This window comes from Elephas maximus, chromosome 6 (genome assembly GCF_024166365.1).
Source record: "Elephas maximus indicus isolate mEleMax1 chromosome 6, mEleMax1 primary haplotype, whole genome shotgun sequence".
In the NCBI taxonomy this organism is placed as follows: domain Eukaryota; kingdom Metazoa; phylum Chordata; class Mammalia; order Proboscidea; family Elephantidae; genus Elephas; species Elephas maximus.
The window spans coordinates 139068618-139212796 of NC_064824.1; positions in this window are offsets into that span (position 1 = coordinate 139068618).

The following is a 144179-nucleotide window of genomic DNA, read 5'->3' on the forward strand; positions in this document are numbered from 1 at the left end:
GTTGCTGGCCCTCGTAAGAGCAGATGAAAGGCTCAGGCCCGTGGTCTTTCTTTCCTTTCACCCGCTGTATGTTTTAACCAGGCCAAGGGCTGGAGTTGAAGTGCAGGGTATGGCAGGACAAACCAGCTTGCTCTTGCTGCCACAAATAGAAGGAAGCGTGTGACTTTTTTAAGTTGACTTTACCTTTTAGAGTAGTTTTAGGTTTACAGAAAAATTGTGCAGAAAGTACAGCGTTCCCTCACCCCCCCGTCCTCCTCCCACACACAATTTTTCCTGTTATTAACATGTGCATTCGTGTGCTACGTGGTTACAATTGATTACCAAATACGGATACGTTAGTATTAACTAGGGTCCATAGTTCACAAGGTCACTGGGTGGCACAAATGGCTTGTGCTCTTCTACTAACCTGAAGGTTGGTGGTTGGAACCCACCCCCTGGTGCCATAGAAGAGAAGCCCTGGTGATCTGCTTTGGTTGACATTACAGCCAAGAAAGCCCTATGGAGCAGTTCTACTCTGTAACGCATGGGGTCGCCATGAGTCAGAATCGACTCGACAGCAACTAACTACAACGACACGGGTTTTCACAAGTGCATAATGTCATTACACTATCATATAGGATAGTGTCATTGCCCTGAAAGTGCCCTGCGCTCCACTCAGTCATCCCTCCCCACCCACCCCCCCGCAACCAGTGACCTGTTTACTGTTTCTATAGGGCTTTTTGTTTGTTTGTTTTCGTCTTTTCCAGAATGTCATATAGTTGGAATCATACAGTATGCAGCTTCTTCAGACTGACCTTTTTCACTCAGAGGCACGCGTTTACGGTTCCTTCATGCCTTTTTGTGGCTTGCCAGCTCACGTCGTTCTGTCGCTCCATTGCATGGATGGGCCACTGTTTGTCCTCACCTGTTGAAAGGCTCCTGGTTGGAAGCCTGTGATGGGCAGACCACGTGAAGATGTCCACATCAGCGCGGGAGGCTGCGGCACCCCCACGTGGAACATCCCAGTGCTGAGGCCACGTGTGTCTCAGGTGCAACTAGAGCCCATGGCCTGGCATTGACGTGGCAATAGGCTCTGGGAAGGTAAATCCTCGCGGGGGACCAAACTCGCTCTGGAGCTGGTGTTTACTCTCGGGAGGTCAGTAGATATTATGCAACATTTGCAGCTGGAGGAAAGAGATGCCAAGACCCAGGGCAAGCAGGGGAGTTATATCTGCCTGTATCCGTCGTGGCGTGGAACAAGGCATGCATACCTCTGCAGAGCGTACGGACAGTATAAAGTAAGCCAAACCTGTCAGCTATTGGCACGCTCAGAGCAAGACGGTGCAAAGTTCTGTAAAAATCAAACCGAGCAGACAGGTCAGGCCAATCTTATTTCACGCTTCCCAGAGCAACCCCAAGATGTCGGCTACGATACCATCCTCTCAGCTCTCCGGCTAGCCTGTCACTTTACCCACGATTGCAAACAGCTGGAAATGCTTCGCCTTATCTTTATTGGAACATAGGATCTGAAATTATCCATAAACTAGTTCATTATTCAAATGCAAGATATTTTGACTTAACAAAGGGCGACAGAATTCAGAGTTATGTGCAGCCACCAGGTATGAGAGAAACAGATGTCACAAGCCCAATGTTTTGAGAGAAGGAAACCCCGCCACAATTATGAAAATGCAATATTAGTATTGTCTAGGGCTTCCAGATTTAAAAGGAGAGTCTGGAAAGTGAAAAGTAGCAATCTGCTTCTCCAGCTTAGCGCAGGTCCCAGGACAGGTTCTGCACAGGGCAGTAGCTCAGGAAACCTCGAGATGAAGGAATAGAGTGGACACAAGAAGAATGAGTGTTGGATTCCACGAGGCTGCCTTTCAGTACACCTCCAAGTATGGGCTGCAAGTCTTTATGACCGCGGGAGGCACAAGTGGTTTGCACCCAACTCTGAGCCGAAGAAGCCCTGGTGGTGCGGTGGTTAGAGCTCAGCTACTAACCAAAAGGTCGAAGTTCGAATCCACCAGCCACTCCTTGGAAACCCTATGGGGCAGTTCTACTCTGCCCTATAGGATTCCTATGAGTCAGAATCGCATCGATGGCAAGGGATTTGGTTTTGGTTTTCTAACCAAAAGGTTGGGTTCCAACCAACCCAGTGGCACTGCAGAAGAAAGGCCTGGCAATCTGCTTGCATGAAGATTACAGCCAAGAATACCCTGTGGAGCAGTTTTGCTTTATAACACACAAGGCTGCCCTGAGTTGGAATTTATTCAACAGCAGGAGGTTTAGTTCTGAACGATCTGACACTGCTTTTTAGCAAATGCCTTCCAGTCACGAGGAAGGTGAGTACCCTGTCCTTACTGTTGATAGCTTTTCACAACAGTAGGGAATCCATTCTGAGATCCGTTTTTGCTGGGAAGGATGCCTGAATGTTCTTACTGCTAGGTGCTGTCATAGTGACCCTGTAGGACAGAGTAGAACTGCCCCTTAGGCTTCCTTGGCTGTAAATCTTTATGGGAGCAGATTGCCAGGTCTTTTCTTCCATGGAGCACCTGAATGAGTTCAAACCACCAATCTTTCAGTTAACAGCCGAGCACTTAAACTTTGTGCCACGAGGGCTCCTTACTTCAGTATTCACTGGATAAAAGGGTAAGTCTCAGTGTTTGGCAGACATCTTCCAAAACCTAAGCGCTCAATTTTAGATAACTTCATTTTTTTTTTTTTTTTTCATTTGTGGGCTAAGTTGTCCGGTTCCTGGGGATACATCCCACCAGTAACATGCCCTGGTAGAACCCGAGAGGCTCAGGTGTCAGTGTCAGTCACTGGGTTTCCTCCGTGGAAGACTGAAGAGATCCTTGAGCAAGAACGGGGGCCACGGGGTGCAGTCTGCCTGCTGTAGGTCACTGTTCCCCCCACTGCCGGCCCTGGACCTACAGCAGCAGTGTTTCTGGGGAGCTTGCTAGAAATGCAGATTCTCAGGCTGCATCCAGGCCCTCCTGAGTCACAGCCTCTCCGTGAGGAAAGCCAGCCTTCCCAGGTAGTCATTAATGGGGAAGGGAGCAGCTTGTGCTCACTGGTTTGCCTCTTTGATGCTGTTTTAGTTTTCAGAGCCTGCGTTCCATCTCAGCTGCAGGAGTTAGGCAGCAATAAGAAAGGTTGTGATCAGAAGCCTTTCCTGTCAGCGTCCCTTGAGCTCTGCTGAGCATCACCAAGGTCGGATGAGGCCTGAGGTGTCCACCCTGTGTCAGTGCAAACAGCCACAACCAAATCCGTTGCCCTTGAGTTGATTTCAACTCATAGTGACCCTGTAGGACAGAGTAGAGCTGCCCCAGGGTGTTTCCAATGAGTAGCTGGTGGATTCAAACTGCTGGCCCTTTGGCAGCCGATCTGTTAACCACTGCACCACCAGAGCTCCTCAGAGAGGTAAAACCAAAACCTCAAATCCATTGCCTTTGAGTAAATTCCGACTCATAGCAACCCTATAGGCAGAGAATGCTCCTTAGAAACAAGGATGGCGAGACTACGTCTCACATAATTTGGACATGTTATCAGGAGGGATCAGTGCCTGGAGAAGGACATCATGCTTGGTAAAATAGAGGGTCAGAGAAAAAGAGGAAGACCCTCAATGAGATGTATTGACAGTGGCTTCAACAAGGGCCTTAAGCATAACAGCAATGGTGAGGATGGTGAGGGCCTGGGCAGTGTTGTGTTCTGTTGTACACAGTGTTGCTATGAGTCAGACCTGACTTAACGGCACCTAACAACGACAACAACAGGCAGAGTAGAACTGCTTCAGAGGGTTTCCAAGGAGCAGCTGGTGGGTTTGAACTGCAGACCTAGGGTAGGGTGAGATCAACAAGTCACTTCCAGAAAGCCCCAAGCCCCAAGCCCCATCTGTGATAAATGAACCTGCAGTTTTAGGGACACAAGGACACTACTCCTTGAGCTGGGAGGTGAGAGGCTCAGAGGCAGGAGGGTTTATGGCTTCATTCTCCTTGTGGTTCTGAAGCTGGCCTGTCAGCATTGTGGGCCGCTCCTGAAGGCCCTGGACTAAAGACGGTTTCCTGAGCTGGTTCAGCCGGGCTCTGTCCACACGCCCTGGCTGGGTGTACTTCGGGGTTGCAGCTATGGGACGGGGTGTGCTCGTTCCACCCACCACATCTCATCCTCTGAACGAGCTCAGAGAAGGGCTGTGACAGCTTCTCCTTGCGCCAGTTCGTCCTGGCAGGGAGGGATTAAGGCTGAGGCTGTGTCTGACCCTCAGGGGTCAGCTTTCCAGGCTGGGATCCAGCGGGTACACCCAGCCCCATGATCCGGTCCTGGAACACCAAACAGGCTCCTTCTCAGGGCCCTAAGAGAAACTGTCGAATGCTTCTCTCCTCGCTTCTGGTGACTTCCGGCGAGCCTTAGCGTCCCTTTGCTAGTAGGCAGACCCTCCCGTGGTGTCTTTCCCGTTCCATCTCTGTCCTCTTTTTATAAGACGTCAGCTATATAGGATTAGGACCCACCCTACTCCACTACGACGCTGTCAGCTGATAACATCAGTAAAGAAAAACCCTATTTCCCCAAACAGGGTTACATTCACAGGGACAGTGGTTAAGACTTCAGCACACCTTTTTAGGGGACACAATTTAATTCACAACATAGTCAACTTCCAGCATTCCACTGCCCCTTCTGGCTGAGCAGGCTGACCTCGGCTCCAAAATCAGACCAAGGGAGCATCTCGGAGGACGGAAGTCACCGGGTTGCCCAAGACTTCTTCCTGATGCCCCAGTTCCCGAGCAACCAAGCACCTTTCCGGCATCCCAGCCCAGCAGCTTTGACTGCACCACCGCCCCCTGCCGGCTGGTGGTTCCCTGCAGCTGCCACGTGCTGTAGCTGCTGCCCACCCGCCTGGGTATTCCCTCCACCCTTCACGGGTGGGAATCTGGGAGCCAGGGCTTGTGGGGCTGCTGGTTAATGGGAGGTGTCCACCACAGCCTCACGTCACCCCACGTGCCCTGCCTTATCTCTACCCCATGCACTCCATTTCACAAAGATGGCAGCTCTAGTGCTTCCTCCAATATGCTCCCTCTAAAAGGAGCCCTGGGAGACCCTGGTGGCACAATGGTTAAGCACTTGGCTAACTGAAAGATCAGCAGTTCAAGCCCACCAGTCGCTGCAGAAGAAAATGTGGCAGTATGCTCCCATGAAGATGACAGCCTTGGAAACCCTTTGGGGCAGTTCTACTCTGTCCTGTAGGGTTGCTAGGACTCGGAATTGACTGGACGGCAGTGCGTTTTAAAAATGTCACCTCTTTAGAAAACAGTGTGTTCTAGAAATCTGCTTGCTGTTTTCAGTGTGAAGGAAGCACACACCCTGGGGTTTAACCTCAGAATAACAGGATTATTTATTTCCTCAGCACTGAGCCATTTCTCACATTAAAACAAACACGATTTAATAGCACAAAATGAGCACACATTTTTATAAAAGTAGAATTGAGACAATTTCAGGGTCTCGCAGGCTGACTCCTGCCATTTCCCCAATTCTGGGATCACATTCACTTTCCCGCAGCTAGGGGGGACTTGGAAACCCTGGGGACCTAATGGTAAAGAGCTACGGCTGCTAACCAAAAGGTCAGCAGTTCAAATCCACCAGGCGCTCCTTGGAAACCCCTATGTGGCAGTTCTACTCTGTCCTATAGGGTCGCTGTGAATCGGAATCAACTCGATGGCAATGGGTACAGTAGGGGTGACTTTGGTGAAAAATGTCTAAAAGGTGCAAACCTACAGAGACTGAAAATATGTATATATATAGGGTCGCTATGAGTCGGAATTGACTCGACGGCACTGGGTTTAGTTTGGTATTTTATATACACACACACTCACACATATACAAGAGCCTTCCCCCATCCCTGAAGATGACAAACCCAAACCAGCCAACATTTGTTAAACTGACCATTACTGAGGCTCCTGGCCCTCTCTTTCCCTTGTCTTTCTCTCTCCACCCCCCTCTCTCCAAGGCTCCTCATTTTTGCCCAGGTTCCCTGGGAATGACTGATGGATGAATCTCCACAGGAAACTCTGGTGGCACAGTGGTTAAGAGCTATGGCTGCTAACCAAAAGGTCGGCAGTTCAAATCCACCAGGCTCTCCTTGGAAACCCTATGAGGTAGTACTACTCTGTCCTATAGGGTCGCTATGAGTCAGAATTGACGCAAGGGCAACAGGTGAGTCTCCGCAGCCTTGACTCTCCTGGGCTGAAACCAAGGCCTGATGCCGGCTTGAAGGGATCGGACTGGAGGCTGCTTGGTGTATCTGAAGATTTTCTCTTCGGGAAGACAAACTCACTCAACAGCGGGAGAAACAAACCGGCGCCTGCTGACGGACGTCCATCTTTCCATGGTTTGTTCAGGTCAGCTGGGGTGGGGAGCGCCATCCCTAAACAGGACAGGTCAGTGGCTGAGGAAAACGTATCTGCGAACGTGAGATTGTCAGCTTCCAACTCATGATGACCTCATATACAACAGAAGGAGACTTTGTCTGGTCCTTTGTCACCCTCACGATCATCAGCATGTTGGACCCCACTGTTGCAACTACTGTGCCAGTCCATCTCACCTAGGGTCTCTGTCGCCCTCACTGGCCCTCTACTGCACATGATATCCTCCACTAGTGACTGGATGACATGTCCCAAGAGAGCAAGTCAGACGATATTCTGTTGTGATTCATAGGGTTTTCAGTTGGCTGGTTTTTGAAAGTAGATCTCCAGGCCTTTCTTCCTTGTCTGTCTTAGTCTGGAAGCTCCACTATGCACCAGAGGTGGCCCTGTTGGTATTTGAAAGACCAGTGGTACAGCTTTCAGCATCACACAAGCCACCAGAGTAGGACAAACTGACAGACAGGTTGTGGTGAGTGTGGGCAGCTCAGAATTTTCTGGGCTATTTCCCAGTCTCCTTCTCGTCCCGCCCCAGGCACCCCCTGCTCCATTTAACTCTGGAGGCATTGGCACAGTGCTCACTGTCTGGCAGCCCCTTGGAGTCATTGAAGAGCCAGCTTTGTGTCACTCCTGGTCGCCTCACCTCCCTAAGTTAAACTCTCTCTGTAACCAGCTGGAGAGCACCAAACCTGTGGTTCTCGAGCTGGAGCACTTTGGTTTGTACCTGGGACTCACTAGAATACAGATTCCTAGACCCCACGCCCAGCCAGGGTGTCTGACATTGCAGGTCTGGGGAGGAACCTGGGAATGTGCATTTCAAACAGGCAACTCTTAGCTGTTGCTGCTTGCTGGAGACCACCCCTGGGAACCACTGCTCAGACCCTTCTCCAAGTGTTGTCCATGGCCTGTGTCATCAGCATCCCGAGAGCTTGCTAGAAAGTCCCAATCTTTTTTATTTTTTTCTCTGCTTCAAATTTTTTTTTTATTTACTTTAGATGAAGGTTTACAGAACAAACTAGTATCTCATCAAACAGTACACACATTGTTCTATGACATTGGTTAACAACCCCAAGACACGTCAACACTCTCCATTCTCAACACTGGGTTCCCTATTACCAGCTTTCCTGTCCCCTCCTGCCTTCCAGTCCCTGCCCCAGGGCTGGTGGGCCCCATTAGTCTTGTTTTGTTCCATGGGTCTGTCCAATCATCTTTAGCCAAAGGGTGAAGCTCAGGAGTGACTTCATTACTGAGTTGAAAGGGTGTCCAGGGGCCATAACCTCAGGGTTTCTCCAGTCTCTGTCAGGCCAGCAAGTCTGGAATTTTGTTCTACATTTTTCTCCAGCTCTGTTCGGGGCCCTCTGTTGTGATCTGTGTCAGAGCGGTCAGTGGTGGTATCTATCCAGGCACCATCTAGTGGTACTGGACTCAGCCTGGTGGAGGCCATGGTACATGTGGTCATTAGTCCTTTGAAAGTCCCAATCGTGAACCCCAGCCAAGACCCACTGCAGCAGAATCTGCATTTTAACAAGCACCCAGGTGGTAGGGTGCACAGCAAAGTCTGTGAAGCTCTGTTCTAAGCTGCACTCCTGAGAACAAGGACTTCCTTCACGTTTCTGTACATTCCCAGCCCCGGCACAGGAACGGGCGGGGTGGTGAGGGCTGAGGCTCAGGGGAGGCAGGATCAGACAGCAACCCTGACCGGGACACGTATACAGGTGGTCCCTGACTTACGACGTATTCCACTTACAGCGTCTGCTTGTTTTGTTTTGTTCTGTACATCTTACTGTTAGTAATACGTACTACATACAATGCTGCAGTACATAATTTGCTAATGTTATTGTTCTCAGATGTTCACGGCAGATGTTCAAAGATCGGATTGATAAAGATACTACTAATAAAAGGCAGTAATAATGAAAACTAAAAACAAAAACAAAAAAAGGAGAGAAATTCAACTTACATCAGAACCCATTTACGAGGGAGTCTTCGGGACAGAACCCCGTGGTAACTAGGGGACTACCTGTGCCTCTTGTTATTGTGTGTCACTGAGTCAATTCCGACTCATAGCGACCCCATCTGACAGAGTAGAGCTGCCCCATAGGGTTTCCTAGGCTGAAATCTTTCCAGGAGCAGGTTGCCAGGTCTTTCTTCTGTGGAGCCCTGTGTGAGTTTGAACCACTGATCTTGCAGTCAGCAGCTGAGCGCTTAACCATTGTGCCACTGTCATATACACCTGCAGTGGTGCGTATCAGAATTTCTGGGGCTCACTCAGAGGAAAATCAATCAGTGTCTCCGATTACCTGCTGGTTCTGGAATCTCAAGGAAGTATAACATCATTTTTGTGCCCAGGCAACAGAAGTACAATTCGAACCTGGGTGAGAAAAAGCAGAGTTTTCACAGGTGTGTTTCACGTTTGCACGTGTTTTGCAAGCTCGGTTTCTAGAAAGGATTTCCAGCTCACGGAGGTGTAGCTCTGTACCTAAAGGAGTGAGCTGCAGCTCTCAGCGGCCTGCGCTCAGACTTGGAGCTCAGTGATCAGTTAACATCTCCATTATCTCATTACTTTGTTGTTTCCTTTAAAGAAAAAAAAAAGTTTTAAGCCTGGAAGCTTTTCCTCTGCCAAGCACCAGGGACTGATAATCGTGTGCATGAAAGCGTGGAGGTGTGTTTGGTGGTCTCCAAGGCCATCTCCATGGCCCTCCTGATGACTCAGCAAAGGCAGCTTGCTCTCTGAGTGCAAGGGGCTGCTGCTACTGCCAAGGGAGCAGGGACAGGGCAAGTGGATAACAAGTGAGACAGACCGGCACATCTGGCAGACGAGGCCCGGAATTGGGTGATGATGAATGTTTTCTTTTGGACAGATGTAACAAAATCCTCCCCAGTGGAAGATTCCATGAGGGCTGAGCCCCCTCTAAGCTGTGTCTCCCATCAGTCACCCTGCTGCTGTGGACTTTCATGCCCTCAAGTAAAAGTGGAGGAGGTCCCCTTGATATAAAAGCTGGACAGCTAAGGTTTGCCCAGGAAATAGCCTGTAAAATAAACACATGGGGCATGCCATTTAAGAGAGCCCCGTTATTACGTGTTAGGTTATTGAGAGAGCCCTGGGGGACTGCAGAGCCAGGGCAGGGAGGTGGCTCCAGGGCAAATTCCGTCCCCTGCGAAGAGTGTCCCCTTCCGTTGGGATTCTGTTCTCACACGAAGCGCATAAATCCTGCAAATGGAATTTCAACTCAGGCTCATATTTCAGCTGACCCCTTCCCTCTCCAATATCCCCTCAAAGTGTTTTTTCCTGAAGCCTAAGTCTGTAGGGCAGAATGCTGGCGGGGAGGAATTACCAGCTAGGAAGGAATTTTTGTTTTCAGACACAGAGGCCTTTGATTGAGCTCTGGCTTCAAATTCGCTTCTCGCTTCTTGCCAGCCCACAGCCCAGGAGGAGTGCCTGCTGAGGCTGACAAAACCCAGGCCTGCGGTGGAACCTCTGCCTCCTGCCCTTTCCTTCTGGAATGGGGCCTCCCATGGTCTCAGGCTGCAGGTTTTCAGGGTCAGCTGTGTTGCTGGAGACTGCAGGGGGAGACTTGGAGAAAATGGATGTGTTCGCCTGCCCTGCCTCTGGCTTCTACCTTGTCTTTCCTTTTTTTTATTTTTTAAATTTGTTTGTTTTTGTGAAAGGATACACAGCCAAAGTTACACCGTTTCAACAATTTCTACATGTGCAAATCAGTGACATTGATCACATCCAAGCTGTGCCACGGTTACGGCTATCCTCCACCAAATTATTCCATCACCATTAACATAAACCCACTGCCCCCTAAGCTTCCTATCTCACTAAGCTTACACCTGAAATATGATCAATTGGCAAATGTTGTGTTATATATGTTTTTACCAAAAAGAAAGAAAGAAAGAAAAAGCAGCTTCTGAGGCTGTTTATGTACAACCAAACACCTCCTGGGATTTGTTTTCTTGGTTTGGAGGTTTAGGGTCATGGTTTCAAGGAACACCTCAATCAGTTGGCCTAATATTGCTTCTCAGTACTTCTGTTGTACTTCCAAGTTCGTTGTATAGTGCCTGGGGTTTTAAAAGTTAGCAACTGACCGTCAATTGGTCTTTATTCTCCTGGAATGAGAGAGAGAGGAAAAAAAACCCAAACCCATTGCCATCGAGTTGATTCCAACTCGTTGTGACCCAACAGAGGAAAAGGAGGAGGAAATGCAATGTGTGGCTAATTGCCTCAATGATCAACTGCCTCCTGTGCCATGAGACTGGAAGAACTGGGTGGTGCCCAACCACCATTACTGAACATTTTGGTTAAAGATTCTATAGAAGAATATTGATCAAAAGGGGGGAATTGCAGAACAGAAATTTAAACTCTCATAGAATCCAGAATTTTTATAGCCATTGAGGCTGGATGAACTCCTGAAACTATTGCTCTCAGATAGTCTTTAAACTTGAAACCTTAAACCAATATTCTCACCTCGTTTTTCTCATCAGTCAAAGCTCAGCTCCAAGCAGGGCACAGAGCAAGGCTGCTGGGCTGCGCTGTTGCTGCTTCTGTAACCTTATCCTTTTGTCTCCCAAAGGAGGAGACACTTGCCAAAAGCCAAGGGGGTGCTCTCTCCTGAACCCATTTAGTTACCTAGCACTACCATAACAAAAAATCACAAAGTGAGTGGTTTTTAAAAATGGAAATTTATTCTCTCACAGATCTACAGGCTAGAAGTTCAAATATCTTGGCCATGTTGATTTCTTCTGTGAGCCTCTCTCCTCACTGCTGGTGTCTGCTGGCAATCCTTAGAATTCTTTGGGGTCCCTTGGCATCTGTCTTCCCCCTGTGTGTGCCCCTATGTTTAGCCTACTCTTTTTACAACTCAGAAGAGATTAGGGTTAGGAACCACCCTACTCTGGTATGATCTCAGTAATATAACAAAATAAAACCCCTGTTTCCAAATGTGGTCATATTTACCATTTTGCTGTCACGTCGACTCTGACTCATGGAGACCTCACGTGTCCCAGAGCAGACCTGTGACCTCACGTGTCCTAGAGCAGACCTGTGACCTCACGTGTCCCAGAGCAGACCTGTGACCTCACGTGTCCCAGAGCAGACCTGTGCTTCCCTGAGTGATTTTTTGGAAGCTGATCACGAGGAATTTCTTCGGAGGTGCTTCAGGGTGGACTCAAACCTCCAACCTTTCAGTTAACAGCCGAGTGCTTTGACTGCATCTCCCAGGGACATTTACAAGTACAGGGGTTAGAGTTTCAACACATGCATTTGGAGAACACGACTGAATACATAACAACACACATCTTTTCTCAACATTTTCCTCCGAACTGACCCCTCTCCTCACCACCTTTTCAAGCCACTCAGCCAGTGGCTTTGGAGGGTAGAAAGGGTGTCACCGCAGCACAAAGAACTCTTGGGGCAGAATCTCTGAGTGTTAGGGTGCTGGATCTATGGAGACAGAAGCACTTTTTTGGGACTGTCCCCCCAGCCCTCTCCTGTTTGGCTTCTCTGGCAGCCTCTACCAAAGCTCAGAGCTTTTCTGCTAGGTTCAGTGGTCCAAGAAAGCAACTGCCTTTGCCCTGGGACCCAGCTGCACCCCTGGTAGGACTGTACATCCATATTAGTCCTGGCTGTACCAGCAGTCTCCTGCCCTGCCCACAGAATTCCCCAGCCAGCCTCTCCCTTCTCCTGACCTCGGTCAGCTCCTTGGAGCCACATCTGCTCGCAGTGTTTTTCTACCGTCTGCTTTGCATAGCTCCACCCAGTGTAAATCATCTGTTTCTTGGGCTCTTTGAATCCAGAAAGCCTCTGAAATCCCCAAGGCCTTTCACAACCATAGGTTCTTAGTCACTAACCTTCACAGGCCATGAATTTCTCATTTCTCTTCTTTGAAAAGACAGTCCACGTTAACATCTGGCTTAGCCTTTGCACAACTCAGGGTTATCCCTTTACCATCTCTACCTCTCGTCCCACACTCCGAGGAGGTTGTTTCCAAACCCATAGGTAGTTACAGGTGTGGCTCTGTGAGCCCACCTTGCTGTGTCTGCCCAACGTTATTTTGATAGAACTATTCTTTTTTATTTGGATGGTGGGCTGGAAAATCTCAAAGTTGAGAAGTTGTGGCTTTTTCCAAAATCAGAAAACAAGTTAAGGGTGGTAACAGGAAAATAACCCTTTTTCTTTTAAACTTGCTTTGTGGTGACCTCAATTTAGTGTTGTCGTGTGTGTGTGCACGCACATGTTTTAACCTGTGTGTTGCCTTCTCATTTTAGCCAGATGGGACCATGCCTTGGGATCAGCCTGGAAGGTATAGCAGACTCTGTTGTCTGGCAGTTCCAACACCCATCCCCAACTTACTTCTGTGTTGCCCAACTCCAAGTGGAGACTGAAAGAACTAAATGCTGACCTTCCCAGTCTCCTTTGCAACGAGTAGTGACCACGTGATAAAGTTCTGGATGATGAGACTATATAAGCCAGTATAGGCTAAGCTGTGCTGTGGTAACAAGTTAACCCTGAACTATTAGTAGCTTAGCACAACCAAGGTTTACTTCTCACTCAGACTGTATGCCCAGAGTAGGTCTGTTGAGGTCTCAGCTCCACACAGTCACTCAAGGACCCAGGCTGATGGAGGCATTCCCATTTTGTAGCTGCACCTTCTGGAACACTGCGTTCCTGTATTGTTACAAAGAAGGAAGAGAAAAATGCAAAGTACTCGGCTGTAAACTGTCACATGTCACTTTTGCTAATGGCCTGTTGGATGCAACTTGTTGCATAGTCTCAACCTAATGTTGAGGAAGGCTAAGAAACATACAAAATTGGTTGCACAGTGTCTTGGGCAAGCACTAATGGCCACAGAGATGTAAGTAGAAGAATGCTGGGGTGTGAGGGGTTCCTTCTGGAAAGCTTTTGCTCTTCTGACGAGAAGGGCAAACATTGCTGGTGTATTTGCCTTCCCTTTCTGTCACCCGCCTTTCTGCCTGGTGCATGGACTTGATGGCTGGTGCTGGGGCAGCCATCTTGCTTCCACAATACAAGAAGCCGGCCTGCTGAGGGCTGTGGGGTGAAAGACCAAAAGAGCTCTTGACGTTGTGGGTGAGCTCTGACTTGTTGACTCCAGGCATCTCATTATGTGAGGGACAAAAGCCCTGTTGGCTTCAGCCACTGTTAGTCATATAGTCTATTACTTGCAGATAAAAGCATTCCTAATCAATACAGAAGGCTTTGAAGAGAAGGTAGGATTTTAAAAACTCTTTTTACCAAAAATTATATAAAGGGGAGGGCAGGAAGAGGGAAGAAGGGAATGTAATAGTTTCTGGGTGTCTTATAAGAACACAAACTTATTCTTTCACAGTTTTGGAGGTTGTGTCTGATATTGGGGTGTTGGCCGTGTTGATTCCTTCTGAGGGCTCTGAGGGAGAATCTGTTCCAAGCCCATCTCCTTGTTTCTGGTGGCTCCAGGCGTTCCTTGGCTGGAACGTGGCACTCTTCTCTCTGTGTCTCTTGTCGTCTTTTATAAGGATAACACTCATACATAAAATGAGGATTAAGGCCCACCCTACTATATTAAGATCTCATGCTAACTTAGCTGAGAACAGCATCAAAGACCCTATTTCCAAGCAAGGTCTTGTTCACAGGTGCAGTGGTTAGGGCTTCAACATACCTTTTGGGAGATGCAGTTCATCCACAAAAGTGGGTAAAAGGAAGACAGAATGAGAGAACAACATGGTAGAGTGACCACAGTACCTCCGAGATAAAGCCCATGTAGAACTGAATTGATTCCTGCTTGAATTCCTGACCTGCCAGGACTGGTCCTGGTTAAGGCCCCATTCTGTAAGGGAAGTTGGTCCCTCAGTACTCTGCATGACTATCAAATTGCTGGTTGCAAGTTCCTAAACCCTCATTTCAGGAAAAAAACCACACCAGTCTACTCAACAATAAGCATATGTCGTCTGTGGCTGCAGGCCCTTAGGATGGAGATAATATTGACTTGACCTTTCAACCCCAACCAATGAGATCCTCCAGCGAAGGGTCATTCCCAGGGGCTTCTACTCCAAGACTTTGCTTCCACGGAATCCGCTGGGTTGAAGGAGTGCCCTGCTGTCTCAGCACACCTTCTCTCCCTCTCACAGTCGGGTGTAGCCAGCTGCAAATGAGTTTCAGCCCTTTGCTGTCTAGCTACCTCGTCTCACTCCCCAGGACACCACGAGGGTAGGTGGAGGTAGTTCCTGCCGGATGTTTAGGAGCCACGAAGGGACCACATCCCAGGTTTTCGGGTATCTTAAAATGAAATTGTCTTATCATCTAGTGCTGCTACAACAGAAATACCACAAGTGGATGGCTTTTACAACGAGAATTTTTTTCCTCACAGTATAGAAGGCTAGAAGTCCAAATTCAGAGCACCAGCTCAAGTGGAAGGCTTTCTCTTTCTGTCGGCTCTGGGGGAAGGTCCTTGTCTTCTCAGCTGCTGCTTCCTGGTTCCTTGCAGATCTCCGTGTGTCTTGCATCTGTCTTATCCCATCTCTTTCTCTGCTCCCTTTTTTCTTTTTTTAGTGTTTCTTTTTATATCTCAAAAGAGATTGACTCAAGACACACCCTGTATTAACCCTGCTTCATTAACATAACAAGGACAACCTACTCCCAAATGGGATTATAACCACAGGCACAGAGGTTAGCATTTACAACACTTGTTTTGGGGGGACATATTTCAATCCATAACAGAAATGTTGGACCTTCCTTTGCCTACAAGCCCTCCAGCTAATTCCCAAACTCCTGCCCCCAGTGTGTGCCCTGAACAGCTGACCTTGCCCTCCTTTTCCACTCCTCTCTCCCTCCCTCCACATTCTAGGCCCTGAAATCCCTACTTACCAAGAATGCAGTTAGTACTGGCTGTCTTTTGTTTCTTTGTCTTCTGCTAATCCATAGCCCCAAACAAAGATAGCCTAAGGGGAATTCTGCTCTCAGTAGCATGCATTCTTCTTTTTTTTTTTTTCATATTTACACATATATCCATTTGCTTACAGATACCCTGACATATAAATAAACTCATCGCTATCAAGTCAATTCTGACTCATAGCCACCCTACTGAATGGAGTAGAACTGCCCCATAGGGTTTCCAAGGAGCAGCTGATGGATTTGAACTTCCAGCCTCTTGGTTAACAGCCAAGCTTTTGACCCTGTGCCACCAAGGCTCCTGACATAGATGTAGGAATTTTCAGATGAACAATAATCCTTTTTGGCAATACTATGTATCAATTCTCTTCTCCTTTTGCCCTCCTGCCCCTGCTTTTTTTTTTTTTTTTTAGATAATTTATTTTTGTTGTTGAAAATACACGCAGCAGAACATACACTAATTCAACAATTTCTACATGTACAACCTGGTGACATTGATGACATACTTTGAGTTGTTCCAACCATTCTCACCCTCCTTTGCTGAGTTGTTCCTCCCCCTTAACGTAAACTCGCTGCCCCCTACGTTTCCTACCTAATCTTTCAAGTTGCTGTTGTTAATTTGGTTCCACACAGATGAATCTTAAAAAAGCACTATGTTCTAGGCAATTGTTCTTTACTAATTGAGCTGAACTATTTCTTGCTTTTAAGAAGACTTCAGGGGATATTTTTGGTTTAAGGTTTAAAGAGCATTTCAGGGCAATAGTTTTAGGGGTTCATCCAGCCTTGATGGCTCCAGAAAGTCTGGATTCCATGAGAATTTGAAATTCTGCTCTGCATTTTTCCCCTTTTGATCAGGAGTCTTCTACAGAATCTTTGACCCTGCTTCGTTTTCCGATCACTCTCTCTTACTTGTGTTGCTCCGTGTTTCTCAATCCCCATTAATACCTCATCATGGATGAGAATTCTCAACCTTTCTGCCCACATCTGCTTGGAGATCAGACTCCCAGAACGAGGCTCCCTGAGTCTCTATAGGCCCGCCACCTGCAGTCCTCAGCTGCCCAGCCAGAGGCCGGTCCTTCTCCTCCTGCCCTGTCCCCCCAGGTGCTTCCTGCTGCCTGTTGCCTACAAAGGGCTCAGGTGGTGCTAAGAGACACCCCTCTCCCAGCCTGAGGCTGCCTAAGACCCTCCCCACTCCTCACGCTCCCCTGACCCTCTGCCATCACCCTTGTGACCTGTCACCTCTCCCTGAGCAACCTGGAGCTGCTATTTCAGCATTTCGGGGTCATTTTATAAAGCTAGGTTATACACCTCTCCACAGCAGTCTCTGAATGGTGCAGATGGTCAACCCGCTCAGATGCTAACTGAAAGGTTGGAGGTTCAAGTCCACCAGAGGTGCCTCCAAGGGAAGGTCTGGCGATCTCCTTCCGAAAAGTCAGCTGTTGAAAACCCTACAGACCCAGTTCTACTCTGACACACATGCGGCAGCCGTGAGCTGGAGTCGGCCAGATGACGAGCCAGCTTGGTCCGTGAGCTGGAGTCGGCCAGATGACGAGCCAGCTTGGTCCGTGAGCTGGAGTCGGCCAGATGACGAGCCAGCTTGGTCCGTGAGCTGGAGTCGGCCAGATGACGAGCCAGCTTGGTCCGTGAGCTGGAGTCGGCCAGATGACGAGCCAGCTTGGTCCGTGAGCTGGAGTCGGCCAGATGACGAGCCAGCTTGGTCCGTGAGCTGGAGTCGGCCAGATGACGAGCCAGCTTGGTCCGTGAGCTGGAGTCGGCCAGATGAGGAGCCAGCTTAGTCCAGCAGAAACGTCAGGAGGTGTGTTTGGAAAGAGGGCTGGGCTGGAAAGGAAGAAATCTGGGCTCCAGACCTGGCTGTGTGGCTTTTTTTCCTGGGGATGCCGTAACAAAGTACCACAAACTGGTGGCTCACAATTTATTGTTCCCACTTCTAGAGACTAAACCCACTGCCGACGAGTCTATTCTGGCTCACAGCGACCCTATAGGATAGAGTAGAGCTGTTCCACAGAGTTTCCAAGGAGCGTCTGGTGGATTCGAACTGCTGACCTTTTGGTTAGCAGCTGTGGCACTTAACCACGAGGCCATCAGCGTGTTGATTCCTTCCGAGGACTCTGAGAGAGAGTCTGTCCCATGCCTCTCTCCCAGCTCCTGGGGATGACCGGCGATTCATCTGCATGTGGCCGTCTTTCCCTGTGTCCCTCTGTGGCTCCTCTTGTCTTGTACAAGGACTCCACTCCGATGGCATCAGGGTTCTCGTTACTCTAGTATGACGTCACGTTAGCTTAAGCGATAACATCTTCAAAGACCCTAGTTCCAAACAAGTCGCCTCCACAGGTGCGGGGGTTAGGACTTCAACGTACCTTCCCGGGGACACGGTTCAGCCCGTAACACTCCGCTGTCCCCAGCTCTCGGGCTCTGGGCTACCCATTTCATCACTCTGAGCCTCTGTTTCCTCATTTGACCCATGTCGTTGTTGTTAGGGGCTGTGGAGTTGATTCTGCCTCATAGCCACCGTGTAAGACAGAGCAAAGCTGCCCCACAGGGTTTCCTAGGCTGTAATCTTTATGGGCCGAATGAGTCAAAACTGACTTGACAGCAGTGGCTTTAGTTTTTTAGTTTAATTTTTATGGGAGCAGATCACCAGGTCTTTTCTCCCGTGGAGCAGCTGGTAGGTTCAAATCTCTGGCCTTTCTTTTGGTCGGCACCCGAGCACTTAAACGCTGTACTACCAGGGCTCCTTCATCTGACTAATAAAGGTTTGAAAGAGCTGGATTGTTCCTAAATTATCCTCCCCCCTTAGAAGGCATTTCTCAGCAAGGTGCTCCTGGTAGGAGCCTAGGACCTGGCGTGGCTTTTCCAGGACCTCTGGAATCCTTCTGAGATGTGATAAGGCTCTGTGCCCTCTCCTTCGGCTCTGGAGACCCGACCACATGGATGACCCCGGTTTATTCCCGGCAAGATAAAACATCCCTGCATCTGTTGTTTTACTGCAGCCCAGTACCTCTGCAGTGAACACGCAGTTTATTCTTTAATTCTTTACTCTTGAATCACAGTCAAGGGTTCCAAAAGGGATCAAACAGAAAGGTCTTCTGGGGCCGCTGTTCAGCACAAACACCCCGTGAGTCTCTGGGCGTGTCTGTTGTCAGTTCTTGGGCAAACATCATGGACACTCCCTGCAGTGCTGTCCTTCCCGAATATCGCTGGGAGGGTGTTTACGACCTACGGGAAGGGAGTTGCCAGGACGCTCGCCTCCCATGCCTTCTGTCTGTACAAGTTTTAATTGGGCACCCAAGGCATAGAAATGGTTTTTATCTAGGCAATGAAAGAATCTCTAAAGGGTTAACCCCCCACTCCCTGGGGAGCCAAATGGACGAGATTGTAGGGGGAGAACTTTCGGGAATGCAAGTCTGTATCCTCGATCCTGGGGACAATGAAAACAAATTTAGGGTGATTGCTGCGTGTGGAAGAAAGCTGGAGAAGTTCCTCTTTCAGGAGACAGTCATGCAGCCTGCTTTGAGGACCCACTGGCTACTTCCTTTCTATCGAGCTGGTGGTTCAAATGATCCCAGAGATTCGGTTGAGAGAAAATAGCCCTAGTGGTGCAGTGGTCATGAGCTCCGGCTGCTAACCGGAAGGTCGGTAGTTCAAATCTACCAGCCGCTCCTTGGAAACCCTATGGGGCAGTTCTACTGTGTCCTATAAGGTCACTATGAGTCGGGATCGACTCAACAACGTCAGGTTTGGTTTGGGTTTTTGCTACCAGTACCAGCAGCCCTGGTGGCGCAGTGGTTAAAGGGTGTGGCTGCTAACTGAAGGGCCGATGGTAGGAACCCCCAGCCGCTCTGCGGGAGGAAGGTGTGGCAGCCTGCTTCGGTAAAGACTGCAGCCTTGGAAACCCTGTGGGGCAGCTCTGGGTTCTATACCAGTACCAGTTGCCATCGAGCCAATTCTGATTCCAGGTGTCAGAGTAGAACCGTGCTTCAGGGGGTTCCCTTGGCAGTGACCTTTCGGAAGTACATCCCCAAGCCTTTCTTCTGAGGTGCTTCTGGGTGGATTTGAACGTCCAACCTTGTGTTAGCTGCCTAGTACATAAACCATTTGCACCACCCAGGGACTCCTTTAGACATCTACAAAAAATAAAAATAAACCCAATGCCATCAAGTCAATTCCGACTCACAGCGAACTTATACGACAGAGCAGAACTGCCCCACAGGGTTTCCAAAGAGCAGCTGGTGGATTCAAACTGCTGATCTTTTGGTTAGCAGCTGAGCTCTTAACCACTGCACTGCCAGGGCTTCTAGGTCCCTGTAAGTGAGAGATTCTATGTGGAAGTAAGGAGCCCTGGTGGCCCAGTGGTTAAGCACTGGGCTGCTAACCAATAGGTCAGCAGTTCAAACCCACTTGTGGCTCCTCAAGAGAAAAGATCTGGCAATCTGTTCCAGTAAAGATTACAGCCTAGGAAACCCTCTGGGTCAGTTCTACTCTGTTACATGGGGTTGCCGTGAGTTGGAATCGGCTCCGCGGAGCACAATAACAACATGTGTAAGTAGTTAGCACAGCACTTAGCATGCAGTGGGAATCCTATCAACAAATATTAATTCTTCCTCACACATAAAAAAAAACTATTAAATGAAGCAATGGGATGGGCAGTGTGACCTGGACAGAGAGGGAAGTGAAAAGGTGGCAGGGTAGACAGACCTGTTTCCAAAAACGATGATGGCACTCTCTGCCCTTGTTACTAACGCCCATCTGTGTCACTACCCTGTAAGCCCCTTGGGACTTGGGCTGAGCCCAACACCTCTGTGTGTTTGCTTTAGCTTCTATCTTAAAACCTGAAACAAGGAGCTCTGTGAACATTCTGGATGGGGACCTGCAAATGCTGAGAATGGCCCATTCTGCCGCCACCCAATTACCGTCTATCGAGCACCGCGCCCCACAACCCAACCCTCTGCTACATGCAGGGTGTAATGTGATCTGGAGAGACGCTGCGGTTGTCTTTGTGAACTTTCCAGTGCCATGCGGGAAACTGACGCTTAAAAAATTAATCCACAATCATTTAACTTAATGTTCTCATAGTTATGAAAGCAGAGGGTGTGGTGAGGGTGTGGGTCCAGTCTTTGGGCTCAGAGGGGGTTCTTCTGAAGAAGTCATGTTTAGGTTAGGCTGAAGCCTGATGAATGACAAATTGGTACCAGTCACTTCAGTTCCCCTGCGAGATGTTTGGTGCCAAGTGTCATTTTGTTTGATAAGAAAGTACGTAAGGGCTGCTGAAGGCAGCCAGAGCCAAGGCAGCCCCTGGGGAGGGTGGGGGAGACAAAAACTGGGTGCTGGCAGTCAGTCTGGCTGCGTGGGCAGAAGGCAAGGGAGAGCAGAGGGTAGAGGCGGCCAGCCCAGGGTGTGGGGACACGGGCGGGGCCTTGGACCTGGACCACCTCAACGGGAATGGAAAAGCTGAGGAAAGGACCCTTCTTTGGAGAAGACGTACAGATCTTTCTGCATCTGTCCATGCTTCCTCCTCTGGGGACCCTCAGAAGGTAAAATGAAGATGGATGTAATCACTTAGCCATCCTAGCTTCTTATCGGGAAGCCTTCATGCCCCCCCGTGCGTGCCCCATCAACAGCTCTGACCCCACCACCCCCCACCCTCTGGTTGTTTACCTGAGTTCATCCCTGTCACAACAAGAGACCCTTAGTGGAAAAAAGATGCTTGAATCTCTGCTCTACAATCCTGCAGACTGAGTGCTTTAAAAACGGTGGCCAACAGCAGTAACGATGGCAGGTGGCATTCAGCAAAAGTTCATTGAACGGGACCATGCATGACCAAACGGAACCAACTTGGCAGTAATTTCGGTGTTGTTGTTAGGTGCTGTTGAGCGGGTTCCAACTCACAGGGACCCTACGTCCAACAGAAGGAAACACTGCCCAGTCCCGCACCCTCCTCACAATTGCTGTTGTGCTGGAGCCTATTTTTGCAGCCACTGTGTCAATCCATCTCCTTGAGGATCTTCCTGTTTTTTGCTGACTCTTGACGTCACCGCTTTACCAAGCATGATGTCCTTCTCCAGGGTAACATGTCCAAACCTGCCCACCATGGGCTACCCTCCTGGTACTTCAATACGGGTGGCATAGCTTCCTGTATTGCAGGAATGCACAAACCCCCACAGTATGACAAACCGACAGACGCGGGGAAAATTTGATTAAACGTTAAACACATGTGGAGGCAATCCATTCCATTTGTCTCTCAGAAGAGAGTCCTGTCTGTCAGTCACCAATGCCCACTGAGGACACGATGCTATAAATAATAGGAGCTATGCTTTATTGAGCCAAGTCCTGGATTCAACACTGGTGAGAGTGCTGTAGACCGTCGTGGTGGGTGTGGGAAGAGGCAGTGGCAGAAAGGAGGTACTAAGTAGATGAACACCCAGCTCCTTGCTTGGAGGTCTCACGCAACCAGGGAAGGGGACAGCATCGCTTTGGGTCCTGGCCACTCCTCTGGGTCTAGAGAAGGGCAATCGCCCTCTCTATGCACCAGATTTCTCATCTTCAGAACTGAGGCTGTAGCATTCAGAGAGCTGCGGTGAATCCCGATGAGGCGAAAAGTGACTGTGCGTCTCAGCACAGTAAGATGCAATGCCTTCCTAGTTAGAGATATAGTGGAGCCCCAGAGTGAAAACTGAACAGCCCCGTAGACTATGCAGACTGATATGGTTGGGGGGAGGGTGAATTATCCACTGGGTTTCTCCAAAAAGGTGCGTTTTGAGCACAGTTTAGAAAAATAAAATGTATGAATTTGCAGCGAAGAGAGGGAATCCTTTCGGTCAAGGCAAGGAGGTCTGGTCTTTGATCCACTGAGTATGCCCTTCTGTACGTTAGCCCACTTCATCAGCTCTACAGGTCAACAACTTAGTGTCCTGATCGAAACAGAACAGATGAGGAAACTCCACCCCAGAAGCCCCATTCATGACCTTTCCCAGGAGGTCTGCCTTCCATCCCTCCCAGGATAACTACTACCCTAACTCCTAATAATATTGAATAATCTTTCAAGCTTTTTTGTTTTGTTTTAATTTATGTAGCTGTAATGAGACAATATGTACTTTGGGGGGATGAGTTTCCCTTGTTCAACAATATGTTTGCAAGTGCATCCATATTGTTGTATATGCTGGTCTCTTGTTCCATTTCATTGCTGTATATAGTATTTCATGGTGTTACTATAAAACCAAAAACCAAACCCATTGCCATCAAGTCGATTCTGACTCATAGTGACCCTGTAGGACAGAGTAGAACTGCCCCATAGGGTTTCCAAGGAGAAGCTGGTGGATTTGAACTGCCAACCTTTTGATTAACAGCCAAACTCTTAACCACTGCACCACCAGGTCTCCATGGTGTTACTGTAGCACCTTTTGTATGTCTATTCTACTGTTAATGGGCATTTGCCTAGTTTCCAGTTTGGGATTATTACAAATAGTGCTTCCATGAGCATTTGAATACATGTCCTTGGTAAGCATATCTGTGCGTTAGTGTTGGATGTTCTACTCAGGGGCAGGATTGCTGGGCCATGAGGTATGTGTGTTTTTAGTAGATACCGTCAGTTTTCCAATGTGGTTGTAGAGTTTATACTTCCATTAATAATGTATGGCATTTCTTGTAGTTCCAAATCCTTTCCAACTTACTAACCAGCTGTATGTCCTTAGCCAAGGAGGATATTTATATTCAACAACTCAGTGCCTCAGAGTTGTTAACTATAAATAGCATCAATAGTCTCTACTCTGCTACTTTAGGGGACATGCGTAGGTATTAAATGACATCAGGCATGTGGAAATTCCCTCTGAATCACAGAGTTCCATTCAAATATTAGAAGTTATTCCTTTGCACAACCCCTTCACAGGGTTGCTGTTAGGAACAGACCACCAGCTCCCCTTCTGCAGAAGATCCAGGATGGAGATGCTAAGGATTGCTGAATCCACGAAGCAGACTCTTGGGAAAATAGCCCACCAATTGCTAGTTTCTAAATAAGGCATGGTTTAACTAAGATATAACCTGGAAGCCATTCTGGACTCGCTTTTTTCATACCCCTCCCCTATCAATCAAGTCTTTTTACTTTTTAAGCTGATAGGAAAAAAAAATCTTCCTTACAATGTCTTTTTCTACAAAGGGACTCTTTCTTCTCCAATATCATCTATTACTTGAGATGGTAGAAAGAGAGTTAAACCATGGTCTGACATGGAATCTTGATCATATAAATTGGGTTTGAATCTTGTTCTCTTGCTTTGTGACCTTGGATATCTCTGAAATGTGATTATCTCAACTGTAAAATAGGGATAATAGTCCTGCCAATTAAGATATTAAAAGAATACAAGCAGTCCCCGGGTTACGAACGAGATCCGTTCCTAAGTCTGTCTTTAAGTAGAGCTTGTAGGTAAGTTGGAACAGGTATATATGGTTCTTATTTAATGTCAGTTAGTCAAATGTTCTCTTAGTATGTACTATATATATTTACCTTTCTATGCATATAAAACACTTAACACTTCCAAACTGCTCAAATGTTTTCATGAGCATCACAACATAGTGAGTGATTGTTATTATGAGCCATAGTATGTAACACGAATTTTTAATATAATAGGCTTTATGACAGTCTGTTCTTAAGCACCACTTTTCCATAAGCTGGACATTGATAACCCAGGGACTGCCTGTAACTGTGTGCTGGGGCACTTAACTGAGCACGTAATCACCACCATCATCACCGCCGTTACAGTCATCGGCACCACCGTCGTCATCATCGTTATCATCTTGTGGTTATCAGGTCCCTGTATTGCTTCTTTCCAATTGTGTGACATGGTTTCCTCATCTAGATAAGAGGAGTAATAATGATCTCTTCCTAGGCCTTTGGGAGAATGGGATAAGTTTGTGAAATAGTTTTATCAACTCTGGTGCCATCTACAAAGATTGGGGTCACTATGATTCTGATGCCCCCCCCATAAGTCCCGGACTCTGTAGCACTGAAAACACATGTTACAAAGGCAGAGAAATCTTTTTGTGACAGTGGTTTGAATAGAGAAGTGTGATTATAGCGTGTCTCCAGAGCCCTGGTGGCATAGTGGTTAAGAGCTCAGCTGCTAACCAAAAGGTTGGCAGTTCAAATCCACCAGCTGCTCCTTGGAAACCCTATGGGACAGTTCTACTGTGTCCTATAGGGTTGCTACGAGTCAGAATCCTTTCGAGGCAATGGGTTTGGGTTTCATTTGGTTTTCCAGTGTTTATCACTCCCTCAATGCCCAGAACAATTCTCCAAGGTGGAATTTATTAACCTCATTTTGCAAATGAGGAAGAGAAAGCTCAAAGAGATCAAGGAATACACCCCAGATCTCGTAACTAGTCAAACACAGTGTCAATTCAGGAATCCTGGTCTGTCCTGCTCTTGGCCCCATTCCTTCCCCAGCACCACGCTCCACTTTTGGCAAAGGAAGTGCTCAGAATCTCTAAATTCAGTCCTTTTGCACAGTTTGAAAGCCTGTGCACATGGGAAAGCCTGTGGAGAGAATTCTGCAGTATATCCCTGTGTGTGTTTTCCCTGCATCTTCCCCTCCACCTGGTGCAGAGATGTAAGTCAATCTTTTAGCCCCTAAGCTAAATTCCCAGGGTGCTCTTAAGATACAGAAATTCCAGCAGTAAATAGCAAAACTGTTAGACCAGATTAAACTTGCCAAAGTGATTTGAGCAGAGTTGAGAAAAATGGACCCCCTTGAAATGATACAGTATCAGCCAAGAGTAACATAACCCTGGAAGCCAACCTTTCAGTTTACTACTCAACAAGCTGAACACGTGGTAAGGGAGGAGCCTTGACCACAGTCTAGCGTTCACAGAGGGTGCGGAAAATGCGGACTGTACTTAATTTACTTTTCATTCTCTCTCCCCCAACTTTTCTAATTTTCCAATGAAATGATCATTTGGGGGATTCCGTGATTTCGAAATCTGAAATCTTCAGAGTCTGTCTAGAAGGTGGTTAATGATCCGATGGCATACGAACTAAAGATGGTGATCAGAGAAGGGACAAGGACCACCATGGAACTGTGACAAATGAGGGGTTATACAGGCGCGCACGGAGGGCGCGTGCCAGGGGGGCGTATCCAGGCTTGGCGAGGCAATTCCATCTCTACTTTCACTCCATTTTTCTTATAACAGCTTAAAAATGGAAAACGAATGCTGGGGGGAGTTTTACTTTTCTGGGGAATCGATACGGTTTAAACAGAATAAAAAATCTCAACCTGTGTTTACACCCGTCACTGCTTTTGTTGAGACCTGAGCAGCGGAGGGTTACACGTCTCACCCCACCTCTCGCTGGCCTCTGGTTTCCGTAGGGAAAGGCAGACAAGTCTAAGGAAACACTACACACCCTTTTCTACTTCTGCTCATATTTATCCTCGGTTGTGAAGAAGCCTGTGTATTAAGGTGGCATTCTTGTAAGAATGTCACGTTAGCTGAGGAGGTAAAACAACAACTATAATCCTATAACCAGGTGGGTGACTTCATTATAAAAATATTCAGACCCCTGGGGGAACACCCAGGCGGGGGAGCAAGCCTGTTTGTTTCTCTTTTCAGCCTGTATTTTGTATTGTTGCTCACATTGTGTTATAGAAGCACTTGGGGCACTGAACACCCATTTAGCTCTCCTTCCCGCAGTCCTCAGCCAGAGGCCCCGCCACCCAGAAGCTCGTCCAGCCCCTGTGGGCGCCAGCCTTCCACGCGGCTGTGGCTCGCTCTGCTCCAGAGCTCTGGGTCTGGCTTTTTTTCTGCCTTTCTCTCTCTCTATCGATTTTCTATCTCTATTAGTTTCTCTCCCCTAAAAAAAAAAAAAGGGCTCAAAATTCCTTTTCATTTGTTCTTGTGAAAAAGCGCTTTTTAAAATCTGAAATTTTGTCATTTTATAATGCACTCAGGCCTGTGCCCTATATACTTAAGATCATATTTTTGCAGTAATTGCAAGAGGTAGGATTTATCTGAAGAAAACTGGTATCTCCTAGCGGGTGGTTCCCAGCTGCCTGGAGCCGATTCTGACCCATGGTGACCCTGCGTGTGTCGGAGGGGAACTGCACTCCGCAGGGGTTTCAAAGGGCGGGATTTTTTAAACGTAGATTGTCAGGCCTTTCTTCGTAGGCACCTCTGTGTAGACTCGAACCTCCAACCTTTTGGTTAGCAGCTGAGAGCATTACATGTTTGTACCACCCAGAGACCTGGAAAGGTGGTTACATTCCCTTAATGTTTGCCTTTATAGCAGTAGTTTAACACTTGCATTGCACCTCTATTCTGCTTTTCTTTTATTAAAAAAAAAACGTTCAGGAACTTTCCCCCCATTTGTTCAATCATTTGAAAACATCTATTCCGGGGTAGCTTTTTTCAAAGTCTGTGAATATCGGGGTGGGGAGGAATGGACACACTTAAAAAAAAAAAAAAAACCCTGTTGCTGTCCGGCCTAGTCCGACTCATAGTAACCCTGTAGGACAGAGTAGAACAGCCCCGTAGGGCTTCCGAGGAGCGACTGGTGGATTTGAACTGCTGACCTTCTGGTTAGCAACTAGTTCCTCACCACTATGCCACCAGGGCTCCATGGACACACTAGTGTTTCTGAACATGTTCATTTAGTGACACCTTTAGTATGTCTGCAGACGCTCTGAGCATGCTATAAGCATGGCCTGATATAGAGGGCTCTGCTTGGCAGAGGCAGGAACCTGGGCGGCACGGATGGGTTGGACTCCTGCTCTTACTCCTTGTATTTATCCTTGGTTTTGAAGAAGCGCATGCACCAAGGTGACATCCTAATAAGCACAGGATTATAGCCAGATGGGTGATTTAATTACAAAAATATTCAGTTACCTGGGGCAGCAAGCACTCAGATGACAGCAATTTCCCTTAACCCACCCCTGCCCCTGGGTCCAGGAAGTGCTCGCCTCCCCTAATGCCCAGTTCAGTGGCTCCTCTTCTTTAAGGATCCCGGGAGGGTGGAGCGGGGGTGAGGCAGCCCCTGGAGCTTGGACCCCCTCTGCCATCAGCTCACTGTGGCCCACTGCGGGGCCTTGAGACTCCTTCAGCTCCCTGGGCTATGGGCTCTTCATCAGGAGCCGCGTGATCTCTTGCTGACCTCACGTTCTGTGACACTGGGTACTTGCTGGGTGCTAAAGGCACTGAAGGAAGCCCTGGTGGCCCAGTGGTTAAGTGCTTGGCTGCTAACCTAAAGGTCAGCAGTTCAAACCCACCAGCCACTCCTCGGGAGGAAGACATGGCAGTCTGCTTCCATAAAGATTACAGCCTTGGAAACTCTATGGAGCAGGTCCACTCTGTCCTACAGGGTCTCTGTGAATTGAAATCAACTCCATGGCAATGGCTTTGGTTTTTTTTTTTTAAGGCACTGATTGCAATACAATAAGTACAGGAGAGGCCAACCCTTTTCCAAAGAGGTGCTTAACTCTCCACGTCAGGGAGCTGTGAAGGTATTTCATTCCTAAAACTCTCTGGTCCGTTTTGGGAATGTATCCTGCCACTTCCGTTTAAGTGCATCTTGAAGACTTGAACCAGTGGGTTATCCAGCCTTCACGAGTAGAACATGCACGATTTTTCCCTAAATTCTGGACATGAGAGGGTTTGGAGGCCAGCTGACAGCTAACTCTCTTAGACCCAGAGGCCATTTAGATGATGCCCACCAGCTGCCGTTGAGTAGACCCCGCCTCATGGTGCCCAGTGTGAGTCCTAGCAGAGCTGTACTCCATGAGGATTCAATGGCTGATTTCTTTGGAAGGAGATTACCAGGCCTTTCTTTCCAGCCACCTCTGGGTGGACTCCAACCTCCAATCTTTCTGTTGGCCACCAAAGGCTTAACTGTCCACAACACCCAGGATAGATCAGCCTCCTAATTCAAAGAAAACTGACCCCAATGCAATCGGCTAATGTTTGCAAGTACAAGTAGTCCGGACTACCGTCGTAAGTCGATTCTGACATAAGTTGAATACCTCTTTTTTTTTGTTTTGTTTTCATTATTATTGCCTTTTATTATCAGTATCTTTATAAATCCTATCTTTGAACATTGGAGAATGAACACCTGAGAATGGTAACATCAGCAAATTACACACTGCAGCATTGTATGCAGTACATATTACGAACGATAGGCCCCCAAAAAAGAGATGGTCGTAAGTGTGGTTCGTCATAACTTGAATACATCTTGAGTCCAGGACTACCTGTACTCAAGTTAGAGGTGAACCCGGTGAGAGTGCCAGGCTTTTTGGTGTCAGGATTTAAAACCTGTGCTGTGATTCTTGCTCACAGAGTGACATTTGTCAGGGGGTGCTAATGATCACTTGTTGTTGTTGTTAGGTGCCGGCTGATCATTTCCGACTCATAGCGACCCCATGTACCACAGAACATAACACTGCCCAGTCCTGCACCATCCTCATAATCATTGTTACGCTTGAGCCCACTGTTGCAGCCACTGTGTCAATCCATCTCATTGAGGGTCTTCCTCTTTTTTGTTGACCCTCTACTTTACCAAGCATTTTGTCCTTTTCCAGGGACTAGTCCCTCCTGATAACATTTCCAAAGTATGTGAGAGGTAGTCTCACTATCCTCACTTCTAAGGAGCATTCTAGTTGTACTCCTTCCAAGACAGATCTGTTCGTTCTTTTGGCAGTCCGTAGTTTTTTAGTACGTTCAGAATTCTTCACCAACACCATGATTCGAAGGCAATTCTCCTTTGATCTTCCTTATTCATTGTCCAGTTTTCACACGGATATAAGGTAGTTGAAAATACCATAGCTTAGTCTTCAAGGTGACATCTTTGCTCTTCAACACTTTAAAGAGGTCTTTTGCAGCAGATTTGCCCAATGCAATGCGTCTTTTGATTTCTCGACTGCTGCTTCCATGGCTGTTGATTGAGGATCCAAGTAAAATGAAATCCTTGACAACTTCAATCTTTTCTCCATTTATCCTGATGTTGCTCATTGGTCCAGTCGTGAGGATTTTTGTTTTCTTTATGTTGAGATGCAATCCATACTGAAGGCTGTGGTCTTTGATCTTCATTAGTAAGTGCTTCAAGTCCTCTTCACTTTCAGCAAGCAAGGTGGAGCGAATTATTTTCACCCAAGGTCCCCAAGATCAGATTTAATATTTACATTTGGAGAAAAGTAGGGGTTGGACCTGACCAAAGAGAAGCTTAGCTAGTGCTGTTGGTATTTTGTTAAAGACTGTCCCTAAACTCCCTTAGAAGATGTTGACCTTTCTATTTTAATGGGACAATGTCACGCTGCCCAGCGTTGCAGGAGAGCCCTGGCATGATGACTCCAACGATTAGTATTCAGAGATTTAAGCTTGAGTTCACTTTTCCTCAGCTCACTTTGTGTTTCTATTGATCTTTCTTTCTTTTTTTAAAATTTTGGAGGAGAGACGCCCTGTCCTGAGTTGTACTTTGGGGCAGAAGCAAGTTTCCATGACCAACACCCTCTGCAGCTGCACTCCTTTGGAGCAGGGACAGGAGCATCTTTGCTGACCGCTCTGTACCATAGAGACGTGGCCTCCCCATCCCGTCCAGGCTGAGTCTGCTGGTCATTGTCAGAACAAAAATATGCGGAACACGTGGCAAGGTCCCCGTGTGACCCTGCCAGGGTGCCAGAGGCAGGGTGCTCCCTCACCCCAGCCGTAGCCCTCACCTGCAGACAAGCGGTGACAAGCAGTGAAGGGGAAGCAGACAGCATGGCCCCCAGTTGGAGCCCTGAAATGCATCGGCAGCCCCAGTGTTGATTCAAGAACTTGATGGAGACTATTTGACGCAGTTGCTGGAAATCGAAGAGGGTGGGAGGATGATAAGTGAGGCATTTGCTTAATTCGAAGCACATTTGTGAGAGGTTAGGCCTGGCAGGGAAATGACAAAGGCAGTTAGAGTTTTAACACTAAGCCTCGCTCTCCCGAGAGAGCTCATCCAGATCCTGACGGATTTAAGAGGCTGGGTTTTCTATTCCACACTGAGCCTGGGTGTCTGAGTGGGGGTGAGCCAAGTGTTAGTTACTTCACTGTTTTCAAAAAATGAGTTTGTTTTTTGTTTTTTCCCAAAGTGACCCCACCTCTGAAACCCATGGCAAGAATGAGGTGATGTTTAGCACGTGCCCGGATTCCCTCCGTCCAGGAACACGGGTGTAACGTGCTGTAGGATCAGCCTGCCTCAGTGGACCCGTGGTCTAGTAAGATGGCTGCTGTCAGAATTGCTGAGACTGCATCACTGGGGCAGCTGAAGGGACTGGGAAAGACTGGACTGAGAAAAGCTGAATGTATTCGTTTCCTAGGGCTGCCTAACAAAATAGTACCAACTAACTAGTTAGTTGCCATCAGGTCAACTCCAACCCCTGGCAACCCCATGTGTGCCAGAGCAGAACTGTGCTCCAGAGAGTTTTCAATGGCTGCCATCGAAAGTAGATTGCCTGGCTTTTCTTCCGAGGTACCTCTAGGTGGACTCGTACCTCCAACCTTGCAGTTAGCAGCTGAGTGTGTTAACCATTAGCCATTGGCACTCCCAAATTACATGGCTTAAAACAACAGAAATGTATTATCCCACAGTTCTGGAGACTAGAAGTCTGAAATCAAGGTGTTGGCAGGGCCACGCTCTCTCTGAAGGTTCTAAGGGAGGATCCTTCCTTGCCTCTTCCAGCTTTTGGTGGTCTCAGAGATTCCTTGGCTTGTGGCCACAGCACTCCAGTCCATGTCTCTGTCTTCACCTGGCGGCCTTCCCTCTGCATGTCTGTGTCTCTTCCATTTTACAAGGAGACCAGTCAGATGGGATCAGGACCCATCCGACTCCAGTGTGACCTCATGTCAACTAGTTACAGCTGCCAAGACACTGGTTCCAAGGAAGGTCACATTCACAGGTAGCAGGTGTTAGGCCTTGAACAGGGCTTTTTGAGAGACACCAATCAACCCATATTGGTGAATTTTTAATAATTGACTTAATAACCACCTTCATCTCTTTGAAAAAGGAACTATATGAATTGTTTGTAATTCCAGAGGGCAGACCCAGGAGCCTGTGGGAGAGCAGGTTCAGATTAATGGAAGAACTTTCCAACAACTGTTCAGATAGGAAATGGCAGGTGTTAGTCAACCCCAGCCCTGAAAGTGGTTGAGAGAGAGACTGGAGGCCTAAACCTTGGTGATATTGAGGAGGAGTCCTACAATTTAGGGTAGGTGGGACTAAATTAACATCTCCTTGTGACCCAGAAGTCTTTGATTCTGGACTATTGCATGGTGCTCCCCAGAAAATGTTTATTGCTCAAAAGCTTGGGGAACAATTGTTTTCGTAGCCTCTACTACTCATTTGTCAAGTTCACTTGTGAATCAGGTTCCATTTGACAAAACAAACAGATTTGGACGCTCTTTGCTGGCCTGAGAACTTCACATTTGCTCAGTGAATCATTGTAACCCAAGCACATGAACAGCATTCCTGTTCCTGGCGCCAAGAAGCACAATCAACCAAGAGGCAGCGTTTCTTAAGTAAAAGTGGTGTTTCCAGTTGGCAAAACATAGATTATCTTTGCTATTAGAGAAATTGATTTCTTAAGACATTGTGATTAATTATGTCTGTAAACGAGAGAATCTATCAAAGGCAAAATGTTTTTCCCTTCAGAAAACACTTACGAATGTCTATAATGTCATTGACTAAATATTACATTCTATTCACAGGCACCTTGCCTCCAAAGATATATGTGGGCTTGCTTTCCACTTTTTCTTCCCCAGGCTTTTGGGAGATTGATGACCTACACCAAATCCAGGGGAGTCCTTTGAGCCATTGTGCTGGTTCATGAGCATCAAAATGTAAGTTCTACCCTATTCTGCTCTAAGGAGAGGAGAGTCTTATGGGGAAAAACAATGAAACAATGAAAGATGATTGCATTTACAGTGTGAAAGGGAACTTGTCTTACAATAAGCTTGTTGGAGAATCCTGTTGGTTTTACCTTCCAAATAGATCCAGAATCCTACCCTCTTTGAACCACATCTACTGCTAACCCTGGCCCAAACAGGGCTGCTGCATTATACTACTCCAATATTTGTGCAATGGCACCCCCTACAGTTGTGAAGTACACAGCCCATGAACCTGTACGGGACAGTCCTGTGATCCTTCAACATTTTTCACCTGGATTAATGTAGGTGCCTCCTTACTTGTCTCCCTGTGTCTATCTTGCCCCCTCTCTGTTCTAATCCAGCAGGCAGCGTGTTCAACCCACTTTAAGGTCCAAGTCAGAGGGTGAGACTCGTTGCTCCACACTCTCCAACGACTTCTCATCTCAACCAGAGTAAAACCCAGCACCTCATGACCCAGCTCCCCCTACCTCTATGACCCACATTCTACCACCTCCTCTGACTTGGCCCAACCCAGCTGCACAGGCTTCCTCCCTACTTCTAGAACATTCTAGGCCAGTGCAGCTTGGGACATTGCTGTTGCTAGTCCTCTCTCAGGAGTTCTTTCCCCATGAGCATCTTCATGGGCTGCTCCCTCACTGCCTACTGTGATAGCTTTACAGATGAGACTCAGCATAAAGCTGATTCCCAGAAGGTGGAGACCATTCACATCACTGCTTGCCACTTTTCCATCAGCTCTGACACCAGGTGCCCATGTGGCACTTTGTCTCTCTGATCCTAGCTACCCAGAGCTAGGGCAGACCTTACAAGTTAAGAGGACCTCATCCTTGGGCTTGTTTCTTCACTGACATGACTCAAAGAACTCACCAAACCCAAAAAACCAAACCCACTGCCGTCGAGCCAAATCCAACTCATAGCGACCCTATAGGACAGAGTAGAACTGCCCCATAGAGTTTCCAAGGAGTGCCTGGTGGATTTGAACTGCCGACTTCTTGGTTAGCAGCTGTAGCACTTAACCACTACGCCACAAGGGTTTCCCAAAGAACTCACAGAAGGTACTATATTTACTAGTAGTTCCCCCTTATCTGCGGTCTCAGTTACCCGCGGCCAAATGTAGCACACCGTTCTGAGAAGCGTGGTGAAATCTCACCATCTCGCTCCACCCTACCTGGGACATGAATCATCCCTTTGTCCAATGTATCCATGCTGTGAAGGCTACCCACCTGTTAGTCACTTAGTGGTCTTCTCAGTTATCAGATCGACAGTCACAGTATCACACCACTGCTTGTGCTCACCCAACTTTTACTTAATTATGACCCCAAAGCACAAGTGTAGTGATGCTGGCAGTTCAGATGTGCCAAAGAGAAGCTGTAAAGTGCTTCCTTTAAGTGAAAAGGTGAACGTTCCTGATGTAATAAGGGAAGAAAAAAAAATATGCTGACGTTGCTAAGGGTGGTTAAGAGTTACAGCTGCTAACCAAAAAGTTGGCAGTTTGAATCCATCAGGTGCTCCTCGGAAACTCTATGGAGCAGTTCTGCTCTGTCCTATAGGGTTGCTATGAGTCGGAATAGACTCAACGGCAATGGGTTTTTTTTTTTTTTTTTATGGTAAGACCGAATCTTACAGTGTATTGTTATAAAGTTGTTAATCTTACTGTGCCAATTTATAAATTAAACTTTATCAGAGGTATTATGTATAGGGAAAAAAACACACTATATATAGGGTTCAGTACTATCTGTGGTTTCAGGTAGCCATGGGGGTCTTAGAACGTATTCCCCGCAGATAAGGAGGGACTACTGTACTACCAATTTTATTATAGTAAAAGAATATAAATCAGGATTGTCATAAGGAAGAGATGCACAGGTGAAGTCTGGGAAGGCTCCCAAGGTGGAGCTGCTATGTCAGACAGGGGACATCACCCTCGCTTCACTAATCAGGAAGCTCTCTGAGCCTCAGTGTTCCAGGCTTGTACCTGCTGGTCCTGCATGATAGGCTAAATCGTTATCTCCTGAGCCCAGTTGTTATCAGCCTTCCAGGTGAGTCTTTTCTGGCTTGGCCAGCCCCTACTTGCCAGCACAAATGCTTAGGTGTGACCTGGAAGTCCCAGACCAAGGTACCCCAATTAGTCCAAGGGTTATTTCCCTGCAGCCAAGGGCAGAGACCACCTTACAACTAGGTCCTTTACCTCACTCCTCCTTTAAGTCTTCACCAGGTCTTCCAACTGGTTTGCTATGGTTTTAACCCCCGTTGAGAATCGCATTTCTAACAAGTACCCAGGTGATGCTAATGCTGCCGGTTAGGGACCAATTCTGAGAACCACTAATAGGAGCACTGGGTCTCAAAATTTATTATACATTAAGAATCATCTGGGGGTCTTGTTAAACTGTAGATTCTGATTCAGTATATCTGGGGTGGAACTGAAAATTCTCAGTAGGGGTTCGAACTGAACAAACTGATTCAAAGTCCTGGTCTTCAGAGAACCTTTAACCCAACCACACTTGTTAAATATTCAGCTGCCCCCTCACATTCCTTGTCCCTCTCCCCTGTTTTATTTTTTCCGTAACGTGCTACTACCTACTGTCTGTATGATTTACCTGTTTGTCTTGTTTTTGTCCGTCTCCCTCACAAGGAAGTAACATTTCTGATGGCAAAGTCATTGTCTGTTGTGCCCACTACTGTCTCCAATGCCTAGTCTGGTGTCTGGCACTCCATAAGCATTTTTTAAATGAATGAATGGGTGGATAAACGGATAGATGCATGCATGGATCCCTTCGTCAAACGTAGAAAGTGCAGTTTGCTGCATAAGAAACTCCTAGACAGCAGTGAGTTCATGGTATTGGTGGTGGAATGATTTAGAAAAGGGTAGCGAGAATGCTTGCGCAACTTGACCGTAGTCGGTGTCACTGAATTGTACATGCAGGAATCGCTGAGATGGTGTATGTTTCGTTATATATATATTTTACCATTATCAAATTAAAAAAAAAAATTAACAATCTCCTAGACTCACAATACTGGGATCCAGCAGTGGCAATTCTAATTCGGTGGGTTTGGAACAGGGCCTAGGAGTTTTATTCAGTAAAGCCCTCAGGGTTTATTATGTACTGTGAAGCTTAAGTTCAGGGAATGACAGACAGGCCTGCAAAGGGCTTCCTGTTGGCCTGGCAGCCAGGCAGAATGATACATGATGTGCAGACAAAACACTCAGGGGAACCTTCCCTGGGAAGAGCGGGGTTTGAGAAGAGGTGACGGTGGCCTTCCCTCATCTTGAAGAACGCGCTGTCTGTCATGTGTTCTCCCTCAAGCTCTCTCAAACAATGGCCCGGATTCGGCCTGGGAAAGACATCAGAAGAGCTTGCACTGTGGCCTCCTTCTTCCTTGTCAGCAGAGGCCCCCTTGCTCTCCTGGCTGGGAAAGTGATGGGAATTTGGAGCAGCCCTGATTCTTCCGAGCACGCCCAATGGGCCATGACCTGTTACAGCAATCAGAGCTCACGTTCATCCAGCACCTTCCTGCCCTCAACTTGCAGCTCTGCATTGCCTCTCCAGGAGTCGCACCATCTGCTCTCCGGGCTTTTACAGTCGAGCTGGAAGGCGCTTCTGTGCCTCACGGTGTTTACTTGTCAGATGGCCCTGCTCGTTGCAGCTCCATATAGAGTCTGTGTACACAATGTCCATCCATCTTTCATCGCCGGGGAGTGAGCGCTCAGCAAACTTCTGCAGGCGGAGAGGGAGGGAGGCCAGGAGGGAGGGAAGGGGACTGTGACCAGATACCACAGTGGTGTAGCAGAAAAATGGCACAGGCTCCATTTTAACAAAGAAATAAGAACATTCAGTAGCCCAGGACAAGAAGATGGTGAAGGTGCGGCCCTGTCAATGCTGTTGGAAGCTGCCAGTGTCACCTGGTCACCCTCCTGTCCTGGGCAGGCCCACAGCTTCTTGCTGCAGGTTTCTGTGACTCTCTTTTGAGGGCTTTCTCTGGCTGCAGAGCCAGGCTGAACAATGTGGGGAGTTAACACCAGAGAGCCCTCAACCAACAGTGGAAGGGAGTGGTGGGTGGGACAAGGCGGAAGCCTCCCAGAGGTCCTGGCAGGAATGAGCCCGAATGCCCAGTGACCTGCTCACTGAGGCACTCCCTATTGGTTTCCTGCCTTTCCCACTCCTTTGCCATTGTTTTCTAGGAAGACAAAAAAAACCCATTCCTGTTTATGTTGATTCTGACTCACAGCAGCTCTGTAGGGCAGAGTAGAACTGCCCCATAGGGTTTCCAAGGATGTAACCTTCATGGGAGCAGGCTGCCACATGTTTCTGCCACGTGTTTCTGAGCAGCTGGTGAGTTCTAACTGCTGACCTTGTGGTTAGCAGCAGAGTGCTGAACCACTGAGCCACCAGGGCTCCTCCATACAGCTAGAAAACCCCTACTTTCCAACGATCTGACTTGAATGGGGATGGCCCCGTTTTTAGGGCATGATCTGGAGGGAGACATGAATTTGCATTTGTTTTTATATGGTTGGAGAGTTTGTCTTTTTAATGGAAGAGTTTAAACTTTTATTTTGCTCTCTTAACTGATTTGCTTGGTCTTCACTCTGTCTTTAGTTTATGGTTTCTATTTATTATGTTTCCCTCACATGTCCAATGTATTTTCTTTCTGACCTTTGGTCATATTGCCTAAGCAAGGCTTGCTCTCTTTTCGTCAGTGATCTGTGTATTTTCTGTTTATTCCACTAAGTTTGTCTGCAGGTATATCCTCAGTGGCCCTCAGCTACTAACAGTTTGAATCCACCCACGGGCACCTCAGACGAAAGGCCTGGTGATCTGCTTCTAAAAAATAGCCAACAAAAGCCCTGTGGATCACAACAGAACGTCATCCAACTTGGTTGCTTTGGACACACCATCAGGAGGAATCAGTTGCTTCAGGTGTTTGGTGAAGTAGAGGGCCAGGGAGGGTGAGGGAGACCCTCAGTGAGATGAGGGGGAGCAATAGCCAGCACACTGGACTCAAATATGTTGGTGATCATGAAGCTGGCAGGGGACTGGGCAACGTTTCCTTCTGTTGTACACGGGGTTGCCATGAACCAGAGTCGACCCAACAGCAGCTGTCTACCTATTTACCTATCTGTGTAATGTCGCCATCAGCGTTTGGGTAAATTGCATCTCCTTGCTTCCTGTGTGGGATGAAAAGTTAACGTTTTTTTTTTTTTTCTTTTTCCCTACCTCTCCCCTAAGATTTTGTTGAAGTCTTTGGGAATTTTGAATGCAGATTACTATCATTAAATTATCTTTACGTAACAGAATGTTTCTTTTTAGTCTATATATATTTTTTACTTTCGCATTAAATTTTACAATCTTGTTTTGATGCTTACTTGCTCATCAGCTGTACAATGCATGTTTTTATCTATACTACGTCTTCCCTGTAACTGCTTTCTTTATTTTGATCATTGCTCAGTTGTCAGGTCTTCGCTGGAGGTGTTTGCTAGGGGACGTCAGGGCCCTTCCCGGTCTGAGAATGCCAGGATGTGGCCACAGCCAGTGGGCCACGCTTGGCAATACGGAATGCTGTTACTGCCGTTAGGTGAGTGCAGTTATTTCGATTCATGGTGACCCCATGTGTGCAGAGTAGAACTGTGCTTCATAGGGTTTTCTTTTAAAAATATATTTTATTGTGTTTTAGGTGAAAGTTTACACAACAAATTAGATTCCCATTCAACGATTCATACACAAACAATCCCTGCCATGTGTCTGCACTCTCCCCACTTCCACCCCACCCTGCCCCGTTTCCATCCTTCCAGTTTCCCTGCCCGTCCTTGCCTCCTCATCTTTGCTTTTGGGTCACTGTTGACCTTTTATCTCATCTAGTTGATTGTTTAAAGGAGCACGTTTCTCATGGGTGTTATTGTTTATTTTATAGGCCAATCTGTTATTTGGCTGAAAGGCGACTTCTGGAAGTGGCTATAGTTCCAAGTTAAAAGGTACCTCACAGCGATAGTCTCGGGGGTTCTTCTGGTCTCTAACAGTCCAGCAAGTCTGATCTTTTTTATGAATTTGAGTTTTGTTCTACATTTTTCTCTCATTCTAACTGGGACCTTCTATTGTGTCCCTGATTAGAATGGTCAGTGGTGGTAGCTGGGCACCATCTAGTTCTTCTGGTATCTGGCTAGAAGAGGCTGCGATCTGCATGGGCCATAAGTCCTATGGACTAATTTTTTCCTCGAGTCTTTGGTTCCCTTCACTCTCCTTTGCTCCAGACAGGAAGAGACCAATGGTTCTATCTTAGATGGCTGCTTTCAAGCTTTTAACACCCCAGATGCTACTCGCCAGACTAGGGCGTAGAACGTTTTCTTTATGAACTACTTTATGCCAATTGACCTAGCTGTCCCATGAGACTGAGATCCTGAGCCTTCAAACCCAGTAAATCAATCCCACGAGGTGTTTGGATATATCTAGAAAGTACCCATGACTGTGCCCCCAGTGTGCTTTTTTGTGTACATGAGTATATATGCAGCACATACAAACATATATAGACACACGCCCACAAATATATCTATATATACACACGTACTCTCATGTGCCTTTCCACACTCGTTTAGCATACATATCTACCGCTGTAACCACTCACATATTTCCTGCTTATTATTACTGTTGTTGTAAGATTGTATGTGTTATAGCATTTACTGTTGTGGTGGTTGTTGTTAGGTGCCGTCAAGTTAGATCTGACTCATAGTGACCCTGTGTACAACAGAATGAAACACTGCCCAGTCCTGTGCCATCCTCACAATTGTTGTTACGCTTGAGCCCATTGTTGCAGCCACTGTGTCAGTCCAATCTCATTGAGGGTCTTCCTCTTACCAAGCATGATGTCCTTCTCCAAGGACTAGTCCCTCCTGATAACATGTGCAGAGTAGATGAGACACTACTAAGGAGCATTTTGGCTGTATTTCTTCCAAGACAGATTTGTACCTTCTTCTGGCAGTCCATTCAATATTCTTTGCCAATACTGTAATTCAAAGGCATCAGGTCTTCAGTATTCTTTATTCACTGTCCAGCTTTTGCATGCATATGAGGCGATTGAAAATACCATAGCTTGGGTCAGGTATAACTTAGTCTTCAAAGTGACATCTTTGCTTTTTAACACTTGAAAGAGGTCTTTTGCTGCAGATTTGCCCAATGTAAGCATTTATTGTAGTTGTCCTTAATTCTTGAGTACCAGTGTCCTCATTTGGTTAAGTTGTATTACTTCCCCATATTGTGTACTGTCTTTCCCGTCACCAGAATTATCACGTGTCTACCATCTAGTAAGTGATTCCCCTTCCCTCATCCTCTCATTCCTTGGTAACCATCAAAGAACGTTACTTTCTTTGTGTATACCTATTCTTAACTTTTTATAAAAGTGGTATCATGTGATATTTGTCCTGTAGGTTTGACTTATTTCACTCAGCATGATGCCCTCCAGATTCATCCATGTTATAAGGTGTTTCTTGGACTCATCATTATCCTTTATCATTTCATAATTTTTTTTATGCATTCATCCATTGATGGGCACTTAGGCTGTTTCCATCTTTTTTGCTATTGTGAATAATGCAGCAATGAACATGGGTGTGCATATGTCTATTTGCGTCACTGAACTTATATCTGTAGGATACATACCTAGGAGTGGGATTGCTGGACCATATGGTATTTCTATTTCTAGCTTTTTGAGGAAGTACCATACCATTTTCCATAGTGGTTGTACCATTTTCCAATGCTACCAGCAGTGTATAAGAGTTGCAATCTCACCACAACCTCACCAGCGTTTGTTCTTTTCTTTTTTTGATTAGTGCCATTTTTGCAGTGGTGAGATGATATCTCATTGTAGTCTTGATTTGCATCTCTCTCTTTTTTTTTTTTTTTAATGGCTAATAGTTGCCAGCATCTCTTCATGTATTTGTGGGCCACCTGAATGCCCTCCCTACTGCCCTGGTGAAGTGTATATTCATGCCCTTTGGCCATTTTTTGATTGGATTGTTTGTCTTTTTGCTGTTGAGTTGTTGAAGTTTTCTATACATTTTAGAGATTAAACCCTTGTCAGATATGTCATTGCCAAAGATTTTTTTCCCAGTCTGTAGTTTTTCTTTTTACTCTTTTGGTAAAGCCTTTTGATGAGCATAAGTATTTAATTTTTAGGAAGTCCTAGTTATCTAAATTATCTTCTGTTATTCATGCATTTTTAGTTATGTTTGATAGTATATTTATACAAAAATTAGGATCCCTTGTTTTGCCCCTATGTTATCTTCCAGGTGCTTTATAATTTTAGCTTTAGCATTTAGGTCTTTGATCCGTTTTGAGTTAATGTTTGTGTATGGTGTGAGGTATGGATCTTGTTTCATTTTTCTGCATAGGGATATCCTGTTTTGCCAGCACCATTTGTTAAAGAGACTGTCTCTTCCCCATTGAATGGACTTAGACCCTTTGTCAAAGGTTAACTGTCCGTAGATGTATGGATTTACTTCTGGGTTCTCAGTTTTGTTCCATTGGTCTATGTGTCTGTCATTGCACCAGCACCAGGCTGTCTTGATTCCTGTGGCTGTGGAGTGAGTTCTGAGATCAGGAAGTGCGAGGCCTCCTACAGGCTGTCTGGATTACTGTGGCTGTGGAGTGAGTTCTGAGATCAGGAAGTGCGAGACCTCCTACAGGCTGTCTTGATTACTGTGGCTGTGGAGTGAGTTCTGAGATCAGGAAGTGCGAGGCCTTGTGTCTGTCATTGTACCAGCACCAGGCTGTCTTGATTACCGTGGCTGTGGAGTGAGTTCTGAGATCAGGAAGTGCAAGGCCTCCTACAGGCTGTCTTGATTACCGTGGCTGTGGAGTGGGTTCTGAGATCAGGAAGTGTGAGGCCTCCTACAGGCTGTCTTGATTACCGTGGCTGTGGAGTGAGTTCTGAGATCAGGAAGTACGAGGCCTCCTACAGGCTGTCTTGATTGCCGTGGCTGTGGAGTGAGTTCTGAGATCAGGAAGCGCGAGGCCTCCTGCTTTGTTTCTCCTCAGCAGTGCTTTAGCTTTTTGGGCCTCTGTCCTTTCCACATAAAGTTGGAGACAAGTTTTTCCATTTTGTTAAAAAATGTTGTTGGGATTTAGATCAGGATTGCATTATGTTTATAGCTCGCTTTGGGTAGTGCGATTATTAAGGTTGTGTGTCAACTTGGTTGGGCCATGGTTCTCAGCAGTTTGGCAGTTATGATATAGTTTGGCAGTCGTGTAACGATGTGATCACCTCCATGATGAGATCTGACACAGTGTCATCACCTCCATGATGGGATCTGCTGTAAGTAGCCAACCAATTGAAAGGGAGTTTCCTTGGGGGTGCAGCCTGCACCTGATATAGACGGATTTTCTGGCAAGGCTTGCAGGCTTTTGCTCACTCTGGATCCTGAAGCTGGCTCCAGTTCAAATGACCTTCAGTTCTTGGGACTTGAGCTAGCAGCTTACTTGCTGATCTTGGAATTTGTAGGCCTCCACAGTCTATGAGCCAGCAGTCATCCAGCTTATCTGCCAGTCTTGGGATTTGGGGGCCTCTGCAGCCTATGAGCCAGAGACCTGTTGTCTGACCTGCCAATATTGGCTTCACCAGCCTTCTTTAGCCATGTGAGTCGGGAAAAGCCTACAGCCTGACCTGCAGACTTAAGACTTTCCAGCCTCTACAAACACATGAGTCATTTCCTTAAAATATATCTTTCTCTCTCTCTCTCCCTCTTTCCCTTTCTCTCTACATGTATATATGTTTTGCTTCTCTAGAGAACCCAGCCTAAGACAGGTAGTATTGACATTTTCAAAATGTTAAGTCTTCCAATCCATGAGCACGGAAGGTTTTTCCATTTATGTAGATAACTTTTGGGTTCTTGCAGTAGTGTTTTGTGGTTTTCCTTATATAAGTCTTTTACTCCTCTGATTAGATTTATTCCTAAGTATTTTATCCTTTTAGGGGCTATTGTAAATTGTTTTCTTGATTCCCTTTTCAGAGTTTTCCTTGTCAGTGTAGAGGAGCCCAACTGATTTTTGTATGTTGATCTTGTATCCTGCCACTTTGCTGAACTCTTCTATTAGTTACAGTAACTTTCTTGTGAAACCTCTGGGATTTTCCACTATAAGATCATGTCATCTGCAAATAGGGGCAGTTTTACTTCTTCCTTCCCTATTTGGATACCCTCTATTTCTCTTTCTTGCCTTATTACTTTAGCTAGGACTTCCAGTACAATATTGAGTAAGAGTGGTGACAATGTACATCCTTGTCTCATTCCCACTCTCAAGGCGAGTGCTTTCAATCTCTGTTGAGAATAATTTTGGATGTTGGTTTTTCATAATTGCCCTTAATTATGTTGAGGAATTTCCCTCCTACTCCTATTTTTCTGAGCATTTTTGTCAGGAAAGGGTGTTGGACTTTATCAAATGCCTTTTTCTGTGACAATTGAGATGATGATGTGATGCTTTTCCTTTGTTTTATTTATGTGGTGAATTACATTGATTGGTTTTCTAAGGTTTAACCACCCTTGCATCCCTGATATGAATCCCACCTGATCATGATGTATTATTTTTTGATATGTTTTTGTATTCAGTTGGCTAGAATTTTGTTGAGAATTTTTGTATCTGTATTCATGAAGCAAAATTCATGACACAGTATATTCAGAGTACTGGTCTTTAATTTTCTTTCTTTGCCTGGCTTTGGTGTCAGGTTTATGCTGGCGTCATGGAATGGATTAGGGAGTATTCCTTCCTTTTCTATGTACTGGAATAGTTCGAGTAGAATTGGTGTCAACTCTTCTCTGAATGTTTGGTAGAATTCTTCAGTGAAGCCATCTGGGCTGGGGCCTTTTTTTTTTTGTAATGACTTCTTCAATGTCTTCTTCCTTTATGGGTCTATTTAGATTTTCTACCTCTATTTGTAGATCGAGAGGCAGTAGTTCAAACAAAATAAGAGGCTACTGCGTGGGGTAGTCAAGAAAGATGTGTGTCAGGGTTGTATCTTTTCACCATACTTATACAATTTGTATGCTGAGCAAATAACCTGAAAAGCTGGAATATATGCAGAAGAATGAGCCATCAGAATTGGTGGAAGACTCATTAACAATCTATGATATGCAGATGGCACAACCTTGCTTGCTGAAAGTGAAGAGGACTTGAAGCACTTACTAATGAAGATCAAAGACCACAGCCTTCAGTATGGATTACATCTCAACATAAAACAAAAATCCTCACAACCGGACCAATAAGCAACATCATGATAAATGGAGAAAATACTGAAATTGTCAAGGATTTCATTTTACTTGGGTCCACAAGCAACACCAGTGGAAGCAGCAGTCAAAAAATCAAACTACGCATTGCTTTGGGCAAATCTGCTACAAAAGACCTCTTTAAAGTGTTAAAAAGCAAAGAGTCACTTTAAGGATTAAGGTGCATCTGACCCAAGCCATGGTGTTTTCAATCACCTTATACACATGTGAAAGCTCAACAATGAGTAAGGCAGACTGAAGAAGAATTGACACCTTTCAGTTGTGGTGTTGGTGAAGAATATTGACTATACCATGGACTGCCAAAAGAACGAACAAATCTGTCTTGGAAGAAGTACAGCCGGGATGCTCCTTGGAAGTGAGCATGGTGAGACTTCATCTCTTGTACATTGAATATGTTATCAGGAGGGACCACTCCCTGGAGAAGGACATCATGCCTGGTAAAGTAGAGGGTCAGCAAAAAAGAGGAAGACCCTCAACGAGATGGATTTGACACAGTGGCTGCAACAATGGGCTCAAACATAACAATGATTGTGAGGATGGAGAAGGACTTGGGCAGTGTTTTGTTCTGTCGTACATAGAGTTGTTATGAGTCAGAACCAACTCGACAGCACCTAACAATAACAACACCTCTATTTGTGTTAGTTTAAGTCGGTAGTGTGTTTCTAGAAATTTGTCCATTTCTTCTAGGTTTTCAAATTTGCTGGAGCACAATTTTTCTTAAAATTCTGTTATCCTCTTTATCTCGGTTGGTTCTGTTGTAATGTTGCCCATTTCATTTCTTATTTTGGTTATTTCTATCTTCTCATTTTTTCCCTTTGTCAGTTCACCCAGTGGTTTGCCAATTTTATTGATCCTCTCAAAGAACCAATTTCTCATTTTGTTGATTATTTCTATTTTTCTGTTGTATTATTTCTACTCTGATGTTTATTATTTCCTTTTCTCTGGTCACTGTGGCATGCTTTTCTGTACCTTGTGTATTTGTTCAAGTTGTCAGGTTAAGTTATTGATTTTGGACCTGTCTTCTTTTTTGATGTGTGCATATATTGCTAGAAATTTTCCTCTGACTGCTGCTTTTGCTGTGTCCCGAGGTTTGGGTGTGTTGTGTTTTCATCCTCATTTGATTCTAAATGTTTTTTAATTTCTTCTATAACCCAGTAGTTCTTAAGTAAAGTTTTATTCAGTTTCCATGTATTTAATTTTTTTCCTTGCTCTTTCTGTTATCGATTTCTAGTTTTGTAGTGTTATGATCAGAGGAGAGACTTTGTATTTTGTTGATGTTTTTTAATTTATGGAGGCTTGCTTTGTGGCTTAGAACATGGTCTGTTCTGGAGAATGATCCATGTGCATTGGAGGAGAATGTGTATCGTGCTGCTGTTGGGTGATGTGTCCTGTATATGTCCATGAGGTCAAGTTGGTTGATTGTGTAATTTAGATCTTCTGTATCTTTATTGAGTTTCTATCTAGTTATTATGTCCATCATTGAAAGTGATGTGTTAAAGTCTCCTACTATTATTGTAGAACTATTTCTCTTTTCAATTCTGTTAGAGTTTGTTTTATGTATTTTGGAGCTCGGCCATTGGGTACATAAACATTTATTATTGTTATGTCTTCTTGGTGAATTGACCCTATAATTATTATATAATCTCCTTCTTTATCTCTTATAGGAAACCCTGGTGGCATAGTGGTTAAGAGCTATGGCTGCTAACCAAAAGGTTGGCGGTTTGAATTCACCAGGCACTACTTGGAAACCCTATGGGGCAGTTCTGCTCTGTCCTATAGGGTCACTATAAGTCAGAATTGACCCAATGGCAACGGATTTATCTCTTATAACGGATTTTGAGTTACAGTCTATTTTATCTAAAATTGTTATTGCTACTCCTGTTCTCTTTTGGTTACTGTTTGGTTGATATATTTTTTCTGCCCTTTGATTTTTAGCTATTTATGTCTTTGTGTCTAAGGTGTGTCCCTTATAGGCAACATATTGATGGATCATGCTTTTTTATCCATCTGCCACTCTCTGTCTCTTGACTGGTGCATTTAATCCATTTATGCTCAATGTGATTAACGATAAGTATGAATTCACTGCTGTCATTTTGTTATTTTTTTCTTGTGGTGCTAGCAGTTTTTTCGCTCCTCTTAATTTTCTGTGATGAGTTCTTTTTGTATATGGATTTTCTTTTCCTATCAGTTGTTGTTGTTGTGTTCGAGTCTTGTTGACTTTCTTCTTTATTTTGGTGAGTAGGCTTATTGATTTTCTTTATAGTTACGCTGTAGTTTACCTTTTATCATCTTAAAACAGTCTGTTATATCTTGAAATTGTCTTCGCTTCCTCACCATATGGAAGTTCTATCATTACACCTTTTATTCCCCCTTTTTGTTTTGAAGTTGTGGTCATTTACAGCTTAACACCTCTGGTTCTCCATAGTTTTGTAGTTTATTTTACTTTTGTGAAATCTTTGTCTACGTTGGTATCTGGATGATGCTGCCATGTGTCTTTATCTCAAGTTGTTGTCTGATGTTTTTGGTTCTCTATCCTAAAACCAAACAAAACCCATTGCTATTTAGTCAGTTCTGACCTATAGTGACACTATAGGGCAGAGTAGAATTGCCCCATATGGTTTTCAAGGAGCAGCTGGTAGATTCAAACTGCTGACCTTTGGTTAGCGGCTGAGCTCTTAACCACTATGCTACAAGGACTCCTTTTAGTACTTTTCGAAGGCTGGTCTGGTTTTTACAAATTTCCATAATTTCTGCTTATCTGGAAATGTCTTAGTTTTGCCATCATTTTTGAAAGACAATTTTGCTGGACATACGATTCTTAGTTGACAATTCTTTTCTTTCAGGATTTCAATATGTCATCCCATTACCTTCTTGCCTGCATGGTCTCTGATGAAAAATCAGCACTTAGTCTTATCGGTACCCCTTTGTAAGTGATATATTGTTTTTCATGAGCTGCTTTCAGAATTCTTTCTTTGTCTTTGGTTATGTAATTTTGATTATGATATGTCTTGGTGAATATCTTTCAGGGTCTTTTCTTTGTGGGGTTTGTTGGGCTTCTTGGATGGAAACCTTCTCTTCTTTCATAGTATTTGGGAAGTTTTCTGCCAATATATTGTCAAAAATTCTGTCTGTGCTTTTTTTCCTCCTCCTCTCTCTCTGGAATTCCTATTACATGTAAATTTTTCCTCTCGATGGCGTCCCACATAACTCTTACTTTCTTCATTCTTTTATCTCATTGTTCCTCAAACAAATTAGTATCAAGGGATTTGCCCTCTGTTTTGCTGATTCTTTCTCCCATTGATTCAATTCTACTTCTGCATCCTTCCATTGTGTTATCTATTTCTGATATTTTATTGTTAATCTTCTGAATTTCTAGTTGCTGGTTTTGTATGCACTGCCACTTGCTGGGTTGGTGAGGAGGTAGAGGCGGGTGGTGGGTGAGGTGGGTGCTGCTGTTTATTGGGTGGGCAGGGTGTTGGGAGGGCAGCGAGTCAGGCTCAGGCTTCCAGTCGTCCGTCTGTTGGTGCAGGAATGTGCACTGCTGCTCACTGAGTGGGCAAGGTGGATGTACAACACCGGTTGCTGCAGAGTAGTGCTGGGTGGGGGGAAGGAGGAAACTTGTACTGTGGCCCCTGGGCAGGTGAGGCAGAGAGACGGAGGTGCTCATGCCGCTAGTCACCAGGAGGGTGGGGCAGAAGGGGAGCTTGCTCCTCTGGTTACAAGGTGTGCGTGCTGGGGCAGTCTCCATAGGCAGCAGCCAGCAATCAGGACCTGGCCCCAACCAAATGTGTGTGGGGGGGGCTGCCTGGACCTCCTGTTGACACTCTATGGCCCTACTACTTCATGTGAGCCACCCACACCAATGGTCAGGGACCACCCTGGTGACTGCTTCCGTCTCTGGTTCCTGGCTCTCTTCCTGCTCTGTGGTCACCAGGATTCCTGGAGCTCTTGCCCACCTTCCTGTACTTTCCCTTCTTAGATACCATTCATGTCATGCTAACCCTGTGTCACTCCAGGTTTGGCTACCCAGTTTCTGTGTCTCCTAATGGGAAATTCGTGAAGTTGCCTTCCTGTGCTCCTCACCTGGGGTCACTACTCGCTTTGTCTCAAGACAGCCAGCCTGTGCCAGGTTGGCTGGAAGGGTACCTCCAATTTGTAACTCTCCTCATTCACTGTTTTCATTCAGTTTCTCATTCCAGTTGGTGTTTTATCTAATTCTTCATCCTTCCTTTTGTTACTCAGGGTTCTAGAATTGTCATCTGTTTCTGTTTCGCTTGGTTTCTCAGGTCTTTGCTGTAGGGGGATGGCATGGTGTGTCTGATTAGCTGCCATCTTGGGCCATCTCCTCCTCCATAGGGTTTTCAATGGCTGATTTTTAAGAAGTAGATCACCAAGCTTGTCTTCCAAGGTGCTTCTGGATGAACTCAAACCTCCAACCTTTTGGTTAATAGCTGAGCGCTTTAACCATGTGTACCACCCAGGGATTCCAGTTTTTAATGACTACTTAAATAACTAAAAATAACAATGTATAATAATTAATAACTAATAATTACTACATAAACAACATCTCATATCATTGGCTACTTTTAATTATGAATGTTACTTTACATGTCTTCCAGGCATAGACCATATTTTTCTAGTTTTTATTCACCATAGCACTTACACAACGTTAGAAGGTAATAAATTGACCAGCCCAAGCATATCAGTGGTTTTCGTGGTGGAATTATGGTAAGGACAACACATAAGAGTGTTTGCAAGACAGATATTTGAACATAATACTTTATTCCTTCTTCTCGATAGCTTGAGAAAGGTCTTGACCCAACCACTACGTTAAGCAATTATTTTTCTGGACAGCTTCCTGACATTCCCAAGGAGAGAAAGAAAGTGACAGGTAATTAGGGAAAAGCCTGCCACAGGTTCTCCATCCTGAAGTGGCAGGAGGGTGCCCCCAACACCTCATCTATCAATCCTTGTTTTTCCTGCTGGAACCAAGTACACAAGCTTGAGTCATTCTTCTCCTTTTCCAGAAACCTATTTGTGTTTTGGTCAATTTCCCAAGTAAATCACGGTCTTATCTTACTGCTGCATCCATGGAATTCTTGCTGGTGTTATTCAGTGCATTAGAAGCTGTGCAAGATCCAAACGTAGTTAAACGGAAAAAAAAAATGTTCATCAACTTGAAAGCTGAATTTTTTGCATTGTTCTTCTGGCTCCGTCCCGATGACCTTTCCATCCACAGTGCCTCCCTCAAGATGTGGTACAAATCAACATTTCAAGAGTGGGAACGTTTTGTTTTCATGTAACTCGTTAGGCATTTCCCCATGTGCTATGATAAATATGTCTCTCAGCCCGGCATTTCTTGTCACGTTTGTACATCCCTACCTCACCCAACAGAATAATTCCCAGGATATACAAAGCTAATGATGCCTGTGGTTTTGAAACGTATCATTATTTGCTTAGGACACTTAAAAAAATCTGTGGACAGGTTATTAAGAGGATGCTGAGCAGTAAAAAACATTATTAAACCTTATTATCGTTTATTGCACCCAGATGTTAAGCATTTCAAACATCCCAAAGGATCAGTCGTAATGTCAGACACCAAAATCTTACTTTTCCTTGCAGATATTGAGTCTAAAAGTTCCTCATTAAAAGCGAAGCATTTACACTGAACAAGTGGTGCACGCGTGGGTGAAACATCAGGTCTCAATAAAGCCACATTACTCAAATAAGACTTGCAACATAATTGGGGACCAAAGTAAAGCTTTGACTACTGTTGGAAACTCTGGTCTGGGGGGAGGGGGGAACACAAGTGCTTGGTATGTGTGCATTTTAATTATTTGGGATTTCCTGTTTCGAAAGGAAACTAATTATGCATGCAACCAAGAGGAATCAAACCATGGCAGCACACATGCAGAGAAACAATTTTAGAGAAAATTCTGTTTTTAATGAAAAGGAAAGTAAAGCAAAGTAAACCTGGACAAGCGTTTAACCAGCTGTCATTGAGTCAACCCTGATTCATGGCGACCCCATGAGTGTCAGAGTAAAACTGTGCTCTAAACAGTTTTTGATAGTTGAGTTTTCAGAAGTAGATCACCAGGCCTTTCTTCTGTGGTGCCTCTAGGTGGACTCGAACCTACAACGTTGTGGTTAGGAGTGGGGTGTGTTAACTTTTGCACCACCCAGAGGCTCCAATAAGAGCCAAAGTATACGAAATCCCTGGGAAGGGCCAGGCAACCTGCTGGTTGCAGTCAGAAGGTCTTCGGCTGCTAATCATTCAAGACGCTTCATAGGAAAACCAATGGAGGAGGAGAAAGGCGGGGAGGCAAATTGGAGCTTGGCAGCAGCGTCACTCCTGCTAACTCCATTAGATATGAAATTACACCGTAAAACATAAAATTGAAATACTGAGGAACTCATTTTTAAAACAACAGATAGAGCATCACAAGACAATAATAAACAAAAACAAGGTTATATATATAAGATTTCAATATACAGTAAAAAGGAATTGCATGGGAGCCAAGATGGCGGACTAGGCAGACGCTACCTCGGATCCCTCTTACAACAAAGACACGGAAAAACAAGTGAATCGATCACATACATAACAATCTACGAACCCTGAACAACAAACACAGATTTAGAGACGGAGAACGAACTAATACGGGGAAGCAGCGATTGTTTCCAGAGCCTGGAGCCAGCATACCAGTCAGGTACGGCACAAGCACAGAGACCTGCTCCACCCCCCTGAACTAACCCCGGGAGGGGGACTAGCCGGTTCCACGGGCGGCGTGGGACGCAGCCGTTAGGAGAAGTCCCTGGGAGGCAGTGACTGATCTTGGAGCAGAAAGAGCAGCACCCGAGCCGGGGAACCGTCCCACAGGGATTTGGACTGCACGCAGGTACGCCATAAACACGGAGAGTTGCTCCACCCCCTGAACTAACCCCGGGAAGGTGACCATCCGGGTCGCGCGGGCGGCGTGGGACGCAGCCGGTAGGAGAAGTCCCCGGGAGGCAGCGACTGGTATTGGAGCAGGGGGAACAGCGTTCCAGCCGGGACACTCGGTCGCGGCACAAGCACGGGGAGCTACTCCACCCATCTGAACTAACCCCGGGAGGGGGCCCACCTGGTTCACGGGGGCGGCACGGCCACGCGGCTGGAGGGACGAGGAGTCCCCGGGAGGCAGCGACTGATTTTGGAGTCGAGAGTGCACCGTCCCAGTAGGGGAGCCTTGACGCTGGGCGTGGGGCTGGAAGCGGAGGATCTGACCGTGACTCCAGCGGGCCAGACCCCCCGGGGGCAATCTCCACACAGACAGCACACATAGGCGACGCGCCCGCGGGAATCTCAGATATAATAGCCTTTCCAAGCAAGACAAGCAACTCTGGCTATATTCTGAGTTGCTACTCTCCTATCTCTCTGTTCCCTCCCCCACCCTCCCCAGGCGGCTTCATTAACATCTGAATAGCCTGAGCCAGAGGGAGAACTCTGATAGGGATCTGACTGCAGTTTTTTTTTAGCGGATTTTCTGGAAAAACTAGTTTCCCAGTGATGGCTCGGAGACAACAATCCATATCAAACCACTTAAAGAAGCAGACCGTGACAGCTTCTCCAACTCCCCAAACAAAAGAATCAAAATCTTTCCCAAATGAAGATACAATTTTGGAATTATCAGATACAGAATATAAAAAACTAATTTACAGAATGCTTAATGATATCACAAATGAAATTAGGATATCTGCAGAAAAAGCCAAGGAACACACTGATAAAACTGTTGAAGAACTCAAAAAGATTATTCAAGAACATACTGGAAAAATTAATAAGTTGCAAGAATCCATAGAGAGACAACATGTAGAAATCCAAAAGATTAACAATAAAATAACAGAATTAGACAACACACTAGGAAGTCAGAGGAGCAGACTCGAGCAATTAGAATGCAGACTGGGACATCTGGAGGACCAGGGAATCAACACCAACATAGCTGAAAAAAAATCAGATAAAAGAATTAAAAAAAATGAAGAAACCCTAAGAATTATGTGGGACTCTATCAAGAAGGATAACCTGCGGGTGATTGGAGTCCCAGAACAGGGAGGGGGGACAGAAAACACAGAGAAAATAGTTGAAGAACTTCTGACAGAAAACTTCCCTGACATCATGAAAGACGAAAGGATATCTATCCAAGATGCTCATCGAACCCCATTTAAGATTGATCCAAAAAGAAAAACACCAAGACATATTATCATCAAACTCACCAAAACCAAAGATAAACAGAAAATTTTAAAAGCAGCCAGGGAGAAAAGAAAGGTTTCCTTCAAGGGAGAATCAATAAGAATATGTTCTGACTACTCAGCAGAAACCATGCAGGCAAGAAGGGAATGGGACGACATATACAGAACACTGAAGGAGAAGAACTGCCAACCAAGGATCATATATCCAGCAAAACTCTCTCTGAAATATGAAGGCGAAATTAAGATATTTACAGACAAACACAAGTTTAGAGAATTTGCAAAAACCAAACCAAAGCTACAAGAAATACTAAAGGATATTGTTTGGTCAGAGAACCAATAATATCAGATATCAGCACAACACAAGGTCACAAAACAGAACGTCCTGATATCAACTCAAATAGGGAAATCACAAAAACAAACAAATTAAGATTAATTAAAAAAAAATACACATAACAGGGAATCATGGAAGTCAATAGGTAAAAGATCACAATAATCAAAAAGAGGGACTAAATACAGGAGGCATTGAACTGCCATATGGAGAGTGATACAAGGCGATATAGAACAATACAAGTTAGGTTTTTACTTAGAAAAATAGGGGTATATAATGAGGTAACCACAAAAAGGTATAACAACTCTATAACTCAAGACAAAAACCAAGAAAAACGTAACGACTCAACTAACATAAAGTCAAACACTATGAAAGTGAGGATCTCACAATTTACTAAGAAAAACGCCTCAGCACAAAAAAGTATGGAAAAATGAAATTGTCAACAACACACATAAAAAGGCATCAAAATGACAGCACTAAAAACTTATTTATCTATAATTACCCTGAATGTAAATGGACTAAATGCACCAATAAAGAGACAGAGAGTCACAGACTGGATAAAGAAACACGATCCATCTATATGCTGCCTACAAGAGACACACCTTAGACTTAGAGACACAAACAAACTAAAACTCAAAGGATGGAAAAAAGTATATCAAGCAAACAATAAGCAAAAAAGAAGAGGAGTAGCAATATTAATTTCTGACAAAATAGACTTTAGACTTAAATCCACCACAAAGGATAAAGAAGGACACTATATAATGATAAAAGGGACAATTGATCAGGAAGACATAACCATATTAAATATTTACGCACCCAATGACAGGGCTGCAAGATATATAAATCAAATTTTAACAGAACTGAAAAGCGAGATAGATACCTCCACAATTATAGTAGGAGACTTCAACACACCCCTTTCGGAGAAGGACAGGACATCCAGTAAGAAGCTCAACAGAGACACGGAAGATCTAACTACAACAATCAACCAACTTGACCTCATTGACTTATACAGAACTCTCCACCCAACTGCTGCAAAATATACTTTTTTTTCTAGCGCACATGGAACATTCTCTAGAATAGACCACATATTAGGTCATAAAACAAACCTTTGCAGAGTCCAAAACATCGAAATATTACAAAGCATCTTCTCAGACCACAAGGCAATAAAACTAGAGATCAATAACAGAAGAACGAGGGAAAAGAAATCAAATACTTGGAAAATGAACAATACCCTCCTGAAAAAAGACTGGGTTATAGAAGACATCAAGGAGGGAATAAGGAAATTCATAGACAGCAACGAGAATGAAAATACTTCCTATCAAAACCTCTGGGACACAGCAAAAGCAGTGCTCAGAGGTCAATTTATATCAATAAATGCACACATACAAAAAGAAGAAAGAGCCAAAATCAGAGAACTGTCCCTACAACTTGAACAAATAGAAAGTGAGCAACAAAAGAATCCATCAGGCACCAGAAGAAAACAAATAATAAAAATTAGAGCTGAACTAAATGAATTAGAGAACAGAAAAACAATTGAAAGAATTAACAAAGCCAAAAGCTGGTTCTTTGAAAAAATTAACAAAATTGATAAACCATTGGCTAGACTGACTAAAGAAATACAGGAAAGGAAACAAATAACCCGAATAAGAAATGAGAAGGACCACATCACAACAGAACCAAATGAAATTAAAAGAATCATTTCAGATTATTATGAAAAATTGTACTCTAACAAATTTGAAAACCTAGAAGAAATGGATGAATTCCTTGAAAAACACTACCTACCTAAACTAACACATTCAGAAGCAGAACAACTAAATAGACCCATAACAAAAAAAGAGATTGAAACGGTAATCAAAAAACTCCCAACAAAAAAAAGTCCTGGCCCGGACGGCTTCACTGCAGAGTTCTACCAAATTTTCAGAGAAGAGTTAACACCACTACTACTAAAGGTATTCCAAAGCATAGAAAATGACGGAATACTACCCAACTCATTCTATGAAGCCACCATCTCCCTGATACCAAAACCAGGTAAAGACATTACAAAAAAAGAAAATTATAGACCTATATCCCTCATGAACATTGATGCAAAAATCCTCAACAAAATTCTAGCCAATAGAATCCAACAACACATCAAAAAAATAATTCACCCTGATCAAGTGGGATTTATACCAGGTATGCAAGGCTGGTTTAATATCAGAAAAACCATTAATGTAATCCATCACATAAATAAAACAAAAGACAAAAACCACATGATCTTATCAATTGATGCAGAAAAGGCATTTGACAAAGTCCAACACCCATTTATGATAAAAACTCTTACCAAAATAGGAATTGAAGGAAAATTCCTCAACATAATAAAGGGCATCTATGCAAAGCCAACAGCCAATATCACTCTAAATGGAGAGAACCTGAAAGCATTTCCCTTGAGAACGGGAACCAGACAAGGATGCCCTTTATCACCGCTCTTATTCAACATCGTGTTGGAAGTCTTAGCCAGGGCAATCAGGCTAGACAAAGAAATAAAAGGTATCCGGATTGGCAAGGAAGAAGTAAAGTTATCATTATTTGCAGATGACATGATTATATACACAGAAAACCCTAAGGAATCCTCCAGAAAACTACTGAAACTAATAGAAGAGTTTGGCAGAGTCTCAGGTTATAAAATAAACATACAAAAATCACTTGGATTCCTCTACATCAACAAAAAGAACACCGAAGAGGAAATAACCAAATCAATACCATTCACGGTAGCCCCCAAGAAGATAAGATACTTAGGAATAAATCTTACCAAGGATGTAAAAGACCTATACAAAGAAAACTACAAAGCTCTACTACAAGAAATTCAAAAGGACATACTTAAGTGGAAAAACATACCTTGCTCATGGATAGGAAGACTTAACATAGTAAAAATGTCTATTCTACCAAAAGCCATCTATACATTTAACGCACTTCCGATCCAAATTCCAATGTCATATTTTAAGGGGATAGAGAAACAAATCACCAATTTCATATGGAAGGGAAAAAAGCCCCGGATAAGCAAAGCACTACTGAAAAAGAAGAAGAAAGTGGGAGGCCTCACCTTACCTGACTTCAGAACCTATTATACAGCCACAGTAGTCAAAACAGCCTGGTATTGGTACAACAACAGACACATAGACCAATGGAACAGAATTGAGAACCCAGACATAGATCCATCCACGTATGAGCAGCTGATATTTGACAAAGGACCAGTGTCAATTAACTGGGGAAAAGACAGCCTTTTTAACAAATGGTGCTGGCATAACTGGATATCCATTTGCAAAAAAATGAAACAGGACCCATACCTCACACCATGCACAAAAACTAACTCCAAGTGGATCAAAGACCTAAACATAAAGACTAAAACGATAAAGATCATGGAAGAAAAAATTGGGACAACCCTAGGAGCCCTAATACAAGGTATAAACAGAATACAAAACATTACCAAAAATGATGAAGAGAAACCCGATAACTGGGAGCTCCTAAAAATCAAACACCTATGCTCATCTAAAGACTTCACCAAAAGAGTAAAAAGACCACCTACAGATTGGGAAAGAATTTTCAGCTATGACATCTCCGACCAGCGCCTGATCTCTAAAATCTACATGATTCTGTCAAAACTTAACCACAAAAAGACAAACAACCCAATCAAGAAGTGGGCAAAGGATATGAACACACATTTCTCTAAAGAAGATATTCAGGCAGCCAACAGATACATGAGAAAATGCTCTCGATCATTAGCCATTAGAGAAAAGCAAATTAAAACTACGATGAGATTCCATCTCACACCAGCAAGGCTGGCATTAATCCAAAAAACACAAAAGAATAAATGTTGGAGAGGCTGCGGAGAGATTGGAACTCTCATACACTGCTGGTGGGAATGTAAAATGGTACAACCACTTTGGAAATCTATCTGGCGTTATCTTAAACAGTTAGAAATAGAACTACCATACAACCCAGAAATCCCACTCCTCGGAATATACCCTAGAGATACAAGAGCCTTCATACAAACAGATACATGCACACCCATGTTTATTGCAGCTCTGTTTACAATAGCAAAAAGTTGGAAGCAACCAAGGTGTCCATCAACGGATGAATGGGTAAATAAATTGTGGTATATTCACACAATGGAATACTACGCATCGATAAAGAACAGTGACGAATCTCTGAAACATTTCATAACATGGAGGAACCTGGAAGGCATTATGCTGAGCGAAATGAGTCAGAGGCAAAAGGACAAATACTGTATAAGACCACTATTATAAGATCTTGAGAAATAGTAAACCTGAGAAGAACACATACTTTTGTGGTTACGAGGGGGGGAGGGAGGGAGGGAGGGTGGGAGAGGGTTTTTTTATTGATTAATCAGTAGATAAGAACTGCTTTAGGTGAAGGGAAAGACAACACTCAATACATGGAAGGTCAGCTCAATTGGACTGGACCAAAAGCAAAGAAGTTTCCGGGATAAAATGAATGCTTCAAAGCTCAGTGGAGCAAGCGCGGGGGTCTGGGGAACATGGTTTGCGGGGACTTCTAAGTCAATTGGCAAAATAATTCTATTATGAAATCATTCTGCATCCCACTTTGAAATGTGGCGTCTGGGGTCTTAAATGCTAACAAGCAGCCATCTAAGATGCAGCAATTGGTCTCAACCCACCTGGAGCAAAGGAAAATGAAGAACACCAAGCCCACATGACAACTAAGAGCCCAAGAGACAGAAAGGGCCACATGAACCAGAGACCTACATCATCCTGAGACCAGAAGAACTAGTTGGTGCCCGGCCACAATCGATGACTGCCCTGACAGGGAGCTCAGCAGAGGACCCCTGAGGGAGCAGGAGAGCAGTGGGATGCAGACCCCAAATTCTCATAAGAAGACCAAACTTAATGGTCTGACTGAGACTGGAGGAATCCCGGCGGTCATGCTCTCCAGACCTTCTGTTGACACAGGACAGGAACCATCCCTGAAGACAACTCATCAGACATGAAAGGGACTGGTCAGCGGGTGGGAGAGAGACGCTGATGAAGAGTGAGCTAATTATATCAGGTGTACACTTGAGATTGTGTTGGCAACTCTTGTCTGGAGGGGGGATGGGAGGATAGAGAGAGAGGGAAGCCGGCAAAATTGTCAAGAAAGGAGAGACTGAAAGGGCTGACTCAAGACGGGGAGAGTAAGTGGGAGTAGGGAGTGAGATGTATGTAAACTTATATGTGACAGACTGATTGGATTTGTAAACGTTCACTTGAAGCTTAATAAAAGTCATTATAAAAAAAAAAAAAAAAAAAAAAAAAAAAAAAAAAAAGGAATTGCATTTGGGAAAGAAAAACAATATAATAAATGATGTGTGGATGGCTTGTAAGTAACTTGGAGAAGACTAATTAAGAATGAAGCCCAACATGGACTGCATCAACAGGGTCTTTTGGTTTGGCCAGTGGGGGACACAGCAGGAAATATTAAGAGGAAAGGAGAGTGTGGACAGAGAAATCACCCTGACTTGGGTTCTCCATGCCAGGTTGCCTAGAGAACATCATGGTGTCCCGGTCCTAATGACCAGAGGCGACTTTTCCAGGCAAGTCTCCAGGCTCAGCAAGCTGCTTATCCACTTGCCGTTTCAGGTGGTGGTGTTGTTAGCTGCTGTGGAATTGGTCCCTGACTCATGGCGACCCCATGCATAATGGGAAAAACCTTGCCTCGTCATGTGCCAGAAACCCTGGCGGCGTAGTGGTTAAGTGCTACGGCTGCTAACCAAGAGGTCAGCAGTTCAAATCCGCCAGGCGCTCCTTGGAAACTCTGCGGGGCAGTTCTACTCTGTCCTGTAGGGTCGCTGTGAGTCGGAATGGACTCCACAGCAGTGGGTTTAGTCATGTGCCATCCCCATGATCAGGTACGTACTGGTCCATTGCAATCTGTAGCGTGTTTGTTGCCCGATTTTCAGAAGTAGATCTCCAGTCCTTTCTTCCTAGTCCGTCTTAGCCTGGATGCTCTGCGGAAACCTGTTCAGCATCATGGCAACCCTCAAGCCTCCATGGCCAGATGGGTGGTGGTTGTGAATGAGGTTCGCTGGCCAGAAGTTGAACCTGGGTCTCTAACATGGAACATGGAAATTCTAACACTGAGCCACCACCGCGTAACCTTTCAAGTGTAGGACGGTAACAGCTCCGAGCTACTGCCAGCCCCATGGCACTGCACTGCTTTTTGTTGATTTCCGCAAGCCCTGCTGATACTGTTGTAATTGACCTTAAACTCTCCTCGGTCACCCAGTTCTAGGGGCCTTCTGTCCCCTGCTGGACCCCTGACTGATACGGGCCCCTGAGTCAGTCAGTACATTTCAGCTTCATATGTAGTTTCAGAAGCCCAGGTCCATCAGTTCACCCAGGACTGGGGATTGACACTGTGGCTCAGCTTCCTGCTCACCAAGCCTGCAGTGCCCAGCTGGTGGGGGTGAAGACCACGCTCAGTCTGCGAATCTGCCTCCCAGGGGACATTGGCAATGATTTGGCAATGCTTGGAGAATTTTTACGGAGTCCCCAGGTGGCACAAACAGCTAAGTCCTTGACTACTGGCTGACATAGCAGCTCGCAGTAGCCAATATCACATGAGTGAGCTTAGGTGTCTGTATCTAGAGACCGTTGCTGTAGATGATTTGTCGGCATGCAGAGTCACCTCGGAAGAAAGGCCTGGTGATATCCTTCCAAAAGGTTACAGTCCTGAAAATCCTACAGAGCACAGCTCCACTCTGCAACAAATGAGGTCTCCATGAGTCAGAATTGACTCAATGGCAACAGGTTTGGTTTTATGTTTTGGAGATATTTTTGGTCGTTACGAGGGTAGGGGATTACGCTACCAGAACCTGGTAGGGAGAGGCCAGGGATGCTGCTAAACATCCCACAACACACAGGATAGCTCCCCCCATCCCCTACTCCCATCTTAGTCTCCTAGTGCTGCTATAATAGAAACACCACAAGGGCGTGGCTTTAACACACAAAACATTATTTTCTCACAGTTAGGAGGCTAGGAGTCTGAAGTCAGGGTGCTGGCCCTGGGGGAAGGCTTTCTCTCTCTGCTGGCTCTGGGGAAAGGCTGTGTCTCTTCAGCTTCTGTTCCTTGGCTGCTTAGTCACCTTCATGTGGCACGTGCCGGCCCCTCTCTGCTCTCTTGCTTGCTTGTTTAGTCTCATTTATATCTCAAAAGAGATAGACTTAAGACATACCTTACACTAACACTGCGTCCTTAACGTTACAAAAAAAACTCATCCCAAATGGGATTATAACCGCTGCAGGGGTTAGGATTTACGACACATATTTTGGGGGGACACAATTCAGTCCATAACACCCCTCAACAAGGAATTCTCCCATCCAGAATGTCAACGGTGCTGCTCTTGAGAAGGTCTTCTCCACTTCCGGGGGAAGGACAGGTGCCTTCATGGCAGCTGGTCAGCAAAGCTGGCCCTTCTTAGGTGAAAAGTCTGTTTGGGAGATAAAAGGTCTACCATTCGCCCCTTAGGGACTCCTGCCCTGAGGATGGGGAGTGGCTGAGTGACCTTAAGGAGGGCTGTTTATCCAGCTCTGGAGCCCCATTTACCGTTTGTCCTAGGATGGCCCTCCAAGTGCACTGGGAGTCTCCCATCGGCTGTACAAGGAGATAGCTGGAGAGACTGTACAGCCATGTTAGGGTGCAGCCTCTCTGTTGGACTTCCGGAGTTCCAGGTCTAGTACTTACCATTTGACTTGTAGTTGTTTTTGGGTGCCATAGAGCCGACTCCAACTCACGTTGAACCCATGTGTTATATAGTAGAGCTGCTCCATAAGGTTTCCTAGGCTATAATCTTTATGGCAGCAGATTGCCAAGTCATTCTCCTGCAGAGCTGCTAGGTGGGTTCAAACCGCCAACCTTTCAGTTAGCAGCTGAGTGCTTAACCACATTAGACTCAGTTATATAATTTCCGCTAAGTTAGGTCTCATAGTTTGTAAAATGTGGAAAATAAAGGTCACATTTCATGGGGTTTTGTAAGCTGATACAAGCCAGGGGCAAGGCCTGTGATAAACTCTTTGACTGCACCCTGTGAAGAGTGCTTCAGTCCTGGGATGACACGGGAGCAGTCGGCTTTCCTTGCAGGACTCCACAGAGCCTTTAAAGAGTTAGGACCATTGTAACTTTCTGAGAGAGGACCCAGCACACAGAGGTGACCACATCTGCACTACACAGTCCCTCTCTGAACGGGTGATCACCTCACAGAAGCGCTTTCTGCAGCACGTACCACCAGGGACGTGGGTGATCTCCTGGGGTGGTGTCTAGGTACAGACGCCGAATCTCCTTTACGTGATACTGGCCACTGTAAGCCGCCATTTCAGGGGGTGGTACTTTCCGATGTCTCCCAAATCAAGGTCCATCGTTTTGGAGCCTATAGCTATGTTGGTTCGTTTGTCAGTTTTATACAACTGGCTGTTGTGTTTCATTGCTCAGCTTTTCATAGTAACTTGTGTTTGGAGTTTCTATTAGATGGATGGATGGGTGGATGGATGGATGGATGGATGGATGGATGGATGGATGGATGGATGGATGGATGGATGGATGGATGGATGGATGGATGGACAGATCAAGAGAGAGAGAGAAAGATTTAAAATATAATATATATATTATATTAAAATACCCAAGAAGGGCCACACACACACACACATACACATGTGCATATATATATGCATGTGTCTACATGCATGCATGTGTGTGTTGTTGTTGCTGGCTGTGATCAAGTCGGCTCTGACTCGTGGTGACCGTGTATATAGCAGAATGTAATGTTGTCTGGGCCTGGACCCTCTTCACGACCTTTGTTGTGTTTGAGCGAGTCGTTGAGGACTTGAAGGGGAATTGAAACACTTGATTTCTTGACCGGTGCTTTCATAGGCATTGGTTATGGATCCAAGTAAAATTAAACCCTTGACAACTTCCATCTTTTCGCCATAGGTATAGGGGTTAGGATCCCATCACATATATTGGGGGACACAATTCAGTCTATAACCGATGAAGACATCAGATGACCTGCCAGAGCCATTCAGCTGGTAGGGCACCCATCCTGGGCTGGGCTGACCTTAGAGGCTGATTCTGTCCCATGCACGCTACTGCTACTCCCAATAGACAGGATCTCAGCACAGACACCCGAGGAAGACCCCGACAGCAGGTGCTGCTGAGCAGCCCCTGATGCCTCATTATTCTAAATCAAGTGTCCCTAATCCAGACTTAGCCGTTCTGAAAGGGGCAGGTTCCCACCACACAAGATGTCTGCATGTGTGTGGGAAAGACATCATGGAGATGATTTAGGGGTGCCGTCCATTGCAAACAGCTCTGAGCACAAAGCTATAAACAAAGAGACCGGACACGCAAAATGCCTTATTTCAGCATTTCCAAATATTCCAGTCTTTAACTGCAGGCTTTGCTTTTCCAAGACATACTGTCAGTTTTAATTGTTCATATCAATTTCAAAATGACCTCGGAGTCATTTACTGCAAGAGTGACCCATTTTAAATGAAACGATTAGTATTGTTTAACCCCAGCCTACTGGTCCTGCCATACCACACAAATAACATGGTTAATTTAGAGTGTGGGTCCCTAATCCAAGCTTTCCTATAAGGGGCTGGCTCACACTACGCTTGGGTACGTGAGCAAAGAATAATGTTTCAAATAGATGCTGAAGCAGAATTAATATAATTCATCACTGATTCCTGTTATGGGTTGAAGGCCATCATCCCCCCGAAGCATACGGTGAAAGACTAACGCCCGTACCTGTGAAGGAAACCCTGGTGGTGTAGTGGTTAAGAGCTATGGTTGCTAACCAGAAGGTCGGCAGTTCACATCCACCAGGCACTCCTTGGAAACCCTATGGGGCAGTTCTACTCTGTCCTATAGGGTCGCTATGAGTCAGAATTGACTTGATGGCAACGGTTTGGTTTGGTTTTGGTACCTATAAATGTGACCTTATTTAGAAATAGGGTCTTTGTAGATGTAATCAAGTTACAATAAGATCATTAGGTTAGGCCCTCGTCCAAAATGAGTAGTGTCCTTATAAGAGGAGAAGAGACGCAGACACGCACAGGGAGAACCTGATAGAATGGCGGAGGCAGGGACTGCAGTGATGTGTCCACAAGCCAAGGAACATCGAGGGCAGCCAGCAACCTCCAAGAGCTAGGAGAGAGGCATGGAGCAGGTTCCCCCTCAGAGCCTTCGAGGGAGCGTGGGCTTCTCCCCTAGAGCCTTCAAAGGGAGCGTGGCCCTGACAACACCTTGATTTCAGACTTCTAGTTTCCAGAACTGAGCGAGAATACATTTCCATTGTTTTAAGCTACACAGTTTCTGGTAATTTGTTACAACAGCCATTGGAAGCCAATACAATTCCTAACACAACTATTTTAAGATTCCTTCCTTAAAATGTTTAACTAGCTGTTTTTAAAATGCCACATTCTGTGTGAGGATAAAGACAAGAAAGACTCCTTCATGGAAGAAAGGCCTGATCATCTCTTTCCAGAAAGTCAGCCATTGGAAACTCTACGAAGCAAGGACTTACTCTGACACACACAGGGTCTCTGTGAGTTGGAGTCAACTGGACGGTAACTGGTTAAAAAAAAAGCTATCAAAGACACTGTCAGATTCAGGAATGAAATAATGACAGCCAACATCATCATTACTTTTAATTTTTTAAGTTTTCTACAATGTAATAGGAGCCCTAGTGGCCAAATTGTTAAGTCAAAGGAGAAGGGCCTGGCAATCTGCTCCCATAAAGACTAAAAAACCCAAACCCAGACTCGTTGCTGTTGAGTCAATTCTGACTCATAGTGACCCTATGGGACAGAGTAGAACTGCCCCACAGAGTTTCTAAGGAGCACCTGGTGGATTCTAACTGCCAACCTTTTGGTTAGGAGCCGTAGCTCTTAACCACTATGCCACCAGGGTTTGATCAGGATCAACTTGGAAGTAACGGGAACAACTCAGGATATAGTTCTTGATCAGGACAGCATGATAGGGTTTTTACGTTAACAAGGTCATGTCAGTGTAGGGTGGGTCCCAAACTTAATAACATGTAAGGGGTGTTATATACAAAGAGTGGAATAGACACAGAGACATACAGGCAGGGTGAAGCAAACTCCCAGGAACTCCAAGGAACTCCTGGGGTCCCAACAAAGAAGGACCTTCCCCTGAATTCAGACTTCTAGTCTCAAAACTGAGAAAATAAATTCCTGGTTTTCAAAGCCACCCACCTATGGTATGCTTTATTACAGCCACACTAGGCGACTAAAATAGTCGCATTCACTGGTACCGGGGGTTAGGACTTCAGCATCTCTTTTTAGGGGACACAATTCAAGTCATCACAACCAGAGCAGCCACACATAGTTCAACTTTTAAAATGATTGCTTGAAGGTAGCCAGACTCCACCTCTGAAATGCTCCAAAAGACAAACTTCTTAAAAACACAGATTTAAATAAAATATATGGAGACAGATTTAGGAAAGATATACTAAAAAGAGTAAGAAACTCAATAAGCATGCAAAAAAATCACAAAAATATGTGAAATTCAAAATCTGATTTATAAGACCATCAACATCTTTAAACAGCAATAAATTAAATATCTTGTGAACCCCGTGGAAGAAAACTAGCAAAAGTACTTAAGAGACACTCAATAAACCGTTGGTTGAAAGAGTGAAATTAAAAAGTCTTATCAGGAAGTAAGAAAGCAAGGACTTGAATAAAATGGAAAAACATCGTGTTCTATTTTATAGATATAATATGGTTTCAATTAAAATCTGAACAGTCTTTTTTTTTTTTTTTAACTAATCTAGTCAAATGATGGTAAATTTATTCAGTAAAACAAATATGTGGAACTTGAGGGATGGAATTTGCCAGGAAGTTAATGAAAGTGAGACTTTAGGACCCTCATTTTATCAGGCCCTTCACAAGGGAGACCAGATATTTTGTATTCATAATTTTCTGTTATTTTTCTTAAAGAGGTCCCCCAAACCAGATAAATCTCAGCTCCCACAAAACCTGGAGCCTCTCTTGGGTGAGTATGTTAAAGAATATTCCACACAGAATAAAGTAAGTTTAAGATTAGCCTTTTCAAAAGAAAAAAAAAGAAAAACAGGATATTAGCTACTATGATAATAATAAAAAGAAACAGAATTGCAGGAGAAATAAAACAAAAATGGATGGATACATACATAGCAGGAGAGAAGGGGTATGACATATTTCCAGACAATGTCGTCAGAACAAAGTGGTGAGGATGAATTATAATATAAATAATGTCGGAGTGACCCGGTGACAATTCGGAGAAAAACTAATTTATATCCATACTTCACACCATAATCTCCAAATAAAGGAGGTTATTTAGTCATTACAAGTGTATCCACAGAGAAAAATCAGCAGTAAATACCCTGCCTTTGAAGAAAAGATTAATATAATTTTTTTTCAGCATTAAAGGAGACATGAAGCAAACTGATGATAAATTGATTTTTGAAATTTTGTCCGCTACATAGTTAAAATAAAAGAACTAAACAAAAACACAGAAGGAAACATGTAAGATAAAATATTTACATGAATTCTGTCAAGAAATGTAATTAATATTGGTAATATTCTTTTAAAATGCTGGTGTATATTTAGAAGGACACAAGACCCTTTGAAGAGAAGGATTCAAGGCCAAGGACAAGAAAGTACTCATAAAAGAAGGTAAAATAATAAACCCGTACTTAGAACATCATTTGCCCTTAAAAATAGAAAATAGAACATAAAAGCAAATCTAAAGTACAATTTTAAAGTTAAATTAGAAAAGTAGTTTAAATAATAACATCTTTTGTTGGTGAAGTTGTAGTGAAACTAACACCTACACAGACTGTGTGTGTGTGTGTGTGTGTGTGTGTGTGTGTGTGTGAGAGAGAAAGGTACACGGGACAGCATGCAAATGAGCACAATATGTGCACATCACAGGGGCAACTAAATCTTTTAGCCTGTTTTTCCCCACTTCCAGAAATTTATCCAAAGGACATGATTAAATAGAAAATACAAGTTAAAAAAAAAAAAGGTAATCGTTGCCATATCATCTGTTAGAGAAAAAAAATAACAACATTAATGTCAAATGGTGAATAACAGAAATAGATAAGTAAATTCTGGCGCTTCAGCTTGATGAAGTATTACATGGTTATTAAATGTAACTGTTACACGGACAACGTAGAAACGTGGGGCAAGCGTATGATATAAATGAACTGACGGCATGAATACAGGCGTACTCCCACCCCACGCGCCCGGCCATCAGAATAGAGAGCAGGAAGTTAAATTCAGCAGCTTTTTGGTTCTTGGTGTGCGGGGGCGACAAGAAGTGCTGTAACTATTTGACATTCAGAGCTAATAGGAAATTGCCAGATATCGCAATCACATTATGTAAAAAAAAAAAATGTCTGTTTTCCATATTCCATAAAAGAATCCATATTTCCATACTGTGATTGTTCTAAGATTCTGCCTTCAGGGGTTAAAACAAAGAAACAAACAACAACAACAACAACGACCCCGTTGCCATCCCGTTGATTCTGACTCCTTCTTCGGGACTGTAACCCATTGCCGTTGACTTGATTCTGACTTAAAGCAACCCTATAAGACACAGTAGGACGGCCTCCTAGGTCTTCAAGGAGCAGTTGGTGGATTCAACTACTGACCTCTCGGTTTAGCAGCCTAGCTCTTAACGACTGCTCCACCAGGGCTCCTTCAGGACTAGACCCCTGTAAATGTCAAACCCCGAAAGAAGATGTCCCTCACCTATATCACAAACCATAGGATTTGGGCAGGCATTTTTTTAGACATCAAAAGCATGCTCCAAACGTTCCAAATAAAAACCAAAGTTTCACTTTCATTTGCTTAAAAGCCTTTTCTTTTTCCTCGCCCTTAGTATCAGATCCATGCTACATAAAGAGACTGAGATTTTCCACTTTTTCCTCGCCCTTAGCATCAGATCCATGCTACATAAAGAGACTGTGATTTTCCACTTGTGTGCTTTAGCCTTTCAAATGTAAACCTCTGCACTGAGTTCCAATTGGGAAATGAATTTTTATAGCACAGTTAAAAGCAGAGAATGGAAACACTGTGAAATCCTTCACAATCTTGAGCTTTATCACAGACTGCTCCATAACCATCAGTCCAAAGGGACAGGATCATAGCCTTCAAAGGCCTTCGAGGCTATTTTCATTGTCCATACATTGCCACCTGAGTTTGTTGTTGTTGTTAGGTGCCATCAAGACAGTTCCAACTCATACCGACCCAATGTACGACAGAACAAAACCCTGCCCAGTCCTGCACCATCCTCACAATCGTTGCTATGCTTAAACCCGTTGTTGCAGCCACTATATCAATCCGTCTCACTGAGGGTCTTCCTCTTCTCCGCTGACCCTCTCCCAAGCATGATGTCCTTCTCCAGGGACTGACCCCTCCTGACAACATGTCCAAAGTACATGAGACCAAATCTTGCCATCCTTGCTTCTAATGAGTATTCTGGCTGTACTTCTTCCAAGACAGATTAGTTAGTTCTTTTGGCAGTCCACGGTATATTCAGTATTCTTTGCCAACACCACAATTCAAAGGCACCAATTCTTCTTCGGCCTCCTGTATTCATTTTCCAGCTTTCACATGCATAAGATGCGACAGAAAATACCATGGCTTGGGTCAGGCGTACCTTAGTCTTCATGGTGACATCTTTGCCTTTCAACACTTTAAAGAAATCTTTTGCAGCTGATTTGCCCAATGCAAAATGCCTTTTGGTTTCTTGACTGCTGCTTCCATGGGTGTTGATCGTGGGTTCAAGTAAAATGAAATCTTTGACAATTTCAATCTTTTCCCCATTTATCATGATGCTGCTTATTGGTCCTGTTGTGAGAGTTTTTGTTTTCTTTATGTTGAGATGTAATCCATACTGAGGGCTGTGGTCTTTGATCTTCATTAGTAAGTGCTTCAAGCCCTCTACACTTTCAGCAAGCAAGGTTGTGTCATCTGCATAACACAGGTTGTTAATGAGTCTTCCTCCAATCCTTCATCTTCTTCATGTAGTCTGGCTTCTCAGGTTATTTGCTCAGCATACAGATTGAATAGGTATGGTGAAAAGATGCACACCCTTCCTGACTTTAAACCACGCAGTATCTCCTTGTTCTGTTCGAATTACTGCCTCTTGATCTATGTATAGGCTCCTCATGACCATAATCAAGTGTAATTCATAATTTGTTATGATCCACACAGTCGAATGCCTTTGCAGAGTCAATAAAACACAGGTAAACATCCTTCTGGTATTCTCTGCTTTCAGCCAGGATCCATTTGACATCAGCAATGATATCCCTGGTTCCTCGTCCTCTTCTGAATCCAGCTTGAATTTCTGGCAGTTCCCTGTAGATACACTGCTACAGCCACTTTTGAATGATCTTCAGCAAAATTTTGCTTGCATATGATAATCTTGTTTGATGATTTCCACATTGGGTTGGACCACCTTTCTTGGAAATAGGCATAAATATGGATCTCTTCCAGTCGGTTGGCCAGGTAGCTGTCTTCCAAATTTCTTAGCATAGACACATGAGTACTTCCAGTGCTTCATCCGTTTGTTGAAACATCTCAGTTGGTATTCCATCAGTTCCCGGAGCCTTGTTTTTCATCAATGCCTTCAGTATAGCTTGGACTTCTTCCTCCAATACCATTGGTTCCTGCTTGTATGGTACTTCCTTAAACGGCTGAATGTCGACCAATTCTTTTTGGTGTAGTGACTCTCTGTATTCCTTCCATCGTCTTTTGATGCCTCCTGAGTCGTTTAGTATTTTCCCTGTGGAATCCTTCAGTATTGCAACTGGAGGCTTGAATTTTTTCTTCAGTTCTTTCAGCCTGAGAAACGCCGAGTGTGTTCTTCCCTTTTGTTTGTAGATCACCACCAGGCCCTTCTTCCTAGGCTGTCTTAGTCTGGAAGCTCCTCTGAAACCTCCCCACCACAGGTGGCCCTGCTGATATTAGAAATACTGGTGGTATATCTTCTAGCATTGCAGCAACATGAAAGTCACCACAGCCCGATACATTGACAGACATGTAGTGGTCGTCTGAGTTTATGCTCACATAACTGCAAAGTGCAACTTTCATTGCGATTTTTTTTTTGGAAGGAAGGAATGTACTATTTATAGAATGAACAGCTACCAAGCAGAAGAGCCTTGAACGTATGTTTAAGTGAATAACAATTGCATGTACTTTTCCATAGAAAGTTTCTTACCGAGTATACATTTGTCCATGGTGCTGATACGTTTTCTTGGGCTCTCTTTAGGTGATTCCCCACTGGATCCCTGTACTTCTGTGGCACAGTCTCCTGGTCACTAGGCTCTGTTTTAGCATAGAGTCTTTCTCCTTTCTATTCCCTCCGAGGGAATGCTGTTCCCTGCACTCCCCAGCTAGTTCACTCATCCTCCAACATGGCTAACAAGTTCCAGTTGCCGCCTATGGGCTCTCCTCGCTCAGTGCACTTACTCACATGTAGTGTGTCACGTTTCCTTTGCTGTCTGTGTCCTCCTTTGTCTGTAAACTCCATTATAGTCCCAGCGTGTAGCACCTTGTCCAGTAAATATTTACTGAATGAATGATTGATGTAATTTGTTGCAAATATGAAGAAACACAAATTAGAGAGGTGATGTAACTTGCCCAATAGCACACAGTGAGGAAACGTGACCACCACGCGTCTGTCAGTGTGTCGTACTGTGGCAGTTTGCATGTTGCTGTGATGGTGGAAGCCATACCACCAGTATTTCAAATATCAGCAGGGTCCCCCACAGTGGACAGGTTTCAGCAGAGCTTACAGACTAAGACAGATGAGGGAGAAAGACCTGGTGATATACTTCTGAAAATCAGCCAAAGACAACCCTATGGATCACAACACAACATTGCCTGTTATAGTGTTGGAACATGAGCCCCCTAGGACAGAAGGCACTCAAAATACACAGTGGCTGCAGCCATGGGCTCAATGATTTTAAAGATGGTGCAGGACTGGGCAATGTTTCGTTTTGCTGTACAGGGGCTCGCCATGAACTGGATCCGACTCAATGGCAACTAACAGCAACTAGGCCAAAGTCTACACTTGAACCCAGATGACCTGATTCCAAAGGCCATGTTCTTACACTTCGTGGTGCTGAAATGATCATGCATTTAGAAACGACCCACCCCTAAGCCTCCACCCTCACTGCAAGCTGGGCCGATGCCCTGGTCTTAGCTTGGTACGCAGTCATCGGTTAAGCCCGGGGATGCAGGGTGGGAGATAACGCCCCCTCCATCTGAATTCTGGTCACGACTGTGTGAAGTCCCGCCATTGTCAACAATTGCTCTACATCTGGAGACTGCGGGAGAACAGGGGGCATTTCCTTTGTTTCCACAAACTTTTCTGGCCCTTAATTTTCATTATCTGGGGGGGAAAAAAAAAAAAGATCTCGGCCATGTAGGAGCCCATTAAAAGACTTGACTTGTTTCAAGGGATCAGCAGCTCATGAAATGGTATGTCTTTGTCGGCCCAGGGAAAGGCCGCGACGGCCAGATTTCTATTAAGGGCGGATAGCTAAGCAATAGTCCTGAGGCTACCGCACGCGTGATTAATGCACTGCCGTGGTGATAGATGGCCAACATAATAGAGCTTGAAGGAAATTAATGATATTTGGAATCTTTAATAATGGTACATTGCTAGCTAAAAGAGACATCTCCATCACAATGCGACTCTTTTCAAAGCAAAGGGACCCTGGCTGACAACTGAATAAAACCTGTGTATGTGTATCAACAAGGATTTAAACAGAAACTGAAGATAATTAAGACTGTCAGAGTGGAAGACTGGTTGGCAAGTCTTTTATTTTCATTTCCTTTAATGCTACCACGATTCTTTTCAAAATCAAATAAACAAGTGCAACGTGGGCCCCTTCAAAACATACATGTGTTTTTCATGAGAATATAGAAATCTGATTGATTCGTGCCCTTTTCCCTACCTCCAGAAACAAAAACACTTTCTGTTCTACCCAGCATATGAAAGCTACACGCAGGGCCATTGTTCTTTGGGTTTTGTCCATTAAGAGTTCAGGAAAATGCATGCTCACCCCAAGAAGGAAGGGTCAGATGCCAGCAGAAGGAATGCCTTCAGGGACAAAGGGTCATTGTGATACCCGGTCTTGATTAATCATCTACATGTTCTGGAAAATTCTAAGTGCCGCTGCTAGAGACAGCCCTTGCTACAGGCCCCCTGAGAAGAGGAAGGGAGGGAGGGAGGTGAGTTCTGAGCAAACCCGAGGTCTTCCTGGACAAACAGCGACCTCCTTAAGTAAACTCCCACTTCTGCACATCGGGGTTTGTCTCCCGCTAACTCGATGGGAGTATTATTCGAGATCATGTATAAAACCCTGTGAAATGGCTGCCGGCAGCCACATGATAAGAAATCACTGATTTGGTGGGAAAGCCTGTTCCCAGCAGCCTCGTACGGCTCCCGTGGGCTCTGAGGCAGGCCCAGGTGCAGGTGTGGAAGGCAATGTGGTGGGTAATTTCAGGACAGTCCCCAGGTAGGTTTGCAAATTCCATTAATCCGTTGCCATCAAGTTGCTTCTGACTTATAGTGGCAGAGTAGAACTGCCCCCACAGGATTCCCAAGGCTGTAATCTTTTCTTTTTTTCCTTTTTCTTTTTTTTGTAGAACTTTAGATGAAGGTTTACAGAACAGACTAGTTTCTCACCAAACAGTACACACATTGTTGTATGACATTGGTTAACAACCCCACAACATGTCAACACTCTCCATTCTCAACCCTGGGTTCCTTATTACCAGCTGTCCTGTTCCCTCCTACCTTCCAGTCCCTGCCCCAGGGCTGGTGCACTGCTTTAGTCTTGTTTTGTTCCATGGGCCTGTTCAATCTTTGGCTGAAGGGTGAACCTCAGGAGTGGCCTCATTACTGAGCCGAAAGGGTATCCGGGGTCCATACTCTCAGGGTTTCTCCAGTCTCTGTCAGGCCAGCAAGTCTGGTCTTTCTTTTCAAGGCTGCAGTCTTTATGGAAGCAGACTGTCACATCTTTCTCCCTCGGAGCAACATCCAAGCACACTGCCACCAAACCAAAAAATCAAACCCACTGTGGTCAAGTTGATTCTGACTCATAGCAACCCTATAGGACAGAGTAGAACTACCCCATAGGGTTTCCAGGGAGCGACCAGTGGATTCGAACTGCCGACCTTTTGGTTAGCAGGCGAGCTCTCACCCACTGCTGCCAGGACTCGTAAATAGTCACAGTACTGTTTTATGATGATGCAATTATCTGGTATGCTAAACGAAGCCTTGTCTCTATTTAGTTCGCTTCCTCTGAGGAGCTGAGAGTTCTTTCCCATGATAACAAACTGTGGTTAAAATAGTCCAGTAGGTCCCAGGGTGGCATATAGGGCTGAGTGCTGCACTACCGGCCAAAAGGTTGATGATTCGAATCCACTGGGAAGTGCCTAGGAAGACAGTCCCGGTTATCTGTTTCTGAAAGTTCTCAGCCTTGAAAACTCTCTGGAGCACAGTCCCACTCGGCGTATATGGGGTCACCTTGAGTCGGAGCCAACTGGACAGCAACTAACCATAAACAAAGGCCTTGTATTCCCCTAACATCACAAAGACTGACTTTGCTTTCCTGACTAAGGGCGAGCCGTTTCTTTATTTGAACAACCCCTTCCAATGATCCATCTGAGAAAACGACCAGGCTGTGCCTGCATGGCACCAGACCAACCAGAGCATGAAGGACAACTCATCCACCACGCATCTGATTCAATGTGGACGTCGGCCTGACCCGGTAATTCATTCAAACAGCCACAGAGAGAGCCACAGCAGCGACTGTGCACGCGCGCGCGCGCACACACGGACCATTAATTTCTCCACAAACAGACTTGATCCCAGAGCTGCAATTTTGGGTTTAAAGAGCTGTTGACATGGAAACAGAGACACAAGGGGTTGGGGAGATGCTTTGGATAAGCAGGACTCTTGAAAGACAGATCCATAGAGTGACCGGTCGGAGGAAGTTTCCGCCTTCTTCCAGCCCTTCCCAATGTCAGCCACATTTCCTGTAATTAAAAAGGGAGTTCTGGGTGCAGGAGGGTGATGGGCGTAAAGACACGCTGTGCGATTCATTACTTTTGTGTGTGGCCTTTCTAGCCATGGTCTTGTAACTCCCACACAGGTGATTATGTGATAGGGTAATTGTGGCCTACCAAGGGGTTTGGTCTGTTTGGCCTCAAAAGAGCCAATTCCAGAGCAGAGAGCAGGAGCCCACCACCACCGAGGAAGGAAAGAAAGACCAGCAACAGAGACCCAGCTGCAGAGACCCAGGAGCAGGAGACAGCGAGGTGGGCTTCCTGGCCAGTGGAGAGAGAAAGCTGAGTGCCTTTGCACAGAGACTGAGGGCCTGATAGAGGTGTGCCCACGAGCACGGCTGGGGGGAGGCTGTCCCCACGGAAGAACTGTATCCTGAGTACTTCTGAGCCTGCATTGTAACTGGTTGTTGTTGTTAGGTGCCCTTGAGTCGGTTCCGACTCACAGCGACCCCGTGCAAAACAGAACGAAACACTGCCAGGTCCTGAGACATCCTTACAATTGTTGCTATGCTTGAGCTCATTGTTGCAGCCACTGTGTCAATCCACCTTGTTGAGGGTCTTCCTCTTTTCCGCTGACCCTATACTTTGCCAAGCATGATGTCCTTCTCCAGAGACTGATCCCTCCCGACAACATGTCCAAAGTATGTAAGACGCAGTCTTGCCATCCTTGTTTCTAAGGAGCATTCTGGCTGTACTTCTTCTAAGACATTTGTTCCCTCTTTTGGCAGTCCATGGTATATTCAATATTCTTCGCCAACACCACAATTCAAAGGCGTCAATTCTTCTTCGGTCTTCCTTATTCATTGTCCAGCTTTCACATGCATATGATGTGATTGAAAATATCATGGCTTGGGTCAGGCTCACCTTAGTCTTCAGGGTGACATCTTTGTTCTTCAATATTTTAAAAAGGTCCTTTGCAGCAGATTTACCCAAATGCAACGTGTCTTTTGATGTCTTGACTGCTGCTTCCATGGCTGTTGATTGTGGATCCAAGGAAAATGAAATCCTTGACAACTTCAATCTTTTCTCCATTTATCATGATGTTACTCATTGGTCCAGTTGTGAGGATTTTTGTTTTCTTTGTGTTGAGGTGCAATCCATACAGAAGGCTGTGGTCTTTGATCTTCATTAGTAAGTGCTTTAAGTCCTCTTCACTTTCAGAAAGCAAGGTTGTGTCATCTGCATAATGCAGGTTGTTAGTGAGTCTTCCTCCAATCCTGATGCCCGTTCTTCTTCATATAGTCCAGCTTCTTGTATTATTTGCTCAGCATACAGATTAAATAGGTATGGTGAAAGGATACAACCCCGACGCACACCTTTCCTGACTATAAACCAATCACTATCCCCTTGTTCTGTCCTAACAACTGCCTCTTGATCTACGTAAAGGTTCCCCATGAGCACAATTAAGTGTTCTGGAATTCCCGTTCTTTGCAGTGTTATCCATAATTTGTTATGATTCATACAGTCTAATGCCTTTTCATAGTCAGTGAAACACAGGTAAACATCCTTCTGGTATTTTCTGCTTTCAGCCAGGATCCATCTGACATCAGCAGTGATATCCCCGCTTCCACGTCCTCTTCTGAAACCAGCCTGAATTTCTGGCAGTTCCCTGTGAATATACTACTGCAGCCATTTTTGAATGATCTTCAGCAAAATTTTGCTTGTGTGTGATATTAATGATATTGTTCTATAATTTCCACATTCGGCTGGATCATCTTTCTTGGGAATAGGCATAAATATGGATCTCTTCCAGGCAGTTGGCCAGGAAGCTGTCTTCCATATTTCTTGGCATAGACAAGTGAGCACCTCCAGCGCTGCATCTGTTTGTTGAAACATCTCAATTGATATTCCATCAATTCCTGGAGCCTTGTTTTTCACCAATGCCTTCAGAGCGGCTTGGACTTCTTCCTTCAGTACCATTGGTTCCTGATCATATGCCACCTCTTGAAATGGTTGAACATTGACTAATTCTTTTTGGTATAGTTACTCTGTGTATTCCTTCCATCTTCTTTTGATGCTTCCTGCATTGTTTAACATTTTCCCCATGGAATCCTTCGCTATTGCAACTCGAGGCTTGAATTTTTTCTTCAGTTCTTTCACCTTGAGAAACGCCGAGCGTGTTCTTCCCTTTTGGTTTTCCATCTCCAGCTCTTTGCACATGTCATTATAATACTTTCCTTTGTCTTCTCAAGAGGCCCTTTGAAATCTTCTGTTCAGTTCTTTTACTTCATCAGTTCTTCCTTTTGCTTTAGCTGCTCGATGTTCGAGAGGAAGTTTCAGAGTCTCCTCTGACATCCATCTTGGTCTTTTCTTTCTTTCCTGCCTTTTCAATGACCTCTTGCTTTCTTCATGGATGATGTCCTTGATGTCATTCCACAACTCGTCTGTTCTTCGATCACTAGTGTTCAGTGTGTCAAATCTATTTTTCAGATGGTCTCTAAACTCAGGTGGGATATACTCAAAATCATATTTTGGCTCTTATGGACTTGCTCTGATTTTCTTCAGTTTCAGCTTGAACTTTGCATATGAGCAATTGGTGGTCTATTCCACAGTCGGGCCCTGGCCTTGTTCTGACTGATGATATTGAGCTTTTCCATTGTCTCTTTCCACAGATGTAGTCAATTTTGTTTCTGTGTGTTCCATCTGGTGAGGTCCACATGTATAGTTGTCGTTCATGTTGGTGAAAGAAGGTATTTGCAATGAAGACATCATTGGTCTTGCAAAATTCTATCATTTGATCTCTGGCATTGTTTCTATCACCAAGGCCATATTTTCCAACTACTGATCCTTCTTTGTTTCCAACTTTTGCATTCCAATCACCAGTAATTATCGATGCATCTTGATTGTATGTTGATCAATTTCAGACTGCAGCAGCTGATAAAAATCTTCTATTTCTGCATCTTGGCCCTAGTGGTTGGTGCGTAAATTTGAATAATCGTCGTACTAACTGGTCTTCCTTGTAGGCATATGGATATTATCCTATCACTGACAGCGCTGTACTTCAGGATAGATCTTGAAATGGTCTTTTTGATGATGAATGCAACACCATTCCTCTTCAGGTTGTCATTCCCAGCGTAGTAGACTATGTGATTGTCTGATTCAAAATGGCCAATACCAGTGCATTTCAGCTCGCTGATGCCTAGGATGTTGATCTAACCAGTACTTCCCTAATAAACCCCATAATTGAGCGTGGTCTGTCAGTTCTGTGTGACTACTGCCATGAATTACCAACGCCAGCAAAGAAGTAGAGAGTGCTCTGCGACAGATGGCCGGTGTCAGAACTGGTAAAGACGGCAGAGAAAGGAGGCTTGCCTGGCTTCCACCTCATGAGAGTCAGCCTTGCACTGTTGATCTTGGTTCTCCTTCCTCCTTGGGGGGTTGGAGGAGGTCAGACACTGCCCCCATCCTGTTGTTTACAGACAGGAAAGTACATCTTCATCAGAGACAGTACCCAAAGGGTCCCTGGGCGGTGCAGACAGTTAATGCACTAGGCTGCTGAACAAAAGGTTGGAGGTTCAAGTCCACCCCGAGGCACCTCAGAAGAAAGGCCTGACAGTCTACTTCTGAAAGATCAGCCGTTGAAAACCCTGTGGAGCGCAGTTCTACTCTGACACACATGGGGGGCGCCATGAGCTGGAGTCGACGCAATGGTGACTGCATTTGTAAGCGTTTATTTACATATCGCATACCCCCCAAACCGAATCTGAGGTAGTCTATAACAAAAGTCTTGTAGACCAAGAGTGTGAAAACAGAAATGAGGAAGAGAAGCAAAATCACTGAATAGTGAGGATAAAATAATTACCAAAAATAGTGAGTGTCAAAGTAGAACTGCTCGAGTCCACCCATAGATACCTCAGAAGAAAGGGCTGGCTATCTACTCTGAAAAAAAAAATCAACCATTGAAAACCCTGTGGAGCACACTTTAACTCTGACAAACATGGGGTCGCCATCAGCCAGAATCACCTTGACAGCAATGAGTTTTGTGGTTATACCCAAAGGAGAAAAAATAGAATGTCCAGAAGTTTCTGTGAGAAGGGAGAGTAGTAGCTTGTAGAGGACAGCAGAGCCATCTGGGGGACTCATTGGCCCCTGTTAACAAGAGAGGGGTATTCTAAGCCGTGCTGTAGTGAAACACAGAGCCACTGCACCGTAGTCCCTAATTAATATCCTGGTTACTTCTCTTCCTGCCCTCGTCCCGGAGGCTGGGAGGACCCTGAGGTGAGCAACGCAGAGGAGGTGCTATGTTCTGATCCCAGTTCTGCTATCAGGTAACCTGGTGAGCTCAGGGTGCTGGGCTTCGACGTCCATACTTCCGCTCCGTCCCTGTCCAGCCCTTCCCTACCAAGACAAGGTTCGAGTCGCTTCCTGGTGCCAGCCATTCACAGCCACTCTTCTGGGTGTCAGAGAGCATCCCCTGGCTGGCAGCCTGGCATCGAGACTCTTTACTATTCCCTTAGGTGTGCAGGTACCTGCGGGGCATCCATTCAGCAGGTACTTGTGGGCATCTCTGCAGGCTCTGTTGCCTGCTACAAAGGACATGACCAGGCATGGCTATTCTCAGAGGGCCCTGGCTCTGGGTGGAGAATCAGAGAGACTCACACAAAAAGGATGACAAGAGCTGGGAAGAGAACAAAGGAAAGGACAGAGCCAGGGCCCTCGGTTCTGTGAACTTTCTCCTTTCGCCTCTGTATTTATCATTCCTTGTTTAGATTGGGAAAGCCTGGTGGCATAGTGGTTAAAAGCTACGGCTGCTAACCCAAAGGTTGGCAGTTCAAATCTACCAGGCTCGCTCCTTGGAAACCCTATGGGGCAGTTCTACTCTGTCACATAGGGTCGCTCTGAGTAGGAATTGACTCTATGGCAACGGGTTTGGTTTGGGGTTTTTTTGTGTGTCTAGATTGAAGGAGCCCTGGTGGTGCAGTGGTTAAAGCACTTGGCTGCTAACAGAAAGGTCAATGGTTGCAACCCATCAGCCACTCCTTGGGAGGAAGATGTCGCAGTCTGCTCCTTTAAAGATTTACAGCTTTGGAAACCCTGTGGGGTAGTTCTGCTCTGTCCTATAGGGTTTGCTATGAGTCAAAATCAACTCAATGGCAGTGTTTTTTTTTTTTTTTTTTTTTCCCTAGATTACGAGCAGCCATTCTAGGGCCCAGGGCTTAGAATTCCAGGAGGGAGAAGCAACCACGGTGACTCAGGGGCCTCGGTGCGTACTCAGACCTTGGCTATTCCTCCTCCTCTAGGTTTGGTCATAACTCGGAGCCTGCCCACACCCAGAGCTACCCTCCTCGGTGCCTCCTGCAGGGCGAAAAGAGAGCTGGTTCCTCATTCACCTCCTGGGGGACACACAGGGCAAAATGATGCCAAGGGGGCCTTTGTGTGGCTTTCTCTGGGAAGGGAAGAAGAGAATTCAGGCACTTTCATTAACCATTGGCTTTGTGTCAGGCAGTTAACGGGCACTTCTAGAAATGGTATCACATTCAACACTTCAACCACTCTGAGAGGCTGGTTATACACGAAATTATATGGTATGGTATGGTGTGATCTGGTATGGTGCAATGCAACGTGGTGTGTGGTGTGGTGGTGTGTGGTGTGGTGTGTGGTGTGCTGTGCTGCAGTGTGCTGTGCTGTGATATGTTGTGCTGTGGTGTGCGGTGCTATGGTGTGGTATGGCGTGGTGTGATGTGGGGTGGGGTGGGGTGTGGTCTGGTGTGTGGTGGTGTATGGTGTGATGTGTGGTGGTGTGGTGTGGGGTGATGTGTGTGGTGTGGTGTGTGGTGGTGTGGTGGGGTGGGGTGTGGTGTGGTGTGTGGTGGTGTATGGTGTGATGTGTGGTGGTGTGGTGTGGGGTGATGTGTGTGGTGTGGTGTGGTGGTGTGTGGTGTAGTGGTGTGTGGTGTGGTGTGGGGTGATGTGTGTGGTGTGGTGTGTGGTGGTGTGGTGGGGTGGGGTGTGGTGTGGTGTGTGGTGGTGTATGGTGTGATGTGTGGTGGTGTGGTGTGGGGTGATATGTGTGGTGTGGTGTGATGTGATGCGATGCAGTGTGGTGTGGTGTGTGGTGTGCTGTGCTGTGATATGCTGTGATGTGCTGTGGTGTGTGCTATGGTGTGGTGTATGGTGTGCAGTGCTGTGCTGTGGTGTGTGGTGTGCTATGCTGTGCTGTGGTGTGCAGTGCTATGGTGTGGTATGGCGTGGCGTGTGCTATGATGCGGTATGATGTGGCGTGCTGTGGTGCGTGGTAGGGTGTGGTGTGCTATGGTGTGTGATGTGCTGTGGTGTGCTGTGTGCTGTGTGTGCTGTGGTGTGGTGTGGTATAACATGACATGGTATGGTATGGTGTGGTAGGGTAGGGTATGAAATATGATACATGATATGATAAGAGAGATACTGTATGAGTTATGGATTGAATTGTGTTCCCCAAACATATGTGTTGTAAATCATGACCCCTACGCCAACGGAAGGAGCCCTGGTGCTGCAGCGGTTAAAGCACTTTGCTGCTAACAGAGAGGCCAGTGGTTCCAACCCACCAGCTGCTCCTTGGGAGAAAGATGTGGCAGTCTGCTCCGGTAAAGATTTACAACCTTGAAAACTCTATGGGGGCAGTTCTACTCTGTCCTATAGTATGGCCAGAATCAGAATCTACTCAGGGCACACAGCAGCATACCTATGGATACAACTCCATTTGGGAATAGGATTTTCTTTGTTATATTAATGAGGCCGTTACAGAGTAGGGTGTGTTTTAAGCCAATCACTTCTGGGATGTAAAGGGACAGATCAGACCTAGAGGAAGGCAGACACACAGAGGAAAGATTGATACCATCTGAAGACATGCAGACAGACCAGTCTGCAGGCCCAGGAATTCCAGGGATGGCCCCTAGGGAAGCTGAGGCAAAGACCTTCCCCTCCCCCCCCCGCCCCCGGGTAGACAGAGAGAAAGCTCTCCCCTACTGCTAAAGCTCTGAATTCAAACTTCTAGCCTACTAACCGTGAGGAAAATAAACTTCCGTTCATTAAAGTCACCCACTTGTGGCATTTCTGTTATGCCAGCACTAGAGAACTAAGACAACGTGTATGATTTTTTTAGCCACCAGTGTCGTTGACGGTACCAGTAACCAACCCATTTGACCAATACCAAGTTTGGATATTTCAGATCTTTTCTTATAGGGTTTCACTGCTATGATTCATTTCTCAAGACTCTTTAACTGACGGTCCGACCATCGCTAAGATTAGGAATTCCCTGAAGGTGTCCACTGAGTCTCTAGACAGCAGGTAGACATCAGATAGGCCGTAATTATGATATGAACACCATGAGATTCTTTTGTCCTCCTCTGATTCCCTACTATGCTCCCTTCATTCCTAACTAATAACAGCTTTTGAAGTCAATATCTTTCTTAACTTCAAGGTTTCCTCAGCGCCTACGTAGCAGGAGGTTCTCAAGGTGGAAGGAATGAATATACCGTATGTACAATAAATAATATGCATCTAAGAACATACAGACTTCAATCAGTTTGTATTGATATAGGCAGCAATTATGAGGTTCCATGCCTGTATTATGTCCCATAAAAAATCAGAGTAGTGAACATTTTGGCTCTCATGGACTTATTTTAATTTTCTTCAGCTTCAACTTGAACTTGCACATGAGCAATTGCGTATGAGTCTGTTCCGCAGTCAGCCCCGGCCTTGTTCTGACTAACGATATTGAGATTCTCCAACATCTCTTTCCACAGATGTAGTCAATTTGATTCCTGTGTATTCCATCTGGTGAGGTCCCCATGTATAGTTGCTCTTTATGTTCTAGAAAAATGGTTCCAACTCATAGTGACCCCATGTATAATGGACTAAAATGTTGCAGGGCCCTGTGCCATCCTCACAATCATTGCAACGTTTGAGCCCATTGTTGCAGCCACTATCTCAATCCACCTTGTTGAGGAACTTCTCTTTTTCGCTCACCATATATTTTATTTACTACGCATGATGTTCTTCTCAAGGGACTGGTCTCTCCTGATAATACGTCCAAAGTAACTGAGACGAAGTTTCACCATCCTTGCTTCCAAGGAGGAAATGGCTGTGCGTCTTCCAAGACAGACTTGTTCGTTCTTCTGGCTGTGCATGGTATATTCAATATTATTTGCCAACACCATAATTCAAATTCATCAATTCTTATTCAGTCTTCCTTTCTCATTGCCCAGCTTTCACATGCATATGAGGCAATTGAAAATACCATAGCTTAGTTCAGGTGCACCTTAGTCCTCAGAGTGACATCTATGCTTTTTAACACTTTAAAGAGGTCTTTTGTAGTGGATTGCTCAGTGCAATGTGTCATTTGATTTCTTGACTGCTGCTTCCATGGGTGTTGATTGTGGGTACAAGTAAAATGAAATCTTTGGCAACTCTGTTTTCCTTAATCCAGGTAAAATATTCTGCAATTGAGTGATACAAAATAATTATATATATATGTATTATATATATATAATTATATATATATGTATTTTATATATATATATATATAAAATACATCGCCAATTGTGTGTCAGTTTGTTGTACTGTGGTGGCTTGCTGGTTGCTGTGATGCTGGAAGCTATGCCACTGGTATTTCAAATACCAGCAGGGTCCCCCATGGTGGACAGGTTTCAGTGGAACTTCCAGACTAAGACAAACTAGGAAGAAAGACCTGGCAGTCTACTTCTGAAAAAAATTGGCCACTGAAACCTTACGAATAACAGTAGAACATTATCTGAAATAGTGCTGGAAGATAAGCCCCTCAGGTTGGAAGGCACTCAAAAGACTGGGGAAGAGCTGCTTCCTCAAAGTAGAGGTGATCTTAATGATGTGGATGGAGTAAAGCTTTCAGGACCTTCCTTTCCTAATGTGTTAGGCTCAAAATGAAAAGAAATAGCTGCAAACATCCATTAATAATCGGAACATGGAATGTACAAAGTATGAATCTAGAAAATTGGAAGTTGTCAAAAATGAAATGGAACACTTGAAGATAGATACCCTAGGCATTAAAAAAAAAAAAAAAAAAACCCAGTGCTGTCGAGTCGATTCTGACTCATCATGACCCTATAGGACAGAGTAGAACTGCCCCATAGAGTTTCCAAGGAGTGCCTGGAGGATTCGAACTGCAGACCCTTTGGTTAGCAGCTGTAGCACTTAACCACTATGCCACCAGGGTTTCCTAGGCATTAGTGAGCTGGAATGGACTGGTTTTGGCCATTTTGAATCAGACAATCATATGGTCTACTATGCCAGGAATGACAGCTTGAAGAGGAGTGGCATCTTATTCACTGTCAAAAAGAACATTTCAAGATCTATCCTGAAGTGCAATGCTGTCAGTTGTTGTTAGGTGCCAACAAGTTGGTTCCAACTCATAGTGACCCTATGCAAAACAGAACAAAACATTTCCTGGTCCTGTACCATCCTCACAATTGTTGCTATGCTTGAGCCCATTGTGTCAATCTATGTCATTGAGGGTCTTCCTCTTTTTCGCTGACCCTCTACCAATCATGATGTCCTTCTCCAGGAACTGACCCCTCCTGATTACATGTCCAAATTATGTGAGATGTAGTCTCATCATCCCTGCTTCTAAGGAGTGTTCTGGTTATACTTCTTCCAAGATAGATTTGTTCATTCTCTTGGCAGTCCATGGTATATTCGATATTCTTCACCAACACCACAATTCAAAGACGTCAATTCTTCTTCAGTCTTCCTTATTCACTGTCCAGCTTTTGCATGCGTATAATGTGATTGAAAATATCATGGCTTGGGTTAGGCTCACTTAGTCTTCAAGGTGACATCTTTGCATTTTAACACTTTAAAGAGATCTCTTGCAGCCAATTTGCCCAATGCAATGTGTCTTTTGATTTCTTGACTGCTACTTCCATGGCTGTTGACTGTGGATCCAAGTAAAATGAAATCCTTGACAACCTCAATCTTTTCTCCATTTATCATGATGTTGCTTATTGGTCCAGTTATGGGGATGTTTGTTTTCTTTATGTTGAGGTGCAATCCATACTGAAGGCTGTGGTCTTTGATCTTCATCAGTAAGTGCTTCAAGTCCTCTTCACTTTCAGGAATTAAGTTTGTGTCTGCATGATGCAGATTGTTATGGAGTCTTTCTCCAGTCCTGATGCCCTGTTCTTCTTCATATAGTCCAGCTTCTCGAATTATTTGGTCAGCATACAGTTGCAGTCAGTTATAGGATAATATCCATACACCTACAAGGAAGACTGGTTAATATGACTAATATTCAAATTTAGGCACCAGCCACTAAAGCCAGAGAAGAGGAAATTAAATATTTCCACTATCTTCTGCAATCTGAAACTGATCAAACATGCAATCAAGATGCACCGATAATTACTGGTAATTGGAATGCAAAAGTTGGAAACGAAGCAGAAGGTTCAGTAGTTGGAAAATATGTCCTCGGTAATAGAAACAACACTAGAGATTGCATGATAGAATTTTTCAAGACCAATGACTTCTTTATTGCAAATACCTTTTTTCAACAACATAAATGGAAACTATACACATGGACCTCACAGATGGAATGCACAGGAATCAAATTGACTACATCTGTGGAAAGAGACAATGGAAACGCTCAATATCATCATATAGAACAAGTGCAGGGGCCAACCGTGGAACAGACCATCAATTGCTTATATGCAAGTTCAAAATGAAGCTGAAGAAAATTAGAACAAGTCCACAAGAGCCAAAATATGACCTTGAGTGTATCCCTCCCGAATTTAGAGACCATTTCAAGAATAGATTTGACTCATTGAACACTAATGACTGAAGACCAGACAAGTTCTGGAAGGACATCATACATAAAGAAAGCAAAAGGTCATTAAAAAGAGAGGAAAGAAAGAAAATACCAAAATGGATGTCAGCAGAGACTCTGAAACTTGCTCTTGAGCATAGAGTAGCTAAAACAAGTAGAAGAAACTATGAAGTAAAAGAGCTGAACAGAAAATTTCAAAGGGTGGCTCAAGAAGACTAAATTATTATAATTGAAATGTGCAAAGACCTGGAATTAGAAAATCAAAAGAGAAGAACACACTTGGCATTTCTCAAATTGAAAGAACTAAAGAAAACATTCAAGCCTCAAGTTGTGATATTGAAAGATTCTACAGGCAAAATATTGAATGATGCAAGAAGCATCAAAAGAAGATGGAAGGAATACACAGAGTCACTGTACTAAAAAGAATTGGTTGATGTTCAACATATGATGAAGAACTGATAGTATTGAAGGAAGAAGCCCAAGCTGCACTGAAGGCATTGGCAAAAAAACAAGGCTCCCATTATGGATTGAATTACGTCCCACAAAAATATGTGTTGTAAATCCTAACGTCTATGTCTGTGGTTATAATCCCATTTGGGAATAGGTTGTCTTTGTTATATGAATGAGGCACAATTAGTGTATGGTGTGTCTTGAGTCAATCTCTTTTGAGACATAAAAGAGATTAAACAAGTGAACAGAGCAGAGATGGGGTAAGATAGACGCCAAGACGTATAGAGATCTCTAAGGAATCAGGAAGCAGAAGGTGAAGAGACGAGAACTTTCCTCCAGAGTCAGCAGAGACAGAAAGCCTTCCCCTAGAGCTAGTGCTCTGAATTTGGACTTCTAGCCTTCTAAACTATGAGATAATAATGTTATGTTTGTTAAAACCATCCACTTGTGGTATTTCTGTTATAGCAGTACTACTCCACTCCCGATACCAAATGACTTAGGCTGGGTTCTCTAGAGAAGCAAAACCAGTGAAGGGTATAAATGTCTATACAGAGAGATTTATATCAAGGAAGTGGCTTGTGCTGTTGTAGAGGACAGAATGTCCCAAATATGTGGGTCAGGCTGGAGGCTTCTCCTGATTCACGTAGCTGCAGGGGCTGGCAAATGCAATATTGACCGGTCACAGCAGTAGGGTTCTTGCTCACAGGTGGTGAAGATCTATGAATCCCAAGAATGGCAGTCAGGACTGCAGGTAAGCTGCTAGCTCAAGTCCCAAGAACCAGAAGTCAGATGAACAGGAGCCAACTGCAGGATCCAGAGCAAGCAAAAAGCCCACCAGCCTTGCCAGAATGTCCACTTATACTCAACGCAGGCCACAACCCCAAGGAAACTCCCTTTCAACTGATTGGCTATTCACAGAAGATCCCATCATGGAGGTGATCATATTATATCAGGTCTCATCATGGAGATGATTACATCATTACACGACTGCCAAACAACATCATGACTGCCAAACCACTGAGAATCATGGCTCAGTCAAGTTTATGCACAAAATTAACAATCACAATAATTAAGACACAATGTGGTACCGAGAGTGAGGTGCTGCTCTAACAAATACCTAAAATGTAGACGTGGTTTTGGAATTGGGTAACATGTAGAAAAAAAAAAAACATGTAGAGCCTGGAAGAGTTTTAAGGTGCCTAATAGTAAAAGCCTAGATTGCCTTGAAGAGACTGTTGGTAGAATTATGAACATCAAAGGCAATTCTGGTGAGAGCTCGGAAGGAAATGAGGTGAGCTCTAGAGAAAGTCTCTATCGTCTTACAGAATACATATGGTGCCAGCAACAGAATGTTGCTAGAAATATGGATGTTAAATGTGATTCTGGTGAGGTTTTAAAAGAAAACAGTGAATGCGTGATTGGACAATGGAGGAAGGGTGAAGCTTTTTATGCAGTGGCAAACAACTAGTCTGAATTATGTTCAAATGTTTGGTAGAAGGTACAACTTGTAAGTGATGAACCTGGATATCTGGCTGAAGAGATTTCTAAGCAAGATCTTAAAGGGGCCATGTGGTTTCTCCTTGCCACTTTTAGTAAAATTTGAGAGGAAAGAGATGAACTTAAAATGAACTGTGCAAAATGAAAACAGAACTTAAAGATTTGGAAAATTCTGTTGTACAAACTGAGGATATGTGTTCTATAATTTTCAATAAGGATGTGGCTACACAGTCTTTTGTTAAAGGCAGTAAGCCTGTGACTGATGGAAGTAATCAACTGCGGGAGGCAGAGAGTTTCAGTTTGAAAGGGTGACGCCATGGTCTCCTGGCTCTTAAAGTGTGGAGCCACAGCCACCTAGGTTTCAAAGAGTTGGGTCTTCATCAACTTTTCTGGAGTGTGGGACCGTCATTAAGCTGTGCCAGGGCAATGAGACTGCCACCTAAAGCTGAGGTGCAGGGCTGCCATGCAAAAGGTGCAGAAGGACAGGGCCTACAGGGCCAAGGGTGCAGGGTCACCACTCAAATGGACTAGGAGAATGGGGCCTTCCAAAGCTAAGGGAACAGAGTTGCTGTATCAGTGGGCCTGGAAGGTAAAGCTGAAACTCAGGGCTGAGGAGCCTGTACTCAGAATGCAGAGAGTATAGCCAACACCCAGAGTCTGGAGGATGGGGCCATTTCCCAGATGGTCCCAAAGAACAAAGGATTATTTCCAGGCCTTGAAAGCTAACGTAATTTGTTCTGCTGGGTTTCAGACCTGCCTGGTGCCTGTTATCCCTTCTTCTAATTTCTCTCATTTGTAACTGAACGTGTACCTTGTGCTTGCTCTGCCATTGTACTTTGGAAGCAGATAACTTTTACTCTAGATCTCACAGATTTGCAGGTGAAGAGGAATGTTGCTCCAGATGGAATACACCTAAGGTCTCACTCATATTTGATTTAGATGGTTCAGAAGATGATATTTTGTACTTGGAATTGATTTAAGACTTGCTGTATGATATGATGGAGTGAATGTGTTTTGCATGTGGCAAGAACATGAATTTGGGGAACAAAGTGTGGAATTTTATGGATTGAAGTATGCTAACTTTTAGCCTCTATGCCTAAATCCTAATTTCATTTGGGAATAGGTTGTCTTTGCCATGTTAATGAGGCAGGATTAGTGTAGGGTGTGTCTTCAGTCAATCTCCTTTGAGATGTAAAAGAGATTAAACAAGCAAGCAGAGCAGATATGGGATACAACAGATGCCAAGACACACGGAGATCTCCAAGGGACCAGAGAGCAGTAGGTGCAGAGGCAAGAGCCTTCATCCAGAGCCAACAGAGAAAGCCTTTCCCTAGAGCCGGTGCTCTGAATTTGGATTTCTAGCCTACTCAACTAAGAGAAAATAAATTTCTTTTTGTTAAAGCCATCCACTTGTGGTATTTCTGTTATAACAGCACTAGGTAACTAAGACAGCTCCAGAAATTGATGGAATACCCATTAAGATGTTTCAGCAAACACATGGAATGCTGGAAGCACTCACTCGTCTATTCCGAGAAATTTGGAAGACAGCTACCTGGCTAACCGACTGGAAGATATACATATTTGTACCCATTCCAAAGAAAGGTGATTGAACAGAATGCAGAAATTACTGAACAATATCATGGCTATCACAAGCAATTGAAACTTGCTGAAGATAATTCAAAAAAGGTTGCAGTAGTACATACAGGGAACTGCCAGAAAATCAAGCCAGATTCAGAAGATGAGGAATGAGGGATATCATTGCTGCTGTCAGATGGATCCCGCCTGAAAGCAGAGAGCACCATAGAGATGTTTACTTGTTTTATTAACTATGCAAAGACATTCAGCTGTGCGGGTCATAACAAATTATGGATAACGTTGCAGAGAGTGGGAATTCCAGACCACTTCCTTAATTGTGCTCATGCAGAACTTGTACATATACTCTCCTGGATTGAATTATATGCCCCCAAAATGTGTGCATCAATTTGCCTGGGCCATGATTTCCAGTGTTGTGTGGTTGTCCTCCATTCTGTGATTGTAATTTTATGTTAAACAAGATTAGGGTGGGATTGTAACACCCTTACTAAGGTCACATCTCTGATCCAATGTAAACGGAGTTTCCCTGGAGTGTGGTCTGCACCACCATTTATCTCTCAAGAAATAAAAAGGAAAGGGAAGCGAGCAGAGATGGAGGACCTCATACCACCAAGAAAGCACCTAACAACAACATGTATATGTATACATGTACATATGTATATGCGTGTATATATATTTAAGTTTACATATATATATATCTTTTTTTTTTCTCTGCTGTTTTAAAGGAGCCCTGGTGGCACAGTTGTTAAAAGCTATGGCTGCAAACCGAAAGGTCAGCAGTTTGAATCCATCAGCCACTGAACAAACTCAATGGCAATTTTTTTTTTTACTGGTTTAAAATCAGAGACACTGTACATGTTTTATACATTAATAACTATTTCATTTCATGAAATGGGGAGGTAGCAATATTTTCACATGGCAGGTTGTAAACTCAGTCAGACAGAAGCAAATCATTTCCTCTAAGCTCACCACAGGAAGGTAGCCTCATTACCTTTTTTTTTAAAAAAAGAAGAAAGCCTTCCTTCTTCACTAGCCTTCCTTGCAAATTCATCCGCTTCTTTATTGCTGCTTTCATTACTGTGCCCTGTTCAGGAGTTTGCCCCCAGATGTTCTTAATTTGGGTGTTATTTTTCATTGCATGTCAAGTCCTTTGGCACTGTAAATATTTTAATTTCAACATTTTCCATAGCTTGTAGAACTTTATATTGGTCACTTCACACATTGTTACAGAATTTTCTCTGTGCCTCTAAGGTTGGTTTATAAATTAGGAGCTTGGTAGCTGATATTTTGCTGGCTACATGTAGCATTTTTCCTCAAATGATGTCTAGAAGTACGTGACATGGTATTTACATCATAAGCGTATATTGGGGTAACTGTTATGAATGAAAAGAGCCCTAGTGACAAAACAGTTAAACACTCAGCTGGTAACCAAAAGGTTGGCGGTTTGAACTTACCCAGTGGTTCTGTAGAAGAAAGACCTGGGGACCAGCCTAGGAAATTCTGTGGGACGGTTCTACTCTGTCACATGGGGTTGTTAGGAATCGAAAGTTTACTCCATGGCGCCCAACAATTTATGAATGAGCAATATTTTTCCAGTAAATGTCCCTTCCGTGTTGGGGTACTTATGACTGATTTTTAAAAAATATCTGCCACTCTCTTTAGTGGTACCATTTTGATCCAGCACATTGAGCTTTGTGTAGTCCTTGACTACACGGGTGAAATGGCCTTAAAACACCCCCCGCCCCCAATCTAAGCCTCAGCTTCTCCATTGCTCAGCATGGCTTCTGCTCTATTCCTTCCCATCGCGTCCCCCGAACCCCAGAATTCCAGTAGGATACCTCCTCCCCCCGCCAGCTCTATGTTCCCTTGGGTCATTTTAAATTAACATGTACTAACAACCATGTGATTATTAATACATCATGTTAATCAGTAATAAATCAATTTTGTGTCATCTAAGGACATATACACATAACTAATCTCACTTTTTAAAAATTCTATTCATTTGAAGTTACACAGATCTTAATTTGCACTGATGATACACATTGAGAGCTATAGAAGACAACTGAAAATATCTTGCCACGTTCATTCAGGGAAAGCAATTGTTTCAATTTGGTATTACATTCCATCTTACAAGAAAATAGCACTCTTTATCCTGTTTTTTAAAAAAAATTAGGATGCTATAATTTAAATCATCTGTGGATATGAAAAAGTCTTAATAGCAAATCTGGCCAATCTTGCCAATAGAGGAATTTTGTTGGTAATGTGCTTTCTAACATCTTTTTCATGAGATGTTGATAAATAGCACATTTACAAATGATTCACATAATGGATTTTTAACAACTTCTTTGGGAAATCATTTTATTGTCCCATAAGGTTTTCCCGCTATGAAGGTTTTTGTGGCACTCACCCTAAATTTCCTTTTGACAGATTCGATGGCTTGATAAGATGTTAGCTCCTTCAAATACTTAGTCACCAGCATGGTGGTATTTAGAACAGGAAAGAACCTACAAAGTACAAAATCATACACATTGAATAGTTATCTTCTCTGTTCAAGTAAAGTGAAGTTGTATATTGATGGTAAAATATTCTTGACATATTTTTAAATGGAAAAGTTTCATTTTGTATAACAGTATATTGTGTATAAAGATTCTATTTGTGTTAGGAATCCCTGTGTGGCACAAACGGTTAAGAGCTCAGCTACTAGCAGAAAGGTTAGTGGTTCAAACCCACCCAGAGGCACCTCGGAAGACACGCCTGGGATCTGCTTTCAAAGGGTCACACACAGCCTTGGAAACCCTATGGATCAGGTCTACCCTGCAGGTGTAGGGCCACCGTGAGTCAAAATCAACTTGATGGTTAGCTTATCAGCCTCACACTTAACCATTTCACCACCAGGGCTCCTTTCATTCATAAGTTGTTGTTAGGTGCGGTCAAGTTGGTTCCCACTTATAAGGGGAGAACAAGAGAACAAAACACTGCCCCTTCCTGTGCCATCCTCATCATCATTGTTATGCTTGAGCCCATTGTTACTAAGACAGGGCTCACAAAATAGTTCCTACTCTATCTCTGCCCTATTTCCTGAAGTTGTTTTCTTTGCAGAGACTTCCTTGAACAAGGTGACAAAAGAAACCAGCTGGAGCCAGCTCCTGATGCCATCTTAATACCTTAGGTGACCTTCCGCCCAATCTGGAAGAAAGCTGAACCTTTCTCAAAAAAAGAAAAAAAGACAGCACAGACCTAATTAGAGAGCAAGAAGTCCCACCAGCCCTAAACGAGCTTCCCTATCTGGTGTGCCTGCACAGAGAATAAAAATTGACCTGGCCCTTTAAATCAAAACTTATAGAGCCGCAGCCCTCGAAACAGAGATGTATGGGCACTTCCTGCCCTTAACCCCACAAAAACCTTCCCCAAAGACCCCTCAGGGAGGCAGCCTTGGATGGCACGAAGCCTTGACTATCTCCGTGTTTGGCCAACTGATAAACTTGCCTTTCGTTCTTCCCATCTTGGTCTCTGTCATTTTGGCCCTAGACAGAGCCACTCGGAGCAGAACCCAGAGTTCCCGGCAACATTCTCTGGAGTCACATTTGGTGTTGGAGGTGGATCAGACAGAGGACACAACTGGAAGTCCAGGGCACACCAGGGGATTTCTCCAGGGCGTCATCAGCAGAGCCTTGAGGCCAATAGTGCTCTTGGACCCAACAGTGACTCCTCCAGGGGAGACGAAACGAGACCTGTGATTCCCCAGGAAGGAGGACATTTGCTCCTCGGTAAGCAACAACTCTATATTGCCTTAACTATAGTCTTCTGTAACGGTGTGCTTAGTCTGTTCTGTTTTCCTGTAACCTGTAAAAGTTGTGACAAGGCAATCTTACAGAGGCCGACAAGTACTTCGGAACTCTGTAATAGCCACGTAGGACTCCTGGGGTCTGGGACTCCTAAGGTACTTGTTTGCTGTTCTAATACCCTGTTTTAGCCATGGGTAATTCTGAAAGTCAGGGGGGATATACTCAAGGTCATACTTTGGCTCCTGTGGATGTGTTCTAATTTTCTTCAGCTTCAGCTTGAACTTGCATATGAGCGATTGATGGTCTGTTCTGCAGTCGGCCCCTGGCCTTGTTCTGAATGATGATATTTAGCTTTTCCATCATCTTTTTCCACAGATGTAGTCGATTTGATTCCTGTATATCCCATCTGGCGAGGTCCAAGCATATAGTCACAGTTTATGTTGTTGAAAAAAAGATATTTGCAATGAAGAAGACTTTTCACCTCTCAATCCCCAGATGATATCAGACAATGTTCTATTGCTATTCATAAGGTTTTCACTGGCTAATGCTTTTCAGAAGTAGGCCACCAAGTCCTTCTTTCTAGTCTGTCTTAGTCTGGAAGCCCAGCTGAAACCTGTCCACCATGGGTGGCCCTGCTGGTATTTGAATACCAGTGGCATAGCTTCCAGTATCACAGCAACACGCAGGCTCCCACGGTACAATAAACTGACAGACGCTAAAAGGTCATTCATAAGAGCTACCCCAATGTATGCTTAAGAGATAGCCCTGTATATGCTTATGACAGAAGTATAATGTTATGTACTTCCAGACCTCAAAGTTTGAGGAAAAATGCTAGAAATTGTCATGTTTTAGCTGTTTATCACTGAGTCTGCTAGCCTGTCAGCTGACTTCCACAGAGTTTCCAAAAAGAAGAGAGGGTGAAGGTGTTGAGAGGCCATGTAACTGGAGAAGCCATCTTTGACATGCTCTCCCTCTGCCTCCAGCCCTACTTCCTCCTTACGTGGCCTGTAGCCACCAGAGCATAGTTCCTCTGTGGTCCCCTAGGGGTCTCTCTACTGCTACCCTCAGGTGTTCCTTTCAGTAACTGCTGTTGACCTTTGCGTCTCATCTTTTTTTCCATCTAGTGAGAAAACACCTTTGTCTTCTAGTTACATCTTTGCTCCCTGCCCCCCCCCCCGCCCCGCCCGGAGATCTACAGCATCAAGGTTAGTGATCCTGCCAATAGAATTCTTCCAAGTTTATCTTTTCAGGACATGGAATTGTTCCCTCAAGGAAGGAGTGAGGGAAAACTGGGTCAGAGAAGGTTGCAGTGTCTCCTCATACTAGACCCCAAAATGCTGCTTTTAGGGATCACAAAGAAGGTCTGGACAGAGCAAGAGAAAAATGTGGAATAGAAATCAAATTCACACACACAAAAAAAGACCAGGCTTGCTGGCCTGACAGATACTGGAGAAACCCTAAGATCATGGCCACTTTTACATTTTAACTTAGTACTGAAGTCACTCCTGAGGTTCACCACTCAGCCAAAGATTAGACAGGTCTAGAGTTGGCCTTGGTGAAAGAAACAATGCCAGAGATCATATGATTGAATTTTGCAAGAGCAATGACTTCTTCATTACAAATACCTTTTTTCACCAGCATAAACAGCGACAATACACATGGACCTCACCAGATGGAATACACAGGAATCAAACTGACTACTTCTGTGGAAAGAGACGATGGAAAAGCTCAACATCATCAGCCAGAACAAGGCTGACTTTGCATCGGATCATCAATTACTCATATGCAAGTTCAAGTTGAAACTGAAGAAAACAAGAGAGCTAAAGTACAACCTTGAGTATATCCAACCTGAATTTAGAGACCACCTCAAGGAAAAATTTGATGTTTTGAACACTAATGACCAAAGACCAGACGAGTTGTGGAATAACATCAAGGACATCATACATGAAGAAAGCAAGAGGTCATTAAAAAGACGGAAGAGAAAGAAAAGACCTAGATGGATGTCAGAATACACTCTAAAACTTGCTTTTGAATGTCAAGTAGCTAAAGCGAAAGGAAGAAATGATGAAGTAAAAGAGCTGAACAGAAGATTTCAAAGGGTGGCTTGAGAAGACAAGGTATCATGATGACATGTGCAAAGACTTGGAGATAGAAAACCAAAGGGAAAAACATGTTCAGCATTTCTCAAGCTGAAAGAACTGAAGAAAAAATTCAAGACTCGAGTTCAATACTAAAGGATTCTATGGGAAAAATATTGAACAACACAGGAACCATGAAAAGAAGATGGAAGGAATACACAGAGTAACTATACCAAAAAGAATTGGTTGACCTTCAACCATTTCAGGAGATAACATATGATCAGGAACCGACGGTACTGAAGGAAGAAGTTCAAGCTGCACTGAAAGCATTGGCGAAAAACAAGCCTCCAGGAATTAATGGAATACCGACTGACATGTTTTGACAAATGGATGCGGTACTAGAAGTGCTCACTCATCTATGCCAAGAAATTTGGAAGACAGCTACCTGGCCAACAGACTGGAAGAGATCCGTAATTATGCCTATTCCCAAGAAAGATGAGCCAATCGAATGTGGAAATTATTGAACAATATCATTAATATCACATGCAAATAAAATTTTGCTGAAGATCATTCAAAAGTGGCTGCAGCAGTATATCAACAGGGAACTGCCAGCAATTGAAGCCGGATTCAGAGGAGGATGTGGAACCAGGGATATCATTGCTGATGTCAGATGGATCCTGGCTGAAAGCGGAGAATACCAGAAAGATGTTTACCTGTGTTTTATTAACTATGCAAAGGCATTCGACTGTGTGGATCATAACAAATTATGGATAATATTGTGGAGAATGGGAATTCCAGAACAATTAATTGTGCTCATGAGGAATCTGTAAATGGATCAAAAGGCAGCCATTCAAACAGAACAAGGGAATACTGCATGGTTTAAAGTCAGGAAAGGTGTGGATCAGGGTTGTATCCTTTCATCATACCTATTCAATTTGTATGTTGAGCAAATAATACGAGAAGCTGGACTATATGAAGAAGGGCGGGGCATCAGGATTGGAGGAAGACTCATTAACAACCTGCATTACGCAGATGACACAACCTTGCTTGCTGAAAGTGAAGAGGACTTGAAGCACTCACTGATGAAGATCAAACACCATAGCCTTCAGTATGGATTACATCCCAACATAAAGAAAATAAAAATCCTCGCAATTGGACCAATAAGCAACATCATGATAAATGGAGAAAAGATTGAGGTTGTCAAGGATTTCATTTTCCTTGGATCCACAATCAACACCCATGCAAGCAGCAGTCAAGAAATTAAAAGACAAGTTGCATTGGGCAAATCGGCTGCCAAAGACCTCTTTAAAGTGTTGAAAAGCAAAGATGTCACCTTCAGGACTAAGGTGCATCAGACCCAAGCCATGGTGTTTTCAGTCGCATCATATGCATGTGAAAGCTGGACAAAGAATAAGGAAGACCGAAGAAGAATTGACACCTTCGAATTGTGGTGTTGGTGAAGAATATCGAACATACCATGGACTGCCAAAACAACAAACAAATTTGTCCAGAATACTCCTTAGAAGCAAGGATAGTGAGACTACATCTCACATACTGTGGACATGTTATCACGAGGAATCAGTCCTTGGAGAAGGACAGCATACTTGGTAAAGTAGAGGGTCAGCAAAAAAGAGGAAGACTGTCAACAAGATGGACTAACACAGTGGCTGCAAGAAAGGGATCAACTATAACAAGAATTGTGAGGATGGCACAGGACTGGGCAGTGTTTCATTATTGTGCATAAGGTCTCTACAAGCCCTAACCGACTCGACAAAGCCTAACAACAAAATAGTTGAGGAAAGTGCTTTGTAGTTCAACTCATGTGTACCAGACTAAATGGACACACCAGACCAAGAACAAAGACAAGAAGGCAGGAAGGGACAGGAAAACTCAACAAATGGAAACAGGGAACCCGGGGCGGAGAAGAGGAGATTGTTGATACATTGCGGGGTTGGCAATCAATGTCACAAAACAATTTGTGTATTAACTGTTTAATAAGAAATGAGTTTGCTCTGTAAACTTTCACCTAAAGTGCAATAGAAATAAAGAAAGAGGTCTTTTGCGGCAAAAAAAAAATTTTTTTAAACACTGCCCTTCCTCACCTTGCCCACCCCACCCCCGGCCTTCTCACTCGCTTGTCGTGATTTTTCTCTCAGGAACAGAATTTTGAAGTCTTCCCAACACTTCTGTACAGGTAGGGATCCCACCTGGAGGCAGTGCTTGAGCACTTCCCACAAGTTCCTGGGCCTCATTTGAATGCCGGGATATGGCTGTGCTGTGGCTCCAGCGTCCTTAAACTTTCCGTAACCATACCAATGGAATCGTCTATCCCATCCCCACAGACAGCTCTGGAAATGAAGGAACCCCCTAAATCCACATAAGATATGGACCAGGCATCATCTCTGAGCCCGTCACTGCACGGTGTGGGGCACCTCTGTAATCTGGAATGGAGCAAGGCCAGAGCTGGAAGATCAGTTAAGAGATTGTTTTGAGAATCTAGGAGAGAGCTAACCGAGCTTAGAGAAGCGTGGTGAGACCTGATCTGATTCAAAAGTTAATGCTAATGACTCTCATGTGAGGTGTAAGAAGAAGGGAGGAATTAAAATCCCCTCCAAGGTTTTTGCTTGAGAACTGGAAGAATTCACCGAAGCTGGTGGGAGACCAGGAGAAGAGCAGGTTGGTGGGACAGTCCAGGGCTCTTACCTGGACTCAGTAAGCTCCAGGAGTATGGAGCAGCCTGAGGTGGGAGTCAGGGAGTGAGAGTGGAGCTCCAGGGTGCTGGGAGGGTTCAAGGACACAGAAAGGGAGTGTGGAGGCACAGAGGAGGGAAGGAAGATGGATCACAGGGCCAAGGCTTGATATGGAGGGGAGTTAACCCTGAGGAGCCCTTGGTGAAGCAGTGGTTAGGTGTTCAGCTGTCAACCAAAAGGCAGTTCGAATCCACCAGCTGCTCCACGTAAGAAAGATATGGCAGTCTGCTTCCATAAAAATTACAGCCATGGAAACTCTATGGGGCAGTTCTACTCTGTAACACATGGGATTGCTATGAGTTGACATCCACTCGACAGCAATGGGTTTTAACCCTGATGGAAGATAATAGACCCAGAGGGGAAAAGGGAGAACGAAAACAGCAAATGTTTGAGTGAGCCCAAGAGAAAAAGTGCAGTATGTGCAAGGAAAATGAGAGCTGGAAGCCCAGGAGGTATATTCATCCCACAAATATTTGCTGAGAATCTGCTATGGGCCCGGTATTTTGTAGGAGCACGAGAGTACAAGGGGAGAATGTATTTAGAGTTAGAGTGTCTTGGAGACAAAACAATGTTCTGTTGCTACCCACAAGGTTTTCACTGTGATAACTAATATATGCCTGACCCAAACCATGGTCTTTTCAATCATTTCATATGCATGCAAAAGCTGGACAATGAAAAAAGTAAAATCAATGCAATCGAATTGTGGTATTGGTGAAGAATATTGAATATACCACAGACTCTCAGAGGAACAAAAAAAATCAGTCTTAGAAGAAATATAACCACAATACTCCTTAGAAGCAAGGATGGAGAGACTTCATCTTTTTTACTTTGGACACATTGTCAGGAAAGACCAATCGCTAGAAAAGGGCAACATGGTTGGGGAAGAGGAGGGTCAGTGCTCAATGATATGAATTGACGCAACAGCCTTGACAATGAACACAGACAGACCAACGATCATAGAGATCGTGAAGATGGCATAATCAACGTTTTATTCTGTTGTATACAAGGTTGCTATGAGTCAAAGCTGACTCAACTGTAACTAACAACAACAACAGTGACAAAATCCGAGGTCCGAGTAAATAAGATAGATGAGTCTTCCCGGGACACCATGTATAAGAAAAGAGGCCCAAGAGTAGAATACTGGCGAAAATGCTTTTTCTCAGGAAAAGGGGAATAAAGGACGTTGTGATAAAGGATCTCCGTGCAAAGGCATTTGACTGTGTGGATTATAATAAATTATAGATAATATTGCAAAGAGTAGGAATTCCGGAACACTTAACTGTACTCATGTATAACCTGTACATAGACCAAGAGACAGTCGTTAGAATACAGCAAGGGGATAATGCATGGTTAAAAATCAAGAAAGGTGTGTGTCATGGTAGCATCCTTTCACCATACTTAGTCAATCCGTATGCCCAGCAAATAATCTGAAAAGCTGGACTATATGAAGAAGAATGTGGCATCAGGATTGGAGGAAGACTCATTAACAACCTGCATTATGCAGATGACGCAACCTTGCTTGCTGAAAGAGAAGAGGACGTGAAGCACTTACTGATGAAGATCAAAGACCACAACCTTCAGTACGGATTACATCTCAATGTAAAGAAAACAAAAATCCTCACAACTGGACCAATGAGCAGCATCATGATAAATGGAGAAAAGATTGATATTGTCAAGAATTTCATTTTACTTGGATCCACAATCAACACCCATGGAAGCAGCAGTCAGGAAATCAAACAATGTATGCATTAGACAAATCTACTGCAAAAGACTTCTTTCAAGTGTTAAAAAGCAAAGATGTGTCTTTGAAGACTAAGGTGCACCTGACTGAAGCCATGATATTTTCAATCGCATCATATGCATGCAAAAGCTGGACAATGAATAAGGAAAACCGAAGAAGAATTGACGCCTTTGAATTACGGTGTTGGCAAAGAATACTGAATATTCCATGGACAGCCAGAAGAACCAAAAGTCTGTCTTGGAAGAAGTAGAGCCAGAATGCTCCTTGGAAGCGAGGATGGTAAGACTTTGTCTCAGGTATTTTGGACATATTATCAGGAGGGACTAATACCTGGAGAGGGACATCATGCTTGGTAAAGTAGAGGATCAGCGAAAAGGAGGAAGACCCTAAAGGAGTTGGATTGACACAGTGACTGCAACAATGGGCTCAAACACAACAATGACTGTGAGGATGGTACAGGGCCAGGCAGTGTTTCGTTCTTGTACGTAGGGTTACTATGAGCAGGAACAAACTGGACGGCATCTAACAGCAACAACAGGAGAAGGAAAGCCTCTAAATGCCCCCACCTCTTTCCTGCCTCATATTCCAGGCAAGAGCCATGAAATCCTGGGGGAGGAGAGAGTTTAAAAGCTGAGGCAATTGACCAAGGGCCAGGAAAGGTATTCTCCAGTTGCAAGCATGCGGCTTTGTGAGAGAAGGACCAGTGAGGAACAAAAGGACATTCAGCCACCAAGTCAGGGCAGCTGAGTCCACCTGGTGGCCAGTGGGGTGACATGAAGGAAGCCACTATCATCTCATATGACATGAAGTGGGATGGAGCATAGCTGTCCCCAATGGTCACCATTGACAATGACAATGGCATCTTCACTTTGTAAAGACGTGATATTTGATGAGTCCCTTCAATACCCTTTATCTCATTTGACCATCACAATAGGTATGTAAGTTGAGACTCCACGGACAGGAGTTCAGGCCAAAATGAGGTTGAATGGGCTTGCCCAGCCACAGAGGGCTGTTTGTGGCTGATCCAATAAGAACAGACAGAAGAATGAAAGTTATTTGAGAATGACCCTTTTCCAAGGGAGCTTCCAGACTCTTAGATTAGTACGCCCAGTGGTCCTTGTTTGTACTCTGTACAAAAGTTCACGGATAATTCCCTACCATCAGCAACAACAATCAACATTTAATGAAAACAAACAACAGTTCAGTTTCGTTTGTTTCTTTTCCTTTGACTGTCTTTTGAGAAGCTGCCATTGTCTTTACTATTTCCTTTTGGGGCTTTGAGTCCCAAAATAAGTCTTTTCCAGCTCTCCCACTAAAACAAAAAACAACAACAACAAAAAAACCCTACTCCCCAAAGAATGCCAGAGAAAACGTTAGCTTTCTAGATGAGTAGGGAGGTGGCTGTGACCAGAGAGCATGCTGACTCCCTGCGGCTTAGCGCTGAGGGCTTTAGGCTCTTTGTTTATGCCAACGGGGAGCTCCCTGAGTTGGTTAGAGACTTCTTTGGCACTGGTAGTACACAGTATGCTGAAGAGGTAGAAATGCAGTCTAGATAAATACTCAAGTCTCTAGGTATCTACTATGTGCCAGTTTAGGGATGTAAGCCTGGGACCTGTCTAGATGAAGATGTTTATGGGGAATTTAATCTCCTCATGTTTCAGTGGGGAGCCCTGGCTGTTCAGTATTAAACCAGTTGGCTGCTATTTGAAAAGTTGGCAGTTCAAACTTACCAGCCACTTTTCAGGAAAAACGTGGCAATTTGCTTTCATAAAGATTTACAGCCTTGGAAACCCTATGGGGCAGTTCTACTCTGTCCTGTAGGGTTGCTATGAGTCAGAATTGTCTCGACAGCAGTGGGTTTTTGGTTTTGATGTTCAAATGAAAAGGCAGAAGTTCAGGTACTCAAAGTGTTTGCCCAAGGTTAGCAGCTGGTCATTTCTGTAGGTCCCAGTCCATGGTGATCTGTGAGTGCTGGGCCTCCTGGCTGAACTGTCAAGACCAGGCCCAACTGTGCTCGGGACCCCCACTTACCAAACCTGATGCACTGCCCCTGGGGTGACCACCAGCTCCCAGCTCTCCTTCCCCTTGATCATGGCAGCCATTTGTTTCTCTGGACCATCTCCCACACTCCTCTAGCCCCCTTCCATTGTGCATGCTTCATGCCAGAACCTGGACACGCTTTCCTTCTGGGCCTCGACACCTTTGTTCCACACCTTGTTGGAATCAGAAGGACACGGAGGGTAGAGTCAGTGCTCAAGCATGCTCATTTGGTCTCCCTCTACTCCAGCCTTGCCTGGGGCCATCATCCCAGCTGAGAGACAGAGCAGGTCTTAGGTCTGGAGGCCACAGCTCTGAGACACAGAGAACTAAACAGCATTAAAGGTCAAGAGGACAGTAACTGGACCTGGGTCAAAGCCAGAAAGTCCAGCAGGCCAGCCCCTGAGCACATAAATGTTCTTGAGGGACACAGACGTGTTAAAATTCTGTTGATAATATAAACCCTCTCAAGGAAAAATGTATGTGCATAGAAACTTCTAGATATGATTGCTGGCATTTCCAGATACTCTGAAGTACACCCTGGAGCTCAGATTAACAATCTCTTAAATCCTGCTTATAAGTAACCAGCTCAAGAACAAGATAGGGAAGTGGCCGAATCTCTCTGCTATGGTGGCCATTGTGGTAGAGGGTCAGTGAAAAAGAGGAAGACCCTCCACAGGATGGACTGGCACAGTGGCTGCAACCATGGGCTCAAGCATAACGGTGATTGTGAGGATGGTGCAGGACAGGGCAGTGCTTTCTTCTGCTGTACAAGGGGTTGCTATGAGTCGGAACTGACTCGACAGCACCTAACAACAACAACATGGTGGTCCAGTGTCAGTTGTCCGTTCTTTGTGCCCGCTCTGCCTCCTCTTAAGGAAGGATGTGACAGCACCTTGTAGCATCCGTCCCACCCTTCCTCACTCACCCCAATCCTCTTCTTCCCTGGAGGGAAATCCGCTCATCTAATGGCCAGGCTCCAGTATGCCATTCTCCATGGGATGGCCTCCCCTCCCTTAAGGGGCTTGTCACCCCTCCTCCGTGTCCCTGTAGCATTCTGCTGATGCTCCAGTTAAAGCTTTGATTCCAAGCTTGTGTGCCTCTCTCCCTAAGAAGCTGCCAGTTCCTCCACAGACTGGGAAGGACGCCTTCCCCCGAGCATCCTATTGCTTTAGCCAATGCCCTGCACTGGGAGAGGCTCAACAAATCCTGACTGTGTGAATACACGCTTCAAGGGCTTGGGCACCAATTTTGATTGCTTCATAATTCTTCTCTGTGACTATAAGGCACTTGCTGCTGCAAAACTCAGAGCTAAAGTTATTTTACAAAGGCCTGTTAAAATGACACGGCATCGCACGGGCTAATGGCTCCTTTTATGAATTCTCTCTGGAATGGGAAATACCCCAACGCTCCAAAAACTTACTCTTACTCTGAAAGTCACACTGTGGGTAATTCTCATGGTATAAGTCTGAGAGTGGGTTTCGGCATAAAACAACTCAAGACCATTGGACACAGGCCAAAGGGCATAAGCAGCCTTGTTTAGGGTTATATCTCCTTCTGGTGAGGCTGGGACTGGATGGAGGGTAGGGAGTGTGGGTGGTGGGATGAACTGGGGGCAGGTGGGCAAGAGAAAATGGGGAAAGAGGAGGCCCCAAGAGGTGCTAAGTGGAGCTGTGGCAGACAGAGGGGCCTGGAGAGAAAGTTACAGTTATTCAACTCACAGAATTTATGAGGTAAAACAGTATGGCATAGTTTTATAGCTGGTCAAAAATGTTTTGATGTTTTTAGGTGCCATCAAGTCAATTCTGACTCATAGCGACTGTATGTACAACAGAAAGAAACACTGCCTGGTCCTGCACCATCCTCGCAATGGTTGTTTCCCTGAGCCCATTGTTGTATCCACTGCGTCAGTCCACATTTTTGAGGGTCTTCCTCTTTCCCCTGAACCTCTACTTTGCCAACCATGTTGTCCTTCTCCAGGGACTGATCCCTCCTGATAACATGTCCAAATTTGTGAGACAGTCTCACCATCCTTGCTTCTAAGGAGCATTCTGGTTGTACTTCTTCCAAGACAGATTTGTTCGTTCTTTTGGCAGTCCTTGGTACCTTCACTATTCTTCACCAGCACCACAATTCAAAGGCTTCAATTCTTCTTTGGTCTTCCTTATTTATCTTCCAGCTTTCACATTCATACGAGGTGCTTGAAAGCACCATGGCTTGGGTCAGGCACACCTTAGTCTTCAAGGTGACGTCTTTGCTCTTCAACGCTTTAAAGAGGTCTTTTGCAGCAGATTTAACCAATGCAATGCCTATCTTGATTTCTTGACTGCTGCTTGCATGGGTGTTGATTGTGGATCCAAGTAAGATGAAATCCTCGACAGCTTCAGCTTTTTCTCCATTTATCATGATGTTGCTTACTGGCCCAGTTGTGAGGATTTTTGGTTTATTTATGTTGAAATGTAACCCATACTGAAGTCTGTGATCTTTGATCTTCATCAGTAAGTACTTCAAGTTCTCTTCACTTTCAGCAAGCAAGGTTGTGATGTCTACATACCTCAGGTTGTTAATGAGTCTTCCTCCAATCTTGATGCCCCATTCTTCTTCATATAATCCAGCTTCTCAAGTTATTTGCTCAGCATACAGATTGAATAGATATGGTGAAAGGATACAACCCTAATGCACACCCTTCCTGACTTTAAACCATGCAATATCTCCTTGTTCTGTTTTAATAACTGCCTCTTGATCTATGTACAGGTTCCTCATGAGCATAACTAAGTCTTCTGGAATTTCCATTCTTTGCAATATTATCTATAATTTGTTATGATCCATACAGTCAAATGCCTATGCTTAGTCAATAAAACACAGGTAAACATCTTTCTGGTATTCTTTGTTTTCAGCCAGGATCCAACTGACATCAGCAGTGATATGCCTGGTGCTGCATCCTCTTCTGAATCCTGCTTCAGGTTCTGGCAGTTCCCTGTCAGTGTACTGCTGCGGCCACTTCTGTATGATCTTCAGTGAAATTTTGCTTGGGTGTGATATTTATAATATTTTTCTATAATTTCTGATTCTGTTGGATCACTTTTCTTGGGAATAGGCATAAATATGGACCTCTTCCAGCTGGTTGACCAGGTAGCTGTCTTCCAAATTTCTTGGCATAGATGAGTGAGCACTTCCAGCACTGCATCCATTTGTTGAAATATCTCAATTTGTATTCCGTCAATTCCTGGAGTCTTGTTTGTTGTCAATGCCTTCAGTGCAGCTTGGACTTTTCCTTGAGTGCCATCAGTTCCTGATCATATGTTATCCCTAAAATGGTTAAACGTTGTTGACCAATGCTTTTTGGTATAGTGACTCTGTGTATTCCTTCCATCTTCTTTTGATGCTTCCTGCATCATATAATATTTTCCCTATTGAATCTTTCAGTATCGCAACTCGATGCTTGAATTTTTTCTTCATTCCTTTCAGCTTGAGAAATGCCAAGCTTGTTCTTCCCTTTTGGTTTACTATCTACCCAGGTCTTTGCACATGTCATTATAATACTTCACTTTGTCTTCTCAAACTGCTCTTTGAAATCTTCTGTTCAGCTCTTTTCTTCATCATTTCTTCCTTTCGTTTTAGCTACTCGGCATTCAAGAGCAAGTTTCAGAGTCTCTTCTGACATCCATTATGGTCTTCTCTTTCTTTCCTGTCTTTTTAATGACCTCTTGCTTTCTTCATGTATGATGTCTTTGATGTCATTCCACAACTCATCTGGTTTTGGGTCATTAGTGTTCAATACATCAAATCTGTTCTTGAGATGGTCTCTAAATTCAGGTGGTACATGCTCAAGGTCATGATTTGGCTCTCCTGGACTTGTTTTTATTTTCTTTAGTTTCAACTTGAAATTGCAGTCAAAAAATATAAGACCATTTAAGAAGTAGATTTGAACATTCAATAACCAATATTTCTGAGTACTTTGTTGGATGTTTTAAAATCCAGAAAAATGGGGCATTGCAGCTATGGGGAGGAAAAAACAAGTTGTTACTGACAAAACCCAAACCCGCTGTCATCGAGTTGATTCTGACTCATAGTGACCCCACAGGACAGAACAGAACTGCCCTACAGGGTTGCCAAGGCTGTAATCTTTATGGAAGCAAGCCACCACATCTTTCTCCTGAGGAGCAGCTAGTGGGTTCAAACCACCAATGTTTTAGTTAGCAGCCAAGTGCTTAACCACTGTGCCACCGGGGCTCCTAGTTGTTACTTAGGTGGCATAAAAAATCAGTTGCCATGGAGTAGATTCTGACTAATGGTGACCCCACGTTATCAAAGTAGAACTGTGCTCCATAGAGTTTTCAATGGCTGCTTTTTTTTGAAGGAGACCCCCAGGCCTGTCTTCCAAGGTTCCTCTGGGTGGACATGAACCTCCAACCTCTCAGGAGCTGAGTGTGTTAACTGTGTGCACCATCCAGGTCTCAGGACAGTATTCAGAACCCTCAAGGCCAAATGTGGACCAAGCCTGGGGAAGGCTTGGGGGGGTCCAGCCGGGTTATAACACTCACAACAACAGTCACACATAGGCCCTGGGGGCCCAGTGCTCAGGGGCTGAGTGGCTGGGACTGACAGGCTAAGCTGCCAAGGGTTTGGCTACAGGGACCCTATCAGGAAGTGGGCCCACAGCAGGACTTTCCAGGTGGTGGTCAGATACCCAGGAGCCAGAACCAGATGACTGCAGATGGACATCTTCTGTGTGGCAGGAACCCACCTGTATCCCAAGACCCTGGAGCAAGCCTCCCCAGAGAAAATGGCAGTAGGGGCTGGGAAAAATGGCAGACAGGCCTGGACAGGGTCCATGACCTCCTGAGAAGGCTGACTCCTCCCCCTGGGTCTATAGAGACATTTGGGGTATGGCGCCGAGGACAGGAGACCTGGGAAAACCCACTCCTGTGGCAGGGACATCTGTAGTAATAATAGCAAGAGTTAGGACTCACACAGCACATGCCCTGTGCAGGCACTCTTCCAGAACTCAATCTAGTATAACGATAGCCGATGCTCATTAACACAAAATACCACGTTGACTCTCATATTAACATTGCGAAGTAAATACAAGTACCATCAAACCCATCTACAGATGATGAAACTCAGGCAGTGGGAGATTAGGAAAATTTCCCAAGCTACTGTTGGAGGCTTTTGCAAAAGTTGGAAAGAAAGAAGAAGGAACAGTAGTTGGAAAATATGGCTTTGGTGATAGAAATGACGCCAGAGATCACATGATAGAATTTGGCAAGACCAATGAATTCTTCATTGCAAATACTTTTTTTGAACAACGTAAATGGTAACTATACATATGGACCTTGCCAAATGGAATACACAGGAATCAAATTGACTGCATCTGTGGAAAGAGATCAAGGAAAAGCTCAAAATCATCAGTCAGAATAAGACCAGGGGGTGACTGTGGAACAGACCATCAATTTCTCATATATAAGTTTAAGCTGAAACTGAAGAAAATTAGAAAAAGTTCAGGATAGCCAAAGTATGACCTGGAGTATGTCCCACCTGAATTTAGAGATCATCTCATTTTAGAGACCTCTGTCCAAAGGCCTTCATGACACCAGGTATCATGGTGTCATTCCTCTGTTTGAAAGCCTCCATGAAACCAGATCCCATGGTGTCCTTCCTCTGTCCAAAAGCTTCCATGAAGCTAAATTCCATGGTGTCCCTCCTTCACCTAAAAGCCTGCACTGGCTCCTGTTTCACTCAGAACAAAAGCAAACACCTTCGAGGTGTGGCACAGTCTGCCCCCTGACCCTCTGATTTCATCTTCTTATACCCCACTCCCTTTACTCCAAGGAGCCCTGACAGCACAACGCATAAGCACTGGGCTGCTAACTGAAAAGTCAGTGGCTCAAACCCTGAGTGGCTCCACAGGAGAAAAGACCTATCAATCTGCTCCAGTGAAAATCGCAGCCTAGGAAACCCTATGGGGCAGTTCTGCTCTATCACATGGGGTTGGTGAGAGTTGCAATTTACTTGACAGCACCTCATAAGAACAACCCTTTACTCCCTTCTGCTGACCTCCTTGATTCCACCTCGGGGCTTTTGCACATGATGAACCCTCTCCTGAAGTTTCCCACAAAGCCACATATCGTACTCCTTGACTTTCTCAAGTCTGTACTCAAATGTCACCCTCTCAGGGAAGCCCCCTTGAGCCCTCATGTGCTACGTAGCCCTCCACTCCTGCTTCATTTTCTCACACTTACCACCAGGGGACATCTGTGCACTTACTTGTTATTGTTTTCTTATCTGCCTCCTTCCTGCTATGTCCCTCTAAAATGAATGCTCCATGAGGGCAGGGACTTAGAATTCTCCACTACTGAAACTCCAGATACTTTTTGAATGAATGGAAGAACAAATGAACCAAATAGTCCCTCTGAGGCATCGGTGGTTCAGTGCTAGAATTCTTGCCTTCCATGCGGGGCACCCAGGTTGGATCCCCAGTCAACGAACAACATGCACAGCCGCCATCCCTCTGTCCTGGACACGTGTGTTGCTATGATGCTGAACAGATTTCAGCAGAGCTTCCAGATGAAGACAGACTGGGAAGAAAGACCTGGTTGTCTATTTCCGTAATCGACCGATGAAAACCCTGTGGATCCCAATGGTCTGATCTGCAGTGGATCACGAGGATGGCACAGGACCAGGCAGCTTTTCATTCCACTGTGCATGGGGTTACCGTGAGTGAAGGGCCGACTGGACAGACGGCAGCTGCAACAACCACAACCACTAGAGCAGACTGGTCCCTTCTCGGTCAGTTGAGGTTGTTGACACTGATAACAATGATAAATGGTCTACACTAGGCTCCTGCCAAGCCCGGTGGAAGTGGTTGTTTCATATTCCTTCAGCTTTAGAAAGGTCTGTACCTAAATCAGTTCTGCTCCTCAGATAGAGGCACCCAGACTCCATTCCTTTAACTTCTCTCCAAAACACCTCCACAGAAGCACGATTTGCCATCCTGGCTATGTTGCCTACCAAAGCCCAAAGCAAAAAAAAAAAAAGAAAAAGAAAAAAATCTGCATTTTTTTGTCGTTCTTGTTACACTACTATAGGCTTAAAATGCATCAGCTTTCTCATGTCTCTCGTCTGGCATACCTACTGTGGAACTGCAGTTTGGAACGGTAATATTTGTGCTGTACCCTAGTGATCTGACAGAAAACATTTGTAGCAGTATTTGCTTATTTGAACATATTTTCATTATTATGAATAAAGGGGTAGAGTAATATCGGAAGATTAAATTCTACCACTTAGTAGGAAATTAACTCTGAACCAGACATTCTAGGATTTCTGTTCCCTGAAGCAGTGGTTCAAGATTTATGGGAGGCAAGCCCCTGGGAGAGGCCCAAATCTCCACTCTGTTTCTAGGAGCCTTGGATCATGTGGGAACCAGGTCGTGCTTGCACACTAAATAAATGCCTCCTGCATTAATTCTTGACGGAGTATATCCACACAGGAGTTTGGGATCAACAAGTGCTGACCTCACCTAAGCACACTGCAGCCTTTTGCTATTACATATTCTTCAATCACGAATAAAGATGACCACAGAAAAATTGATGGCTTTGAATTATGGCGTTGGCAAAGAGCATTGAACGGACTGCCAGGAGAATGAACAAATCTGTCTTGAAAGAAGTACAGCCACAATGCTCCTTAGAAGCGAGGGTGGCGAGACTTTGTCTCACATACTTTGGACATGTTGTCAGGAGGGACCAGTCCCTGGAGAAGGACATCATGCCTGGTAAAGCAGAGGGTCAGTGAAAAAGAGAAAGACTCTCAACAAGATGGACCGACACAGTGGCTGCAATGATGGGCTCCGACGTAGCAACAATTGTGAGGATGGCACACGACCAAGCAGTGTTTTGTTCTGTTGTGCATAGGGTTGCTGTGAGTTAGAACCAAATCAGTGGAACCTGACAACAACAACATTTTCCAACCAGCCCATAATACACCACACCCCTTGTCACACAGAAGCTTCCCAGACTGGTAACCTCACAGGGATCTTTGTCCTCAATGAGATTTAGAACATCTGCTCTGTAATTTGGACTCTTGCTGAACACAATACAGTAAAGTGAGCACTACATGCTTATGATCAAAAGTTTCTGGAGATGCATGATGCAAAGCCTGATTAAAAACCTTAGGGAGACTTCAGAGTGGTAATAGCAAACCATTACCTGGGAATTTTCTTTCAAGTTTCTCATCTGACATTCAACTCACCCCACATTTAGACTCACCCTCTTCTGGTAATCCATCGACAACACCACAACGAAACAGAGGTCTGCATTTAGTTTGTAATAGGTTCCAAACACTAAAATAAATGGCACTCCATCAGCCGCTTTGAAGCTTCCTTGTAACTAACCACAAAGGGCAGTGGTTATGGGAAAACTGATTTCTGAGTGTGCTGCAGTCCCTCAAAGGAGTCCCTTATCTCTCGTCTGACTCAAGCCGTGCTGACATTTGAATAAAGCTGCCTTTGGAGTGGTGGGCAGGGAAGTATGCTGTGGTCTTAGTTCCAGATAACTCCAAGATGACAGGCATGGGAAGTCCAAGTTAGACAGAAGGAGGGGAGACACATGCCAGGGATCGTAGGACCTTATTTTGGATTTATCTGTTTAAGTGATGAGACTAAGGAGCCCTGGTGGTACATCCATTAAGCACTTGGCTGTTAACTGAAAGGCTGGCAGTTTGAACCCACTCGGCAGCACAACAGGAGAAAAGACCTGGAGATTGGCTCCAGTAAAGATGAGAGCCTAGGAAACCGTATGGGGCAGTTTCACTCTGTCACATGGGTTCACTGTGAGTTGAAATCAGCTCAATGGCACACGACAACAATAATGCTGACATAAAACAGATCTGAAAGAAGGACCCAACAATTGATATTTTATTATCAATTCACTTAAGAGCATTGCTAAATTCATACTAATCTTTGATATCCAAGATATACAAATATCAAGGTGTGTGTATGCGTGTGTGCCTGCTTGTGTGTGTGTATTACAGACTTAACCATACCCACATTGCTGGTACTCTGTCATTCACATGTTTGGCTTCAGCAATATGTGGCCCCAGTGAAAAAACCCAACTAGAAGGTCACCAATTAGCCCTGTGGCTTCCCACCAAAGGTCTGGAGGGACCAACCAAACAGGTAGATACAAATATGGAGCCATCCTCTCTCCTTCAGTCAGAACAGCTCCACTTTCATCAGTTTATCAAATTTATTTTTTTACACACTTATTTTAATGTTCACAGAAGTTCTAGTAAAAAAATGTGCATTGGGTAAATCTGCCACAAAGGACCTCTTTAAAGTGTTGAAGAACAAAGATGTCACCTTGAAGACTAAGGTGTGCCTGACTCAAGTCACAGTACTTTCAATAGCATCATATGCATGTGAAAGGTGGACAATGAGTAAGGAAGACCGAAGAAGGACTGACGCCTTTGAACTGTGGAGTTGGCAAAGAATATTGAATATACCATGGACTGCCAAAAGCACGAACAAATCTGTCTTAGGAGAAGTACAACCAGAATGCTCCTTAGAAGCAAGGATGGCAAGACTGCGTCTTCCATACTTTGGACATGTTGTCAGTAGGGATAAGTCCCTGGAGAAGGACATCATGCTTGGCAAAGTACAGGGTCAGCGGGAAAGAGGAAGACCTTCAATGAGATGGATTGACACAGTGGCTGCAACAATGAGCTCAAGTATAACAGCAATTATGGGGATGGTGCAGGAGTGGGCAGTGTTTCGTTCTGTTGTGCATAGGTCACTATGAGTCGGAACCGACTCAATGGCACCCAATGACAACAACAGTCTAATTTTTGATCACACATAACATAAATACGCTGATTTACCTATGTAAAAATGCGCTTATTTTGTGAATGGTTAAAAGGCCAGGTACCTTATAGTTAGTGCTAAAACTTTTCTTTTGAGAACAAGTTGAATCCTACACATTCTGTGGCAGTCTAGCTTTTTGAGCAATTGAAGCAACAGCATAAATCCCGTGGTATCACGAAGAAAGTGGGACGCAATAGAAGGAAAGCTCACGTGGCAGACTCAGACAACCTGACCCAAGTCTCCCTATCACTCCTCAACCCTGTGACCTTGAGCAAGTCACACAACCAACCACTGCAAGCCCATGTCTGTCCAATGGGGAGGGGTTGAGAATGATACCATCAACCCTCCCAATCCCAATGGAACGTTGATTGAATCAGCCTTCTAGGAACTGCCCACATCCTCGTTCACAACAGGTATTTTCAAAGGAATGTAAGCTGACCTCCACCCTCATCTGCCCTCTGAAGTTGACAGAGGTCTCCAGCAGGCTCCAAGGTGCCTGGTCAGGTGGGCATGTATCCATGATGACTCTGCTCATTCGTCTCTATGGACGATTCTCTGTCCTGTAGATATCCTGTCTCCCTGGCCCCCAGAGTTGTAACTAAAACATCCTGACAATTCTCCAACCATCCTCCTGTCCTGAACTCTGTCTACATCAACTGCCTACCCCGTATCTCACAGGTTTCTCCATCGCAAATGGACAAATTTAATCGTTTCCCACCTCATCCCCAACATTTCCTATCATGATTGGTGGCACCAGCCCCGAAGAAGCCTCTGCATGTAGCAATCTGCCACAGCCGAGGACTCTCCCTCCTGAATGTGTTTCAAGACCCAGGTTTCCTGGCCGTTCCCATGGCACCCTAAATTCAACTATACTTCCTTCTTGCTTGAACTACTACAGTAGCTGCCTCATTGGTCTTCATATATCTGAACTCGTTTCTTCCAAAGAGTCTTTTCCCTACCAACAAAGATGCTACTAAAATTCCAGTCTGCTAATGTCAGTTTGTCGTACTGTGGGGGCTTGTGTGTTGCTGTGATGCTGAAAGCTATGCCACCGGTATTCAGACACCAGCAGGGTCACCCATGGAGGACAGGTTTCAGCTGAGCTTCCAGACTAAGACAGACTAGGAAGAAGGACCCCGCAGTCTACTTCTGAAAAGTATTAGCCAGGGAAAACCTTATGAATAGCAGTGGAACATTGTCTGATATAGTGCTGGAAGATGAGCCCCCCAGGTTGGAAGGCACTCAAAAGATGACTGGGGAAGAGCTGCCTCCTCAAAGTAGAGTTGACCTTAATGACATGGATGGAGTAAAGCTTTCGCGACCTTCATTTGCTGACGTGGCATGACTCAAAAAGAGAAGAAACAGCTGCAAACATCCATTAATAATCGGAACCTGGAATGTACGAAGTATGAATCTAGGAAAATTGGAAATTGTCAAAAATGAAATGGAACGCATAAACATCGATATCCTAGGCATTAGTGAGCTGAAATGGACTGGTATCGGCCATTTTGAATCGGATAATCACATAGTCTACTATGCTGGGAATGACAACTCGAAGAAGAATGGTGTTACATTCATCGTCAAAAAGAACGTTTCAAGATCTATCCTGAAGTACAACGCTGTCAGTGTTAGGATAATATCCATACACCTACAAGGAAGACCAGTTAATACGACTATTATTCAAATTTACGCACCAACCACTAGGGCCAAAGATGAAGAAATAGAAGATTTTTATCAGCTGCTACAGTCTGAAATTGATCGAACATGCAATCAAGATGCACTGATAATTACTGGAGATTGGAATGCGAAAGTTGGAAACAAAGAAGAAGGATCAGTAGTGGGAAAATATGGCCTCGGTGATAGAAACAATGCCAGAGCTCAAATGACAGAATTTTGCAAGACCAATAACTTCTTCATTGCAAATACCTTCTTTCACCAACATAAACGGTGACTATACACATGGAACACAGAGAAATCAAACTGACTACATCTGTGGAAAGAGATGATGGAAAAGCTCAATATCATCAGTCAGAACAAGGCCAGGGGCCAACTGTGGAACAGACCATCAATTGCTCATATGCAAATTCAAGCTGAAACTGAAGAAAATCAGAGCAAGCCCATGGGAGCCAAAATATGACCTTGAGTATATCCCACCTGAATTCAGAGACCATCTCAAGAATAGATCTGACGCATTGAACACTAGTGACCAAAGACCAGACTAGTTATGGAATGACGTCAAGGACATCATCCATGAAGAAAACCAGAGGTCACTGAAAAGACAGGAAGAAAGAAAAGACCAAGATGGATGTCAGAGGAGACTCTGAAACTTGCTCTCGAACATCAAGCAGCTAAAGCAAAAGGAAGAATTGATGAAGTAAAAGCCCAGGACAGAAACCATTCCCGAATTGATGAAGTAAAAGAACTGAACAGGAACCATTCCCGAAGACAACTCATCAGACATGGAAGGGACTGGACAATGGGTAGGAGAGAGATGCTGATGAAGAGTGAGCTACTTGTATCAGGTGGACACTGGAGACTGTGTTGGCATCTCCTGTCTGGAGGGGAGATAGGAGGGTAGAGAGGGTTAGAAACAGGCAAAATTGTCACAAAAGGAGAGACTGGAAGGGCTGACTCATTAGGGGGAGAGTAAGTGGGAGTATGGAGTAAGGTGTGTATAAGCTTATATGTGACAGACTGTCTTGATTTGTAAATGTTCACTTAAAGCTCAATAAAAATTATTAAAAAAAAAAAAAGAACTGAACAGAAGATTTCAAAGGGCATCTCGAGAAGACAAAGGGAAGTATTATAATGACATGTGCAAAGAGTTGGAGATGGAAAACCAAAAGGGAAGAACACACTCGGTGTTTCTCAAGCTGAAAGAACTGAAGAAAAAATTCAAGCCTCGAGTTGCAATAGTGAAGGATTCCATGTGGAAAATATTAAATGATGCAGGAAGTGTCAAAAGAAGATGGAAGGAATACACAGAGTCATTATACCAAAAAGAATTAGTTGATGTTCAACCATTTCAAGAGGTGGCATATGATCAGGAACCGATGGTACTGAAGGAAGAAGTCCAAGCTGCTCTGAAGGCATTGGTGAAAAACAAGGCTCCAAGAATTGATGGAATATCAATTGAGATGTTTCAACAAATGGATGCAGCACTGGAGGTGCTCACTCGTCTATGCCAAGAAATATGGAAGACAGCTTCCTGGCTAACTAACTGGAAGAGACCCATATTTATGCCTATTCCCAAGAAAGGTGATCCAACCAAATGTGGAATTTATAGAACAATATCATTCATATCACACACAAGAAAAATTTTACTGAAGATCATTCAAAAATGGCTGCAGCAGTATATCGACAGGGAACTGCCAGAAATTCAGGCTGGTTTCAGAAGAGGACGTGGAAGCAGGGATATCATTGCTGATGTCAGATGGATCCTGGCTGAAAGCAAAGAATACCAGAAGGATGTTTACCTGTGTTTTATTGACTATGCAAAGGTATTTGACTGTGTGGATTATAACAAACTATGGATAACACTGTGAAGAATGGGAATTGCAGAACACTTAATTGTGCTCATGAGGAACCTTTACATAAACCAAGAGGCAGTTGTTTGGACAGAACAAGAGGATACTGATTGGTTTAAAGTCAGGAAAGGTGTGCGTCAGGGTTGTATTCTTTCACCATACCTATTTAATCTGTATGCTGAACAAATGACATGAGAACCTGGACTATATGAAGAAGAATGGGGCTTGAAGATTGGAGGAAGACTCATTAACAACCTGCGTTATGTAGATGACACAACCTTGCTTGCTGAAAGTGAAGAGGACTTGAAGCACTTACTAATGAAGATCAAAGACCACAGCCTTCAGTATGTATTACACCTCAACATAAAGAAAACAAAAATCCTCACAACTGGACCAGTGAGCAACATCATGATAAACGGAGAAAAGTTTGAAGTTGTCAAGGATTTCATTTTATTTCGATCCACAATCAACAGCCATGGAAGCAGCAGTCAAGAAATCAAAAGATGCATTGCATTGGGCGAATCTGCTGCAAAGGACCTCTTCAAAGTGTTGAAGAGCAAAGATGTCACCCTGAAGACTAAGGTGCACCTGACCCAAGCCATGGTATTTTCAATTGCATCATATGCATGTGAAAGCTGGACAATGAATAAGGAAGACCGAAGAAGAGTTGACGCCTTTGAATTGTGGTGTTGGCGAAGAATATTGAATATACCACGGACTGCCAAAAGAATGAACAAATCTGTCTTGGAAGAACTGCGGCCAGAATGCTCCTTAGAGGCAAGGATGGCGAGACTGCATCTTACATACTTTGGACATGTTGTCAGGAGGGATCAGTCCCTGGAGAAGGACATCATGCTTGGCAGAGTACAGGGTCCGTGGAAAAGAGGAAGACCCTTAACGAGGTGGATTGACACAGTGGCTGCAACAATGAGCTCAAGCATAACAACAGTTGTAGGGATGGCGCAGCACCGGGCAGTGTTTTGTTCTGTTGTGCATGGGGTCGCTATGAGTCAGAACTGACTCGACAGCACCTAATGACAACAACAACAATGTGTCTTCTGCTTGAAATTCTTCCCTGACTCCTCATTGTCCACAAATTTAAGTTACATGTTGTCGTTGTTGCTAGGTGCTGACTCATAGAGACCCTATGCACAACAGAGCAAAAAACTGCCTGGTCCTGTGTCATCCCCACAATCGTCGATATGCTTGAGCCCACTGTTGCAGCCACTATGTTAATTTATCTCCCTGAGGGTCTTCCTCTTTTTCGGTGACCCTCTACTTTACCAAGCATGATGTCCTTCTTAGTAGGACATTACAGACCCCTGTCCACCCCTCCATGCCCACATCTTTCCATGCCCCAAGCTTCCCCTGATGCTCCAGCAATAGGGCGCCCCCTACCCAGCACCAAGGAGTCCCTGGGTGGTGTAGACGGCTAACGCACTTGAACGCTTGGCTGCTAACCAAAAGTTGGGGGTTCAAGTTGACTCAGAGGTGCTGCAAAAGAAAGACCTGGTGATCCACTTCTAAAAAATCAGCCACTGAAAACCTCATGAAACACAATTCCGCTCTGACGCACACAGAGTTGCTGTGAGCTGGAGCCAATTCAGTGGCAGCTAGGCATCCATGATCAGTCCTCTGCGCTCCTGGGTCTTGCTGTGCCCTCTGCATAAAACCCCTGCCCATCCATCCTGCCGTGGCCACCCGAAAAGGAATTCTATTTGTCTGTCAAAACCCAAACCAGATTTCAAATCCTCAAGGCGTCCTTCCCAGGTTTCCAGAGACGGACAGACCTCCTTATCTGTGCCTCTTAAGTAGCATGGGTGATATTTGCTACCTTCTTCTTTCTCTGCGTTATGCACACCTGTCCAGTTCTCTCTTCCCAATACCCAGCTCAATGCTAAGATGTAGTGGGTGTTCAACACGTGTGCAATGAGTCAATGTTAATACAACAGAAAGTTCCTTCTGCTGGAAAGAGGTACAGAAAACCCACTGACAATCATCAGAACCACTGTTGCTTTTAGGTATCGTCAAGTCAGTTTCGATTCATAGTCATCCGGTGTACAACAGAGCGAAACACTGCCCACTCCTGAGCCACCCTCACAATCATTGTTACGCTTGAGCTCATTGTTGCAGCCACTGTGTCAATCCAGCTCGTTAAGGGTCTTCCCCTTTTCCCTGACCCTCTACCAAGCATGATGTCCTTCTCCAGGGACTTTTGGAAAGGCTTTTTGTTTAATCATGTTTACAACGAAAACATTCCTTTTAGGAAATGTTCTGATATTTCAATCCAACTCCATTTTGTAAGGATACCTTGTCTAGTGAGTAATAAATAATGATAACATAATTATCACAAAAGGAGCTCACTATTGGGTCTAAGGCAGGATTAAATTCTACCCGTTAAAGAGGATTTCCTAGGGAAGTCAGAAGGAAATGATGATTTTGCTAGAATGTTAGGAAAGGAGGGGAATAAAGGCCATCTGTCGCCCAGACAGAAAGTGAATTTTCCTTGGAATTTATAGCCCTGGTCTTCCTCTGTTCCATTTAATTACAAAACATAAATAAAGAGAAGGGAGCTTGGAATTGCAAAAATAATTCCGAATAAGCAACGGTAGGCAGACTCCAAGGAGCCTTGCTGGCCCAATGGTTAAGTGCTGAGCTGCTAATCAAAAGACTGGCAGTTCAAACCCATTAGGGGCTCCACTGGAGAAAGACCTGGCGATCTGCTCCAGTAAAGATGACAACCCAGAAAGCCTCCTGAGGCAGTTCTGCTCTGTAACACACGGGGTCACTATGAGTTGAAAATCCACTCCACGGCACAGAACAACAACAACAGACAGGCTCCAGAGAGATCCGTAACTCAGCTTTCTAGAAGGTTCTGTACTAAACAAAAACCAAACCAAACCCATTGCAGTTGAGTTGATTCCAACTCACAGCAACCCTATAGGACAGAGTAGAACTGCCCCATGCAGTTTCCAAGGAGCACCTGGTGGATTTGAACTGCCAACCTTTTGGTTACCAGCTGTAGCACTTAACCACTACGCCACCAGGGTTTCCAGTTCTGTTCCAGGGCCCTCAAAGCCCTTTCCCGTTTTCCTCCTTTCTCACTTCACTCTGCTGCCTCCGTCTCCTGTCCGCAAGCCAGGACTCTGCCCTGGCGAGATTCTAAACATTCCACAGGAGCAGCCCTTCTTCCCCGAGTTTGCTAATTGGACCTATTTAAAGCCGGAATCCAGTGCCAAGTCCAATTAGGCATTTCATAATTATTTGAAGTTGATGGTGATTTTTAGAAGTTTGCCAGGGTTATTTAAACCTAGTGAACTTAGAGTTCCATCCATCTCTAAGCAATTGCTCATTTACAATTTTGATGTGTTCTGTACATGGTAAATATATTTTCCCTCTAATTGCAGTGGTTTGCCAAAATATTTCTAGAAGTAATTATTTAGTGATGCAGTTTGTTGGATAGTGACATTTTGAGATCCCTGCCTTTTAGGTCTGCTATGAGTCCAGATTTTGTTTGTTTGTTTGTTTTTATAAAGTTCTCAGGAGCCCTGGGTGGGTTGTGTAAACAATTAAGTCCTGGGCTACTAACCTAGAGGTTGGCAGTTCAAATTCTTCCAGAGGCACCTTGGAAGAAAGGCCTGGCAATCTACTTCCAAAAGATCACAGCCATTGAAAACCCTACAGAGTGCAGTTCTCCCCTGAAACACATGGGGTCGCCATGAATAGGAATCAACTTGATTGCAACTGGCTTGCTTTTTATTTTGTTTTTAAGGCTTTATAACTGTATTTTATCACCACAAGAGCTCCTCCATCCCCTTCCATTATCTTTTCTCATTGTTTCTTAGAATTACCTTTTTAAATTTTTTTTTTTTTTTTTTTTTTGGTATTATCTATCATCAAAGGAGCCCTGGTGGCACAGTGGTTAAGCATTTGGCTGCTAACCGAAAGGTGATTTGCAGGGGAAAGACATGACAATCTGCTTCCGTAAATACTACCCAGCGCGGTCGAGTCAAGCCTGGGAAACCCTATGGGGGATTTCTCCCCTGTCCTATAGGGTTGCTATGAGTCAGAATTGACTTGATGGCAGCAGGTATGCCTCTATCATCAATGTGTCTTTTTCCCCACCAAATGAGGATGCTATTTACACTAAAGACTAAAATTGTCAGTCACTAGCTATTGAGGGACATGAAGGTGTGGCATCTGGTGGTGACATTTCTCTTACAGAGTCAGTAAAACTAAACGCCAATCCCGTCTGGGGACAGAGAAAGCACGGACTGTATTCCTCCGCCTCTTCTTCCCCAGGGGAGATGCTTAGGGTCTGACTGCATGGATCCTTTCTCTTCCAAATCCAACAATGTAGTAAATGACTTCCCAGCATCCCACTTATCAGAAGCTCCGTCCTGCACCAAGTCCTAGGATGTTTAAACAACAATCAAGGGGTTTCTCTATTCAGATTTTCTGTGTTATTTGTTTTAGATAGTATAAAACAAACAAAGCAAAAAACCAAACCCGCTGCCATTGAGTCGATTCCAACTCATAGCTACCCTATAGGACAGACTAGAACTGCCCCACAGGGTTTCCAAGGCCGTGATCTTTATGGAAGCAGACTGACACATCTTTCTCCCATGGAGTGATCGGCAGGTTCGAACCACACCTTTCGGTTAGCAGCCAAGTGCTTAACCACTGAGCCACCAGGGCTCCATTTAGATAGCATGAGCGGCAATAAACCGCAGCAGCTGCTTCTCACGGTGGAGTGCTTGCCTGTGCCAGTGACTGCACTGCTGCATTTGACGCACATGACGACACTCTGAGGTAGGCATTGCTCACCCCATTTTACAGATGAGGACACTGAGGGCCGAGAATTTAAACAACTAGGCAGTGATGAAGCCAGGATTGAGACTCCAACAGATCTGAATTAAAAACTCAGCCATAAGTGCCTCTAGTTTGCTTTCTCAGCCACAAGTCGCCTGGAACAAACACCTCACTTTTTCCACTGATTCTATCAAAGGTTGCTTGCAGCCTCCAGGGGCACTAAGCCAGTGGGGTTCCCCTAAGGCACAGAGCACCCTTCCTCATGGTGGAGATCCCACTGGCCTTCTCTTGAGACTTGAGAAGTCTGAGAGCAGAGCCCTGAGCAGGCAGAGAATCATCTCCCAAACCCAGGTTTACAGGCCAATGCACCTGATGCCTCCAGCTCTCAGTTCCAACCGCGATTCCCTTCTGAGTTCCAGCGTGGCTCTCTTGATCCTTTGTTAATTGAAAAGAAATAACGACTCCCTTCACGGAATGCTTTGTAGCGTTGGGAGTGCCTGGACCCTATTTATACCCATTTTTAATCACATCTTTCAAAACCACTTATTGGGCACATACCACTCGCCAGATGTCATGCCGGGGGCTTTCACAGACATAATTTCACTTGAGTTTCAAAGAACCACGATAGGGAGTCACCCATCAGTGGTGAGGAGCTGGCTGACTCAGCAGGCAAGGGGCAAAGGCTCAGCAGTCTGTGATTTACAGCCGCGCCAGGAGCCAGACGCCGCCATGTTTGAACAGGTGAGAAATTAGGCATGCCTGCTTCCAAAGCTGCTGGCCTTATCAGGCCATTCAAAGGACTCATAACGTTAGGAAAACGGAGACCGGCATTTCTGTACGTTTGCAGTTATCTCTCCCTCTCTCTGTGTCTGTGGGAACAAAAAGAAAGTGCCCGGAATACACAGGTGTTCATAGGAAAAAAGGAGAAGACCAGGGGGCATTTAGAAGGGTCAACAAGCTGAAATTTTATTTATGTGACTCTGATGATAGTAAGGAGCCCTGGTGGTGCAGTGATTAAGCGCTTGCCTGCTAACCAAAAGGTTGGTAGTTCAAATCCACCATTCGTTCCTTGGAAACTCTACGGGGCGGTTCCACCCTGTCCTGTAGGGTCGCTATGAGTCAGAATTGACTCAACAGCACCGAGTTTGGTTTGGTTTGGTTTTGATGATGGTAAGATTAGATTTTTACAATTTAAATGATTTAGGCACTTCTGTTAATTGATAGGAAACCAGCCTGTGGTCAGAGCTGGAGAATAGCTTCTTGAGATAACAAATCAGAGCGGGAAGAGAGTCTTCTCAGATGACTCCTTTTTCAACATTATTTTGTAACAAGGAACCCTGGCCCGTTGCAAAGTTCCTCAGCCCAGAGCTGGCCCCACCAATCACACCTAAGTTTGTGCTCACCCATTCTCTCACACCTAAGAGCTCAGGTGTTCTCCTGGGTCCACAGGTCTTCAGGTCCATGACCTCAGAGGAAAGGAGTCACACACGATGTGTACCCCATAAAGACCAACGTCTCATTTTACAAGAAGGAAAAATAATAATTTGAACTTCCTTCATAGAAACCTTCCGGTTCATTTCCATCCTCGTTCCCTAGCTACCCTTCCTTATTTCTTCATCAGTTCCATGGTAGGTGTGCGTGCGGGTGTGTGTGTGTGTGTGTATGTATGTATCTTTAATTAGCCACATGCAGGTAGAAAGAGCAAGCTTTTAACTACTGCCTGAACCCCTCCCTCAGCTCCATGGGGTCCAGGAGTTCACACCTTTATCCCGTGGCCCCTTGGTTTCTTCTGTCAGGCTCATCTAACACAGCCCCTGGCCTTGAGGCTTCTTCAGCGTGAGTCAGGCCTCTGTTCCCCAGGCGCCAGAGGACAGGGGTCAAACTTTCCGATGGGCCCATGGAAGCCCACTCACCTGACTCCAGGTGTGCAGGAAACATCGCCCCCCCCAGAAATGGGGGACACTGAGAACATCAGCAACTCTCCCCAAAGCAGTCCCTGCCTGCTCTCCTCCGGCCCCGACCTACCCGCAATTCACATAGGTTTTGGAGACGTGACAATGCCAGGACAAACTGCTTCCTTACCGCCTTCCAGGTTCCACTGTGGTGGCCTCTTCTGTCTCACTCCAGAACGCTGATTCATGGCACCGCTCTGGTTCTCAGCCACAACTCTCAGGCAGAAAACCCCATTTTAACATCCTGTGACGGTCAGGAACCTCTGTTCAGTGATAGATGCAGATTATGAATAAAGAATCCTGGTAGGTTATTATTTTTGTTTTATGAAAGTAAATATTAGTGGTAAAATGATCGGGGTAGGACACCTACAAGCAATTCTCACTTTCTGCTGCTTTGTATGTAACAATTCCTTTTTGCAAGTGGACAGGGATTTTCTTTAGTCACGAGAAAAAACACTGAAAATGTTGTTTTTCAAAATTTGAAAATGAAAGACAGAAATGATCATAATCTCATTACATCCGCATTGCTCGAACCTAAGTAATTTCCTATTCAAAGAAAATAATCATCATAAATCACTATGGTTGACAAATTCTTTGATTATAATATTCCTTAAATTCGTACAAACATAAAACCACTTCCTTCCACACTACCAACACCCATTTACCAAGGAAATAGAAAAAGAAAGGCTTTAAAAACTAATAAAATTCAAATCAATGACCTTCATTAAATATGACAGATTGCAGTGTTTTGCTAACACTAAATTGCTGGTTCTGGGTTAATAGTAGAAACATGTAGTGTTGGCTTTATGTTTACTTGTCATTGACTGGAAGATGTTTTATTGTGTAGCTTGACAGGCCATCGTTTGAATTGCCAATATCATCATTGTCATAATTTACCATTTTTGGTTTTTTTTTTTTTTTAATGTATTCTCCCAGCTATATTTAACTGCCAATCCATTATGTTGACAGGCCAATCATTTGAAAAGTGTACTCCAAAATGCAATCATGAAAAATAAAAATATGCCATTTAATGAAAACTTGCTACATTTACTGCTAAGTGACTGATACAATTGGTTCTCGCTGAGGCCAGGACCTGCCAGGCACGCCCTGTGTGGGGAGAATGCTGGCCGACAGCCACAACAAAGCAGCTTGTTGTCAGAGTGGTGGGACAACCTGAATTCACTCCCACTCTTCTTTAGAAGCAAGGATGTTGAGACTTTATCCCACATACTTTGGACATGTTATCAGGAGGAACCAGTCTCTGAAGAAGGACATCATGCTTGGTAAAGTAGAGGGAAAAAGAGGAAGACCCTCAACGAGATGGATTGACACAGTGGCTGCAACAGTGGACTCAAACATAGCAACTTAGCCTATGATTTTCAGGATGGTGCAGGACAGGGCAGTGTTTCTTTCTGTTGTACATGGGGTCGCTATGAGTTGGAACCAATTTGACAGCACCTAACAACAACTTTTCAGTCTAAACTCTGCAAACTTTTACTGTTTAAGTAAAACCTGACTTCTTTTGCCTGTTGTTGGTGCAGAGATATGCCTTTAATATTTAAAGTCTGCCTCTGATCTTATTAATTCAAGACAGCTGACAAGAATATCACTTGGCAACAGTGTTGTCATTGGTACTCCAACTCATGGCGATCTTGTGTAAAACAGAGCAATGAAATGCTGGCTGGTCCTGCACCATCTTTATAATCGTTGGCATGTTTGAGTTCATTGTTTTGGCTATTGCCAAAACATCTCATGGAGGGTTTCCCTCATTTTGCTGACTCTCTACTTTACCAACCATGAAGTCCTTTTCTAGTGATTGGTCTTTCCTGATAACGTGTCCCAAGGAAACAAGTTGAGTCTTGCCAACCCTTGCCTCTAAGGGGAATGCTGGTTGTGTTTCTTTGAAGACTAATTGCTTCATTCTTCTGGCAGTCCGTGGCATGTCCTATATTCTTCGCCAATGCCGCAGTCCCTATGTGTGATTCTTCTGTCTTCTTTTCTCATTGCCCAGCTTCCCCATGTATACCAGGCAATTGTAAAGAGCACACTAGGTCTTTTTAAATACGACAAATCAAAGTCTTCACTCCTTAAATAACTTAAGAAACCGAAGTCTTCGTCTGTAAAAACGTTTTACAAGTTATCATGGGCTAAGGAGAAGTTTCGCTTTTATCGCTGGTTGAAGAGTGCACCTTGAGACAACAGCAGGCAGGGCAGGAAGCTAAGCTCAACCGGGACTTTAAGCTGCAGCAGTGAAGAGCTACGCGTTGGGCTCACAGACATGGTGCCAGTTAAGTGCTGTTACTTTACGAGACCACAGGGTACCAAAGTGATGGCAAACATTATCATGAAAATGGAAAAACAAAAATGTAAAATAATGAGGGAGAACTTGCAGATGGCTGTGAAAGCTTTCACGGAGTTAATTTCTTAAGCTACCAAACTCAGCGATTTGGTTTCTAAAAACCTGGATATTTTATATACCCTCTATAACCTATGACAAAGCATAAATGACTCGTTATCTTGGCAAAAGAGACAAACATATTGATCTACTAAAAAGCAGATTGTTTCTTGCTGAGCAGCGTTGATCACACTTGAGAAATAATTAAGTCGTTATTTAAATGGCTAGCAACTGGAACATTTGAACTGTTCAAGGCCAAGGGAGTGTATTCTGCAGTAGCTTAAAGGACTCCTTGGCGTGAGATTCTACCCTGACACAACGGGTCGCCATTCCCAGCTATCTCTGCCTTTCATTGTCTTTCAGCTATTTTAAAACTCTGTATATTGTAGAAAATTAACAAGAATGCAAATGATTTTTGTCCCTGGAAATGCAAATGAATTGAGTACAGTGGCAGTGCAGTTGATTGTTGCCCTATGGATGGTAACCAGTTTTAAATCCATTCATAATTTCATTATAGTGTTCCTAATTTAGTGTGTCCACCGCCCGTCTGTCAGTGTGTCCTACTGTGGTGGCTTGCCTGTTGCTATGATTCTGGAAGCTATGCCACCAGCAGGCTTACCGGTAGTGGACAGGTTTCACTGGAGCTTCTAGACTGAGATAGCCTAGGAATAAAGTCCTGGGGATCTACTTCCAAAACTCAGCCAACGAAAACCTTATGCATCACCGCAAAACGTTGGCCGACCCAATTGCTTTAGTCATGTCATCAGGAGGGACATCACTTTTGGTGAAGTAAAGGGTCAACGAGGGTGAAGGAGACCCACAGTGAGATGGATTGGCACATAGCTGCAACGATGGACTAGAACACTCTACCCAGGAGGATGACACAGGTCTGGGCAACGTTTCGTTCTGTTGTACACAAGGTCGCCATGAGTCAGAGTCAACTCAATGGCAGCTGTCTATCTAATACAGTGTGTGTGTGTGTGTGTTTTTAAATCCTCTTTTGAGCCAATTATAACATCTTACTGGTCCCCCTGCTAAATAATGAGTTAAATAAAATCTTCAACACATGTTCATTTTTCATTTGTATGATAATTATGGTTTGGCCTTCTTAAAAAGTTTTAAAACAGTATCAATGAATCTTTCTTGAGCACCTACTTCATATATAAGAAGTAATTGTGTATCTCTTGATTTTTCAGATTCCACATTCTAGTATGAAAAGAAGCATTCTTGTATTGTTTAGGCTTGAAGGCCATCTGCATTTCCAAGTCATTAAAGAGTACATTATAACTGTAAAGGCATGAGTTTACCAGTGTTTGGCCACTTTGGGGAAAAAAAAGGAGAACTATAGGCTCATTCCTCATTGAATGAGCATTTTTGAGCACTAAGGTATCTGATTTGCAGGCTGTGGGGAGGAGGGGAGAATTTAAATATGCACAAGACAAGGTCTCTTGCACTGAAAACACTGACTGACCCAGGCACGAGGTGCCCCTTCCCACACAGCTGGCTTTCACCTCTGCTACACACCAGAGTCTCTATGAGTCGGAATCGACTCGACGGCACTGAGTTTGGTGTTTTGGTTTTGGACACAGCAGCTAGCCCTTCCCCACTCCAGGGTGAGAAATTCCCTTTGATCTTTCTGGTTCAGGGCAGCAGAAACATTTTGCAAAGAAAGCAAGAGAGATAGCAGAGAGCTACTTTTTGTTTGGGACTGGTTTGCAGATAGGACCTCTCCAAGCAAAGCTAACCCTGCAAAGTCTAGGGTTTCCCCACAGGACAGAAAAATAAGCCTCCCTACTGTCAGACACATAAAGCAGTGTTCTTTCCTGCTCAAGAAGAAGGTGCCCCTTCTTTGCCATCAGAAGGCTTTCAGCATTGCCCTGAAGTAGGTTAGAAGAAACTGTGAAAAGAAGGAGGCACAGATCAAAGAGAAGGGTTTCCAGTTAGAGTAAAATCTGTATAACATTAGGCAGCCTCTCCCCTCCCCAACCGTGAAGCTTGCTCAATTTGTCTGTGCACCGTCCTATCATTAATTACTGTCTTACTTTAAATGACTCACTTGAAAATTTAAATGACTGACCCCCATCCTAGTCCTCTAAGGAGCCCTGGTGGTGAAATAGCTAAGCCTTCTCCTGCAACCTAAAGGTTTGTAGTTCAGACTCACCCAGTGGCTCCTCAGGAGAGACCTGGTTATCTGCTCCCATAAAGATAACAGCCAAGAAACCCTACGGGGCAGCTCTGCTCCGTCACATAGGGTCACTGCGAGTTGGAATCGACTCCATAGCACCCAACAACAACAACTAGATTTGTAGGTGCGGCAAATGGTTTCTGTTCAACTGCCGACCTAAACATTGGCAGTTCAAACCCACCCAGCGATGCCACAGAAGAAAGATGTGGCAATATGCTTCCATTAAGATCACAGTCAAGAAAACCAAAAGCAAAGAAGTTTCCTGAATAAACCGAATGCTTTGAAGGCCAGTGTAGTAGGGGCAGGGGTTTGGGGACCATGGTTTCAGGGGACATCTAAGTCAATTGGCAAAACAAAATCTATTAAGAAAACATTCTGGATCCCACTTTGAAGTGTGGCGTCTGGGGTCTTGAACGCTAGCAAGCGGCCACCTAAGATGCATCAGTTGGTGTCCACCCACCTGGATCAAAGGAGAATGAAGAACACCAAGGACACAAGGAGGTTACGAGCCCAAGAGACAGAAAGGGCCACATAAACCAGAGACTACATCATCCTGAGACCAGAAGAACTAGATGGTGCCCGGCTACAACTGATGACTGTCCTGACAGGGAACACAACAGAGAACCCCTGAGGGAGCAGGAGAGCAGTGGGATGCAGACCCCAAATTCTCATAAAAAGACCAGACTTAATGGTCTGACTGAGACTGGAAGGACCCCGGTGGTCATGGCCCCCAGACCTTCTGTTGGCCCAGGACAGGAACCATTCCCGAAGCCAACTCTTCAGTCATGGATTGGACTGGACAATGGGTTGGAGAGGGATGCTGGTGAGGAGTGAGCTTCTTGGATCAGGTGGACCCTTGAGACTATGTTGGTATCTCCTGCCTGGAGGGGAGATGAGAGGGTGGAGGGGGTTAGAAGCTGGCGAAATGGACAGGAAAAGAGAGAGTGGAGGGAGAGAGCGGGCTGTCTCATTAGGGGGAGAGTAATTGGGAGTGTGTAGCAAGGTGTATATAAGTTTTTATATGAGAGACTGACTTGATTTGTAAACTTTCACTTAAAGCACAATAAAAATTAAAAAAGATTACAGCCAAGAAAACCCTGTGGAGCAGTTCTGCCCTGTAACACACAGGGTCACTATGAGGTGAAATCAGGATCAGCAACAGCAACCCACACCTAGGCAATAATATCCATGAAAAAAACTGGTTTAATGTTCTGGTTATATTTTTTTCTCTAACTCACAGTAAAATAAATACACATGATTGTTAGGATTGTGTGTCAACTTGGCTGGGCCATGACTCTCAGTGGTTCAGCAGTCTTATGATGATATGATCACCTCCATGATGGAATCTGCTGTGAGTAGCCAATCAGTTGAAAGGGAGTTTCCTTGGATGTGTGGCCTGTATCGAATGTAAGTGGACATTCTGGCAAGGCTGGTGGGCTTTTGCTCCCTCTGGATCTTGCAGCTGGCTCCTGATCATCTGACCTCTGGTTCTTGGGACTTGGGCTAGCAGCTTACCTGTGGTCTTGCCTGCTGGTCTTTGGAATTCATCAAACTTAGAAGCCTGTGACACAGAGGCCTGTTGTCTGACCGGCTGTTGTTGGGTTCACGAATTAGGAAAAGCCTGCAACCTGACCCACGGACTTGGGACATTCCAGCCTCCACAACCAAGTGAGTCATTTCCTTTATTTATATAATCTCTCTCTATATATATCCCACACGTGTCTGTCAGTTTGTCGTACTGTTGGAGTTTGTGTGTTGCTGTGATGCTGGAAGCTATGCCACTGGTATTCAGATACCAGCAGAGTCACCCATGGAGGACAGGTTTCAGCTGAGCTTCCAGACTAAGACAGACTAGGAAGAAGGACCCAGCAGTCTACTTCTGAAAAGCATTAGCCAGGGAAAATCTTATGAATAGCAGCGGAACATTGTCTGATATAGTGCTGGAAGATGAGCCCCCCAGACTGGAAGACACTCCAAAGATGACTGGGGAAGAGCTGCCTCCTCAAAGTAGAGTCGACCTTAATGACGTGGATAGAGTAAAGCTTTCGGGACCTTCATTTGCTGATGTGGCATGACTCAAAATGAGAAGAAACAGCTGCAAACATCCGTTAATAATCAGAACCTGGAATGTATGAAGTATGAATCTAGGAAAATTAGAAATTATCAAAAATGAAATGGAGCACATAAACATCGATATCCTAGGCATTAGTGAGCTGAAATGGACTGGTACTGGCCATTTTGAATCGGATAATCATATAGTCTACTATGCTGGGAATGACAACTCGAAGAGGAATGGTGTTGCATTCGTCAAAAAAAAGTTTCAAGATCTATTCTGAAGTACAAAGCTGCCAATGATAGGATAATACCCATACACCTACAAGGAAGACCAGTAAATACAACTATTGTTCAAATTTATGCACCAACCATTAGGGCCAAAGATGAAGAAACAGAAGGTTTTTATCAGCTGCTGCAGTCTGAAATTGATTGAACATGCAATCAAGATGCATTAATAATTACTGGCGATTGGAAAAAAATTTTTTTTTCTTTTTTTTGGCGATTGGAACGCAAAAGTTGGAAACAAAGAAGAAGGATCAGTCGTTGGAAAATATGGCCTTGGTGATAGAAACAATACTGGAGATCGAATGATAGAATTTTGCAAGACCAACGACTTCTTCATTGCAAACACCTTCTTTCACCAACATAAATGGCAACTATACACATGGACCTCTCCAGTTGGAACACACAGAAATCAAATTGACTACATCTGTGGAAAGAGATGGTGGAAAAGCTCATTATCATCAGTCAGAACAAGGCCAGGGGCCGACTGTGGAACAGGCCATCAATTGCTCATATGCAAGTTCAAGCTGAAACTGAAAAAAATCAGAGCAAGTCCATGAGAGCCAAAATATGACCTTGAGTACATCTCATCTGAATTTAGAGGCCATCTCAAGAATAGATTTGACGCATTGAACACTAGTGACCGAAGACCAGAAGAGTTGTGGAATGACATCAAGGACATCATCCATGAAGAAAGCAAGAGGTCACTGAAAAGACAGGAAAGAAAGAAAAGACCAAGATGGATGTCAGAGGAGACTCTGAAACTTGCTCTCAAACATCGAACAGCTAAAGCAAAAGAAAGAATTGATGAAATAAAAGCACTGAACAGAAGATTTCAAAGGGTGGCTTGAGAAGACAAAGGTAAGTATTATAATGACGTATGCAAAGAGCTGGAGATGGAAAACCAAAAGGGAAGAACATGTTCGGCGTTTCTCAAGCTGAAAGAACTGAAGAAATGTAATACACACACATCACCCATCATCTCTAAGTTACTTGTTCATAAATCTCTTTCTATACACGTTCATCGATAGCACGATTTGGTTATTTTCAACCAACATCCTTCTTTCTAATTTTACATTTAGAGAACTGCAGAATCCCCGGCAGTGTGTGGACTCTCCCCGCAATCAGATCACTGTGCTAATTGAAACGCAGAACAATCCCTGCCTGCACAGAGCTCCCCTCCGCAGGGGCACAGCAACCTTCTTTTACCGTCTTAGTTATCTACTCGCTGCTATAACAAAAATACCACAAGTGGGGAGCTTTAAGGAACAGAAATTAATATTCTTACAGACTAGGAGGCTAGAAGTCCAAATTCAGGACACTGGCTCTGGAGGAAGGCCCTCTGTCTGTCGGCTCTAGGTGAAGTTTGCCATCTCCTTTCAGCTTCTGTTCCTCTGCTCCCCAGCAATCATGTGGCTTGTATCTTCCCCCAAGTGTCTAATAAGCTCCTTTTCTATCTCAAAAGTGATTGGTTTAAGACACAACCTACAGGAATGCTGCCACATTAACATAACAAAGAAGGTCCCTTTCCAAATGGAATTATAACCCCAGGTTTCAGGGTTAGGATTCACAACATATTTTGGGGAGGACACAATTCAGTCCATAACGTCTACCAACTTCATGAATGCGTATATAATCACAGTCTGGGAAGTTCAGGGAGCACGGAGGGCTTCCGAACACATCACACACAGAGGCCTGACCTGGGTTGAGAAGTGAGAGCAGGTATACAAGGCGCTTTGGAATGTGGTCCACGTTTAGCTGCTGTTCAGGATGAAACTGAAACAAGAGTGGGAATCAGGAGGAATTCCCAGTCTCTGGTCCAGGCCAGGCTGGCAGTCTCCCCAGCGGTCCAAGAAAGAACCCTACCCCGGCTGGCATGTATGACCAGTTATCCTGGTTGTCTTTTTTTATTTAATAACTCTTTTCATTATCTTCCATTGTTGAAAATGCACCCAGCAAAAGACGTATCATTTCAGCCACTTCTACATGTAAAATTCAGGGATGTTGATTACATTCTTCTTCAAGTTGGGCAAACTTCTTCACCCTGTAGTTAAGAGTTACCCCTCCACCATCAACGTAACCTCTCTACTGTTGTCATTTTGATCCCACATACACAGTTCTTTAAAAGAGCACAATGCTCAAGGCAGACATTCTTTATTAATTAAGCTAAACTACCATTTGGTTTAAAGAAGACTTCAGGAGATATTTTTGGTTTAAGATTTAAGGTTTAAAGATTACTTCAGGATAATAGTTTTGGGAGTTCATTCAACCCCTGTCACTCCAGAAAGTCTGGATTCCGTGAGAATGTGAAATTCTGTTCTGTGTTTTCCCTTTTGATCAGGAATCTTTTCTAAGCTAATTGTTCATTAACTCACTCCACATGTATGGCCACTTATAGTACAACTGAGTTGCTTTTAATTAGTGTCTTTATTTCTACTTTTTTCATTAAAGGATCATTAACTGATATTGGTGACACAGTGGTTAAGCACTTGGCTGCTAACGGAAAGGTCAGTGGTTTGAACCCACCATCCACTCCACGGGAGAAAGATTGGGCATTCCGCTTCTCTAAAGATTTACAGCCTTGGAAAACTTATGGGGAATTTCTACTCTGTCTTATAGGGTTACCATGAGTCGGAATTGACTCGATGGCAGTGAGTTTGGTTTTTTGGTTTAAATGACATTGTCTATAGAAGAATGCCCAGACAGTGTGGACCGTACAGATGATTAAGTCACTGTGCTGGTACACCATAAGGATTGAGCCCAACAGAGTGTTTGGGTCATACAGCACCAGATGGCGTATTTTCATAAAGCCGACAGAACGTCCTCAGCCGCCCAGTGGAGTGCCGTGGACGTTGCTGGAGAAGCTCCCAACAGTTGTGTATCCCATGCCTCCATCCCTGTGAATTTCACAGAGATGGTAGAGCGATTAACCTGGCCACGTAACAGTGATTTATAACACTTATTTTTGCTCAGACTTAGCATTTATTCAAGTCGACTTCGAAACATCACCTGGACTCTTCCATTTCACTTCTGCAGTCAGGCAGACATAAACATTCGGATTATTAGCAGATGACCTCAGAACTTTGAAGTTCTTGGGGATTTTTTTGGTTTTCTTTTAAGGTCTCTTTTCTTTTACAAAGTTACAGGAAATGAAATCCTTGCCAAGAAAACCACTGCATGTATCCAAAGGGAAATTTATAATTTTTAATGACTTTAGATGTCACTGCTGCTGAGTCCACATTCTTCAGGGTTAAGAGCAGAGCCTGGAAAGGAAACCGCCCAGGAGGCTTTGATGTCAAAGAAAAGCCACTTGAATGTTAGGGAAAGGAGATAATGCTTGTTTCTTCCCCAGAAAAGACAGGAACCACATAAACCAGGACAGGGAGGGCGGCAAGGAAGCCTGGCCTGGGCACGCCAGGATTTGGTGTTTACTTTATCAAAGTATCCAATAAACATCCCTCCTATTAGACCTCGACCCTGGCACACTTCTTTCTCCTAGGATATGGCTAGTTCCTTTACAAGGAGATAAAAGTGAGCCAGCTTTCACAGAAAAGACTTAAAACCTCAAAACTAACAACCTGCTTCTTAAAAGTTATAATCAAATTAAAAAAGTAATCATCTTAAAAGTAAGATTTTTTTCTCAATACATTTGCTCAAAGAAATTTGACAGTATGTTGTTGGGACAGTTTTCCTAGAATTTTTTTTTTCTGACTTTATTATTTAAATGGTGCTGGGCAGTGTGCAATCATTTTTGTGTTCAGTGTTCAGTGTTTGAATGAAGCTTGCATAATTTGTAGATCTTGTGTGAAGGAAGCTTGTATGATGAGGCTTGAAAATGCCAGGGGGATCTGTTCCCTCTTGGTAACGATTGCCCTGGTTTCTTTGGTTCATTTATTCCATTATTGAGCTAACATTTGAGGAAACAGGTCAGCCTAGCTGGTGACACTTGCCCTCCCCTGAAAACTTCCTGGAGTTGCCTCTTACCCATCCATGCCACGTCACCCCTTCTTCACATTGACACAGACATATCTGATTACCTGGCAGCACAGAGATGCTTATGAAAATGGAGACACTCACAATGGCAAGAATTGCTTATCACTGCTGAACAGAAAAAAGAAGTTTTAAAATTACAAAGGAAACGAATCAAGAAAATGCCAACCGAAGCTTTCTGGGCCAAGGCACTTCAGTGCAGATCATTGCAACACTGAGCAGTGGCTGATCCGCATAGGGAAAATTCAGAGCCTTGAAAATAAGGTTCATTTAGACTCTGGTTTCCTCTCTGTTCTTTGTGGTCTGTTACATTTCAAAGTTTCATTGAGGATTATAATGCTTAGTTTGTTCATAAAAATTAGGTTGAGTTATTCGATCATTTTTCTTATGTGAAATAACATGGTCTCAAAGATGTCAGACATCTGAGGCATTACTAAAGTTGACCTCAAAAAGTGAATGACTGGGGGTGGCTGTTGGCCATCCCCAAAGTATTTGCACTGACTGATTAAAAAGACAATGGCGCCAACCATATGGAGGGGTGAGAGAAGTTCTTTGGAACAAGTACAGTGGGAAGGACCTTCCAAGGGTAGAATTTCAAGTATGATCTTGGAGGAGCCCTTTGGGAGGAGGGAGTTTGATTAGCAACCCCACTTAAACAGCAGGAAATAGATCAGGGATAGTTTCCTAAAGAAAAATAGGGACAGTATTCCAAAAGAAGAGGTAAAGCAAGCAAAGAGCAAAAGTCCACCACAAATGTGGTACAAGATGGTTTTCTAGAATACTCTCCCCCCTTCCAGAAGAATCCCCTTGAGTACCACACTTGAGCCCAGTGGCCTTCAGAGCAAGGAGAAAAGAAAACGTCTACACTACGTAATCAGTTAACCAGTTGCCTTTGGGTCTGTTTTGACTCATGGCAGCCCCATGTGTGTCAGAGTAGAACTTTGCTCCATAGGGTTTTCAGTGGCTGATTTTTCGGAAGTAGATCACCAGGCTTTTTTCAGAGGCACCTCTGGATAGACTCAAACCTCCAACCTTTCCATTAACAGTTGAACAATTAACCACTAACACCACCCATGGGCTCCATGTTATACAAAATACAGAGCAAAAAGAAGGATGAATTCCTAACTTCCCAACAATGAGAATGGCAAATCCTAGTTTCTAGCACCCTGTAAGATTGAACGCAAGGAGTGAGCACATGTAGCATTTCGTTTATATGGGAATGCCTTGTAGATGAGGATACTTCAACAGCCCATCTGAACCCATCCACTATCCTCTTGCGGAGAGAAGAAAGACCACCACTCGGGTGATGTGAAGTAGAAAAGCTCTCCGCAAGAAGCCTGTCTGTGTCCACGACGCACTCACGTCCTCTCAGTTACTGAATAGTCCTCACAGCTCTGTCGAAAGCTTTGACTTACCTTTGAGGAGATAAAAGCCATCAAAAGGCAGGGACTTAAAACATATTCGAAGAGTCACCTTTACCATGTGGCCTTGGGGGTGTTTTGAAACCCTCAGTCGGCTCACTAATTTCAGAGAGAAAGTCCTGGGCACAGACACTGAATATTCCTAGTTAAGTACAGTCAGTACAAGGATGAGAGTGAGGTGCTTCCCTTGCCCAAGAATTCGGAAAGAAAGGAAATACCTTCTGAGGCTCGAGTAGAGAGATGTTCTGTAAATTAGGACTGAGACCTCGTGGGAACGCCTTTGGCTTCGTTTCATGTGAGTTGATTATAATCTCAGCCATGTAGCGTTGGAATGTGGCTGAAATTACAGAGGCTGCCATTGAATCCCAATGAAAATTTGTGATCACAGACAGAGCTTGGTCAGCACAAAGCCAAGACAATGGAGAGACAGTCAGACTCAGCAATGCTTTTCCAGAACTTTCCAAGAACAAAAAAAAAAAAAACTGTTGCTGTTGAGTCAATTCCAACTCATAGCGACCCTATAGGACAGAGTAGAACTGCCCCATACAGTTTCCAAGGAGCACCTGGTGGATTCAAATTGCTGACCTTTTTGGTTAGCAGTGGTAGCACTTAACCACTACACACCACCAGCATTTCCTTCCAAGATCAAGAAACACTAAATAAGGTGGACACAAATATTCTGGCTACTAAAAAGATGGTCTCTATGGTGAGGTCTGCAGGCTGCTTTCGACTCAGCTCTAGCTCATGGCAACCCCATGTATGTCAGAGTAGAATTGTGTTCCATAAGGTTTTCAAATAAAATTTTGCTGAAGATCATTCAAAAGCAGCTGCAGCAGTGTATCAACAGGGAGCTGCCAGAAAGCCAAGCCTGATTCAGAAGAGGACGTGGAACCAGGGATATCGTTGCTGATGTCAGATGGATCCTGGCTGAAAGCAGAGAATACCAGAAGGATGTTTACCAGTGTTCTATTGACTATGCAAAGGCATTCGACCGTGTGGATCATAACAAATTATGGATAACATTGCGAAGAATGGGAATTCCAGAACACTTAATTGTGCTCATGAGGAATCTGTACATAGATCAAGAGGCAGTTTTTCAAACAGAACAAGGGGTTACTGCATGATTTAAAGTCTGGAAAGGTATGTGTCAGGGTTGTATCCTTTCACCATACTAATTTAGTCTGTACACTGAGCAAATAATCCAAGAAGCTGGACTATATGAAGAACAGGGTATCAGGATTAGAGGAAGACTCATTAAGAACCTGCATTATGCAGATGACACAACCTTGCTTGCTGAAAGTGAAGAGGACTTGAAGCACTTACTGATGAAGATCAAAGACTACACCCTTCAGTATGGATTACACCTCAACATAAAGAAAACAAAAATCTTCACAACTGGACCAATGAGCAATATCATGATAAATGGAGAAAAGACTGAAGATGTCAAGGAATTCATTTTGCTGGATCCACAATCAACACCCATGGAAGCAGCAGTCGAGAAATCAAATGAAGTATTGCATTGGGCAAATCTGCTGCAAAAGACCTCTTTAGGTGTTAAAAAGCAAAGATGTCACCTTGAAGACTAAGGTGAGCCTGACCCAAGCCATGGTGTTTTCAATCGTCTTGTATGAATGCCAAAGCTGGATAATGAATAAGGAAGACCTTAGAAGAATTGACACCTTTGAGTTATGGTGGTGGCGAAGAATATTGAATATACCATGGACTGCCAAAAGAACAAACAAATCTGCCTTGGAAGAAGTACATGCACAGTGCTCCTTAGAAGCAAGGATGGCAAGGCTATGTCTCACATGCTTTGGACATGTTATATGGAGGGCTCAATCCCTGGAGAAGGACATCATGCTCTGTAAAGTAGAGGGTCAGGGAAAAAGAGGAAGACCCTCAAAGAGACGGATTGACACAGTGGTTGCAACAGTGGGCTGAAGCTCAGCAATTGTGCGGAGGGCGCAGGACTGGGCAGTGTTTCGTTCTGTTGTACATACAGTTGTTATGGGTGGGAGTGGACTCGACAGCACCTACAACAACAAGTGTTTTCAATGGCTGATTTCTAGGAAGTAGATCACCAGGTCTTTCTTCTGAGGTGCCTCTGGGTGGACTCAAACCTCTAGCCTTTCAATTAGCAACCAAGCACGTTAAGCATTTGCACCACGCAGGGACCACTATTTTGAGGTAGGGAGGGATTTTTAGGTCTTGTCTTAATTTTCCCTGAATCCGCTTTTACCACCCCACTTTCCTATCACTCTTTGACTTCCCAGGCCCGCTAATCCTGAGAAGGAGATTAATATCACCTATGAAAAATTAATAAATTGACTTTGTTTTTTTCCATTCATTCATTCTGTCTTAGCTTAGGTTCTCAGAAGGAGCAAAACCAGTGAAGTGTGTATATATATAAATATATATATCCACACCAACAAACCCAGTGCCGTTGAGCCGATTCCGACTCATAGTGACCCTATAGGACAGAGTAGAACTGCCCCATAGAGTTTCCAAGGGGCACCTGGTGGATTCGAACTGCTGACCCTTTGGTTAGCAGCCGTAGCACTTAACCACTATGCCACCAGGGTTTCCAATATATATACGGAGAGATTTATTTTAAGGAAATGGCTCTTGCAGTTGTGGAGGCTGGCAAGTCTCACACATATGGATCAGGTGTCAGGCTGGAGGTTTCCCCTGACTCATCGTAGTTGCAGGGGCTGACGAACCCCAAATCCACTGGTCCACAGGGCTGCAGGACCTGGAGAATCCCAAAATCTGCAGGTCATATTTGCAGGTCGCGGGCTGCTGGCTCACGTCCCAAGAACTAGAGGTCAGAGCATGATAATCGGAAGCAGGATCAAGACAGGGTGAGCTTTGCCAGAACATCCATATATATTGGATGCAGACCACACTCCCAAGGAAACTGCCCTTTCAACTGATTGGCTGCTCACAACAGATCACAACATGGATGATGATTACATCATGACTGCTGAACCATTGAGAATCATGGCCTAGCCAAGTTGACACATGACTGTAACTGTCATAGATTCCATTAATATCTATTACTAACTTTCTATATCTCAGACACTTGCTGTGATTTAACGGTATCTAAATTTGAATCTACAACTCCAACCCTCGAATAGTCAGAATTACAGAGACATTTATAAAATATTGTGGCACTGCAGTCATCAGACCAGAGGGAAAAAGAGAGGGCCACCTAACCTGGTCTGTGGAATGGTCAGTGATCTGGGCTCAGGGTGCCATTCAGGAGGACATTTTGTCTGGGCTGAGTCTTTAACTCACTCCATTCTTAGGTTAAAGACAGGAGGAGGGCTGAAGAAAAAACATGGAGATGTGTTGTAGCATGGTATGTTTGAGCAACCTCAAGAATTTTGGCATTGCTGAAGCATTGAAATAGTGATTGGTAAGAAATGAGGACAGAAAATAACATGGAAACCAGTGCCTTGAATGCAAAAGCTTCTCAAAAAAAGGCTATGTGGACCCTATGTTGGGGGGTGGTGAGGAGAGGGTAGTAAGCCAAGAGAAACAGAATAGACCGATTGGGTTTGAATTGCGTTTCCCAAAAATTTATGTTGAAGTCTTAGCCTGTGAGCATGACCTGGTTTAGAAATAGGTCTTAAAAAGGTTAAGATCAGTTAAGTTAACATAAGGTCATACTAGAGTGCCCGTTGCCCGTTGCCGTTGAGTTGATTCTGACTCATAGCAACCCTACAGGACAGAGTAAAACTGCCCTATGGGGTTTCCAAGGAGCACTGGTGGATTCCAATTGCTGACCTTTTCGTTAGCTGCTGAGCACTTAACTATGCACCACCAGTGCTCCAACACTAGAGTAGGGGGCTCCTGATCCCACCTGGGTAGTGTCATACAGAACAGAAGAGAAGAGAAGCTACACAGATACACAGGGGAAGAGAGTCATGTGAAGATGTATCTACAAGCCAAGGAATGCTTAGGGTTACCAGAAGCTGGGAGAGGTAAGAAAGGATCCTCCTCTAGAGTGGACAGAGGGAGCAAGACTCTGTTGACATCCTGAATTTGGATTATTAGCCTCCAGAACTGTGAAACAATAAATTTCTGTTCTTATAAATGACCCTATTTGTGGAATTTCTTTATGGCAGCTCTAGGGAACTAATGCAATGTCTATCAGGAGTAAAATTTAAACTTTATTAAAAGACATAAAAGAGTTCCTGAATAAAGGATAGTCCTACATGTTAATGAAAGGGAAAGTTCAATATCACAAATATGTCATCTCACCCAAAATCTATCCAATGCAATTATAATCAAATTTCCAATGGGCTTTTCTTTGTGGAACCCAAGAAACTGATTCTAAAATTCAGTTTTGAAGAACAACTAGGAGAGAGGATCTTGTCCAATAGATATCAAAATTTATCATAAAGCTATATAATTTAAACAGTGTGATATTATTTAAAAACAGAGATAAGCTAACAGACCAATGCAACAGAATAGAACAAAGGTCCATTAGTAAAGCAAAAAAATTAAATATTACAATAGCTATGCTGACAAGTGGCTCTCCCGTCACTTCAGAGGGCACCTTAGTAGTACAACTAAAACCGAAGATGTGTTTACTCTATGACCCAGTAATTGTGCCTTGGGGTGCCTATCCTAGAATAACTCCCATGTGAACAAGAATATTTGCATGATGTTTACTGCAGCACTCTTCAGCAAGTAAAAAAAGAGCAACCACCTAAATGTCCATCAATGAAGAAAGAATAGCAAATTATGGTGTATTTGCTTGATGGAATAGTTTGTGAAGTCCAAAAAACAACCCTAATTTGTCTTCATTTTTGAAAGATATTTTTGCTGGGTACAGAAGTCAAGGTTGGAATTCTTTTTGTCTTTTCAGCACTTTAAAGATGTTGCTCCAGTGTCTTCTCACTTGCATTGTTTATTATGATAAATCTGCTGTCATCCTTATCTTTAGTCCTTTATTTTGTCTGGATGCTTTTAAATTTTTCTCTTTATCAATGGTATTGAGCAATTTGATTATTCTGTGTCTTGGTATCATTTTCTTCATGTTTCTTCTGCTTGGACTTCTCTTAGCTTCTTAGATCTGTGCATTTATAGCTTTCATCAAATTTAGAAATATCTGCCCATTATTCCTTTAAATATTCTTTTCTACCCCCATCCCCTTTCAATTATGTTTATATTAAGCCAAGTAAAGTTCTCCCACAGCTCGTTGATTTTTTTTCCCCCAGTCTTTTCCTCTGCTTGTTTTATTTTGGATAGTTTCTACTGGTCTGTCTTCAAATTTACTGATCTCTTCTACAATTTTTTTCTTCTACAATATCTAATCTCCTTTTAGTCCTATCCAATGGATTTTTTTTATCCCTACAAGTTTAGCTTGTGTCATTTTTATACCTTCCATGTCTCTACTTAACTTTTTGAATATGTGGAATATGGTTATTATAACTGTATTTTAATGTCCTCATTTGATAACTCTAACATCTGTGTCAGTTCTGAGACAGTTTCAACTGATTTACTTCCTCGCTGTGGGTCATATTTTCCTGTTCCTGTGCATGTATGTTATTGGACGCTGGAAGCTTCTATATTCCTATCAATATTCTTGAGCTTTACTTAAAAGCAATTAAGTTACTTGAAAAAAAGTTTGATTCTTTTGGGTCATAAGTTTAAGATTTATTAGGTGGGACCAGAGCAGTGCTCAGTCTAGTGCTAATTATTTTCCACTGATTAAGGTGTTCCCTAACCAAATTTCTTGTGAGTCACAATATTTTCCAGTGTGGCTGATGGGAACAGGTGCTATTCACAGACCTGTGTAAGCTCTGGGCACTGTTACCTCTAACCTTTTTTGTGGTGGTTCCTTCCCCAGCCTCAGGAGGTTTCCTTAAATGTGTATCCCCATTGGTATCCAGCTGAATACATGAAGTGTATCACCAGCGCTTCTCTCCACGCTGTTCTCTCCTGTCTAGTATTCTGTCCTGTGAGCTGTAGCTACTTTGTTTTCCTGGGACTCTCAGCTCTGTGTCCTCAATTCAGAGAGACAGAGTGCCTGGTCCCCCACTCCCTTCAGTGTACCCTGGAAACTCATTCGAGGCAGAAAGATTTGGCATGTGTAGGCCTTGTGTTCTTTGTTTACTATCTCATAGGAATCCCTGTCCTTCATTGTCAAATATCTGGTGTCTTGAAAATCATTGTTTCGTGTTTTTTGTTTTTGTTTTGTTTTTTAATGTTTTTTGGTTGCTTCATGCAGGGGAGTAATTCCAGTTCCTCTTACTCCTTCAAAAACCCTGGTGAAGTAGCGGTGAAGAGTGACCAAAGAGTGGGTAAGAGTGACCAAAAGGTCAGCAGTTTGAACCCACCAGGCGCTCCTTGGAAACTCTGTGGGGCAGTTCTACTCTGTCATATCAGGTCACTATGAATCAGAATCTACCCAGTGGTAACAGGTTATTACTCCTTCTTGGATGAAAGAGGAAATTCATTTGCTAGAATACAATATTGTAGTTTAAATAAATGAACTAGATTTATAATTGTGTCATTGTTAGGTGCCAACGAGTCTATTTTCAACTCATTGTGACCCAATGTGACAGAATAGAACTGCCGCATAAGGTTTTTTAGGCTGTAATCTTCATAGGAGCAGATTGCCAGATCTTTTCTCCTGTGGAGCTGCTAGTGGGTTTGAACCACCAACCTTTCAGTTAGCAGTTGAGAGCTTAATCGTTGCACCACCAGGGCTCTTTAGATATATAATTAAGCTTATACATATTCCATATTAACTTGAATCTTTAAACCTAGTACTAAGTGGAAAAAAATCAAATCTGAAGAATAATATCTTCTGTCTCAAAATATTTACATAGTGTGAGAACATACAAACATAACCTGTATATTGATTTTGTACACTCAGAACTAAAAATGGATAGGAAAATCTCAAACCAATATAAGGATGGTGCTGTCTCAGGGGAGAGAGAGTTGGCGGACAGGACCTGGAAATAATAAAAAAGGGACTTGAACTTTATTTGTAAGTCTTATTGAAAAAATAAGAAGCAAATATGAAAGAAACATGTCAAAATATTAACCTCTTAGCATGACTTAAGTATGATGGTTGGCTAAAAAGATATTTATTTTAATTATCTATATTTTTCTGTACCTCCAAATCACTTCATAATTTAAAACATCTATCATTTAGATTATTAGTGGCATTTGCTATGGAGTATAGATTTTTTTTTTTTTATAGATACTTGAGTTTGCCTTTGGGGCTCACTACCCTTTTCTCACATTTAAATAATTAAAAAGTTCACAGAGGTGGCTTCTAGGGGAAAGAAGACCTTCTTCCAAGAAGGAAATGACCAAGATCGTATACTTCAGAGACTATAATTGTTATAGGTGATTGCTGGAGAAGATTTTGAAAGCTTAGGCAGAGTTGCATCTCTGAGAAATAATTTCTTAAGGATTATTTTAATAAATATTCACTTAGATTGACATGTGTATGTAAATTATTGCTCGTTCTCATGCATTTAGGGAGATGAGTTTGTGTTTTATGTAACCTCCTGCTCACATGTGCACCCGCACACAGGAGCATATTTTTCTTATTCAGGATCATAGGAATAGAGAACCTCAAAGGCTTAGGATGATTTGTAAGCCTCATCCTCTAGACTATGAAAAGGAGCAGGGTTATCTTGATGCCTGTTACGTAATATCATCTCATTTAAAGAGCTAATACCTCCAATCACTGCAATGACGTTAGGATTATTGCACGGATATTTTGTTGGGGCAAGATAGGGCTGGACCACACTCAGAGTGAGTGACCTGTTTCTCTTGAAGGGAGTGGATGTTCCCACTGTCAAATGTAACAGGAAAAGGCCTATCTGGGGACAGTAAATAAAGCAGTTCCTTATCTCTTTCTGGGAATTTCTGCCAGTTTGGCTGGGACTCAGAGACAGAGAGATGTCTTAGCAACATACTGATGGAGAGTCAGCCAGCTCCTACCATGCAGAATTGGGCCAGGGGCCATGGAAGGAAAGCCCTTCATCTGGTAGTCTCTGAAAGTAGTAACATGTGGTAGCAAGTCAAAGCATTTCTTGTGATATTTTTCCCATCCATTATCCCCCATACGCAGATGACACAGCCTTGCTTGCTGAAAGCAAAGAGGACTTGCAACACCTACTGATGACGATCAAAGACGACAGACTTCAGTATGGATTACACCTCAACAAAAAGAAAACAAAAATCTTCACAATAGGGCCAATAAGCAACAGCATGACAAACAGAGAAAATGTAGAAATTTCAACAACTTCATTTTACTTGGATCCGTAATTAATACCCATGGAAGCATCAGTCAAGCAATGAAACTGTCCATTGCATTGGGAAAATCTGCTGCAAAGTGTTCAAAAGCGAAGATGTCACTTTGAGGACTATGGTGAGCCTGACCCAAGCCATGATATTTTCAATTGCCTCATAGCACGCTGGGCAATGAATAAAGAAGATGGAAGAAGAATTGATGCCTTTGAATTGTGGTATTGGTGAAGAATGTTGAATATACCATGGATTATCAGAAGAATGAACAGGTCTGTCTTGGAAAGAAGTACAACCAGAATGCTCTTTAGAAGTGAGGATGGCGAGACTTACATACTTTGGACACGTTATCAGGAGGGACCAGTCCCTAGAGAAGGACATCATGCTTGGTAAAGTAGAGGGCCAGCGAAAAACAGGAAGATGCTTGACGAGATGGATTGACACAGTGGCTGCAACAATGGGCTCAAACGTCACAACAATCATGAGATTCTGCAGGATCAGGCAGTGTTTCATTCCGTTCTATGTAGTGTCGCTATGAGTGGGAACTGACTCGAAGGCATCTAACAACAGTAACAACATCCCCCAAATTCCCATAAATTATTATCCAAACTTACAGCCTGGTCTCTGCTATGCTTGGGAGAATTAAAAGACATGTGTATTCCACAGCTGAAGCAGGCCACGGTGGGGCCTGGATTGGTACCCACCAGCAGAGACCAGCTGGGCACATGGGCCAATAACCTCAGGTGGTTCTCAGGGGCAGAGGCAGTGACATGGCGGCATGACAAAGAAACAGATCAGTACATTACAGGGGCCATTCCTGAGTACCTGAGGCGCATTCCTGGAATACTTGTCAGTGTAACTGGGAAAAAAATCAAACCATTTTCTAAACTATTGAGGGTCTCTCATGACATTAACATTTAAGTATTTGCCGAAAACGAGCTTTATTTTGTAGTCATGGATTGGTGAGGACCAGACATTTATGTACAACTATCAGGAAAGAGATAGAAATCTAAGTTTGCAAGTTTTGATGACCTGATTTATTGCTCTATAGCAGGCATTTCGACCCTTTTTTTTCTTTTGTAACAGACTTAACAGCTGGCACAGGACATGGGTGTAGTCAGAGTCAGGGAGCTCACTCTCATTCCAGGCTTTACTACTCTCCTCAAGAACTATGATTACGTGTTTTCTGATAATAACAGTAGAGGGCAGGTGCGTGATGGTAATGTTATTTTACAGATAGCTGTGAAGCTACTTAGATCTTCAGAGAGAAGTAATGTTGGTGTTACAGTACTAGTAACAAAGTACTTGTGTTATAACCTACAGTTTTACCTTCTTTACAGGCAAAGACGGTTGAGGAAGAAAGAAGAGGAAGAAGGGAATAAGCAGACAGTACCTGTGACAGGCTGAAGGGAGACAGGCAAGGGGAACTCCAAGAAACGGGAGGAGAAAACAGAAAATATGCTTCTCAGTGAAGGTCTAATCAGGAAAACAGAAACCACCCTGGTTTTCCAACAGAGGAAATTTAATCCAGGGAATTGCTTAAACAGGTACTGGTAGATCTAAGTCCAAATGGGATGGCGAGGCAATGTGGAGATGAGTGACAGCAGACAGCTGCTGCCATCCCCAGGGCTGGGGGTCACAGGGAGGAGCAGTCTAACAATATCCCAGGATCCTGGCCACTTGGTGGGATATGCAACCAAGGCAGATATATCCAGCCAGAGCTGGAGGCTTGGGGAAGCTTAGCTGTAACTGGAGACTCCACCAGAAGAAGAGAGAAGAGATATAGCCTGGTGCTTCCTGTCCTCCTGTCCACCAGTCTTAACTAAACCTATTCAGGAGCCCTGGCGACGCAGTGGTTAAGAGCTTGGCTGTGAACCAAAAGGTCAGCAGTTCAAATTTACCAGCTGCTCCTTAGAAATCCTATGGGGCAGTTCTACTCTGTCCTATAGTGTCGCTGAGTCGGAATCAACTTGACAGCAACGGGTTTAGTTTTTTTTGGTATCCAGATTCTGGAGGGCAAAGAAGCTGAGTAATGGGGGTCCCTGTAATGTAAGGAAAGCAGCGGTTAGGCAGGAAATGGGGTTGCCAGATTAAATACAGAATGCCCAGTTGCATTTCAGATAAATAATAATTTTTAGAATAATGAATCATTTTCATATATAATCAAACGTAATAATTATATTTTTAATATAATAATTTTTATTGTTAAAAATATACACAGCAAAACACACCAATTCAACAAGTACATACACCAATTCTACATGTACATTTCAGTGACCCTGATTATATTCTTCAAGTCGTGCTGCCCTTCTCACCCTCCTTTTCCAATTTGTTCCTCCCCTCTTGACATAGACTCACTTCCCCCTAAGTTGCTGTTAACTATTTGATCTCATGAAATATTGCGTACAAAGTTATACCAAAAATCAGTCATGACTTATCTGAAATTCAAATTTAATTGGGCATCTAGTATCTTAATTTGCTAAACCTGGCAGTCCTGTCTGAGAGCAAACAAGGAAATAACTGGCCCATATACTGAGGAAAGCAAATACAGACACCAGCACTCTCCTTGTGGCCAGAGGGTGACATCCATGAAAAAAAGAAAAAAAAAACCACTGCCCTCGTGTCGACTGCAACTCATAGTGACCCTGTAGGACAGAATAGAACTGCCCTGTAGTGTTTCCAAGGAGCTCCTGGTGGATTTGAACTGCCGACACTTTGGTTAGCAGCCATAGCTCTAAACCACTACACCGCCAGGGTTTCCAACATCCATGAAGCAAAGGGAATTCAGTAGAACACTAACAGTTCATTGCAAGAAAAATGATAAAGCAGAGGAGGGAGGTAGCTAAGGAGTTAATACATCAGGGTCTTCAAAATACTTCATAGGAAAGTTCAAGAGCAAAGTTATTCCCTTGCACGTCTGAAAAGGGAGCTGGAGACTGGGGAAGGGACTTCGGGTTTGCACTCAGGAATTCCTGATGATAAGCTGTGTCCTTACTGTTGCCTGAAACCAATTAAAGGCAAAAATATGCTTAACCTCAAAATTCAGTCAGTACTGTGTTATGGATTGAATTGTGTCCCCCAAAAATATGTGTTGTAAATCTTAACCTCTATGCCTGTGGTTATCATCCTATTTGGGAATGGGTTGTCTTTGTTATGCTAATGAATATAATTAATGCAGGGTGTGTCTTAATCTCTTTTGAGATACAAAAGAGATTAAACAAGCAAGTGAGAGAATCAAGGAGGGGGAAAGATTCCAACCTACCTGGAGATCTGCAAGGAACCTGGAAATAAGCTGAAGAGACAGGGACCTTCCCTCAGAGCCGACAGAGAGAGAAAGCCCTTTCCTAGAGCTGGCACCCTGAATTCAGATATGTAGTCTCCTAACCTGTAAGAAAATAAATTTCTGTTTGTTAAGGCCATTGACTTGAGGTATTTCTGTTATGGCAGCACTAGATGCCTCAGACAGAAGTTGGTACCAAGAATTGGGGGTGTTGCTCTAACAAATACCTAAAATGTAGAAGTGGTTTTGGAATTGGGTAATGGGTAGAGGCTGGAAGAGTTTTAAGGTGCCTTTTTTTTTTTTTTTTAATAGTAACAGCAGTAACAGCCTAGATTGCCTTGAAGAGACTGTTGGTAGAATTATGAACATCAAAGACAATTCTGGCGAGGGATCAGAAGGAAATGAAGCGAGCTCTAGAGAAAGTCTCTATAACCTTAGAGAATACATATGGCGCCAGCAACGAAATGTTGCTAGAAATATGGATGTTAAATGTGCTTCTGGTCCCAACCCAGTGCCATCGAGTCGATTCCGACTCATAGCGACCCTATAGGACAGAGTAGAACTGCCCCATAGAGTTTCCTGGTGAGGCTTTAAAAGAAAATGATGAACACGTGGTTGGATAATGGAAGAAGGGTGAAGCTTTTTATGCAGTGGCAAACAACTAGTCTGAATTATGTTCAAATGTTTGGTGGAAGGTAGAATTTATAAGTGATAAACTGGCTGAGGAGATTTCTAAGCAAAATCTTAAAGGGACTGTGTGGTTTCTCCTTGCCACTTGTTATGGATTTAGTTGTGTCCCTCAAAAATACCTGTCAACTCGGCCAGTCCATGATTGCCAGTATTGTGTGATTGTCAACCGTTTTGTCATCTGATGTGATTTTTCCTATGTGTTATAAATCCTATCCCTATGATGTTAATGAGATGGGATTAGTGGCAGTTATGTTAATAAGGAGGTCTCAATCTACAAGTAGGTAGTGTCTTAAGCCAATCTCGTTTGAGGTAGAAAGAAACAAGCAGAGAGACATGGGAGCCTCATACCACCAACGAAGCAGTGATGGGAGCAGAGCATGTTCTTTGGACCTGAGGTTCCCGCATGGAGAAGTTTCTAGACCAAGATTGATGAAAAGGACCTTCCTCTAGACCCCACAGAGAGAGAAAGCCTTCCCCCAGAGCTGGCGCTCTGAATTTGGACTTCTAGCCTCCCAGGCTGTGGGAGAATAAACTTCTCTTTGTCAAAGCCATCCACTTGTGGTATTCTGATATAGCAGCACTAGATGACTAAGACACTGCTTATATAAAATGTGAGAGGAAAGAG